This window comes from Salmo salar, chromosome ssa20 (assembly GCF_905237065.1).
Source record: "Salmo salar chromosome ssa20, Ssal_v3.1, whole genome shotgun sequence".
Taxonomy (NCBI): domain Eukaryota; kingdom Metazoa; phylum Chordata; class Actinopteri; order Salmoniformes; family Salmonidae; genus Salmo; species Salmo salar.
This window is the reverse complement of record NC_059461.1, coordinates 68,004,324-68,148,502: the sequence shown is the minus strand read 5'-3', so window position 1 is coordinate 68,148,502 and position 144,179 is coordinate 68,004,324. Positions and strand designations below refer to the sequence as shown.

Here is a 144,179-nt window from a genome sequence, read left to right as displayed (position 1 = left end):
GTAATTATGGACTGTCATTTCTCTTTGCTTATTTGAGCTGTTCTTGCCATAATATGGACTTGGCCTTTTACCAAATAGGGCTATCTTCTGTATACCACCGCTACCTTGTCACAACACACCTGATTGGCTCAAATGCGTTCATTTGTGAAATTTGTTTCCTTCTTAACTTTTAACAAGGCACACATGTTAATTGAAATGCATTCCAGGTGACTACCTCATGAAGCTGGTTGAGAGAATGCCAAGAGTGTACAAAGCGGTCATCAAGGCAAAGGGTGGCAACTTTTAACACTATTTTGGTTACCACATAGAAAATTCAAAAAATAAAGAAAAACCCTAGAATGAGTAAGTGTGTCCAAACTTTTGACTGGTACTGTACATACGTCTCATTAACAGCTGTAAATTCCCAATAAATTACTTGCTGTAATACAATAGAGTACAATTATAAACATGCTTTATGAGCATGAAACATTTTGATTAAGTTAAGAGAACAACAAATGCAATTACTGGAACTTTTTTGTGTCAGAGCCTTGAGCTTAATTTGGAGAATTTTCTGAAATACTATCTTTTTACTGATCGTTTGTTCCCTTCGTTGGCTTTGCCACATGTCTACGCAGGCTGTATTGGAGCCAGAGGGTGTTCCTGACAAACAGAATTTAACTTGCTGAGTGTGGTTTGTGCTCAGATTAAGATACACTAAAATAAATCCATAGATAAAAAGTCACCTATAGTTTTCCAGTGAGAATGATAACAAGTGTGGTGGAATTTCTAAATACTATGAAATTAGGAGTGACAAATTTATCACACAAGTCAGAGCGATACTTAAACAAAATCTTTATTCAAATAACTAATCGACAAGGGAGCTGGTCGCCAAGGTGGATATAGTGAGAACCCACTGAGTGGAGTTAGCTTCTGGGTTATATACTAGCTCAGGATAGGTCAAGATGGGTGCAACCTCAGATGACGTGCAATGGTTCCAAAACACTAACCCCACACATCCTGTGCCAGTCCTTAGGCCCCAAATACAAAGAACTTGTTGTTTTGTTTAGTACTTAGCACATTTGTTGTTACTTAGTTTCCACCTTGAACTAGGGGAGAGAACAATCTCACCCTAAGAGGAGGTGACTGACGCACAGACACTGTGGAGACAAGTGATTGGTTCCCCATTACTCACGCCATCCCTTCACATGGTTTGCAATAGGCAAAGACGCATATTCTCCTCTGCCATATTCCCTTTCTGATATACTGCATAGCAACAGGGACATGTGATAGACAAGCCTGACTTTTCCCCTCTCTGGACCCAAGGTGACTGAGGCCCATATGAGGGAGGAAGTGCAGCTGCCAACACCAGACTCCGAAAGGAGACATTCTAATAACAAGAGTTTCAGCAGTTTAGTCATATAAGCATATTATGCAGATAAGACATCTTAATTATCTATTTTACTTAGCTAATTTTGATTTCAACACCACACAAGCCATGAGCCATCCATTACAAAATGAGGGCACCCTATCTGAGCCCATTTGTTTTGGAAATGTTGAATGAAGGTCGTTTTTCAAACAACAGCATAGGGGCTAAATATGTTTACCTCAAATTGTAAAGGACTGCACTCGCCCCAAAGCATTCATACAAATCAGGAACTGCTGGCTTTTACAATATTATGTGTTTGACATGCAAATACTGTGACCACAAAGAGCATTTCCCTGTGTTCTCGTAGCTCTGATATACAGTTTCTTCCTATTATAATATATTTTAATCACATAATAATTTCAAACCTTGCTTAAATTTATATACGATCACATGAACGAGCTAGGAGTGTAATCAACTGACCATCATATACAAATGCAAGGTTTTAAATTATTATGTTATCATATACAAATTTAAGCAAGGTTTGAAATCATTATGTTTGGGCTTCTTGCGGTCAATTTGCAGTCTACAAATGATTTGTAATTATGTTCCGGCCCCCTGACCATCCACTCAAGAAAAAATTGGCCCGTTGCTGAATCTAGTTGATGATCCCTGTCCTATGGGATAAGAAAGGATCACATAATTCCATCCGGGTTATCAGGAGGGGTCAGCCAATGAATTATGCTCATGAGCAAACATTCTATAACTGCTGGTTGCCCAACCTTGGCTTTATACCTGTTAGAATGACACACTCCAGTTTACAGTATGCACCCTTTCAGTTTGTTTACAAACTCATAGAAGTAGCAGAAGAAGAAAATGTACTCAAAAAAATGGAGATGGCCTCAATGGCACTGCCCGTGCGCTCACAGACGTCATAATGGGACAGATACTAAGAAGAGCCCTCTTTCATTCTCTATGGTCTATGGTCTCAATGTATTTGAATGTATACTGTAGAACATGAGAGATAAATAGAGGGTTTTACCAGAGTCAGCAGAATAACCTTGAAGTGATGAGTGTGTCACAGGGCTCTCTACGACCAATCAAACACTCTAAGACAGCCTATTAACATGAGGTAATGTGGTCATTTATGTCTTCCATTCTGCACAGACCCTACTGCTATAGTACCCCAGGGCTTCACACTCTCCTGTACCATCTCACTATGATTATGACTGGCATGGACATTTTAGAGCTTTATTCTCTTGAGGTGGGGAATGTGGGCTTTGGAATGTGTCCTTGGTAAGTTAAAATCAAGTGAAATGTGCATCACAATTTCTGGGAGGTGTTTAATATCATGTCAGTATGCATAGGGTATACTAGAGGCTGAGTTAGATCCATTATGTATTCAAATGCATAAAACTTAATTTCCCAGCTTCCTGTTAATGCCTGTAAAGTCTCATTCGTTGACACTATTTTCATAATGACTCACACTTATTTCATTATCAGTAATCAAGAAAGGCAATTATTTGTCTCCCAAAAGTACAATGGCATTATTATTAGAGATAATGACTCTTGCCTTTATGGAGGGATTTTTGGTAGTAAATAGTTTAAGACACACAGTGCGATGTAGTGTGGGGTGGGTCAGGAACATCTACTGTTCCTGTTAAGGTGGTCATGGTAAAATCCAGGTATCGCAAGATAATGGGGTTTTAATCATGGAGAGATGGACCTGGAGGCTCCTCTCACTCTGGGAGAGACATGAAATATCCAGCAAGACAGTCTGAGGTGCACTTGAGACAGCACGTTACACAACACTAGGCTTTCCAGAGTAATGTGTGTGCCTGCTCATGTGGAACAGAATACACTACGGTGTACTGGAGGTGATCTTGATATGATGACCTAGCAGGCATCTACTTGTGGGTAACAACATGGGGTTATGTGATTTACCGTAGAGATTGGTTTGTCTGATATACGACCTTGTTACTTTGTTGTTGAGTCCCTTGATGGAAACAATTCCAACAATAATTGGCTAGATTTTCCATGTTGTTGTATATGTACGCAGTTGAACACTTCAGTTGAAGTTGTCCTCTATGGACTTCTTATCAGAATTAACAGCTGCAGAAAAACACATTTACTTCTTCCTATAAAAACTCACTTTGTAGTGTGAATAGAAAAATTAGAATAAAAGACACCAGCACCTGGTTCTTACTGCATGTGTCAAAAGTCATGAAAGTTCTATAGAATCCATGCTTTCAGGGAGCTCAATTAATTTTAATGGGCGGTACTGCTTGTTACACATGACAGTATCCGCTGTGTCTGAATAGATGTAGTTAATGGGCATATTATAACAATGCATTTTGACCTGGCGCATTCTATCACTCTCTCGTTACCGGTAACTACTATCCACCAGCTTTACAGGAAAGGAAACATGCTCATACAGACAATCTGTTCCTTACTGTAAAGTCTCCATAGCAACTCCGCCAGAACTCTAGCATTGTTCTATGTAAAACATCGTCATGAATTTGATAAGACCGGCAATAATGGTGCCTATAGATATCTCTACCCATCTCCAGACAGAAATGGCTTCAACTCCCATAGAATGTATTGCAGGTGGTAAGTGAGGGTACAGTGTATGTAGACATTAAACAGTGTTAGAAAGTCTCAATAGATTGGAGAAGTTTGGTTATCCAGCTAACTTCTGGAAAATGGTCAAATATTTAAAACAAAACTCCACCCCTTTGTTGCCCCAGCAGGTTTTGACAGCCACTGGTCCCATACTAGACAAAATTCACATTTGTGGTGCTTTTAACCTTAGCCATTGTTCTTCAGCTGGTCACCAATTTGAAAGGATATTCTCTGAAAAGTCCTATAATTCTACTAGTGATAGTGCTCTAGTCACCTCAGAACAGATTGTAAAGAATTTTGCACTTACAGAATCATTTCAACCATTTGACAGTGGTGGGAAAAGTATCCAATTGTCATACTTGAGTAAAAGTAAAGATACCTTTTAATAGAAAATTACTCAAGTAAAAGTCAAAGTCACCCAGTAAAATGCTACTTGAGTAAAAGTAAAAGTATTTTGTTTTAAATATACGCAAGTATCAAAAGTAAAAGTATAAATAATTTTAAATTCCTTATTAAGCAAACCAGACTGAACCATTTTTTAGTTTTTTTTAAATTTACAGATAGCCAGGGGCACGCTCCAACACTCAAAGATCATTTAAAAATGAAAAATGTGTTTTTTTTTAATCCGCCAGATCAGAGGCAGTAGAGATGACCAGGCATGTTGTCTTGACAAGTGTGTGAATTGGACAATTTTCCTGTCCTGCTAAGCATTCAAAATGTAACAAGTACTTTTTGGTGTCAGGGAAAATATATGGAGCAAAAAGTACATTATTTTCTTTGGGAATGTAGTGAAGTAAAAGTTGCCAAAAATATAAATAGTAAAGGACAGATACCCCCAAAAAATGACTTAAGTAGTACTTTAAAGTATTTTTACTTAAGTACTTTACACCACTGCCATTTGATGTCTATGATGTACTAAGTGCTTTGCTAAAGATAGATTTTTTTTAAATCGACACAGGCTGATTCACTTAATCCCTTCTTACTGCAGCTCCCTGCACCACCTATTGCAGAACTATTGACCTATATTTTTTACTTGACAATTGTTTCTGGTGTTATCCCTAAGATCTGGAAAGTGGCTACATAAAGGAGGAGATCCTTCAGACTTAGATAACTACTGTCCAATCTCCAAATTATCATGCCTTTCCAAAGTTTTAGAATCCCTGGCCATCTGTCAGCTAAGAACTTCTCACTATATTCTAAATGTGCACCAATCCAGTTTTAGACTTGGACATAGCACCGTTTCACCTTCTATGCTTGTTTTAGAGGGTGTTAAATTGCTAAGATCATAAAAACTAAATTGCCCGCACTACAGACAGCTATAATGGTCTGCTAATACAGGGCTAGTAAAGGCCCAGTGCACTACATTTGTTTATAAATTTTAAAAATCTGATTTTTCAGGGTGTGCTGCAGCACCCTCAGCACCCCTACTCCCCGCGGCTATGTGCAGATGAAACTTTTATGTAGGGCATTCCCCCAACTGTTGACCAGGCTATGTTAGAGCTGCAATATGAGTTTGTTGCCTTACAGAAAGAGCTGGTTGGTTTAAAACTTGTACGTAATGCAGGCAAGACTAAATACTGTATATGTTGTTCTCTAATTCTCTTAAGATGAACTACATATTTATGAATTGGATGTTTCTTCCATCGATCGGTTTCCCGCCTAAAAATATCTGGACATTTTGGATTGACAAAAACGTAATGTTAAACCTCTTAGGGCTAGGGGGCAGTATTTTCACGGCCGGATGAAAAATGCACCCAATTTAAACAGGTTACTACTCTGTCCCAGAAACTAGAATATGCATATTATTAGTAGATTTGGATAGAAAACACTCTGACGTTTCTAAAACTGTTTGAATGGTGTCTGTGTGTATAACAGAACTCATATGGCAGGCAAAAACCTGAGAAAAAGTCGAGCAGGAAGTGGGAAGTCTGGTGCTTGTAGTCCTTTCAAGTGATTGCCTTGACTGTATACAGTGACTTAGGGTTAATTTTGCACTTCCTAAAGCTTCCACTGTCAGCAGTCTTTAGAACGGTGTTTGAAGATTCTATGGTGAATTTGAAGGGAATACCAGCTGTGGTAAACTGGTGTCCCATTATAAGGCATGGGCTCAAGTCACGCGCAAGACTTGGGAGCGAGCTGAATTCATATTCACTCCTAAAAAGAACGGATAGGTCCGGTTGGAATTTTATTCAAGGTATATGATAAAAACAACCTAAAGATTGATTCTATACATCGTTTGACATGTTTCTACAAACTGTAGTATAACTTTTTTTTACTTTTCGTCTGGACTAAGTAAGCACACGCCTAGTGGATTTGGATAGTGAACCTAACGCGCGAACAAAATTGATTATTTGGAAATAAATATGAACTTTATCGAACATTTATTGTGGAGCTGGGATCCCTGGGAGTGCCTTCTGATGAAGATAATCAAAGGTAAGTGAATATTTATAATGTAATTTCTTAGTTTTATTGACTCCAAGATGGCGGGTTTCTGTTTGCTATTTTGTGTCATCTGGGCTGTACTCAGATTATTGCAAATTGTGCTTTCGCCGTGAACCTTTTTTGAAATCTGACAAAGCGATTACATTTAGAAGTGTATCTATAATTCGTTGCATAACACTTCTATATTGATCAATGATTACGATGAGAATCTACGTACTATGTGTGCTCATTGTGTTCATTCACCGGAAGGTTTGGAGGGAAAACATTTCTCAACATTACGTGCCAATGTAAAATGCTGTTTTTGGATATAAATATGAACCTTATCGAGCAAAACATACATGTATTGTGTAACATAATGTCCTAGGAGTGTCATCTGATGAAGATCGTCAAAGGTTAGTGCTTCATTTAGCTGTGTTTTGGGTTTTTGTGATGCATATAGTTGCTTGGAAAATGGCTGTGTGGTGTTTCTTGTGAAGTTTATGTCCTAACATAATCAAATTTATGCTTTCGCTGTAAAGCCTTTTTGAAATTGGACAATGTGGTTAGATTAACGAGAAGTTTATCTTTAAAATGGTGTAAAATAGTTGATTGTTTGAGAAAATTGAATTTTAGCTGTTTTAAATTTGGCGCTCTGATTTTCCACTGGTTGTTGTCAAAATCGATCCTGTTAACAGGATGAGAACGGGAAGGGGTCACCAACAGATTAAAAAAACATGGATGAGCTAGTTAAAAAGCTACATTTAAAGTGGGCTTCTATCTTAGAAATAGATCTTACATCTCCCTAAATAGAAGCAGGCAGATTGTAAACTATGGACTATGGTGACACCATTTACTAGATTCCAGCAGCCACTACTCTTAAACCTTTAGATGCCGTCTACCATAGCAGGGTTTCCCAAACTCGGTCCTGGGGACCGACCTGGGTGCACGTTTAATTTTTTTGTCCTAGCACTACACAGCTGATTCAAATAATCAAAGCTTGGCAATTAGTTGGTTATTTGATTCAGCTGTGTAGTGCTTGGGCTAAAACCAAAATGTGCACCCAGGGGGGGCCCCAGGACCAAGTTTAGGAAACCGTGTGCCATAGCACCCTTTGCTTTACCATAGGTGACAGTGCTAATACTCACCACTGCATCCTGTATCAAAAGGTTGTCTAGTCCTTATTAAAGTCCCGTAGATCACTTCATTATTCCCTTTTTGTTAACAAAGCTCTACTACACAAGCTTCCAACTTACCTAACTTAGTTGCTAATGTATAAAAGAATGAGCTACCAAACCCGCTTGCAGGATTGGTTAGCTTTGAGGTCCCTCTGGTCTTGACCAATTTAGGTAAATCCTCCTTTAGTTTTAGTGCCCCCCATTGTTGGAATAACCTACAAAATTCTTTGCATCTTGATTCCCTGGTGCTGCTAGGGCAGTTTAGGACTCTGGTGTTGAATAAATTAATTGAGGATTGCAGTTGTGTCGATTTGATTGTAGTGCTTTATTTGTCGAAATGGTGGTGTTGAGGTTGTGCCTTGTGGTTATTTTTATTGTTCTTGTACATTTTTCTTCCTGTTTGTGAGAAAATGTTTGTAGTCAGGGCACTGTCGTGTCTCTGAGTGATTAAATTATACGACATGAAATTTTATCAAATCGATTACCTAACGTGTGATTGAATTAAACCATGCAACAATTAACTCATTAATAACCAGGGGCACCACAGAAGTATTCGTTTATATAGAGAGGCTATCTCCCGAATCCACTCTTGAAGATATTTTATATCAATAGCAGTCAATTATTAATCGTCACCTTATTTAGTCTCATCTGAACGTCGTAAAAATCTTCACGAACCCTGGCTAATAAGTTGAATCAGCAATAGAAAAATTGGCTTAATTATTTATTTACTAAATACCTAAATAATCACACAGAATTACATATACACAGGATGGATCATACATCGATTACTAATCATGTCATAAAAGAAAAAGTCCCTAGCGGACGAAACCGATATGACGGCTGGTTACACAAAGAAAGGGAGTTGGGTTTGAATGAAAGAGCGGGAAGACTGAGGGACAAAAGGGTATTCTATCGGACCTTGAGAAGCTATGCTACCGTAAATACAGAATCTTATGCATTCTAATAACCGCCCATTTGGAAAAGGAAATTGCAAAATATTTATTTACACTGAGCTGTGCTTCGATAGATGGGTCGAAGATGGAAGACTGGTTTGCCCAGCAGAGATCGCCCTTGTCCCTTGTAAAATCTGTCTGGTCGTAGTGTCGTAGAGCGGATACGTTGAAGTACCCTGTCGTTCTCAGAAGATTGTCTGTCCTTTCCTAGGCCACGTATGTTTACAGCTGCTGCTGATAACTCGACGTATAGGATGTATCACTTCTTCAGTGAATAAGAGTTCAAAGTTCATACCAAGTTGCCATACTCAGCTCGTGCTGTATTCTGGCTGGTCTAGTCGAAATTCACCATTCCAGCATGGTGATCGTCACCTCCACATTGAAATTCGCCTTTTTAAACGTTAGGACAGCAGTCCTAATATTTATTGAACTAAATGTTAATTTCGTTAGGTTGTAGTTGAAATTAGCCCTTTTAAACGTATGGGCACCAGTCCTCACGTCATCGGGAACTAAAGTTTGACTTCCATTAATGGTCTTTTGTAGTGGGGGAGAGAAGGGCATGTTTCATAGTTCTCAACCAATGTCTGTTCACTGGGCCACTGAGTGAGCATAGTTTATTTTATGAAAACAATTCTCTCATTTAGAAGCTCAAGTTACATTTATTTTTTTCACAAATAGTTTCATATTTAAATTGCACAACAATTCCATGTGAATCTGATAACTATGTGTAGACTTTCCAAGATACAATTTATGTCGTCCAATCATCAGATATAATGTCCCAGACACCAACTGATCTCACATCATATTCTTTAACCTTTCTGGGATATGTGGGGCGTGACTGTCCCACCTGCGGGACACACTATTCAACAGTCCGTGAAATAGCAGGGCGCCAAATTCAAAACAACAAAAATTCTTTAATTCAAATTTCTCAAACATACAACTATAATAGCCCATTTTAAAGATACACTTCTCCTTAATCCAACCACATTGTCCGATTTCAAAAAGGCTTTACGACGAAAGCATAACATTAGATTATGTTAGCACATCACCTTGACAAGAAACACCACACAGCCATTTTCCAAGCAAGGAGAGGCGTCACAAAAACCAGAAATACAGCTAAAATTAAGCACTAACCTTTGATGATCTTCATCAGATGGCACTCATAGGACTTCATGTTACACAATACATGTATGTTTTGCTCGATAAAGTTCATATTTATATCCAAAAACCCCATTTGACATTGGCCGTAATGTTCAGGAATTAATAGAAATACTCATCATAAACGTTGATAAAATATTAAACTGTTATTCAAAGAATTATAGATAAACATCTCCTTAATGCAACCGCTGTGACAGATTTCAAAAAAGCTTCACGGGGAAAGCACACTTTGCAATAATCTGAGTAGAGCGCTCAGAAAACATCAGGCAACACAGATACCCGCCATTTTGGAGTCATCTAAAATCATAAATAGCATTATAAATATTCACTTACCTTTGATGATCTTCATCAGAATGCACTCCCAGGAATCCCAGGTCCACAATAAATGTTGTTTTGTTCGATAAAGTCCATCATTTATGTCCAAATACCTCCTTTTTGTTAGCGCGTTCAGTAAGCTACTCCAAATGTAGGAAGCGCACCGAAAATTTCACGACGAAAAGTCAAAAAAAGTTATATTTACGTTCGTAGAAACATGTCAAACGATGTATAGCATCAATCCTTAGGGCCTTTTTAACATAAATCTTCAATAATATTCCAACTGGATGATTCCAATGTCTTCAAAAATGTAATGGAACACAGCTACCTCTCATGTGAATGCGCGCCACTGAACTCATGTCAGTCTCTCAGTCATCTGACTCCAGGCCCTCTTGTTCGCTCTCTGTTCACTGTAGAAGCCTGAAACAACATTCTAAAGACTGTTGACATCCAGTGGAAGCCTTAGGAAGTGCAAAATGAACCCTAAGTCACTGTATAGGCAATAGGCAATCACTTGAAAAAACTACAACCCTCAGATTTCCCACATCCTGGTTGGATTTTTCTGTTTTTTGCCTGCCATATGAGTTCTGTTATACTCATAGACATCATTCAAACAGTTTTAGAAACTTCAGAGTGTTTTCTATCTAAATCTACTAATAATATGCACATCCTACCTTCTGAGCCTGAGTAGCAGGCAGTTTAATTTGGACACGCCTTTCATCCGGACGTCAAAATACTGCCCCCTACCCTAGAGAAGTTAAGTACCAAAGGACACTTTCAACTGGTTGGATTACAGAAATATTGTTCTTTTCCCCAAACGTTTTATGTTGCCATACTAACAAAGGGCTTTCCAAGAGTCCATTCTGTAGAGTGGAGAGAGTAGGGTTAATGGTATTTATGGGGTGGTCATAAACCTCACCCAACAGGGCAATGTCATGACAGCGCCATTTGGAATGAGACCCTGGTCTCAATTGGGCTTCCCTGAATAAATAAATGTTAATAATAAAAATAATATACATGTAGGCCACTTAGAGCTGTATTTTATTGATATCCCATGCCCATCCTGTGGATTGAAGTATCCTAGTTATCTAGATTGTTATTGGACTCTCTGTTTTGCTTGCTGGCAGCATGATTGATGGTACCTCAAAGATAACATTTGTCTCTGCCTGAGAAAGACCCAACTATGTTTAATCCAAAGATTAGACCTGCAGTAATTAAATTTGAATCACAAAGCATTCTGTGTTTCAGCTTCACTTCCTCCTCTCAGGAATGTTAATCATAGAGAAGTTGACATGTTTAATTCTTGAAACTATGTTGAGGCAGCTATGACATTTAGGAGGTCCAGCTACTTTTCAGTTTTTTTATCTTGTTGTGATCGTCTCTCAGTTGCGGTAATAACACATACTTTGTCTTAGGCCAGATCTAAATAGACTGGTGTGTGTTGTATCTTAGCAAGATTATCTTCAGAGAGCAGAGCGTATTTGTGTGGGGACATTGTGATTCATCCAAGCAATACATGCAGTGTGTACCCCTACCCTAGGGGAGTTCACTGGAAAAGTGTGACAGTGATAGCTACTCTGCTGCCTTCTTAAATAAGCCTTCAATTACATAATGCAAGAGGAACAACAAAGCTATTTAGTTAACTGATTTGTGAAAGATTTGTGATGTGATTTTTTTGTGTGTTTTTCAGTATTACATGAGGTATTGCTCTATGACTGTGTGTATGGTCATCACTGCTATGCACAACATGTTCTAGGTCTCATCCTTATGGCCTGTAATTGGGTTTGGGAATACTGGTAGCTTCATAGATATACACAGTACTTAAGAGGAGAACGTGTGTGAACATTTTTCAAAGAAAGCTGATGCTGTATACTGGCCATTGGGGTGGGGTCCATGCTATCCGGTATCCTTGGGACTTCCGTGAAGTACAAATTTAAAAGGGTTAAGGTAAGGGTTAAAGTTAGGGTTAGGTAAGGGTTAGGAGTTAGGGTTAAGGGTAGGGACGTCCCAAGGCTTCCGGATAGCACTGACCGTTGGGGTGGGCTTGATTTGGGGAGGGTCCGGGGGTGGCTTTTGACCCATTATTTGGATTCCTCAAGTCTTAAACATTGTTAAGAAGAGGTTCGGTCCAAATTCGGATGTTGGGTACTATATTTATTGAATATTATATGAATCCTATCATTTGAAATGGGCAATTTGGGTGCAATCAATGACCTTAATTTCTCAGAGTTCAAATGATCTTTCAACAAAATAATGTTTCAGGAATCCTGATGTTATCTGTTTCCAACTACAGAAACCATTTCAGAACAATCTGAGTGTCGAAATCCTCTTTCTTGTGTTTTTTGAGGTGGAACACTCTGTGTTTAATGGTCTCAGCTGTCAGCAGACCCCTTCCCACCAACCTCTAGACAGCTCAGCTCACCTCCAGAGCTATTTTTAGCTCTTAGCTCTTTCCCTCCCTCTCTCTCCCACTGTTATCCCCTTAAAGAGTGGGGATGTGGTTGGGGGTGAGCTTCCACCAAGACTGATTCTTAAATAACCCCCCCCCCTCTGTTTTCTTCTGTTATGTATTATTGGTCCAGTCTCAAAATATAACATTACTGGAGCATCCCTTCAAAAATACATTACGCACATCATATACATCCACACACATAAACACATACACTACATTACCAAAAGTATGTGGACACCTGCTTGTCGAACATTCATTCCAAAATAATGGAGTTGGTACCTCTTTCCTGCTATAACAGAAGGCTTTCCACTAGATTTTGGAACATTGTTGCGGGGACTTGCTTCCATTTAGCCACGAACATTAGTGTGGTCGTGCACTGATGTTGGGTGATTAGGCCTAGCTTGCAGTCTGCGTTCCAATTCATCCCTAAGGTGTTTGATGGGGTTGAGGTTAGGGCTCTGTACAGGCCAGTTAAGTTCTTCCACACTGATCTCGACAAACAATTTCTGTATTCACCTCGCTTTGTGCGCGGGGGCATTGTCATGCTGAAAGGACCTTCCCCAAACTGTTGCCACAAAGTTGGAAGCACAGAATTGTCTACAATGTCATTGTATGCTGTAGTGTTAAGATTTCCCTTCACTGGAAGTTAGGGGCCTAGCCCGAACCATGAAAAACAGTCCCAGAGCATTATTCCTCCTCCACCAAACTTTACATTTGGCACTATGCATTGGGGCAGATTTTTACATGCTACGCGCTTCAGCACTCGGCAGTCCCGTTCGGGGAACTTTTGTGGACTACTACTTTGCGGCTGAGCCGTTGTTTCTCCTAGCCATTTCCACTTCACAATAACAGCACTTACAGTTGACCGGGGCAGCTCTAGCAAGGCAGAAATTTGACCAACTGACTTGTTGGAAAGTTGGCATCCTATGACGGTGCCACGTTGAAAGTCGCTGAGCTCTTCAGTAAGCCATTCTACTGCCAATGTTTGCATGGCTGTGTGCACAATTTTATACACCTTTCAGCAACGGGTGTGGCTGAAATTGCTGAATCCACTAATTTGAAGGGGTGTCCACATACTTTTGACTCCAATTTACACATGACAATGGAGGGACATGCAAATGTGTCAGTCATGATGACTCATTCTGGGTAGCTGGTTCTTTTTATTTATTACACCTAATAAATACTAAGTCACAGCCTAGGTCTCCCCTATTACTGAGTCCCATACAGTGATACTAATAGCATTGTTACTTAATGGGTTTTGTCCAGATTTTCATATTTTCAGGTGCTAAAACCATCCTCTGGAATAGGTGAGCCATGTAATGATGAAATAGATTTCAGGCATAAAAATGGTGGTTTATTGTTTATTTAGTAGTCTACGTTGTATAAGACCTCCACAGAAGTTCAGAGAGGTGTGTAGAGTGCACTTCTGTCTTTTCTACATATGCTTCACTGTGCACTGACAGGGGCTAAGTTGCACGCAACTGTGTGTGTGTGTGTGTGTGTGTGTGTGTGTGTGTGTGTGTGTGTGTGTGTGTGTGTGTGTGTGTGTGTGTGTGTGTGTGTGTGTGTGTGCTTCTGTAAGAGGGAGTGGAGGAGAAAGAACAGTGAGTGGGGGAGAGGGAGCAGTAGAAAGAACAGAGTAGGGGAGAGAGAGAGAGCAAGAGAGCAAATCTAAAGTAAGAGAGAGAGCTAATCAAATGCAAGAGAGAGAGCGAGAGAGAGAGAGAGAGCAAATCAAAGCAAGAGAGAGAGCGAAGGAAAGAGAAACAAGGGACGTCTTAACACGTTGCCGTGACATGCAGGTGTACGTCACAATTCCCAGGAATGGTTCTCTTGTGTGAATTTAAATGGGCTTCAGACAGAGGATTCCCTTCACTTGGAGTGGAGCTGCTTTCTGTTCTGTAGTGTAGTGTAGTGAAGCGGAGCGGAAAGAACAGGAAGAGAGGAGAGCAGAGGAGTGAATTGGTCCCACTTCCCATGCAGCCCAACTGTTTGACAGATGGCATGATCCTTGGTTCTAACCCAGCTACTGCCCTTTTGTGCTCTGAGGTAATGTATGTTTCCTACCTTGCTTTAGCGAAGCTTATGCCTACAATATACGTACATGTATTGTACATGCTGTACTGTAATGCTTTGAATGTGCTTGTATGAATGGGTGTGAATGGAACTACTGTACTATGTGTTTAAAATGAATGAGCACAAGTTCAGTGTCAGATCACTATGTCATCATACTACAGGCTAGTGGTAGTTTATCATCACTTCATCGATATGTTATCAGTCACCTTTGAGGGATTTTCTGTGGGTTCATTGCACTCTTCAGTTCATTTTCTCATTTGGCAGGAGATGCATTTTTGGTCACTAACCTTCGATTACATAAATTAGGTGATGTAGTGTAATAAATGGAAGTTTAGCTGAAGGGCGGCTGAGGAGAGCACCCTATGGTGAACACTTTCCTCTAGAGTCTGCATCCACCTGCACCTTTTATCAGTCGTCTGTTGTCAAGCAAAATTATGCTGCTGGTTGCCACTGCCTGAATAGGCACACACCTACTGTGGAAAAAGACCTTGTCCCTGCACCTTCCTCGCCTTCTCATTTATATCAGTCCCAGAGCAATAATAGCCAGTGATGTGTAAGAATATAGTATAATGATATCTGCCCCAAGAGAGGAACAAGTCTGATTAAGGTTGTGTACATGGAACATAATGTGCGGTAGGTAGGGGAGAGATGGGGAATGTTAGATGGAGAGATGGGGAATGACCATGTATTGTAGTTGCACATTTTGCACATTCTAGTACTGTTCAAGTCAATGGAAAATACACAACATCACAAATGTAGCTCCAGATTTGTAAAGAGCCTGAGGTTGAATTGTTGAAAAAGTTACATTGAACTACTAAACAATGGTAGCTCTTGAGTGAACAAATTACCCCTTCATTGCATCAAATAGATACTTCTAAGATCAGAGAGCACTCAATGATTCTGTCACATTTTGATAACCATCTTTTCTGGTAGAAATAATGATATGTTATGTTAAACATAGAGATCTCTAATTGAATACTTTACTTGGAACAGTTTACTTTAAAACATTCATCATAACGAGCAGGAATAATCTCATAGATTATTAAACAGAAGTGTGACTGAAGCAAAGGGATTACTTGAAATGAGGCGTAAAGTGGACAAATAACTAAGAGGATAATTACCTCATTTGATTTAGGGCTGGATTCAAACAAAGCTGCCTTGCATGTCTAGACGTACTTTTGTTCTGTTTAGAAGTCTGCTGGAAACATATTGAAATCTGGCGTTGCATTAGAGGAATTTATCTTGCTCTCTCTCTCTCCTCTCTCTGTGTGTTTCAGGACGTCTGAGTTACCAGTTTAGATTTCTTATGTGGTTGCCCTGTGAACAGTCCATAAAATAGAGCCGTTTTTTACTCTCATATCCTCTCTAATAATTCTTCAGATGCAATTGAAGGGTGCAGACAACAGTTGGCTGTATTCATATGTCATATCATTGGCACTGGCTGGGGTCAACAATGGCAAACAGTATGATGGCTTTACATCACTGCTATGCATTAGCACTTAAATCAAGACAAATATGCATTGATACGTCTCATCCAGTTCACATTATTCATTTTGACGTGAGTGCAAAAGCATGGCCACCTCCTTCATGCAGACTTGAGTGCCAGCTGGACGTCATGCATATGGGAAATACACTGAAACATGCAGACAGTGCAGATTCAAGGCATATACATTACAATCTGGAGCTATGTGGAGTTTGGTCTCTTTTTTTCAGTCTTTTTTCTTCTGCATCTGATGGTTGATTATATTTGTTCTATTTTAGGTTTTCATTGAATTCCACTGAATCATGATTGATGGTAAACATCCTGCATTCCTCTGGGTCACTCTCTCCATTCATCTAGACCCTATTGATCCTCTCATTATTAACTGTAGATTTCGTAAAAGACGTGCTGCACAGCACTGCCTTCCCCTGCTAGGTGCCAATTATCCCAGCCAGGGAGACAAAGTATGTGAGTTGGTAATCCACCGGGGGTCTGAGCAGTGGAGGAAAACCTGCTGTGTTCCATGTTTTCACCCATGTCCAGCTTAATGGGCAGATCTGGGATACTGGGCTCTGACTCTTCGTAATGAGTTGTAAAAGCAGACTTTTGCCTTTCGTAGTGGATAGAATATCGGTTATCGTGATTTACGTCCCATTGAAAACCAGGACCTAGGCTGAATCCTCCAGAGAATAGCAAAGTCTATCTTGTTAAATGTCATACATTGTATAATCTGTAGGACCTGTTTTTTGGCTATTTTTAGCCCATTTTTTTTTACCTTTCCTTTATTTTGTATCTTATTTTAAAGATAAACAGACATAAGCAATACAACCATAAAGATCAGCAAGACATGAGTAAGCATCAGTAAAGAGGATCCCTTGTGTCAAATAGGAATAATGCACAAATTCTTGAAGACCCAACCCATGACAATATTCACTGCAACCTTGCTGTCAGTCTGTTAATGAAGTGACAATTCAGTCTCACTGCCAAGTGGAAAATGTCATAGGGCACTAATTTAACCATGGCTCAGATAAACAATTACTGGAATTTCCTAAATATGTTAAATGGTATCATGTACCTCTCAAAGTTCAACAAGGAAAGTAACACCGTCATGTTGAGTCAGAGAACAATACTTCTGAGTTTGATGAGGAGGATTGGATGAAATAATCAATAGATTTGTATTATGTTTTTTGGTAAAACATCTGCCTGTACAGCTCTGTAGTATCTGGGAACAGTGAACATTAGTAAATTGTCTGTGAGGTTTAAACTTTTGATTTAAAATAAAATAAAAAAATAAAAAATTCTGGGCATTCATGTTTAGACCTGATATTGTCATATATAGATATGGGTCTATTTTGTCTGAGGGAGGCTTATTTATACCACACCATCCCATCCCATCCACAGTAGTTTCCTCCATTCATCTGTGTTGGTAATAATCTCATCTGTTTCTTCTCTCTTGCTGTGACCAGCTGCCTCACCAATATCAGAACAATAGTACAATCTTTCTACTTCCCAGGAAAATGCTCTCAGTACAACTGATCAGCTGGCTCATGTTTCTTGCATGAATGCATTCTCAGTTTCCTATTTGATTCAGCCATGCATCCTTCCCATCCAACATTTCCTCATCTCCCACCCCTTCTAATGCGACTAGCCACGATGCTCCTCACTCTTTACCCCCTGCCCCGCTACAACGTTTCTCCTTGCAGGCGATCACTGAGTCAGAGGTGCTAAAGGAGCTCCTTAAACTTGACCACAAAAAAACATCTGGGTCAGATGGTTTAGACCCTTTGTTCTTTAAGGTTGCAAAATATCATCACCCAGCCTATCTCTGACCTTTTGTTACCTCTCTCTCCTCTCTGAGGAGGTTCCCGTTGCTTGGAAGGCAGCCACTGTGCATCCTTTATTTAAAGGGTGAGATCAAGCTGATCCTAACTGTTATAGGCCAATTTCTATTTTGCCCTGTTTATCAAAAGTGTTGGAAAAACTTGTTAATAATCAACTGACTGGCTTGATGTCTATAGTGTACTCTCTGGTATGCAATCTGGTTTCTGCTCAGGTTATGGATGTGTCACTGCAACCTTAAAGGTCCTAAATTATGTCACCATTGCCCTTGATACTAAGCAATGTTCTGCTGCTCTTTTTATTGACTTGGCGAAATCTTTTCATACGGTAGACCATTCCATTCTTGTGGGCCGGCTAAGGAGTATTGGTGTCTCTGAGGGGTCTTTGCCCTGGTTTGCTAACTTCCTGTCTCAAAGAGTGCAGTGTATAAAGTCAGAACAACTGCTCTCTCAGCTAATGCCTGTCACTAAGGGAGTACCCCAAGGCTCGATCCTAGACCCCACACTCTTCTCAATTTACATCGACAACATAGCTCAGGCAGTAGGAAGCTCTCTCATCCATTTATATGCAGATTATACAGTCTTATACTCAGCTGACCCCTCCACGGATTTTGTGTTAAACGTTCTACAACAAAGCTGTCTTTGCCCTTAACCTTGTTCTGAACACCTCCAAAACAAAGGTCATGTGGTTTGGTAAGAACAATTCCCCTCTCTCCACCGGTATGATTACTACCTCTGAGGGTTTAGAGCTTGAGATAGTCACCTCATACAAGTACTTAGGAGTATGGCTAGATCGTACACTGTTCTTCTCTCAGCACATATCAAAGCTGCAGGCTAAGGTTAAATCTAGACTTGGTTTCCTTTATCGTAATCGCTCCTCTTTCACCCCAGCAGCCAAACTAACCCTGATTAAGATGACCATCCTACCCATGCTAGATTACGGAGACGCAATTTATAGATCGGCAGGTAAGGGTGCTCTTGAGTGGCTAGATGTTCTTTACCATTCGGCCATCAGATTTGCCGCCAATGCTCCTTATAGGACACATCACTGCACTCTATACTCCTCTGTAAACTGGTCATCTCTGTATACCCGTCGCAAGACCCACTGGTTGATGCTTATTTATAAAACCCTCTTAGGCCTCACTCCCCCTTATCTCAAATCAAATCAAATTTTATTTGTCACATACACATGGTTAGCAGATGTTAATGCGAGTGTAGCGAAATGCTTGTGCTTCTAGTTCCGACTATGCAGTAATATCTAACAAGTAATCTAACCTAACAATTTCACAACAACTACCTTATACACACAAGTGTAAAGGAATGAATAAGAATATGTACATAAAAATATATGAATGAGTGATGGCCGAATGGCATAGGCAAGATGCAGTAGATGGTATAGAGTACAGTATATACATATGAGCTGAGTAATGTAGGGAATGTAAACATTATATAAAGTGGCATTGTTTGAAGTGGCAAGTAATACATTTATTACATACATTTTTGCATTATTAAAGTGGCTAGAGTTGAGTCAGAGTGTTGGCAGCAGCCACTCAATGTTAGTAATGGCTGTTTAACAGTCTGATGGCCTTGAGATAGAAGCTGTTTTTCAGTCTCTCGGTCCCCGCTTTGATGCACCTGTACTGACCTTCTGGATGATAGCGGGGTGAACAGGCAGTGGCTCGGGTGGTTGTTGCCCTTGATGACCTTTTTGGCCTTCCTGTGACATCGGACGGTGTAGGTGTCCTAGAGGGCAGGCAGTTTGACCCCGGTGATGCGTTGTGCAGACCTAACTACCCTCTGGAGAGCCTTACGGTTATGGGCGGAGCAGTTGCCGTACCAGGCGGTGATACAGCCCGACAGGATGCTCTCGATTGTGCATCTGTAAAGGTTTGTGAGTGTTTTTGGTGACAAGCCAAATTTCTTCAGCCTCCTGAGGTTGAAGAGGCGCTGCTGCGCCTTCTTCACCCCGCTGTCTGTGTGGGTGGACCATTTCAGTTTTTTCCGTGATGTGTACGCCGAGGAACTTAAAACTTTCCACCCTCTCCACTACTGTCCCGTCGATGTGGATAGGGGGCTGCTCCCTCTGCTGTTTCCTGAAGTCCACGATCATCTCCTTTGTTTTGTTGACATTGAGTGTGAGGTTATTTTCCTGACACCCCAACCCGAGGGCCCTCACCTCCTCCCTGTAGGCCGACTCGTCGTTGTTGGATATCAAGCCTACCACTGTAGTGTTGTCTGCCCGTCAGGAAGTCCAGGACCCAGTTGCACAGGGCGGGGTTGAGACCCAGGGTCTCGAGCTTAATGACGAGTTTGGAGGGTACTATGGTGTTAAATGCTGAGCTGTAGTCGATGAACAGCATTCTTACATAGATATTCCTCTTGTCCAGATGGGTTAGGGCAGTGTGAGATACTACTGCAGCCCTCATCCTCCACATACTGTACAACACCGATGCTGCCGGTCACATTCTGTTAAAGGTCCCCAAAGCATACACATCCCTGGGTCGCTCCTCTTTTCAGTTCGCTGCAGCTAGCGACTGGAACGAGCTGCAAAAATCAGTAAAACTGGCCAGTTTTATCTCCATCTCTTCATTCAAAGACTCATTCATGGACACTCTTACTGACAGTTGTGGCAGCTTCGCATGATGTATTGTTGTCTCTACCTTCTTGCCCTTTGTTGTTTGTGCCTAATAATGTTTGTACCATGTTTTGTGCTTCTGCCATGTTGTGTTGCTACCATGCTGTGTTTTCATGTGTTGCTGCCATGCTATGTTGTTGTCTTAGGACTGTCTTTATGTAGTGTTGTGCTGTCTTTCTTGTCGTGATTTGTGTTTTGTGCTATATCTTTTTTTTTTATTCCAACCAAAAGGCCCCCTCAGGAGGCCTTTTGCCGTTTGGTAGGCCGTCATTGGAAAAACGTTTTTTTTTCTCACTGACTCACTGAGTTAAATAAAGGTTAAATAAAATAAATACAATAAAAAATGTTAAATCCAACTGGTAATGAGTAATATTGCAGCACTGAGCCAGTACTAACATCCATAAAGACTACTTACCCATGATAAACATCAGCACAATTTCCATAGCATTACTTTTCTAGCAGTGAATCTAATAAGCTGCAGTCAGTGGTCAGTGACAGCTTGATGTAGGATAATTAATTTTTGTAATTCACCATGTCGGAGAGCATTGTATATTAGTGTTAATTTGTTAATCACATTGTCAGAAATCAAAGGCAGTGGTTTCAGCTCAAGCATAACTGACATGCTTTGCTAGTATTAACATAGGTGTTACAATAATCCAGGTTTGCTGGCGTTGTATTGATGAAAGCATGCTGAGTTTACTTTACTCTGCTCTTTATTAAATGCCATTGCACTCATGTGAAGAGTGGAATATTATTTAGCTTCTTTGAAGTTTTCAGCATTCTTTTTACCATGCGTCTGGTACTTTCTTTGGTATCCTGCCTTCACGACTTTGGCAGTGTCTTGCAATACTGACTGTAACAACAGGGATGACATAAGTCCTTTTCAATAAGAAATTCCATACATTTTCTCACCTCTTTAAATTGTGTATTAGATGTTGGCTTTACAGATCATATCTTGCCTGACCAGCACAATTACTACCATACAGACACAGTGACCTCTCTGTTACAGCTTTGTGTAAATTGTATTGTATTTGATTAGAGGTGGCTGGTTCACTTAGCAGAGGCAGCTACAGTTTTGGATGTAGTGTAGTGAGGATGATATATTTTTCCTATCTGTGTACACTGAGGCTTCCATGTCATCCACATGGGTAATGAGGTGCAGCCCAACCATCTCAGGCATCCTTCTCTGGCAGTGACCGGATGTGTAGTTGATACGTCTGGCTGGATGAATTGAATAGTTAGTGTAATGAGTTTCTGTATCAGGGAGTTCCATCAATGCTTCAGAGAAAAGCCCTGTCTAAACCAGAGCTCTTATTCAATAACATTTTATTTGGTGTTGTGGTCATGATGCTATTGGTGTTTGCCATAGTTTACTTTTTCATCATTATACCCATGCTTAAATCTCCTAAAAGCAGTGCAATAAGAAAACATAAAAAACTCTCCATGATTGTCAGAGCAGGAAAAACTATGCTCTTGCAATCATGTTTCTAGCCATGTCTATAAACCTTGATGTGCTTGTTACTATCATCGTTTTTTTCTCAAGTATATTTGTCATACTGTATGTAATACTGTAAATACATTGGATATCTTACTCCCCAGAGCTCTCACAATAAAAACAGAATATTCCATTCTTGTAGGCACAGAAAACTCTGTCCCTTCCTTCTGTAATTATTTTTAATGACATGTCGCCACACCTGTGCCTCTGCTTGTTAGTGGCAAACTCAGAAGACTTAGATGAGGTGTATCTCTCACACCTAATTGTTCTCAGGCAAGCTGCCTGATCTCACAAGCTTACATGAATGATTGATAGCGCAGTGGTAATCAGTCTGGTAATTATTAGGCAAAAATATTCTGACAATTTCAATGTGTTTTAAGCCCCGGGATAGATGCTGGTTGTTATGGTGACTGACTGGTGGTGGCAACATTGGGTCATGCCGTTTACCTCGATTAACCCTTTTGGCTGCCACACAACTGTCCAAGATTACCCCATCACCCCCACACAGAAATGGAGCACGTCTACAAGTAACCTCTGAAACACACTCTTGGTCATGTATTCATTCCCTTTACAATTTCATGAAGCTTACTGTAAGTTTACGGCAGGTCCTCTCTAAGCTTGTGGCGCAGTTCTTCCACTTTCAGAAATGAAACTCTCCAAATAAGAAATTGAGAGAGTTTGAGTGTTCACTTTGGGAATGGGAAATCTACCTCAGGATTTCCTCTGAAAGTTCAGCGTGGTTAGTGGATCACACAAACTAGCCTCCATTGTCATTTTTTTAATATTCTGTGACGTACATGAGTTCATCTTCAACATTATTATCTTCTGATTGGATGCATCTTTCTAGTTGACATGGAGCTTGCTGTTCCAGTGGTGCTGTACAAAAGTCATGGTTTCATATGTACAATAATTGCTGGGTTGCCAGCTTGCCAACACATCAGACATTCTAATCTCAAAGCCATTAAACAGTGGCCTCTGAAGGTCAGTGCTGTTACTCCTAGCTGTGCCATTTGCCACCTCATCAAATTCAGAACCACTACATTTCGACAAAATCATTCTTCTTGATTTAAATGGTACTTTGACCAACTGAGAGAAATGACGGTACCACAATGACATTAATATGGAATGCTAACTTCTTGAAGTGTCATAAAGGAAGTAGGTGGTAACTAATGCGAATGTCTAGCAACCCACAGGTTGCAAGTTCGAATCTCATCAGGGACAACTTTAGCATTTGAGCTAATTAGGAACTTTTTAGCTACTTACTACTTTTTAACTACTTTGCAACTACTTAGCATGTCCCCCTAACCCTAACCTTACCTCTTTTAGCTAACCATTCCCGTAACCTTATCCCTTTTACCTAACTCCTAAACTTAACCCTAACCTTAACCTCTAACCCTAAGCCCTAGCCTAGTTAATGTTAGCCAGCTAGCTTACATTAGCCACCTAGTCACCTAGCTAGAATTCGTAACACATCATACGTTTTGCTAATTCATAACATATAGTACATTTTGTAAATTCGCAACATATGGTACGTATTGCAAATTCATAACATATAACACAAATTGTAATTCGGAACATACAATACCATGCGAAATGGGTGATGGACATCCGCAATTTAATACATACCAGACGAAACGTAACATATCATACTAAATCGAGTGTCTCGGATTTAAGTACAGAATAATACAAAATGCTCTGAGACAGGTTGAGCTATTAGATACTGTCATCCATAGCTAGCTAGAAGACACTGTCAGCCATAGAGCTAGTTCCAGCTGCTCATTAATACAGCTTCAGGAGAACTGTTTACTGAACCCATTGAACCTGTTTACAGCACAGACTAAAATACACCCCTTAACTGTACCAAGAGTTGAAGTTGTTGTTAACTCTGAATTGTTGTTGAAGACAGTTCTGTAAAAAATCGGAATGAAAAACTGCTGGAGTACCTTTTCTTAACTACTGTACAGTATTGTCTCAGTATGTTTGATGTTTTTCACTCTCATGCCAATACTTCTCTATCATATTCAGGGTCCTATCCTCACTGCTTATGTCTCACAGGATGTTCGTATTTGACTATGTCCTATGTTTGGTACATTTATTTCCTATTTGTCTGGTTAATACAGAATTAACAATAATAGCTAGATCACCCCCGAGTCGTGATCAACCTATGATTTCCCATAGAAAATAATTTTTCTGTATATTAATTATTAATTCAATGGGGAGAGCCTGCAGGATAAAGAATTGACAACAATTATTCATCACCTAGCTCTAAACTCGAAAAGGAGCCACTAAATTACCCCTTGGAGGAATCAATGGGGAAAAGTTATTTTGAATGTCATGCTTTGCTGAAGCACCCCATTTTAAAATGCTGATTGTTCAGACTAATTAATATCATACACGGTTATTAGTCATATTCCTGCTCCATAGCAGGTGAAATCTTTATCTGTGAAAGTGTAGCAAATCACCTAGGCACATCCAAGTAGTCCCACTTGGAAGGTCATTGTAAAGCGAAAGAGATGATTGCTTATTTTGTAATGAACCATGTTGACTATAGTGATAGTCTACTTGACATACTGTAGATTGTTAAACAAAGTATGCCTGAGGTAATGGTGCCAATGGTTCCGGTAGTGATGCAGTCACTTTATATAGTTCAGGCTTTGACATGTGAAATGAACTCCGATGTTAATGGGGCATGACACCTCAATAAACAAATTCATATTGTCCAATGTACCACACACAGACACCTGGGTCTATAGATAGATGGATGTCACTCAAATGTGGGTAAAAATGGAACAGCGAACAGCTTTGATGTCTAGCATCTTATATACAACATAGGCCTCATATGGATTTCTTGTTGTGGGAATGGGTAAAAATGCATTATTTGCTGGGGAATTTATTTAATTTGCCCACTTACAAACCTAAAAACAAATCAAGTGTTACCTAGTATAGCTTACATCGTACAGTAATATATTTGCATATACTGTATTTCTGCTGCAGCTTTCATTTTGTGAAATTAGCCACCAGTTTGTCATCCTCTCCAGCAGCACCATTAAGTGTGTTTACCTCTACCTGGCAGGATGGTGGGTTGGCTGGTGGCCAGTGTCCTCTGTGCCCCAACGCATTCTGGCAGATTTATGAAGGGGGATGGATGGGGACCACACTTGTCCTCCTGGCTCCTAGTCTGAGCTGTTAATGTCTTTGTACTGTCAATTAATTGAGATTCAGAGCATGATGAGGGCACAATGGAGCAGGCTGTCCCCATCTATTCACCTTTTATGGACCATGACAACTCTTCAAGGTGAATGGGAGGTGTTACCTTTAAAGCTTACTGTTGGCTCACCATTGGCATTAACAATGGCTGCTGAAAATATACTGCTGCTGCATTGGCAGTACAATTGTGAATTCAATTTTATATGCTGGTGAGGCATAGTCAAGTAATGGTTTGCCATGTATTGACGGTTTTAAATACCCTATTTAACATAAGAGCAGAAAGTGTTGCACCTTATCACATACATTAGGCTGGCAGTTTCTTATTCATCCATTCTTACACATACTGGTTGAAGGTGAATAGATACAGTAGCTTGCTGACTTCCTCCACCATCCTTCCTGTGATATGATGCAAAGCAATTCATCTCATATTCCTAATTATTGGAAAACTGTACTTTACCTCAGAGATGACCACACTGATAGATGAGTTACACTCCCGTTAGCACTGTAAATGGTTGACTTGTCAATCGAAAAGTTAAACTATTCAAGTTGTGTAAGACCTGTGTAACATTATTCACAACATGGTGGTGGCCCACACAGCGCCTGTAGGACCCTATGATTAGTCTCTCTCTGTCTCTCTGTCTCTCTGTGTGTGTGTGTGTGTGTGTGTGTGTGTGTGTGTGTGTGTGTGTGTGTGTGTGTGTGTGTGTGTGTGTGTGTGTGTGTGTGTGTGTGTGTGTGTGTGTGTGTGTGTGTGTGTGTGTGTGTGTGTGTGTGTGTGTGTGTGTGTGTGTGTGCAGGGATACAAAGGCCTTTTCGGTCAAGTCCATCTAGGTGGTTTGAATGTTGCCTGTTCTGCCAACCAACAGCACACTGCCTGAGTTTCACAGGCAGTGTTCAAATGACAGGTACCACAGGCCTAGTCTCCACACCTTGATGGAAAGGTGGAGGTAGGGATGCTTAACTTAGCTTTTTACACTTTTCTGCAGTAGTGACTCATTTGTGTAATTGGGCTTGTTATGTATTATTTAGAGTGGCTTGGGATCCAGGTTCAATTCAATCTCTTCTCACCTCAGCTCAGCTTCCCCTTCCACTACCATAAAGATGGCAAATGAAAAGTCTAACTATTCTTCAAGGCAGGGTGACTCAGGCAGGGATTATACTGTTCTAATTACAGATCTAGTCGCGCAGTGTTTCCAGTTACAAAAGCTGTCATGCAGTCTGGCAAACCCATCATTAAGTGAATTAAGACAGGCTTCTATTTGAGCCAGGCATCTATTTCCTTAATGTACACAGCTTTTGCTCAATAAAATGTTGAAAAGACCACCACACTGTTTATTGTGACCAGTATGACCTATAAAAACATAATAATAACAAATCCATCACATATCAGACTTGCGAAGACTAGGCTGCCTATCATACACCCCCGATTTTGCGCCTTTGCTCCACAGAGAGCGGTTTAGAACCGCCGATGGCCAGCTATTAAAAGGGGCAGGCGGCTATTTGAGACTAAGCGTTTAATTAAAGTTTTACGGTAGATCAATGGGAGGAGCTAGTGTTTATATTTCACATACAATAACCTCTCAGAAACATTTTATTTTAGATTTAGGGAAGGCAGATTATCAATAATAAGTTATCTAATTATAGTCAAGTCTCCACCTTTCTGAACTGTTATCTAATTACAATCAAGTCTCCACCTTTCTGAACTGTTATCTAATTACAATCAAGCCTCCACCTTTCTGAACTGTTATCTAATTACAGTCAAGTTTCCACCTCTCTAAACAGTTTCAGACTAACCCATTTAGAATCATTTTATAAAACCGGAGATGAAAGCTTCTGAGACAGATACTGGTTTTCAGCCAGTTTCGAATTAATTTAATTTCTTCCGGTGTAATTGTCACAGCTATTTCCATTTGATTTGCTCTGTTATAACAGCTCTTCGTTCCTTTTAATCAAGCTAAAATTAACCAACACCCACTTGCAATAACCCTTAGCCTCTAGGGGATCAGTGTCCCTAAACCGGGACAGTTGTTGCTCAATATGTGATAATGCGACTAGAATGACGTTGTAAAAAACAGCCAACTTTCCGGGACACAGCCATGTCTTATATGGGCAGAAAGCTTAAATTATTGTTAATCTAACTGCAGTGTCCAATTTACAGTAGCTATTACAGCAAAAAATAGCATGCTATTGTTTGAGGATAGTGCACAACAACAAAACACATTTATCACGGCAACTGGTTTGATACATTCACCTATGAAGGTAAATAATGTACCTACATTCAGTAATCTTGCTCTGATATTCTGAGGGTCCCAGAGATAAAATGTAGTGTAGTTGGGTTTGATAAAATCAATTTTTATATTCAAATGTTGGAACTGGGTTCAACAGTTTGACCCCACTGCTGTCTCTGGCTCCACACCCACCCCGCCCTGCCATCAAGATGTGTAAAAGTGTATTTTCTGTAGGGAAGCTAATGATCCATCATGTATGACATGCCTGGGAGTGTGTAAACTTAAATGTTTTATTACCATAGCATGTGTGAATGGTCTCTATAGTTATGTACTTGAAAATGTATAAATTGACCGATTCGGCACATTTGGGCAAACTCCTGGCAGACTTGATACATAATATTGTGTAGTGATGTAATTCTTCTCTGGATCAGTCTGAAACTTTGCACACACACTGCTGCCATCTTGTGGACAACATCTAAATTACACCTAGAATCCAACATCACTGTCTGTCCTTTCTCTTGCATTTCAAAGATGATGCAACAACACCAAAAAATAGAAAACACATTTTTGTTTGTATTAACTTTTACCAGATCTAAAGTGTTATATTCTCCTACATTACATTATTCTCCTACATTTCACATTTCCACACACTTCAAAGTGTTTCCTTTCAAATGATATCAATAGTATGCATGTCCTTGCTTCAGGTCCTAAACTACAGGCAGTTAGATTTGGGTATGTCAGTTTAGGCGGATATTGAAAAAAAGAGTTGAATCCTTGCAGTAGTACAGATCCATCAGTTGACTGGCACAGACAAGCCAGGATATTCTCTGCATAGCTTCCTTCAAATCCATTACCCCTGACCTTTTACGTGTCAGTAAGGTTGTCAGACATGACAGGAAAAGCTGCATCCCCAAAACAAGGAATTGAAGAATGATTCACTCATGCAAGGCCTATGGGATGAAGGTTATGCTTTGGAGATGGGAGAAGATGAGAGATATAGTTATATCAATCAGCCAGTGTTACTTGGACTGAAGGCTCAGAGAGAATCTTGATGACACATCGCATGATGTTAGACATCCTAAGCACTGGGGCGCTGGTATATGACAGGTCATATGTTGCATCCATTGACCCAACCTATGGCAATGATCCGTTCCATGACAAAAACTGTTGCTCACATCCAACACACATCTCTTGCTCTATCAGACTCAAAGTATGAGGAGCCTGTTAGTGGTTCACTAACTTCAGACAAGGAGCTAAAGAGAACACATCTCTTATCTGTCACCACCTAATTGGCTAAGATGCTATTCTGGACCTGGGTCACGTCTCTCCCGCTCAGAAAATGACTGTGGCTCCTGGCTGCTCTCAGATTTAATAGGGAAAACTGATTACAACCATGGGAGAGATGGAAATGCTCCGCCTCTTCAGTAGAAACATTGTTTAGCATAGCTATCGACAGTAGCGGAGTGGCCATTGCCAGATAGAAGGCTTGCATGCGACCTACCACACACAGGTCACATTTAGGAGCTAGCGATCTTGTAAGGAGGAGGTGGTGATACACACATACACGCACACACACACTATCAGACAGACAGAAGTCCACTCTGTTGCCTATGGCCTTTTAACCCTTTGTTCTGGAATAGGCGGAAAGGTCAGGATTAGCATCAGGGTCTATGACATAACTACCCATCATAGAGATTTCACTGTCACTATATGAGCCATGTTCCCCTCTGAACTCAATATCAGTGCAAGACAGATTTAAAATGTAATGTGATGTAAATGAGACAAAAAAACAATAATTTACATCAGTGGTTGTTTGCCAGACACCACTAAAGGTTAGCCCAAACACCATTGAGTGCCAAGACATAAGATTACACTAGTGCCACTTCTTCCTATACGCAGCTACGTGCTGCGCGTTGCACGTAGAGCCCCGTGGCCGCTAGAGGGCGAGAAAATAAAACATTAACTCAGTCGGGGTCTCAACTTACTGTTGAGAGTTAGAAAAGTAGAATTCACAAAGTGCAATTTCGACATTTGGTAGTGCATCAGCAGTTTTCAACTTGTTATGTCACTCAATTAGCCCATGTCAGCTAACATTGCTAGGTAGGTTGTTTAGCCAGCTATCTAAACCTTGTAGTCGGCCTAATCATCACCAAATTACCAACAGGTCAGGGGCCCTGACCTCCAGGGTCCCCATTGATATCATGGCCAAAGTCATGGCAAAATGGGTAAAATTGCAGGAAATTTGCTTTAAAATTGCAACATTTTCTCAGTCCCATAGCAAAATGTGAAGAATTTGCCTTGACCATATCCCGCCCCCAAAAGTCTAGAGGCTGCACTGGATTACACTGCAATTATAAGGATTAGCTCTTACATTGTGCATGTTCATGTAACACTTGTCTCAAAACCCAATTGTTATTGTTCTACTGTTCCATTTGTGCTCATTCTTAGGATTGAAATTGGGCGTTAAGCACGTACAGCATTTCCTTTCAGAGGAAACTAACAATTAATTATGGCCACAAACGTTAGAAATGCCGTATGGACCTGTGTGTTTGAATACAATAAAAAAAGGCATATTTCTGTTTCCTTGTAGAATGTGACCATCTGGCAGCTGTTTCTCTCATGGTGCCAAGTTCCGGGTAGAGAGCTCCGTGTGGATGTCTGCTGGGCTGTGTGCCACAACCAAGAGACAGTCATTGACTCTGGCCCCACTGTGTGGTGGTGGTTTAACTGTTGCTAAAACTGTCTGAGAGAGAGAGGATGCTGTAGTAACATTTTGTGCAACAGTTGGCTAACAATTTGGTGTCATGTATAGCTGTTGGTTTTTATAGGGTGGTTGTGTCACATTCAGTGGCGGATTTAGGTGTAGGCGACATGGGCAGCCACCCAGGGCTGCATCTTTCCGGGGGCGGCACGGGGCACACGCACAAAAAAAAAATGGAATGGTGACATTTGCACAATCGGTTTTCTATCGCTTATTTGCATGTCACGTCAATGATATCATGTCACCGTGTGGGACTGTGGGTCAATTAACCTTGTCGGAGTGGGCACCCTGATTCTAGTTTGTGAGCTAGGCAGGCTACTGCCTGGGAAGGTCTCCCACTCAGAAGTACGAGATGGGAAGGGGGGCGGGGATAGGTTGACCTCAGGTCTCTCCACCGGAAGCCCGAGGTAGGGGGAGCGGGGGAATCTATCAAATAGCGCACCTCTAACTTTGTACAGTACTAATGCAGTTAGTAAAATCAGTCACACAACAAAATGCTACCAAATAAACCACAATTCATTCATAATACTGTGAATATATAGTTTCACAAACATGTTGTTGCTTTTTTTTCTGGTTTGTGCGAAATCGTTAAGAATAATATAAAACCAGTCTGCACACCACCAAGGTTAATTGGTTTAATCTTGACTCTTGGTTAACAGTGTTGGGAGATGGGTAATGTATTGATGCTCAAATGCCAAATCAACACAAATTTGTTTATATTTGTCTTTGTTCTCCCAGGGAGCCATACAAGCTTGAACTGCCACTGGTCACATTGAGGTATCTGCCTGCCTGGACTCATATACCCTTTTGTAAATTAAATGGTGGACATGATGATATTGATAATTTATTGTGGACATAGTTGTCAAAGTTATCAATCTGAATAGCATTAGGAAATTAAATCATGTATAGGCATGTTTAGGAATACCTACCTCACATAGCTTGGATGTTTCTGAGTTTGTGGGAAATGTGTATTTAATCTTGATAACTAAGAGGTTAAAATTAGGGAGGTCAGTTTACTGTTTTGGTCAGCAGCATGTGCTTGCAACTGATAGGTCACTGGGCAGTGGTCTGCTCTCTCTGGCTCTGAGAGGCAGGGAATGATTGCTCGGATCCAGAGTAACGGGACTTGGCTCCGCCTACAAGATGCACTGATAGTTCGTGTGTTCAACGAATCAATCTCCTTGTGCTCGCTGAACTTCTTTGTGCGTATTGAACTACGCGTCAGTTTCACGTTCAATAAATAGCGTACTCAAACTTGCTGATGTAGACGAAAGATTTAAACATTTTGAAGAACATCTGGAAGGTAAAGCATTTTGAAATACAAGTAACGATTTTGGAATAGGCTTTATATAGCCACACAGTCCACTTCAACCAACTGATAGGCTGAATCAATTAAATCGTACCGAGTTTATAAATTCTTAATAGAGTCTTAATGTATTTCTGATATTTAAATACATAATGAAATATAAGGATGGAGGCAATTTAATATTTCATGTTATAATTGAGAAATAAACGCGTCACACTGGCCACTGTTTGTGCTGGACCTCTGCAAAGGTAGGGCATTCTTATTTACCTTTACTTTCCTTGTTCACTTGTTGACATTCATTACAGCCGACGATAATTAGTTAGAGTGAACAGCGATGTGGGTAATAGTTCAGAGAATATCACGAAGCCCATCGACTGTTCCATGTCAAAGATGTTTCACTTAATTGGTGGTTGTGAAGCATCTGCTTCTGCCATGACTTGAGGCGCATAATTTCCTTATAAAATAATCATATTGATTGGGATGCCTGGCAGTGTTCAAACAAAAAGTTATTATCACTGCATTGAAAACGTTTTCAAAGTCCATAACTAAGACTCCATCACAGGATCCTCTTGAACACTTTTTAAATCTCTATAATGTACTTATCAGACTTTCTATTATGGACAGTAATTAATATTGGGAGGCTTGATGAGGGATGGATTACACAGTGATACCCTTTGGTCAGTTGGACATGTTGCTGACATTCTGCACACAGCTCCTCTCTCAATTGGCTTTGTAACATGACCCCCAGCCAGCTGTTATGCAGGGCAGCATGTGTGCAGCACAACAACTGGAGAAATACCAATAGGGGTCCCCAGTCCTACTCTATAGCACCCTTGTGCCTCGATTATGCAAGTTTCTAAACACTCCTTTGTATGCATTTACCCCATAAAACCTTTGTAGCCTAACTAAACCTCCTTAGTACAGTATGATGTAACTGTCTCTTACAAGTGTGTTGTTTTCTCTGTACTCTAGGCTATATCTCTACCTAGAATATGTGCCATCTCCATTTTATTCTGACCGAAACTCTCGGGATGCATGCAGCATGAATATAACCTGCAGTGTCTCTCTTCCTAGACAAATCTGAATAACACCAATTTGAATGATTCTCACAGCCAGCCAGTCTCTCTCCGCCTCAGACAGCTTCTCTTCTTCTGTAGTGTGTGACATGACTTTGTCAGGCCTGGGAAAGTGCTTCTCTGGCTCACAGGAAGCAGCAGTCAGGGCCCTTTCTCTTTCTGTCATATCGAAACTACAATGTTTTCTTCACAGCTTAAATAAATTCACAGACCTTCTCCCTTACTGCAGTGCCAGTTGGCTTGGAGGCAACATTTGTCATTAATTAGAATCTACATAATCCTGTTGCTGCAGGATTATTTTTCGGCTGTAGCAAGCTGGCTCAAATTAAGATCCTACATCTGTACTTGAGAGTTGCAGATACTCTGTTTAAGTGGCTGGTGGTGAAGTAGCGTGGGAACTGTCTGTCCAAGAGACTGTGGTGGCACAAATGGCATCACTTTTATGTAAATGACTGAATCAGACTGGCCTTAAAAGGAATTGTTTGTATGGGATGACATAAGCCAAAATGTAATTTCTCAAGAAGATTCAGTAATTGGTCTGCCTGTTTGTAGCTGGACATCCTGGGTGGTTTTGACAGTATGTTAAGGATGTCTAGAACAGTATTGCCATGTAGGATGATGAGTGCTGTCAACCTGTCTTCTCTACGCACTACAAATTAGCCATATCTAGTTAAACCTCTTTTTTTGTTTACGGCCATGAAAGAAATACCTTCTAGTTATCACAAACACATCACTTAAAGAAGCCTATAAAGAAGATAGAAGGTGGATAATAGAACATATAAAAACCCAAACAGACTGTGTCAAATGCTTCGTTAGAACACATAACATCTATTGAAGCTTAGCTGAAAGTGCTGTCATCTTATTTATTCCTAACAGGCACAATTAGGCTTAATAACACAGACATATCCTTCTGTGATTGTGGTTTAACAAACACTGTCGGTCTGGTGAAAACCTACCTTTCACTGTTTAGAATGAGACTCTGGCTAAGTGTGGTAAAGCTTGTCTGTCTGACTAACTATTTCATACAGTGTTACATGTTCCACACCACACTCTGGGCCCAGGTTGGTTTCCACAATGGAGCAAGGGCTAATTTTAGAACACACCGAATACTGTAAATTAGAGATGAAAACTCTCATTTCCTCCATGGACGTGAACCAAAACATCATTCAGCTGTTTTTAGGATGGAGAGAATCAGAAGAAGGCATAAGTATTCACTGCCAGGCTGATAAGTTGTGATGTACTTCAGGCACCTCATCAACCAGAATGGGCTTTAGAACGCCCCTTTAATGTGTGTAAAGTGAAGCTACAGTCACAGTACAAGGCCCTCAATGCACACAAGTATGCCTTTGGAGAGTGTTGGTATGATAGGAATCCGTGTAGCCATTGATGTAAGATTCATGCAAAAGATAAACGTAGTACAGATCATTTCCAGAGGCATTTAAAATGCTATTTGTGTTTACACCAGATGTTTCGGCATACAGTGCCTTCGGAAAGTATTCAGACCCCTTGACTTTTTACATATTTTGGTAGGTTACGACCATATTCAAAAATTACAAAATTGTTTTTTTCCCCTCATTAATCTACATACAATACCCCATAATGACAAAGCAAAAGCGGCTTTTTAGAAATTGTTGCTAATTTATAAAAAATAAAAACAGATATCAGACCCTTTTCTGATTACATTGTTGAAGCACCTTTGGCAGCACTTACAGCCTTGAGTCTTTTTGGGTATGACACTACAAGCATGGCACACCTGTATTTGGGGAGTTTCTCCCATTCTTCTCTGCAGACCCTCTCAAGCTCTGTCAGGTTGGATGGGGAGCATTGCTGCACAGCTATTTTCAGGTCTCTCCAGAGATGTTCGATCGGGTTCAAGTCCGGGCTCTGGCTGGGCCACTCAAGGACATTCAGAGACTTGTCTCGAAGCCACTCCTGTGTTGTCTTGGCTGTGTGCTTAGGGTTGTTGTCCTGTTGGAAGGTGAACCTTCGCCCAGTCTGAGGTACTGAGCACTCTGGAACAGGTTTTCATCAAGGATCTCTCTGAACTTTTCTCTGTCCATCTTTACCTCGATTCTGACTAATCTCCCAATCCCTGCCACTGAAAAACACCCCCACAGCATGATGCTGCCACCACCATGCTTCACCGTAGGGATGGTGCCAGGTTTTCTCCAGGCGAGACACTTGGCATTCAGGCCAAATAATTGAATCTTGGTTTCATCAGACCAGAGAATCTTGTTTCTTTAGGTGCCTTTTGGAAAACTCCAAGCAGGCTGTCATGTGCCTTTTACTTGAGTGGCTTCCGTCTGGCCACTACCGTAAAGGCCTGATTGGTGGAGTGCTGCAGAGATGGTAGTCCTTTTGGAAGGTTCTCCTATCTCCACAGAGGAGCGCTAGAGCTCTGTCAGAGTGACCTCCCTGACCACGGCCCTTCTCCCCTGATTGCAGAAATGTTTTGGTAGCCTTCCCCAGATCTGTGACTCGACATAATCCTGTGTCGAAGCTCTACGGAAAATTCCTTCAACCTCATGGCTTGGTTTTTGCTCTGACATGCACTGTCAACTGTGGGACCTTATATAGACAGGTCTGTGCCTTTCCAAATCATGTCCAATCAATTAAATTTACCACAGGTGGACTCCAATCAAGTTGTAGAAACATCTCAAGGATGATCAATGGATACAGGATGCACCTAAGTTCAATTTTAATTGTCATTGCAAAGGGTCTGTATAAGGTACTTCTGTTTTTTATTTGTAATACATTTGCAAACATTTAAAAATAATCTGTTTTTGCTTTGTCATTATGGGGTATTGTGTGTAGATTGCTGAGGATTTAAAAAAATGTAATCCATTGAAAAATAAGGCTGTAACGTAACAAAATGTGGAAAAAAGTCAAGGGTCTGAATACTTTTCCCGAAGGCACTGTAACTAATTTCCATCTCCAGCTTCATGTACCATCTGACATTGTTGTCACAGGCACATACAGTATGCAACACAGAAGCAGTTGTATAGCTTCTGTATACAGGATGAATGGTCATGAATGCAGTGGTTTGGTACACAATATGTTCCTTTATTCTCCTCCACTGCAGTGGGTTAATGAGTGATCAGATTCCAGTGACGCCTGTTGCGTATTGTGAGGCCTGTAGCGTACTGTGAGGCCTGGCAAGGTGACTGGGAATATGGTTGAATACAAATAGTGTAGTTATTCCCTCTGTAAGGCAATCAAACAGGCAAAACGTCAGTACAGTATAGTCACAATTCAACGGCTCAGACGCGAGACGCATGTGGCAGGGCCTACAGACAATCACAGATCTGGGGCCATCGTGAGTAAGACATTTTAAGCGTGTTAACCCTCGCAAGGCTGGCGGCCCAGACGGAATCCCTAGACGCATCCTCAGAGCATGCACAGACCAGCTGGCTGGAGTGTTTACGGACATATTCAATCTCTCCCTATCCCAGTCTGCTGTCCCCATTTGCTACAAGATGTCCACCATCGTTCCTTTACCCAAGAAAGCAAAGGTAACTGAACTAAATGAATATCGCCCCATAGCACTCACATGTGACATCAAGATGTGCTTTGAGAGGCTAGTTAAGGATCATATAACCTATACCTTACCTGACACCTAAGACCTACTTCAATTTACATACCGCCCCAATAGATCCACAGACGATGCAATCGCCATCAGACTGCACACTGCCCTATCCCATCTGGACAAAAGGGATACATACCCATGTAAGAAGGTGGTTCATTGAGTATAGCTTAGCCTTTATCACCATAGTACCACCCAAGCTCATCATTAAGCTTGGGGCCCTGGGTCTGAACCCCACCCTGAGAAACTGGGTCCTGGACTTCCTGACGGGCAGCCCCCAGGTGGTGAAGGTAGGAAACAACACCACCACTTCGCTGATCCTCTACACAGGGGCCCCACAAGGGTGAGTGCTTAGCCCCCTCCTGTACTCCCTGTTCACCCATGACTCCATGGCCACGCACGCCTCCAACTCATTCATCAAGTTTGGAGATGACACAACAGTAGTAGGCCTGATTATCAACAATGACGAGACAGCCTACCGGTGAGGAGGTGAGGGCCCTGGCAGAGTGTGCCAGGAAAATAATCTCTCCCTCAACGTCAACAAAACGAGGGAGCTGATCGTGGACTTCAGGAAACAGCAGAGGGAGAAAGTCCCTATCCACATTGACGGGGCCACAATGGAGAAGGTGGAAAGTTTTAAGTTCCTCGGCGTACACATCACTAACAATCTGAAACGGTCCACCCACACAGACAGTGTGGTGAAGAAGGCTTGGCCTAAAACCATCACAAACTTTTACAGATGCACAATTGAGATTATCCTGTCGGGCTGTTTCACCGGCTGGTACGGCAACTGCACCACCCACAACCACAGGACACCCACAGCACTCTATGTCACAGAAAGGCCAAAAGGATATCAATCACCCAAACCACGAACTGTTCACCCCGTTATCATCCAGAAGGCGAGGTCAGTACAGGTACATCAAAGCTGGGACCGAGAGACTGAAAAACAACTTCTATCTCAAGGCCAACAGACTGTTAAATAGCCATCACTAGCCGGCTTCCACCCGATTACTCAACCCTGCACCTTAGTGGCTGCTGCCCTATGTAATCACTGGTCAGCCACAATAACATCTGCTAAATAGGTGTATGTGACCAATAAAATTTGATTTGTGAGGTCTGTAGCATACCGTGAGGCCTGTGGCATACCGTGAGGTCTGTGGTGTACCGTGAGGCCTGTGGCGTACCGTGAGGCCTGTGGCGTACCGTGAGGTCTGTAGTGTACTGTTAGGCTTGTAGCATACAGTGAGACCAGTGAGGTCCTGTAGCGTACAGTGAGGTCTTTAGCGTACAGTGAGGTCTTTAGCGTACAGTGATGTCTTTAGCGTACAGTGAGGTCTTTAGCTTACAGTGAGGTCTTTAGCATACAGTGAGGTCTGTGGCGTACTATGAGGCTTATAGCATACAGTGAGGCCTGTGGCGTACAGTGAGGTCTGTAGCGTACAGTGAGGCCTCCGAGGCCTGTAGCGTACTGTTAGGCCTGTAGCGTACAGTGAGGCCTGTAGCGTACTGTTAGGCCTGTAGCGTACAGTGAGGCCTGTAGCGTACTGTTAGGCCTGTAGCGTACTGTTAGGCCTGTAGCATACAGAGGTCTGTAGCGTACTTTGAGACCTGTGAGGCCTACTGTAGATTTAGTGCAGGAAGGGGAAAGGTAAGATGGGGTAAATGTGGTTACGTGAGCGAGCAGGGTTTATGTTCTTGTCACAGCTTAACATAACTCATGATATTTCTGCATCACATCACTTACCTGTGCCTTCGAGCATAACTCAATGGGTCTGACAATTAACACTTGTCAGTTTTCTGTTCAAACACACTGTTGTTCTACAACCTCGTCTCCACGTCAGTAACATTTCACCCTGATTTAAAGAGAGAATGTAATGTATAAATATTTTGTGTGGCAGTACCTATATCCAAAACTGTTTGGTTGTTTTGTTTGTTGTTCATGTAGCGTACTGTATCTGTCTCCTTTTCACTTTTCACAGCTTTGTTTGATGACTCGAGTCCACTGGCATTCCTTATCAGTAGTTCATCTTGCGGTATTGTCACTGTGGATCACCGTAAGATTCTCCTTGAAGAGGGAGGCCTTGGACATGCAGTAGAAACTAGGGAATAGCCTGAGGGGAAAATATATATTTGACAAAGGTATAAATCACAACAGAGCGCTGGAGCCAGCAGGCAGCTTTATCCTCTGCAGCACCAGCTGTTTCACTCACACACTCTGACTTTCTGCCATGCTGAGTGGAGAGCGGGCTACTCTTATCAGTCAGAGACGCAACCATAGCTCTATTATACTGTAGGCTTATGCTACTACAAAAGATGTCGAAAGATAATTCATGATAGCCCTGTCTGTGATACATAAAGCTAGTACAGTCAAAGTACTTCAAAGTATCTATTTTCTGAGTATTTACCATGCTTTGCACTACAAGAGTTTATTTCATTCTCTGAGAGCAGGCATGACAATGAAATGTTCAGCTATGTAACCTCTTTGATATCTCTCTGAATGACTATGTGACCTCTTTGATAACTCTCTGAATGGTTCTGTGACCCGTGTGAATGTCTCAACTGATTGCAGTACTTAGCGCTGCTGTTCTGTTCTCACCAGAGCCTTACATCACGTGCTTACTTTTGCATGAAAGACTTAATGATCGTTAACATGACTGTAATCTGCACACGCTTTGTTACTTCTTGCTGTTGACATGGCAATGGTCTAACAATAGAATGGGGAAAGGACAGAACAATACTATGAAACGTTTGATGGTGAGAAATGAGGCATGGAAGGAGGCTAGCGGTCATATGGTCATACTGTAGCGCGGAGTGGTCGACCGCAGCGGTCCAAAGTCATGGAAAATAGCCATCTCTGTCTCAGCTGTAACAGCAAAGTGACTCTGTGGTGGGTCCCAATAATGTAAACCAGGCACAATACATGAGGGGGCATTTGAGGTTCCTCCAACTGTGCCTGATGGCCTCGAGTCACCCCACGTTCCTTTCTAGGGGAGGCCAGCGTTGGTCTAAGCCTCGGAGACATTGTGTCCTACTGTACCTCTTTGTTCCTTGCCTTTAGCATCTTTATTCATGAAATCATTTCCATGTGCTCTTTCATATAGAAACCATTTGATCTGTTATATGACATGACTTATGTCATATAACACATCATGATATGTTATATAATATTTCATGGCTGTTACAGTGGAAACCTTATTAATGAAGTGACTGTATAGGGCTGAGATCACTCTTCTCCCCGTCTCCTCATTCTCAGCTCCAACCTCTCATTTAGTGGTGGTGACATCACCTGTCCACCTGAGCATGTCCAGGGCGACCTGAACGCGTGAAGCTGTAAAGAGAATGTATAATGCATGCTGTTATCCTGCTGCCACACTGAGCCTGCCAACAGGTTGGACTGTGGAGAGGGGGGGTGGGGGAGAGGAGCTGGTGGGAACAGCTGTGGCGCACGCTCAGACCGGACTAGATGATAGGTCCAAAGGTGTCCCGCAGTGTCGCCACGAGTCCCCATTTTCCCCTGGTAACTTCATCTGCTGCTCATGAGTCACAGACACAGTCACCTTGGAATCTGACACCTGGAGGAGAGCAAGTTTGTGTGTGCACGTGCATGAGTGTGTGTATATATGTGAATTGCTGCTCTCTATTGCACTACTTTGCGACTTTAAAGGCATTATCGACCTGAAGAGTGATGTTTTACTTTCTCCTGAATTTTCTGTCGATTGTTTCATAGATTGTTAATTATTGTCTGTATTGTTATTTTCTAGCATTAAGACAGCTGGATGCCTATGACCTGGAAGTGAACTGTCTCCACATTGTCATCCTTTAATATGTTATTAGACAGAATAATACATTCTGTAGAGTACAGTAGTGTTGTGTAAAAAAAACAGCTGATGGTAGTACATGGTACAGTATCGTACTGAAGGCAGCTATTGGAAACAAAACACTTTTTGATGTAGTGTCTACTAGTTCATTATTTACTGCCAGTAGTATTTGTATTGATCTCTAGATAGCCCAAGTCCAATATTTGACCACGGCTCACAGGTGAATGTTGTTATCTCTTGAGGGAAAAGGGGCCAGTACTGGCTAGTGACTCTGATAGCTATGATTAAATCTCTAGATTTGTTTACTATGTCTCAAATTCATTTGCAAATGCAACACCTTGGCACATTCATCCATCAACCTTCCCCATTGTTGTATTATTAATACAATTCATCTAATGAAGGCGTTAAGTTCTATACAGGTTACAGACCTCTTAAAGTTTGAGCTTTGAACTTAAGATTTAAAAAATATATATCTTTGGGGAAAAAAAAGTTTGTTTGGAAGTGGAAAACATCCTCTTCCTCTATCGAAGAGCAACTAGATTTACAAGATCAAGATCACAAACACACACAGTGCGAATGACATCTCAAATGTAGTACAAACATTTCATAGAGGTAAAATCCATATACTCCTACACACTCTAATCATGCATGAACCTAGCTTCAAACATCACATAAACACACCCACACCCACAAACATCACATAAACACACCCATGCCATAAACTCCACACAATAAACACATTACCCCACCCCACTCCCAACACAACCCCAACCAACTACCAACCCATACACACACACAAACACACATACATATCAATCAATCAAATGTATTTATAAACCCCTTTTTACATCAGCAGATGTCACAAAGTGCTTATACAGAAATACAGCCTAAACCCCCAAACAGCAAGCAATGCAGATGTAGAAGCACGGTTGCTAGGAAAAACTTAGGAAGAAACCTAGAGAGGAACCAGGTTATGAGGGGTGGGTGGCCAGTCCTCTTCTGGTTGTGCCGGGTGGAGATTATAAGAGTACATGGCCATTAAGGCCAGATTGTTCTTCAAGATGTTCAAACGTTCATAGATTACCAGAAGGATCAAAGAATAATCACAGTGTTTGTAGAGGGAGAAACAGCTCAGCACCTCAGGAGTAAATGTCAGTTGGCTTCTCATAGCCGAGCATTCAGAGATCGAGACAGCAGGTGTGGTAGACAGAGAGGAAGATGGAGAGTCGAAAACAGCAGGTCCAGGACAAGGTAGCACGTCTGGTGAACAGGTCAGGGTTCCATAGCCGCTGGCAGAACAGCTGAAACGAGCAGCAGCACGACCAGGTGGACTGGGGACAGCCAGGAGTCATCAGGCCAGGTAGTCCTGAGGCATGGTCCTAGGGCTCAGGTCCTGAGCGAGAGAGAGGACACCAGATAAGGCAGCAGAATTACACCAGATATAACAGACTGACCCTAGCCCCCCGGTACATAGACTATTGCAGGCTGAGACGGGGGGGGGTCGGGGGACACTGGCCCCGTCCAGCAATACCCCTGGACAGGGCCAACCAGGCAAGATATAACTCCACCCACCTTGCCAAAGCACAGCCCCCACACCACTACAGAAATATCAAAAGACCACCAACTTACTACCCTGAAACAAGGCTGAGCTTACAGCCCATGAAGATCTCTGCCACCGCACAAGCCCGAGGGGGCGCAAGACTGGACAGGAAGATCACGTCAGTGACTCAACCCACTCAAGTCGAGTGTAGCGCAAGAAAGCCTGGCATGACGTGACGCACCCCTCCTAGGGGCAGCATGGAAGAGCCCCAGTAAGCCAGAGCAAGGCAGGCAGAGACCGCAAGAGCGTTTCGTCATTCCAGTGCCTTGCCGTTCACCTTAGCACCCCTGGGCCAGACTACACTCAATCATAGGACCTACTGAAGAGATGACTCTTCAGTAAAGACTTAAAGGTTGAGACCGAGACTACGTCTCTCACGTGGATAGGCAGACCATTCTATACAAATTAAGCTCTATAGGAGAAACCCCTGCATCCAGCTTTTGCTTAGAAATTCTAAGGACAATAAGGTGGCCTGTCTTGTGACTGTAGGGTACAAGTAGGTATGTACGGCAGGACCAAATCGGAGAGATCGGTAGGAGCAAGTCCATGTAATGCCTTGTAGGTTAGCAGTAAAATGTTGAAATCAGCCCTAGCCCTAAACAGGAATTCAGTGTAGAGAGGCTAGCACTGGAGTAATATGATACAAAAATGTGGTTCTAGTGAAGTTGCCATATTTAGCACTAACTGAAATGTATTTAGTGCTTTATTTGGGTAGCCGGAGAGTCTAATCTAGATTAGTAGTCTAATATAGAAGTGACAAAACATGGATTAGCTTTTCTGCATAATTGTTGGACTAAATGTTTCTGATTTTTGCAATGTTACGAAGATGGAATAAAGCTATCCTTGAAATAGTCTTGATATGTTCATCGAAAGAGAAATCAGGGTCCAGAGTAACACTGACGGTACAACCATCAAGATTAATTGTAGCAGATATCTTTGTTTGGTGGGACCTAGAACTAGCATGTCTGTTTTGTCAGAGTTTAAAAGTAAATCATTTGCCGCCATCTACTTCCTTATGTCTAAAATACAGGCTTCCAGGGTTGGCAATTTTGGGACTTCACCATGTTTCATCAAAATGTACAGCTGTGTGTCATCCACATAGCAGTGAAAGTTGACATTGTGTTTCTTCTGAATGACATAACCAAGAGGTAGAATATATAGTGAAAACTATAGTTGTCCTAAAACGGAACCTTGAGGAACAGCGAAACTTACAATTGATTTGTCAGAGGACAAACGATCCACAGAGACGAGCTGATATCTTTCCAACAGAAAAGATCTAAACCAAGAACTTGTCCGTGCAGACCAATCAGGGTATCCAATCTCTTCAAAAGAATGTGGTGATCGATGGTGTCAAAAGCGGCACTAAGGTCAATGAGCACGAGGACAGATGTAGAGCCTTGGTCTGACACCATTAAAAGGTAATTTACAAGTACAGTCTCTGTACTATTATGGAGTCTAAAACCAGACTGAAGCGTTCCGTATACATTATTTGTCTTCAGGAAGGAAGTGGGTTGCTGCGCAACAGCTTTTCTAAAATGTTTGAGAAGAATGGGAGGTCAAAGTTTGTCTTATTCAAGAGAGGCTTTATTACTGCCACTTTACGTGAGTTTGGTACACCGCACGCCCACAAGCGAGCCAGTCAGGTGGAGAATGACGTGTGGAAGAGGGCGTGGAACGAGATGGCAGTAACAATCCAGGCTATTTGCTCTGAGACTGGCATAATAATGTAATGAAACGAGCAGGGAGAAGGGTTCGAACCCTCAGCATTCTAGCCTGAAGTCCAGCACGCTGTTGACTGTGCACAAGTGTATTAATTGGGGTTGGGGCCGATTTGTGGCTAAAAACGCTTTATCAATTGGAATCTTTAACAAGTGGAAAAGGGAAAAAGTATTATTATTTGTTTTTCACAAGCGTAGCAGGCTGTGAATTCTTCTAACAACATATCTAGGATGGGCTATTAGCTGAACAATAGACTATTCAACCTTTACTAAAGAATAGTCTAATAGCTGAGCTAGGTGTGAACCCCCCTCCCCGACCAGTTCATTTTGCTTGTCGGCTTGGCAGAGTTACAGATGAATGTTTTCAGTTGATGCCAAACAAGTTTGATCGGGTTTAAATCAGGAGACCTACATGTAGAGATGAAAAAAATATTTGTAGATATATTGTAGGCCTGCAGTAGGTGTTGTAGGTCTTTTTATTTATTTATTTTGGGTCATTGTCTGCATTTGGAGAAGAATAAAATACATTTAGCCCAACAGCCAACGTTAGGTACAATAATAGAAATATACATGTAAATAGGCCTACAGTGCCTTGCGAAAGTATTCTCCCCCCTTGGCATTTTTTTATATTTTGTTGCCCTACAACCTGGAATTAAAATAGATTTTTGGGGGATTTGTGTCATTTGATTTACACAACATGCCTACCACTTTGAAGATGCAAAATATTTTTGATTGTGAAACAAACAAGAAATAAGACAAAAAAACTGAATTTGAGCGTGCCTAACTGTTCACCCCCCCCCAAAAAAGTCAATACTTTGTAGAGCCACCTTTTGCAGCGATTACAGCTGCAAGTCTCTTGGGGTATGTCTATAAGCTTGGCACATCTAGCCACTGGGATTTTTGCTCATTCTTCAAGGCAAACCTGCTCCAGCTCCTTCAAGTTGGATGGGTTCCGCTGGTGTACAGCAATCTTTAAGTCATACCACAGATTCTCAATTGGATTGAGGTCTGGGCTTTGACTAGGCCATTCCAATACATTTAAATGTTTCCCCTTAAACCACTCGAGGGTTGCTTTAGCAGTATGCTTAGGGTCAATGTCCTGCCTGCTGGAAGGTGAGCCTCCGTCCCAGTCTCAAATCTCTGGAAGGCAAACAGGTTTCCCTCAAGAATTTCCCTGTATTTAGCACCATCATTGCTTCAATTCTGACCAGTTTCCCAGTCCCTGCCGATGAAAAATATTCCCACAGCATGATGCTGCCCCCACCATTCTTCACTGTGGGGATGGCGTTCTCGGTGTGATGAGGTGTTGGGTTTGTACCAGACATGGCGGTTTCCTTGATGGCCAAAAAGCTACATTTTTGTCTCGTCTGACCAGAGTATCTTCTTCCATATGTTTGTGGAGTCTCCCACATGCCTTTTGGCGAACACTAAACGTGTTTGCTCATTTTTTTCTTTAAGCAATGGCTTTTTGCTGGCCACTCTTCTATAAAGCCCAGCTCTTTGGAGTGTACGGCTTAAAGTGGTCCTATGGACAGATACTCCAATCTCCGCTGTGGAGCTTTGCAGCTCCTTTAGGGTTACCTTTGGTCTCTTTGTTGCCTCTGATTAATGCCCTCCACGCCTGGTCCATGAATTTTGGTGGGCGGCCCTCTCTTGGCAGGTTTGTTGTGGTGCCATATTCTTTCCATTTTTTAATAATGGATTTAATGGTGCTCCGTAGGATGTTCAAAGTTTCGGATATTTTTTTTATTACCCACCCTGATCTGAACTTTTTCCCTGACCTGTTTGGAGAGCTCCTTGGCCTTCATGGTGCTGCCTGCTTGGTGGTGCCCCTTGCTTAGTGGTGTTGCAGACTCAAGGGCCTTTCAGAACAGGTGTGTATATATACTGAGATCATGTGACCGATTCATGTGACACTTAGATTGCCCACAGGTGGACATTATTTAACTAATTATGTGATTCTGAAGGTAATTGGTTGCACCAGATCTTATTTAGGAGCTTCATAGCAAAGGGGGTGAATACATATGCACACACCACTTTTCCGTAATTTCTTTAATTTCACTTCACCAATTTGGACTATTTTGTTTATGTCCATTACATGAAATACAAATCCATTTAAATTACAGGTTGTAATGCAACAAAATAGGAAAAATGTGAAGGGGGGTTGAGTACTTTTCCAAGGCACTGTAAACGTAACAAAATATTGCTTCATTCGATGTGGTCCCAGAAACACCTCTCTGACATAAGGTCCAGCATATCCCTTGATGATTTCTTCCTCAAAGAAATCTCGGGCCATGATACCTGAAAAAGGAGGCAAGGGTGAATTATTGTGGAACACCCAATAATCCGTGAGGTGTAGGCCACAATATTTTATGTACCTTTTGCTTTGTAAATAGCCAAACTTAAAATCAAATATGGGCCTGGTCCCTGGCGAGAAATTGCCCCCCACACATGGAGTTTGAGTGGATGTTTGGGACTCGGCTTGCTTGAAATTCTTCCTTTTTTTTCTGTAGCAATTTTGAGCAAATTGCTCAAGGGCCACGATTGATTCATCTGTGTAGATGACGTCAATGAATGTCTCGCCAGCTTTGATCCATGCCTGGGCCTGCAGGACGTGAAGGTCTTTGTTTGTCAGACAAATCATTGGGTCCAAACTATATTTTGGCCTTTCTAAATATTATTTTGGCCTTTATTCAGATTACAATCTCTCACTGTTGTTTTTTTGAAAACCAAATAATCTCCAAAATATCGTTATTTATAGCCTTCCCGCTGTGTATGTCTATTTCAGCACCGTTTCTCGCTGCTTTGAGACAAGCATGGAGAAACTAAAATGTTCAATTATATTCCATGATATTCTTAAGATATATGTGTTGACTGAATATAAGCAAGTGATGTCTGCTAAATAATCACGTTACGTTTCTCCAGAAATAAATAATTCTAAATACTAAACTGGCTTTATTTACAAATTAGTGAGAATGTCTCACCCCATGTTCAATAATTGCCTTTTCCTCTCTCACTCTAGGTTAAATGAAAACTAAATCCCCCAAATATCATTACTTTTGTAACAGAGCGATTTATTATTAATTCATTTTGAATTATATGAAAGCCCCTTAGGATCTGTGAGAATATCTGATAATATCTAACGGAAAGTGCCCCTTCGATATTAATTTTGAATCTTCCAATCCTCTAAATGTAATTATTGGCTGAGAGTCACATCATTGAAAAATATATTTTTAGTTATACTGTAGGACTACCATAGGCAAAATGAGTATCACTAGTGTTGAGTAATGTGCTGTTAAAAGTGGTGTAGGTCTTATTTAAAAATAATATTGAAGTTAGAAGCAATAGGATTTGAAGCAATACAATTTTTGAAGCAATAAGATTTCAGCATCGTTTCGCACTGACCTGAGACAAGCATGGGGACTGGTCTTGATAAATCAGTGAGATTTTTATTTTCACTGAATCTCCGTTTGGGTATTGGTTAGACTAGAATTAGAAAATTAGGGTGCAGAAATCTTATGCTCTGTAACCTTTATTTAACTAGGCAAGTCAGTTAAGAACCAATTCTTATTTACAAGGACAGCCTGCTCCTTCCTCCCCTGTTGGGGAATTCAAATCAAATCAAAATCAAATCAAATTTATTTTTATATAGCCCTTCGTACATCAGCTGATATTCTCAAAGTGCTGTACAGAAACCCAGCCTAAAACCCCAAACAGCAAGCAAAGCATGTGAAAGAAGCACGGTGGCTAGGAAAAACTCCCTAGGAAAAACTCCCTAGAAAGGCCAAAAACCTAGGAAGAAACCTAGAGAGGAACCAGGCTATGAGGGGTGGCCAGTCCTCTTCTGGCTGTGCAGGGTGGATATTATAACAGAACATGGTCAAAATGTTAAAATGTTAAAATGTTCATAAATGACCAGCATGGTCAAATAATAATAATCATAGTAGTTGTCGAGGGTGCAACAAGCACGTCCGGTGAACAGGTCAGGGTTCCATAGCCGCAGGCAGAACAGTTGAAACTGGAGCAGCAGCACGGCCAGGTGGACTGGGGACAGCAAGGAGGAGTCATACCAGGTAGTCCTGAGGCATGGTCCTAGGGCTCAGGTCCTCCGAGAGAAAGACAGAAAGAGAGAAAGAGAGAATTAGAGAGAGCATATTTAAATACACACAGGACACCGGATAAGACAAGAGAAATACTCCAGATGTAACAGACTGACCCTAGCCCCCGACACATAAACTACTGCAGCATAAATACTGGAGGCTGAGACAGGAGGGATCAGAAGACACTGTGGCCCCATCCGATGATACCCCGGACAGGGCCAAACAGGCAGGATATAACCCCACCCACTTTGCCAAAGCACAGCCCCCACACCACTAGAGGGATGTCTCCAACCACCAACTTACCGTCCTAAGACAAGGCCGAGTATAGCCCACAACGATCTCCGCCATGGCACAACCCAAGGGGGGGGCGCCAACCCAGACAGGAAGACCACGTCAGTGACTCAACCCACTCAAGTGACGCACCCCTCCCATGGACGGCATGGAAGAACACCAGTAGGCCAGTGACTCAGCCTCTGTAAAAGGGTTAGAGGCAGAGAATCCCAGTGGAAAGAGGGGAACCGGCAAGGCAGAGACAGCAAGGGCGGTTCGTTGCTCCAGCCTTTCCGTTCACCTTCACACTCCTGGGCCAGACTATACTTAATCATAGGACCTACTGAAGAGATAAGTCTTCAGTAAAGACTTAAAGGTTGAGACTGAGTCTGCGTCTCTCACATTGGTAGGCAGACCATTCCATAAAAATGGAGCTCTATAGGAGAAAGCCCTACCTCCAGCCGTTTGCTTAGAAATTCTAGGGACAATTAGGAGGCCTGCGTCTTGTGACCGTAGCGTACGTGTAGGTATGTACGGCAGGACCAAATCGGAAAGATAGGTAGGAGCAAGCCCATGTAATGCTTTGTAGGTTAGCAGTAAAACCTTGAAATCAGCCCTTGCCTTAACAGGAAGCCAGTGTAGGGAGGCTAACACTGGAGTAATATGATCAAATTTTTTGGTTCTAGTCAGGATTCTAGCAGCCGTATTTAGCACTAACTGAAGTTTATTTAGTGCTTTATCCGGGTAGCCGGAAAGTAGAGCATTGCAGTAGTCCAGCCTAGAAGTAACAAAAGCATGGATTAATTTTTCTGCGTCATTTTTGGACAGAAAATTTCTGATTTTTGCAATGTTACGTAGATGGAAAAAAGCTGTCCTTGAAACAGTCTTGATATGTTCTTCAAAAGAGAGATCAGGGTCCAGAGTAACGCCGAGGTCCTTCACAGTTTTATTTGAGACGACTGTACAACCATCCAGATTAATTGTCAGATTCAACAGAAGATCTCTTTGTTTCTTGGGACCTAGAACAAGCATCTCTGTTTTGTCCGAGTTTAAAAGTAGAAAGTTTGCAGCCATCCACTTCTTTATGTCTGAAACACAGGCTTCTAGCGAGGGCAATTTTGGGGCTTCACCATGTTTCATTGAAATGTACAGCTGTGTGTCGTCTGCATAGCAGTGAAATTTAACATTATGTTTTCGAATGACATCCCCAAGAGGTAAAATATATAGTGAAAACAATAGTGGTCCTAAAACGGAACCTTGAGGAACACCGAAATTTACAATTGATTTGTCAGAGGACAAACCATTCACAGAGACAAACTGATATCTTTCCGACAGATAAGATCTAAACCAGGCCAGAACTTGTCCATGTAGACCAATTTGGGTTTCCAATCTCTCCAAAAGAATGTGGTGATCGATGGTATCAAAAGCGGCACTAAGATCTAGGAGCACGAGGACAGATGCAGAGCCTCGGTCTGACGTCATTAAAAGGTCATTTACCACCTTCACAAGTGCAGTCTCAGTGCTATGATGGGGTCTAAAACCAGACTGAAGCGTTTCGTATACATTGTTTGTCTTCAGGAAGGCAGTCAGTTGCTGTGCAACAGCTTTTTCTAAAATTTTGGAGAGGAATGGAAGATTCGATATAGGCCGATAGTTTTTTATAATTTCTGGATCAAGATTCGGCTTTTTCAAGAGAGGCTTTATTACTGCCACTTTTAGTGAGCTTGGTACACATCCGGTGGATAGAGAGCCGTTTATTATGTTCAACATAGGAGGGCCAAGCACAGGAAGCAGCTCTTTCAGTAGTTTAGTTGGAATAGGGTCCAGTATGCAGCTTGAGGGTTTGGAGGCCATGATTATTTTCATCATTGCGTCAAGAGATATAGTACTAAAACACTTTAGTATCTCCCTTGATCCTAGGTCCTGGCAGAGTTGTGCAGACTCAGGACAATGGAGCTTTGGAGGAATACCCAGATTTAAAGAGGAGTCTGTAATTTGCTTTCTAATGATCATGATCTTTTCCTCAAAGAAGTTCATAAATGTATTACTGCTGAAGTGAAAGCCATCCTCCATTTGCGAAGGCTGCTTTTTAGTTAGCTTTGCGACAGTATCAAAAAGAAATTTCGGATTGTTCTTATTTTCCTCAATTAAGTTGGAAAAATAGGATGATCGAGCAGCAGTAAGGGCTCTTCGATACTGCACGGTACTGTCTTTCCAAGCTAGTCGGAAGACTTCCAGTTTGGTGTGGCGCCATTTCCGTTCCAATTTTCTGGAAGCTTGCTTCAGAGCTCGTGTATTTTCTGTATACCAGGGAGCTAGTTTCTTATGACAGATGTTTTTAGTTTTTAGGGGTGCAACTGCATCTAGGGTATTGCGCAAGGTTAAATTGAGTTCCTCGGTTAGGTGGTTAACTGATTTTTGTCCTCTGACGTCCTTGGGTAGGCAGAGGCAGTCTGGAAGGGCATCAAGGAATCTTTGGGTTGTCTGAGAATTTATAGCACGACTTTTAATGCTCCTTGGTTGGGGTCTGAGCAGATTATTTGTTGCAATTGCAAACGTAATAAAATGGTGGTCCGATAGTCCAGGATTATGAGGAAAAACATTTAGATCCACAACATTTATTCCATGGGACAAAACTAGGTCCAGAGTATGACTGTGGCAGTGAGTAGGTCCAGAGACATGTTGGACAAAACCCACTGAGTCGATGATGGCTCCGAAAGCCTTTTGGAGTGGGTCTGTGGACTTTTCCATGTGAATGTTAAAGTCACCAAAAATTAGAATATTATCTGCTATGACTACAAGATCCGATAGGAATTCAGGGAACTCAGTGAGGAACACTGCATATGGCCCAGGAGGCCTATAAACAGTAGCTATAAAAAGTGAGTGAGTAGGCTGCATAGATTTCATGACTAGAAGCTCAAAAGACGAAAACGTCATTGTTTTTTTTTTGTAAATTGAAATTTGCTATCGTAAATGTTAGCAACACCTCCGCCTTTGCCGGATGCACGGGGGTATGGTCACTAATGTAACCTGGGGGTGAGGCCTCATTTAACACAGTAAATTCATCAGGCTTAAGCCATGTTTCAGTCAGGCCAATCACATCAAGATTATTATCAGTGATTAGTTCATTGACTATAACTGCCTTGGAAGTGAGGGATCTAACATTAAGTAACCCAATTTTGAGATGTGAGGTATCACAATCTCTTTCAATAATGGCAGGAATGGAGGAGGTCTTTATACTAGTGAGATTGCTAAAGCGAACACCGCCATTTTTAATTTTGCCCAACCTAGATCGAGGCACAGACACGGTCTCAATGGGGAAAGCTGAGCTGACTACACTGACTGTGCTAGTGGCAGACTCCACTAAGCTGGCAGGCTGGCTAACAGCCTGCTGCCTGGCCTGCACCCTATTTCATTGTGGAGCTAGAGGAGTTAGAGCCCTGTCTATGTTCGTAGATAAGATGAGAGCACCCCTCCAGCTAGGATGGAGTCCGTCACTCCTCAACAGGCCAGGCTTGGTCCTGTTTGTGGGTGAGTCCCAGAAAGAGGGCCAATTATCTACAAATTCTATCTTTTGGGAGGGGCAGAAAACAGTTTTCAACCAGCGATTGAGTTGTGAGACTCTGCTGTAGAGCTCATCACTCCCCCTAACTGGGAGGGGGCCAGAGACAATTAATCGATGCCGACACATCTTTCTAGCTGATTTACACGCTGAAGCTATGTTGCGCTTGGTGACCTCTGACTGTTTCATCCTAACATCGTTGGTGCCGACGTGGATAACAATATCTCTATACTCTCTACACTCGCCAGTTTTAGCTTTAGCCAGCACCGTCTTTAGATTAGCCTTAACGTCGGTAGCCCTGCCCCCTGGTAAACAGTGTATGATCGCTGGATGATTAGTTTTAAGTCTAATACTGCGGGTAATGGAGTCGCCAATGACTAGGGTTTTCAATTTGTCAGAGCTAATGGTGGGAGCCGTCGGCGTCTCAGACCCCACAACGGGAGGAGTAGAGACCAGAGAAGTCTCGGCCTCCGACTCCGACTCGCTTAATGGGGAGAACCGGTTGAAAGTTTCTGTCGGCTGAATAAGCGACACCGGTTGAGCATTCCTACAGCGTTTCCCTCCAGAAGCCATGAGAAAGATGTCCGGCCGCGGGGACCGTGCGAGGGGGTTTATACTAACGTTACTATCTGTACTTACTGGTGGCACAGACGCTGTTTCATCCTTTCCTACACTGAAATTACCCTTGCCTAACGATCGCGTCTGAAGCTGGGCTTGCAGCACAGCTATCCTTGCCGTAAGGCGATCGTTCTCCTGTATATTATAAGTACAACGACTGCAATTAGAAGGCATCATGTTAATGTTACTTAGCTTCGGCTGTTTGAAGTCCTGACGAACCATGTCCAGATAAAACCTCCGGGGTGAAAAAGTTGAATGAAAAAAGTTGAGTGAGGGAAAAAGTAAAAATATACGGTAATGAAAAAGTAAAAAACCGTCAGGTATCAAAGTAAGATCGGCAACAAAAACGCACAGCAGCGTAAACAAGTCTGCAAGTTGTGACCGGAAACAGGAAACAGTCTGCCAGCACGACACAGGGATTCTTTAGCTAAATAGCCCAGTACTGTACTTCCGACCGTCGCGTTGTACAGCGCCATATTTTCCTAACGGACACCGAGGATTTTTTGTTTTTCTTGGAATAGAAACACCATAATATTAATCAAATGAATTAAGCAAGTACCAGTCAAAAGTTTGGACACACCTACTCATTCCAGGATTTTTCTTTATTTTTACTATTTTCTACATTGTAGAATAATAGTGAAGACATCACAACTATGAAATAACACATACTGTATGGAAACAGTTAAGAACAAATTCTTATTTACAAGAACAACTTACTTCTTTTTCCCCATCGATGAATTGAACCCCAGTCTCCCATGTGCCCACATTCTATAGTACAGACATTTATTTTACTAAGCAAGTCAGTTAAGAACAAATTCTTATTTTCAATGATGGGTTAACTGCCTGTTCATGGGCAGAACGACAGATTTGTACCTTGTCAGCTCGGGGATTTAAACTTGCAACCTTTCGGTTACTAGTCCAACACTAGGCTACGCTGCCGCCCCATGGCCCGCTCTCCCTTATGTAAGGAATTAGGCACTTTCCCATGTTTACTAAAGTATGCATTGTAGGCTATGTTTACTTGTGCGACTGCACAGTAGCCTAATGAACAAATGCAGGTGGCTTATATCTTCAAAATGCTTTAAATGCTTTATTATTGACATGTAAAAGCATATACTGTACTGTATTTCTTCATCAGCATCTTTATGCGTTCTGTCACGACTTCCGCCGAAGTCGGCTCCTCTCCTTGTTCAGGCGGCATTCAGCGATCGACGTCACCGGCTTTCTAGCCATCGCCGCTCCATTTTTCATATATCCATTTGTCTTGTCTTGTTTCCATACACACCTGGTTTTCATTTCCCCAATTAAGCTACTTGTATTTAACCATCTGTTTCCCATCATGTTTTGTGTGTAATTGTTTCATGTTATGTGGTGTTAGTTGACGCGCTTTACTTTTATGTTCTGTTTTTTGAGCGCGTTTGATTAATATAGTGCTCTCGTTTTGGAACTATAAAAGTGCGCCTGTTCATTATACTCTGCTCTCCTGCACCTGACTTCGCCTCCAATACACCTTTTGACACGTTCGTTAATAAAATAATGATAAAAATGCTCTTTCAAAATGCAGATGTTGATTTAGTTATGGATCCATAACGAATTACTATGGGAATAAATCACTGATTTACTTTGTTATTACAAAAAAGGTTTTCAATTCTATTGTAATGCCAATATGGGAGACTATCAACTGCTTCTCAAAGATCCCCTCTGGTGGTCATACTAGCACTAACTTGCATTAACGTAAAAAATGGCTGACAATTAAATAACGTGCCATGGAATGCTGCTGCAGTATGACACAACTTTTGAAGGAGGAACCACTGTAGATCGAGGCACAGACACGGTCTCAATTGGGAAAGGAAAGCTGAGCTGACTACACTGACTGTGCTATTGGCAGACTCCACTAAACTGGGCAGGCTGTCTATCTCATTGTGGTGCCACAGAACTACAAGGCCACCATATCCAAGCTGATCGACCGTCCCAACTCCTCACCAGTCAATCATAGGTAGGGCTGTGGCGGTCATTGTCATGCAAAAGACTCACGGAAATTTACCGTTAATTAACATAAACACGTTTAGCATCTCCAGGCCTCCACACATACAAGCCGCTGATGCTTACCTTTGGAACATATACACCATCACAATAATACATTATTTATTTTATTCAAGTCTAAAGAAACATTATGATATGAATCATTTGTAAGTCACTCTGGATAAGAGCGTCTGCTAAATAACGTAAATGTAAATGTAATAAAAAGTATTTCAGAACAGAATATGAGTTGGCCTACTGTAGGCCTATGTTATCTGGCTATGCTCCATAGCATTGGCTATAGACCTGTTCATTTAGCTGAAAAGATATGCTTATAAGTCCCATGACATTTTACTTTACATGATTTTATAGTAAGAAGATATAATTGAACTTAGCTGAATAAAATGTACGAAGAGAATGCGCATATGAAGTGGCTATGTTGGGGCGTAGAAGTGTTCATTTGAAACAGGTCCTATATTCTAGATTTAGAGTTATTTGGCAACTTTAGTTGTGAATGATACAAACCTTACATTTTCTTAGAAATCAAAACATATATGGGCTGCATGGTAAGACTGTAGGCTATTGATGATTTGAGAAAGTAGAGGGGAAAAAAAGCTTGCGCTCTGATCCTTACCTCAGGCTGCACAACTATTCTTTCATCAAGTGATCATATTTTCACCCATCGGAATATTCTCAATATAATCTTATCTTTACAAATATGTAAAATGAGTTTAGATTTAGAATGGCACAGTATGAAATGGGCAGGAACAGGGGCAGGGGAAAAAAGAGCAAATGGAGGCCGTGCGCTTTCCCACCGGTCCGTTTTGTAGGTTACTTGGGGTTTATAGTGGAGCATGTGCTTATAATGAGCAGCTGAGAAATAAATATAAGAACACTTATTTCACTCCACACATCAACTACTGTTTGAGGAGCATGCTCTCACTGCCCGACAGGTGATATTCCACCCAAACGCTGTATGCCATGTCCTCTCCAACATTGTTCCTGCAGCTACCCAGTGCTTAATTTGGGAAACCAAGTGAAATCTGTTTGGGAACATTGATAGTAACATGTTTTTGCAAAGAAACATACAGTGCCTTCCGAAACTATTCAGAACCCTTGATTTTTTTCCCCCACATTTTGGTAGGTAACAGCCTCATTCTAAAATTGATTAAATTGTTTTTTTTCCAGATCAATCTACACACAATACCCCATAATGACAAAGCAAAAACAGGATTTTTCTAATTTTAGCTAATTTATAAAAAACAATTCAACTGAAATAACACATTTACGTAAGAATTCAGACCCTTTACTCAGTACTTTGTTGAAGCACCTTTTGGCAGCGATTACAGACTCGAGTGTTCTTGGGTATGATTTTACAAGCTTGGCAAACCTGTATTTGGGGAGTTTCTCCCATTCTTCTCTGCAGATCCTCTCAAGCTCTGTCAGGTTGGATGGGAAGAGTTGCTGTACAGCTATTTTCAGGTCTCTCCAGAGATGTTTGATCAGGTTCAAGTCCGGACTCTGGCTGGACCTCAAGGACATTCAGAGACTTGTCTCGAAGCCACTCCTGTGTTATCTTGGCTGTGTGCTTAGGGTCATTGTCATGATGGAACGTGAACCTTCGCCCCAGTTTGAGGTCCTGAGCGGTCTGGAGCAGGTTTTCATCAAGGATCTCTCTGTACTTTTCTCTGTTCATCTTTGCCTCGATCCTGACTAGTCTCCCAGTTCCTGCCGCTGAAAAACATCCCTACAGCATGATGCTACCACCACCATGCTTCACCGCAGTGACAGTGCCAGGTTTCCTCCAGAAATTACACTCGGCATTCGGGTAAAAGAGTTCAATATAGTTTCATCAGACCAAATAATCTTGTTTCTCATGGTCTGAGAGTCCTAAGCGGGCTGTCATGTGACTTTTAATGAGGAGTGGTTTTCGTCTGGCCCCTCTACCATAAAGGCCTGATTGGTGGAGTGCTGCAGAGATGGTTGTCCTCATGGAAGGTTCTCCCATCTCCACAGAGGAACTCTAGAGCTCTGTCAGAGTGCCCTTCTCCCCCGATTGCTCAGTTTAGCCGGGCGGCCAGCTCTAAGAAGAGTCTTAGTGGTTCCAAACTTCTTCCATTTAAGAATGATGGAGGCCACTGTGTTCTTGGGGACCTTCAATGCTGCAGAAATGTTTTGGTACCCTTCACCAGATCTGTAACTCGATACAATCCTGTCTCAGAGCTCTACGGACAATTCCTTCGACCTCATGGCATGGATTTTGCTATGACATGCACTGTCAACTTATATAGACAGGTGTGTGCCTTTCCAAATCATGTCCAATCAATTGAATTTACCACAGTTGACTCCAATCAAGTTGTAGGAACATCTCAAGGATGATCAATGGAAACAGGATGCACCTGAGTTCAATTTCGCGTCTCTAAGCAAAGGGTCTGAATACTTATGTAAATAAGGTATTTCTGTTTTCGCTTTGCCATTATGGGGTATTGTGTTAGATTTTTTTTTTAAAATGTAATCCTCAGCAATTTTAGAATAAGGCTGTAACGTAACAAAATGTGGAAAAAGTCAAGGGGTCTGAATACTTTCCGAAGGCACTGTATTTCACTTAACTGTTGACAGCCCATCTGCGCGCTCAAGAAATTAATAAAGGAGAGCGAGGAAGAGATGGAAGCACATGGTGATGAGATTCTGTATAGCTAAAGTTAATGTCACCCAATGAATTATGAAAACATAAAATACTACCTATTACTGTACTAGGCTATTCAAAATCTTATACAAATTCACTAATTGTAGGCTAACTGTAAGCCGCCCTGCACAATCAATGAACCAACAGCATCGCCTAGGGCTATAAGTTCTCTCCCAGACTCAAGGATAGAAATGTTGGAGTGTAGCATAAGGTAACCAGTCCATTCAGTGTACATGATAATACAGTCCACACTCAAAGGCGATTACTCACATTTGTTTAATACGGGAGTATAGGCTAGACCAATTATGTACCAAAGACTTCTTTAATCAGCACAATCATAATTGGGGGCTTGGGCTTATAAGCCTATGCATATGCATAAGCTCTAATATGCATGTGGGAGTTTTGAATTAATCATCATTAGAAAGCTCTGTCCATTTCGTTGTTAGGCTTTGAAACAACATACACAACAACCATGTTTCACTCTCTTCTATCTTCAAATGTATCATCACAGTGAGGTGAGTTTTAAAAGTAGATTGGCCTACTGTTTTGATGTGTTTCATGTGATATTTTTAAATCATTTGCATTGATGTCAGATTGGTTAGAGACAATAGAGCCCTGAGTACCAGGCCATTAGGATCTAATGGTCATTAGCAAGTTGGGTACTACCAAAGCATGTCCAGAGTGCATAAAAGGCAATTACTATGACTCAACGGTCACATAGAATTTCTGCCGGTGTGCCATTAATACGGTCACTACAATAGCCCCAGGTCTGTACTTTGGTATAGAATAAGCAGAATAAGCTATTTCGGCATAACGTTTACTATACTCTATATTAGTCAACATGTAGAGCATAAGACTTGTGAAACCGGCATTTCAAACCCAGATGGTTACGATTACCATTGACTCCTCTGTGTGTCTGCTGTGCTCCGACCTACAGGCAACTTACAAAATAATGGAAACACTTGAGTGAATGTTGGTGTTTCCTTTATTTTGGCATTTATGTTTTATATCCTCAGTGGGTTGGTTCAACAGCCAGTCTGCTTTAGTGGTTATTTCTACCCACGCTGTCTCTTCACACTGTTCATAAAGAGGTACTGGAGCAGGCTTGTTGACACAAAACTGTTTGTTGACACATACAGCCGTTAGTGTATTGTAGAGGACATGAAACCTGCCTGCTCCGTACACTAACAATGGAAGGCTAGAGCTCCATTGTGCAGTAAAAGGTTTTAAAAAGTTCATCAGAGACCTCTTCAGCCAAGTGTTTTTCTCTTTCATAATAATTGTCTTCAGACCCACATGTTTCAGATATTTGTACGTTCCCCATGCCAATATCACTTACCCATCACACAGTTTAACAAATACATTTAATCTGCTACTTAAATCATGTGATAGTCAATGTGTCTTTGGTTCAATGTATATGTCATGGTGGGTATATCTGAACCTATAGGTCTACAATTACCTCTGTGTTTGTACAGTGAAATGTAGACTTGAGCACATGGTTCACTATTGGTTCAAAACATCTCTTATTGGTTAATGTTCTCTGAGTCAGTAAGGTATATATGGTGGTGGAGTCAGACAGTGGAGACAGAGTATCACTGCCAGCTAACAGCATTAAATGCATTACATGGGCATACCAGTGTAATGACAGGTTAGTGTAAATGAGAAAGTGTGTGTGGGTGTCTACATATTTGTGTGTGTTTTCTGTCTGTGTACATTGTGTTTCCTGGGTGCATGTTTGTGGGTGTGCATGTGTTTGTGTGTGTGTCTCCTTTGCTGTGTCATCGCCCTCAGCCTTGCCTGTACCTAGCACCACTATCACCTCCCTTTAACCTGTAGGAGGTGTCTGTGCGGAGCGAGAGAGAGGACAGCGGGACACCGGTGCTCCAGGCGACGGACTGCAAGAGCCTACCCAACCTACAACACATGCACGGGACAGTAATCAACCACCCAGGAGCATACAGTACAGAGCTCATCTGATCTGTCAACTTCAAGACTGGAGTGTTGCTTGTACTTGGAGACATCCTGTCTAGCATTGGGAGTAGCAGTGGCAGTCAGCCCTAGCAGCAGGCAGTAGGCAGGCAGCGAGCAGAGAGAGAGAGAGCTGTGAATGTGTGTGTGTGTAACTGGGCCTGCCAGTTCCGGGGGAGAGCGGAGGAGTACTGTTACACTCCCTGACAGACCTTATACATGTTTCATCTGCTGCTTGGAGAACAGACACCCCGTTTGTTGTCTAAGTCAGCCCTCTCTCCTGGCCCGAGATGCTGCTGCAAACCGCTAGCCCTGTTGTCGCCTGACGACCAGCAACAGCCACACAACTCCCCAAAGCTGAGGACCAGGCCAGGCCCCGGGTATCTGAAGGACTCACCTCCTCACCTGTCAGGTCATGCACAGGGACATGGAGTAAGTGGTAACTAGTGGTAAGGATCCAGAAGAGTGTATATAAGGCTATATGAGAGATCAGTAAATGAGGACGACCCTGAATTTTTCAGTGTCTCTGTGCTGTTGCAGTATATTGGCACCTGACTCAACAACCAGCTACTGCCTCAGCTTCCGCCAACTACAGCTCCCAGCAAGCCTGCCAACTACTAAAACGACGAGCCAGCCAGCACTTCTCCTCCAATATCCACTGTCCTCGACCATGAACGAGAACTTACGGCCCCCATCACTCCAGGTGAGCGTTCCCCGCGATGCCCCTGCCTACTCGGATGGGGGGAACGGCGGGGTCTCAGATGGTCCTGTGTGGTCAAGCTTGTCCACCCCAACGCTACGACGCAAGCGCTTCAAGATGAGGCGCATGAAGAACGTGCCCAGTGAGAGGGAGAAGGACAGGGGCAGGCTGGTGAATGGGTGGCTAGCTTCCACCCGCTCGCACTCGAGCTCCAAGGAGTACCTGCAGCTGCCATCCATCGAGATCACCCGGTCCAGCGACGAGGATGGGGCCTCCTGGTCCAACTTCTCTACGCCCAGCGCCTCACCCCGACGCAAGCGCTTCCTGCTTCGCAAGTGGCTGAGGGTGAGAGAGAAGAAGGAGCACACCGGCAGCGAGAGCAGGTTGGTATGGGGTATTACCTCCCCCAAAATTTAAACCCAGACCTCTTCTCCTTTCTTCCCTGCTGTCTCCCCCTTAAACCCTTCATGCTGCTTTGAGCCTGCTGTCACTGTCCACTAACGTTTTGGCCAGTACTAACACTAACAGAAAGAACAAGGTCTTTGTCATTTTAGAATGTCTGTTTTTTTTATTGAGCTGTAAGATTGAATAAGATTTAAAGGTTTATGATTGTGAGGCAGCAGCCTGCTGCCCATTGTATTCAACATTATAGCTGAAGGTGAAGCACGTTTTTGAAACACCAAGAGGCAGGAACTAATGCTTTCAGTTATAGCACCTCGATACAGCATTCAACTGCACCAGTACCTAGAGGTGACAAAATCTTTAAGAAAGTCCTTGCGGAATTGCACATAGCCGTATTTAGAGAACATGGAGGCTAAGGGTCAGTGGATTACTGTTTGACAGCAGCCTAATGATTTGGTTACCGTGCATTTCCATGTAAAAAGACCCATGAGCACTAGTTTCAAGTTGTATTGTTACATGCACAGGATACAGCAGATATAAAACATTACAGTGAAATGCTTAACTTCCGAGCTCTTACCTATATTACTACAATATAAGTAGTAATGTATATGTAATGTACATGTAAACAGGGTTAAAAGTGTCTGGTAGCAGGATAAATACTCATAGCAATAGTTATCACAATTAACAATATACTAACATGTGAAGTTCATAGGAGCACATTTGGTGTCAAATGAAAGCTAGTCTATATATTTTTTAATTAAGGCAAATATACATTTTTTTTAACATTTTCCATCCTAAAAATGAAGAATAAGCAATGGCTTTGAATTCTGGTCAAATGAATCTCTTTCCATTTACTGTAGCCCTTTCACTCACTGAACACTGACCGACACCAGACGTTCATGGATGTTGAAAATTCGTCAGTCCAAGTCTGAACCAATCATAGCTGTCTGTTTCACAAGTAGAGTAGGGTATAGGTCAGTAAAATATAGTACATTACTGTATTGTACAGTAGAGTACAGTAAAGTAGAGCAGAGCAGTATAATGTACTGTATTGTACTGTACTGGACTATAGTCTACTTTACTGAATTCTACTGTGCTGTGTTGTGCTGTGCTGTACTGTGATGTCCAAACTTGTGAAACATAAACATCTATGATGGGTACAGATTTGATCACAAGTCATTATGAAGTCAATCATTATTCTAATGAGCTCCGCCCCAAAACTTTATTGACTTTTCTTTGGGGGCGGCACTCATTAGAATAATAACCAGGTTAACTGGACAAATGTATAAAAATGGTATCCACGAGTTTATATGACTCTAGGGAAGTAGATAAAGGGCTGCATTGCCAAAAATCCCAAAGTATTCCTTTAACGTTAACGTCCCAATTTCTTTTAAACGTTTTGACGTTTCAACGTTCACACCCCTACAAAATCAAAAGGCATTAACATAATTTTTGGTACTGTAAAATCTGACTTCTAAGTATTTTTCTGTCTAGGCAGACAGCAATTTCTGACACTCCATTTTATATTCTGATCAACTGGCTTGTTCTTGTGTCAGGAAACTAAATACCACATTAATCAGATAATTTACCTGACCATTACAACAGATCAAAGATTTTTGACCAAATTCGTAGTTACTGCGTTTTGACTTTGCAGGGAAGTGTGTGAACATTTAAATGTTAAAACGTTTAAACAAAATTAGGACTAACGTTAAAGGGATACTTCGGGATTTTGGCAATGAGGCCCTTAATCTGCTGCCCCAGAGTCAGATGAACTTGTGGATCCATTTTTTTTATATCTTTCCAGTAGAGGTCGACCGATTTAATCGGAATGGCCAATTAATTAGGGCCGATTTCAAGTTTTCATAACAAACGGTAATCGGTATTTTTGGCCACCGATTTGCCGAATGTTTTATATAATTTTTTTTTTTTTAAGTATATAAATATATATTTTTAATGATTATTATTATATATATATGTATTTTTATTATTTAAAAAAATATATATTTTTTTATTTTTTTACCTTTATTTAACTAGGCAAGTCAGTTAAGAACACATTCTTATTTTCAATGACGGCCTAGGAACGGTGGGTTAACTGCCTTGTTCAGGGGCAGAACGACAGATTTTTACCTTGTCAGCTTGGGGATGCAACCTTATGGTTAACTAGTCCAATGCGCTAACCACCTGCTTTACGTTGCACTCCACGAGGAGACTGCCTGTTACGCGAATGCAGTAAGAAGCCAAGGTAAGTTGCTAGCTAGCATTAAACTTATCTTATAAAAAACAATCAATCAATCATAATCACTAGTTAACTACACATAGTTGATGATATTACTAGTTTATCTAGCCAGTCCTGCGTTGCATATAATCGATGTGGTGCGCATTCGCGAAAAAGGACTGTCTTTGCTCCGACGTGTACCTAACCATAAACATCAATGCCTTTCTTAAAATCAATACACAAGTATATATTTTTAAACCTGCATATTTAGTTAATATTGCCTGCTAACATTAATTTATTTTAACTAGGGAAAATGTGTCACTTCTCTTGCAAACAGAATGAGGGTATATGCAGCAGTTTGGGCTGCCTGGCTTGTTGCGAACTGTGAAGACTATTTTTTCCTAACAAAGACAGACAACTTGGCCAAACGGGGGATGATTTAACAAAAGCGCATTTGCGAAAAAAAGCACAATCATTGCACGACTGTACCTAACCATAAACATCAATGCCTTTCTTAAAATCAGTACACAGAAGTATATATTTTTAAACCTACAAATTTAGCTAAAAGAAATCCAGGTTAGCAGGCAATATTAACCAGGTGAAATTGTGTCAGTTCTCTTGCGTTCCTTGCACACAGAATCAGGGTATATGCAACAGTTTGGGCCGCCTGGCTCGTTGCGAACTAATTTTCCAGAATTTTACGTAATTATGACATAACATTGGAGGTTGTGCAATGTAACAGGAACATTTAGACTTATGGATGCCACCCATTAGGTAAATTACGGAACGGTTCCGTATTTCACTGAAAGAATAAACGTGATAGTTTCCGGATTCGACCATATTAATGACCTAAGGCTCGTGTTTCTGTGTGTTATTATGTTATAATTAAGTCTATGATTTGATAGAGCAGTCTGACTGAGCGGTGGTAGGCAGCAGCAGGCTCGTAAGCGTTCATTCAAAATAGCACTTTCGTGCGTTTTGCCAGCAGCCCTTCGCAATGCATTGCGTTGTTTATGACTTCAAGCCTATCAACTCCCAAGATTAGGCTGGTGTAACCGATGTGAAATGGCTAGCTAGTTAGCCGGGTGCGCGCTAATAGCGTTTCAAACGTCACTCACTCTGAGACTTGGAGTAGTTGTTTCCCCTTGCTCTGCATGGGTAACGCTGCTTCGAGGGTGGCTGTTGTTGATGTGTTCCTGGTTTGAGCACAGGTAGGAGCGAGGAGAGGGACGGAAGCTATACTGTTACACTGGCAATACTAAAGTGCCTATAAGAACATCCAATATCAAAGGTATATGAAATACAAATCGTATAGAGAGAAATAGTCCTATAATTCCTATAATAACTACAACCTAAAACTTCTTACCTGGGAATATTGAAGACTCATGTTAAAAGGAACCACCAGCTTTCATACAGTATGTTCTCATGTTCTGAGCAAGGAACTTAAACGTTAGCTTTCTTACATGGCACATAATGCACTTTTACTTTCTTCTCAAACACTTTGGTTTTGCATTATTTAAACCAAATTGAACATGTTTCATAATTTATTTGAGGCTAAATTGATTTTATTGATGTATTATATTAAGTTAAAATAAGTGTTCATTCAGTATTGTTGTAATTGTCATTATTACAAATTAAAACATTTTTTTTTTAAATCGGTCGATTAATTGTCAGCGGCCTTTTTTGGGCCCCCAATAATCGGTATCGGCGTTGAAAAATCATAATCGGCCGACCTCTACTTTCCAGTTTGAAGGAATTTAGAGGTAGTTTTTGCAAGATAATGCTAGATTAAAAAAAAAAAGTATTTTATCCATATTTTACCAGGTAAGTTGACTGAGAACACATTCTCATTTACAGCAACGACCTGGGGGTAGACACCATAGACTTCCAGTAATTGCACTAACGCTAGTTAGCAATTGCGTTAGTGCAAGTTAGAAACTTCCTTCAAACTGAACGCAGAGACATAGAAATTTCCACGAGTTCATCTGACTCTGGGGAAGTAGATACAGGGCCTCATTGCCAAAATCCCTAACCATGTTTGTTTTTTTCAAACCACAAATTTAAAATCCCAGTGCAGTTATCACAAAACTACCACTAACAGGTCCCGATCATAAACATCATATATTTTATTTTTTACAAATACCTAACGCAACTATGCTGTAGTGTTAGTTGTAAATATGTGTCTTTCAAATTATTTGCCATGGATATAAAGCGCTCCGCACGTGCACAAGACAGGTCGCGGGAGACAATGCTCGCGAATACATTTAGAATTTTTTTATATTTATACGTTTCAGTTGAGACGTCGAGTGCGCATTGTCTCAATGCTCATTTTGGCCAAAACACTTGCAGACTCAAGTAATCACTACCGAACACAACAACAAGTGTCCACTCGATAAAGGTCTTAGGGGCCAAGTATTCGGTTTGAGATTCAGTCTATAACTGCAGTAGATAGAACGTCATTGCCCTCTAGTGGCCATAATCAATAGGACCACTGTACGCACGCTACAAGCTTGGCACACCTGTATTTGGGGAGTTTCTCCCATTCTTCTCTGCAGATCCTCTCAAGCTCAGTCAGGTTGGATGGGGAGCATCGCTGCACAGCTATTTTCAGGTCTCTCCAGAGATATTCGATTGGGTTCAAGTCCTTGGCTCTGGTTGGGCCACTCAAGGACATTCAGAGACTTGTCCCGAAGCCATTCCTGCATTGTCTTGGCTGTGTGCTTAGGGTTGTTGTCCTGTTGGAAGGTGAACCTTTGCCCCAGGCTGAGGTTTTGAGTACTCTGGAGCAGGTTTTCATCAAGGATCTCTCTGTACTTTGCACCGTTCATCTTTCCCGCGATTCTGACTTGTCTCCCAATCCCTGCCACTGAAAAACATTCCCACAGCATGATGCTACCACCACCATGCTTCACCGTGCCAGGTTTCCTCCAGACGTGACGCTTGACATTCAGGCAAAAGAGTTCAATGTTGGTTTCATCAGACCAGATAGTCTTGTTTCTCATGGTCTGAGAGTCCTTTAGGTGCCTTTTGGCCAAATCCAAGTGGGCTGTCATGTGCCTTTTACTGAGGAGTGGCTTCCATCTGGCCCCTTTACCATAAAGGCCTGATTGGTGGAGAGCTGCAGAGATGGTTGTCCTTCTGGAAGGTTCTCCCATCTCCACAGAGGAACTCTGGAGCTCTGTCAGATTGACAATCGGGTTCGTGGTCACCTCCCTGACCAAGGCCCTTCTCCCCCTATTGCTCAGTTTGGCCGGGCAGCCAGCTCTAGGAAGAGACTTGATGGTTCCAAACTTCTTCCATTTAGAATGATGGAGGCCACTGTGATCTTGGGGACATTTAATGCTGCAAAAATGTTTTGCTACCCTTCACCAGATCTGTGCCTCAACACAATCCTGTCTCGGAGCTCTACGGACAATCTCTTCGACCTCATGGCTTGGTTTTTGCGCTGACATGCACTGTCAACTGTGACCTTATATAGACAGGTGTGTGCCTTTCCAAATCATGTTCAATAAATTTAATTTACCACAGGGGGACTCTAATCAAGTTGTAGCAACATCTCAAGGTTATGTAAATAAGGTATTTCTGTTTTTTGATCTAAAAACCTGTTTTTGCTTTGTCATAATGGTGTATTGTGTACAGATTGATGGTGTATTGTGTACAGAGTAAAATTATTTTAATCGATTTTAGAATAAGGATGTAATGTAACAACATTTGGAAAAAGGGAAGGGGTCTGAATACTTTCCGAATGCACTGTAGTACAGATCAGGGACCTATAATGTCATTATTTTACCATCATCCTGCTAAGGGCCCTGCGACTAAACACCTTCCTCTGCAACTGGATCCTGGACTTCCTGATGGGCCGTCTCCAGATGGTAAGGGTAGGTAACAACACATCTGCCACGCTGATCCTCAACACGGGGGCCCCTCAGGGGTGCGTGCTCAGTCCCCTCCTGTACTCCCTGTTCACCCATGTCTGCATGGCCAAGCACGACTCATAATTAAGTGTGCCGACGACACAACAGTGGTAGGCCTGATCACCAACAACGATGAGACAGCCTATAGGGAGGAGGTCAGAGACCTGGCAGTGTGGTGCCAGGACATCAACCTCTCCCTCAACGTGATCAAGACAAAGGAGATGATGGTGTACTACAGGAAAAGGAGGGCCGAGCACACCCCCATTCTCATCAACAGGTCTGTCGTGGAGCAGGTTGAGAACTTCAAATTCCTTGGTGTCCACATCACCAATGAACTGTCATGGTCCAAATACACCAAAACAGTCGTGAAGAGGAAACGACAACGACAAAGCCCCTTAGGAGACTGAAAAGATTTGGCATGCGTCCTCAGATCCTCAAAAAGTTCTGCAGCTGCACCATCGAGAGCATCCTGACTGGTTGCCATCACCGCCTTTTATGGCAACTGCTCGGCCTCCGACCACAAGGCACTACAGAGTGTAGTGCGTACGGCCCAGTACATCACTGGGGCGAAGCTTCCAGTCATCCAGGACCTCTATACCAGGTGGGATCAGAGGAAGGCCCTAAAATGATTGAAGCCACCCAAGTCATAGACTGTTCTCTCTGCTACCGAACGGCAAGCGGTACCGGAGCGCATGCTGTGCGGTTAACAGTTAAAGTTTTCAATGTTTAGGTTAAAGTATAGGCCCGGTAGAGTTGCATCCTTAGATTACAAAGATCAGACAGCCCACTTGGCACAAACGTTAATTCAACGTCTATTCCACATTTGTTCTATGTAATTTCATTGAAATTACATGGAAACAGCATTGATTCAACCATTGTGTGCCCAGTGGGAGGTTTACACTGGAGTAACACACACGCACACTAACGTCAAGCATTTATTTCACTGTTTGTCTACGAACCATGTGATTCATAAAATTGGATTTGCCAGCAAATTACACAATTAGATGAGAACCTGCAGTGGAGACTGTGTTCTTGTCATGTTCATGGGAATGGAGGAGCTTCTAGTTCTGCTGGGATTTGTGTTCTCCCTCTCCCCCAGCAGGGAGCAGAGATGGTAGCAGCAGATGGTAGACATACAGAGGGTGATTATGCCATGTCCACGCCATTTGACTGAAAACATATATTTTACCTAGAGGCATGTGTGCATAACCCTGTCAGCTCTCAAGATAAAATAACTGGACCATTACCATTTCAGACTAATCACATCTATATCCCCCTCTAGGGATGCAAAACCAGTTTGTTCACACTGTATTATCAGTCAGTGGTTCACATACACATACAGTATTAATTTCTGCTGCTGAATAGTCCTGTCTTGGTCTGTTTTGCTGTGAGAGAACTGATGGATGAAGACTGAAAAGACTAACAGTGGGCGTATGTGTTACATAATCCACCACAACTCAATATTAATAATCCCATCATCAATTATTTATTTGGCAGTATTGAAGACCCAAGCTATTTTCATCTTGTTGGGTAGCGGCGACACAGCTAGCGAACATAACGAGATATTGACATTTTTCTCCATCTACACTCTTGTAGCCTTAAGGGAACCACTGCTTCTGACTGCCTCTGCAGCACACAGCTATGAATTAAGCATTCATAAAAGAAGCTGTGACAAATGACAGCACACTTATTTCAGGGCTATGCCGTTGATCCAGACTCAACCCACATTTGATGCCTGTTTGTCATATGCTGCACTGGCTCCAGCGTTCTCCCATTCTTTATATTGCTATGATTTACAATGTAGTGCAATGGGGGCTGTCACTGCCAGCAGGGCGTGTAAGTGCATGGTCAGAGCAGCCTTGATGGGAACAAGGCACTGCTTCTTGCCCAGGTGATGTAGTGTAGTGAGGGAAGGTGGAGGATGGTCTGCTGGAAGCTCTACGTCCACTGGCTGGCTTTCCGTTACAATACGATGGCCATGTTAGAGATTATATGTGCAGCCCCTCGCAGTCGCAACACCACAATACATTTACTTCATGCATTATTCACTCCCACTGTATATCCCTGAAAATGGATGATCTGTCATTCTAGCCTTTGCACACCAATAAAGTACAGGTTCCAGGTTTCCTTGTTTGTAGTGAGGTTCTGTCTGTAGCAAGCCTCAGGTGAAGCCATTGTAGTCACATCTGGTTCAAGGCCATTTTCATTATACTTGAAAGCAATGCAATAAGCATTCCTTGTGTTGTAATTGTCCATCACCACAAAATATCAAATGAAATTGTATTTGTCACATGTGCCGAATACAACAGGTGTAGTAGACCTTACCGTGAAATGCTTACTTACAAGCCCCTAACCAACAATTCAGTTCAATAAATAAAGTTATGAAAATATTTACTAAATAAACAAAAGTACAAAAAAATAATTACATTTGAAAATTACATGGCAATATGCAGGGGGTACCAGTATCGAGTCAATGTGTGGGGGTACAGATTAGTTGAGGTAATTTGTAAAGGAGTCAATGTAAATAGTCTGGGTGGCCATTTGATTAATTGTTCAGCAGTTTTATGGCTATGGGGTAGAAGCTGTTAAGGAGCCTTTTGGTCCTAGATTTGGCGCTCCGGTTCCGCTTGCCTTGCGGTAACAGAGAAAACAGTCTATGACTTGAATGACTAGAGCCTTCCTTTCACACCGCCTAGTATATCGGTCCTGGATGTCAGGAAGCTTGGCCCCAGTGGTGTACTGGGCCATACGCACTACCCTCTGTAGCGCCTTGCGGTCAGATGCCAAGCAGTTGCCATACCAGGCGGTGATGCAACCGGTCAGGAGGCTCTCGATGGTGCAGCTGTAGAACTTTTTGAGGATCTGGGTACCCATGACAAATCTTTTCAGTCTGCTGAGTGGGAAATGGTGTTGCCGTGCCTTCTTCACAACTGTCTTGGTGTGTTTGGACCATGATAGTTCGTTGGTGATGTGGACACCAAGGAACTTGAAACTCCCGATCCGCTCCACTTCAGCCCCGTCGATGTTAATGGGGGCCTGTTCGGCCCGCCTTTTCCTATAGTCCACGATCAGCTCCTTTGTATTGCTCACATTAAGGGAGAGGTTGTTGTCCTGGCACCACACTGCCAGGTCTCTGACCTCCTCCCAATAGGCTGTCTCATCGTTGTCGGTGATCAGGCCTACCACTGTTGTGTCGTTGGCAAACTTAATGATGGTGTTGGAGTCGTGCTTGGCCACACAGTTGTGGGTGAACAGGGAGTACAGGACGGGATTAAACACGCACCCCTGAGGGGCCCCAGTGTTGAGGATCAGCATGGCAGATGTGTTGTTGCCTACCCTTACCACCTTGGGGCGGCCCGTCAGGAAGTCCAGGATCCAGTTGCAGAGGGAGGTGTTTAGTCCCAGGGTCCTTAGCTTAGTGATGAGCTTTGTGGGCACTATGGTGTTGAACGCTGAGCTGTAGTCATTGAACAGCATTCTCACATATGTGTTCCTTTTGTCCAGGTGGGAAAGGGCAGTGTGGAGTGCGATTGAGATTGTCATCTGTGGATCTGTTGGGGTGGTATGCGAATTGGAGTTGGTCTAGAGTTTCCGGCATTATTGTGCTAATGTGAGCGATGACCAGCCTTTCAAAGCACTTCAGGGCTACCGACGTGAGTGCTACGGGGTGGTAATCATTTAGGCAGGTTACCTTTGCTTTCTTGGGCACAGGGACTATGGTGGTCTGTTTTAAACATGTAGGTATTACAGACTCGGTCAGGGAGAGGTTGAAAATGTCATTGAAGACATTTTCCCTGCCACATCCGACGAGCGTCAGAGCCGGTGTAGTAGGATTCAATCTTAGTCCTGTATTGACACTTTGCCTGTTTGATGGTTTGTCTGAGGGAATAGCGGGATTTCTTATAAGCGTCCGGATTAGTGTGCCACTCCTTGAAAGCGGCAGCTCTAACCTTTAACGTCAACTAATTAATTTTGTACATCGCGCTGGTCCGTACAATTGACCTTATTTTAGCGCCCAAAAAATCGTAATACTTCCACATCAACTGTAATATCAATACCATTGTTAAGCACAATTTCTCCCCTTTCCAACAAATTCAATGACGAGACCCTCATGATGCCCATCTCTGCATGATTTAAGAAGGCAATGAGCTCCATTAGGGTCTTTTAAAAAAATGGTGGATGGGGAAGCGAAACCTATTGCGTGATAGTGATAAGGAGTTTTTAAGGCGGTGCTAAGGTGATCTTCAGAAGTAAACAGCGGCTTTTGAGAGTCACCATAGCTTGCAGTGATGACGCAAAAAATGACTAGGTATCCCCCCTTACCTTGTCCCTGTCCCTTTCTTGTTTTTAAACAGTGAGAGAAGTGCTACATCTGGTGGAGAGAGGCTGTAAAACAGAATTAGTTGCTTAATGCGTGCTGTACTTTACGAGATGACACGTCACGATGTAACGTACAGCGTCGGAGGGGTACGTTTTTTTTTTACTTTTCTCCAGTACTATAGAGCCATTCCCATGTCAATCAACGCTTGAATAGAAACGTAGTTCACACCCCAGATTTTGATGTCAACACAGTCGCTACAGTCCCATTAGTTTTCTTTGCAGCCTCATTTGAATGTCGCTGTTGCGCACATTTGTACGGAATGGGGTTAGCGTACGTTAGCTCTTTAACCTGTTGGGGCTAGGGGGCAGTATTGAGAAATTTTGAAAAAAATATGTGCCCATTTTTAACTGCCTCCTACACCAACTCAGAAGCTAGGATATGCATATTATTAACACATTCGGATAGAAAACACTCTGAATTTTCTAAAACAGTTTGAATGGTGTCTGTAAGTATAACAAAACTCATATTGCAGGCAAAAACCTGTGAAAAATAGATAAAAAAAAATGTGAATTTTGTGACTGTACTATTTAGTGTCATTGTTTTATAGATACCATAGTGAGAAAGGATTCATTTCGCAACTCCTACGGCTTCCACTAGATGTCAACGATCTTTATAAAGTTGTTTGAAGCGTCTATGATAAACAGAGAGCAAATTAGAATGCAGGGAAGTTGACATGCCGTCACTTCATTTTTTTGCGCCTGCACATAAATCTGAGAAGAGTGAGTTTGTCATAATTGTTTATCTAGACATAGGATAGGTTGTGTGAAAATATTACTGATGTTTACTGATGTTTCACGTTAAAAATGGACCAAAAGATTAATGCTAAACAACGTTTGACATGTTTGAACGAACGTAAATAGATTATTTACTAGGTTTTTTTTAGCTTTTCGGCGTGATTTTACACCCCCCCCCACCGCGTTTTGTGGGAGCATACTGAACGCTAACTACTTGGTGTTATTTGGACATAAATTATGAACTATGTCAAAAGAAACCACATTTGTTCTGGACCTGGGATTCCTGGCAGTGCCTTCTGATGGAGATAATCAAAGGTAAGGGGATATTTACAATGTTATTATCGATATTAGATGATGCTAACTGTATAGCATAGCCTATTGTTCTTAGCATAGCACCCCGTTTATTGCAAAATGTGATTTCCCAGTAAAGTTATTTTGAGATCTGGCCATTCGGTAGCAATTACGAGATGATAATATATTATTCTTTGAATGACAATATTATAATTTACCAATGTTTTCGAATAGTAATTTTGTTATGTTCACCGGAAGCATTTCAGAGAAGAAAAAATCTGAATTTTACGCTACTGTAAAATGCTGTTTTTGGATATAAATATGAACTTGATGGAACAAAAAATGCATGTATTGTATAACATAATGTCCTAGGAGTGTCATCTGATGGAGATTGTCAAAGGTTGGTGCATAATTTTAGCTGGTTTCTGCTTTTGGTGACGCCTGACCTTGAATTGAAACTGGATGTTTGTACTTTTGTGGCTATGTACTGTCCTAACATAATCTAACTTTATGCTTTTGCCGTAAAGCCTCTTTGAAAATCGAACAATGTGGTTAGATTAAGGAGATGTTTATCTTTTAAATTGTGTAAAATAGTTGATTGTTTGAGAAATTGAAATTATTAGATTTTTGATGTTTTGAATTTCCAGCCTTGTTAGCAATCCCGTCTCGGGGTTCATTGCTAACCTGTAGCCCCAAGGCAAAGCCCTTAAATTGTATTGTATGCACTGAACTCAATCATTTCAACATTGCGAAAAGTAAATCTGTTACAGAGGAAGTATTGTTTTATTGTTACATTCTTACTCAAGGGTTATTGTGTGTATAAAAATGTGACTATGATCTGTCTGTTTCACAAGGTAAATATTGTAACCTAAGGAATGTATGACTCTAGATTCTACGACTACATTTACATTTTAGTCATTTAGCAGACGCTCTTATCCAGAGCGACTTACAGTAGTGAATGCATACATTTCATTTCATGCATTTTTTTTTGTACTGGCCACCCGTGGGAATCGAACCCACAACCCTGGCGTTGCACAGGGAAGGCTACAGGTAACTACAGCTTTATTCCAAGCTCAAGTGCATTTAGTCGGTTAATGTATAAACATGGTACGACGGCATTAATAGTTAAACTGGCTTGTGTGACTTCTGGACCCCTCTGGACATTCTAAGCACATTTTAGCTGGACTTCACAGAGAACACCCATCAAACATGCTGTGAGTACAGTACTCTAATTTCTGATAATGCTATAGGCTGTACCAAGGGTGAATACTTGGCCATTGTTTAGGCCCTATTCCTTAGGAGTTGGCTGAATTTCTGTACCACAATCCAAGACAATACACTACTTACTATGTGTGCTTTGTCTTACTCAAAACAGTGTTTCTAATCATTCCCGAAAACATGTTTGATAGGGTCTGAAGTTGTCTTAGATGTACTGTTGTCTGTCTAGAGTTTCAACTGTTTCAATGGCAAATATATTCCAGTTTGTATGAAAATCCCAGTGTGGATTGTATATAATTATTTCATGCAGCAGTAAGATTGAATGTGAGACAGTCAGACATGGTATGCCACTTTTTAATCAGAGACTTATGTTATGAAAAAGACTTTTAGCCTTGAAGCAGATTTAGGTCAGATATTTCCAATCTCTGACACAAGGGACGACTCTGTTAGGAGAATATATTGGAGTTGGGTCTTCTTTAAGTGTCTTACCAGATATCAAAACTGATCCAGATATCAAAACTGATCCAGATATCAAAACTGATCCAGATATAAAAAATGTATGTATGACATCCAATAAAGATTTGTTACAGTTTTAGATAAGTCATCTAGTTATACATCAAACGTACCCATTGGTTAGTGTGAGTAACCTACTGTAGTTACAATGGAACTTGTTGTGACAGTTTAACAAGTCATGGTTAGTGTTCAATCTGCATAATGCAATACAGCGATGTGAAGTTTATATTATGGTGTATATTTGGTGTAAATGTGGGTCTTACCATCTCCTCTCAGAGCCTGTAATAACTCCAGTCTGGTCTCTGTTTCCCACTTCAAGGGGGGGGGGCAGTATTTCAGTATAGTGTGTGTGGGGTGTCTGGAAGTGTGTGAGTATAGTGTGTGTGTTTGTGGGGGTCTGTGGTAGTCGCTTCAGCCCCTGTGGAGTCTCTGTTATGAGTAGATAAGACCTGGACTATTTTAGGGAAACAACAGTATCTTTCACCAGGTTTGAGTGTCTCTGTCTGGCCTGTGGATTTGAATATTTCAGAGACAAAACCTTTCGACAAGATACTGGAGATAAAAGATAGCAGTTAACAAGACTTGGAAAGTGTTGCTAATGCAATAGAAGAGATTAGAAATGCCTCCCAAATGCATTTTTAGAAAGGTTATTTCTGATATGGTTTATTGAATAGATTCCCAGGAGCAGATTATTATTTTCCTTTAGTGTACAGGTTTTTCTCAGCTTTAAACTAAGGAATGTGGTGAATGACAAATGTTAACCCTGCTCACGTTTTTTTGTAAGTGGCTATTTCTTGCGAATCAACCACTGTTGATACTTATACAGATAACATAATATATGGTTGTCTTATAGTCTATTAAAGTCATCAATTTTGTTTGGATTGTCTCTCAGAAACCCATCCTGAAAAGCAATTGCTTTGGAATGAATTCAAAGCCCAAAGAGAACCCCATTACCACTACTCTGGCTGCCTCTTAAGTCTGTAATGCCAGTGCTCTCAAAATTCACAGTGTTTTGTTACATCTCCTACAGTAGCTATCATGTTCAAAGCACATAGTGAATCAATTGTGTATGAGTTATTAATGATTTAGTGAGGCCTCATGCCACCTCCAACTTTCATTGCTTGTGTTCTGAAAGAGGCATGCACAACTGTGCAGCATATACACCCCATACACTTGCATAAAGTCTAACCAACACACACATGCACACAAACTCAGAGCAGTGAGTTTACTAAAAACCTACACCTGATTTCTTGTAGAGCAGGTGCAATCCAGGCATTGCTGAACATTTCACTTGGGTATATATCTCCCTCCAACCCTCAAAACAACCTTGATAACTACCTGGAAAACTTAGGCAGAACTTCAAACCTCTGGAGTCATGGACACAACTACCATTTCACAAGGTCTCCAAACACGTAATGATTGACTGTTCTTCACTGAAGCATTATTTAGCCTAGTCTGCAGTTTTAAACTGGTTCCTCAGAGGCAACATGATGAACAAAAAATATTTCAACAGTGACTATACTTTTTAATACCATGAATAAGACTGAAGGAAACATAGCTCTCAGCTTCTTTTTGGATAATTCTGAACATCTGTCTTATGCAAATGTATTATGTTGTAAAACTTCCCTTTATGATCATGTTAAAGGCAATGTCACAGAGTTCTTTGAAAGTGATCATCCTCAGATGTCTGACCATTTCTCCATGTCAGCTACCTACAGGTAACTGCCAAAATAAAGGAAACACTTGAGTAAATGAAGGATACAAAGTATATTGAAAGCAGGTGCTTCCACACAGGTGTGGTTCCTGAGTTAATTAATCAATTAACATCCCATCATGCTTAGAGCCATGTGTAATAATGCCCAGTTGCCAATTATTTTTGCTACCATGACTAGAAGAAGAGACCTCAGTGACTTTAAAAGAGGGGTCTCAAAAGAGCACAGGAAGTTTAAAGTGTGTGTGTGTTCAATTGAACACTTATGGTAGATTCTGGAGTGGTGCCTGAGATAGCGTTTTCCATCACCATCAACAAAACACCAAATGATGGAGTTTTTAGTGGAAGAATGGTGTCCCATCCCTCCGATAGCGTTCCAGACATTTGTAGAATCTATGACAAGGTGCATTGAAGCTGTTCTGGCAGCTTGTAATGGCCAATACCCTATTAAGACAATTTATGTTGGTGTTTCCTTTATTTTGGCAGTTACCTGTATGTCTTCAAAGTTTCTGGATGCACTTAATATACCTCCAACTGGGAATCAAATCAGTACTTCACACAGAGATCGAATGGGATTAATGGGTAGCCAAGCAGCACAGCAGGACTGATGGGATTCTCTTAAGTGCCACAGTATAGTTGAACATCTCTACCACAGAAACTTTATCTCTGTATGACTCATGATCAGTGTTTGTGTGTGTCTTGTAGGGCCATCTAGTGGTTATAACTAAGAAGTGTATATATACTGTGGTATTACACGTACTGAAGTTCGCATTCTCAGGACACAGAATCGCCGTTGCAGTGAAATTCTCTATGAATGCACCTGAAGGAGTGGGTAGGGCAACATCGTATGTTTTGACTGGATTTATTGTGTGAGTATTTGTGTGTGACTGACATGTGTTCCTCTCTGTTGTGTTCTGTCACCCAGCAGCCAGCAGAGCAGCCAGCAGAGTAGCCATGACGATGACTCCACTCGCTTCCTGACTCCCTTCAACCTAGAGGAGAGGTAAATTCAAGAATATTCTGAATTTACTTGTATGTGTATTCTATGTGTTTTGTATTCTACGTTTTGTATGTATGCAAAAGTATTGAATCGTTTGTCTGGTTTGATGAAAGGGGAGAGCGCTGACGGTATGAATCAGGATGCTCAGGAAATGACTGTATTCACCGTCTGCTCCTTAAACTGCTGCTTTTTCACCACTAGATGGCAGTTGGTCCTCAGCACTGCGAGGCACTGCTGCATCTGGATTGGAACACCCATTATTGACCATTTAGATGCGTTTTCCATGTTGTTGGTAATGAGTGCAATGAACATGTTCTTCTTTGGGGCATGTCAGTCTTCAGTTTAGTCATTTGTAATCCTTTCAATTTGTGATATAAGGTAAGGATTCAAGGCACTTGATGTTATCTTCACTGAGTGACCTGTGGTAATTAAGCATGCTAAATTTACTAGCAGTTGTAATTCACATGTTAGTCGCAGTGCTTCAAATGTGAGTGAGAACATACTTTTCCTTAATGTGGGAACCTACCTCCTCTCCCTCTCTTGGGCTGTGTGTGAGTGGGTGGATGGCTGCAGCTCCATCTTTATATTACCTCTGTCAGCGGTGGGGATATACAGCAGCGTTCTCAGGGACCACAAATGTCAGGCATGGGAAGTAAATCAGACAGAGAGCAGAGCGTGGTGCCTGCCTGCCTGCCTGCCTGCCTGCCTGCCTGCCTGCCTGCCTGCCTGCTGGCCTGGCGAGAGAGAGGATCATACCTCAGCTATGAGATACCACATCAGGAGGAACTCAATGGCCTGTAGCTCATTCTGGAGAGAGGAAGGGCTGTTTGAAGCTTCCAAAGGCACCTGTCATATCTGCCTCTTTCCAATGCTGTGTCTTTGTAATGAAAATGGATTCGTCATACTGTGGTTTAGTGGTGAAAGAAAAAGATTAGACATTCAAACAAATCGCAGCCAAATTGACTGTGAGGAAGCTTAAAGCAGTGATAATGGCTTTGAGTAAAATGAAATAGAGTAGTAACCATTATTGAAAAGTCAGCAGCCTGAGCTGGTGCTGTTGGAATACCCCCTTTATATCTCTCTCTTTATTTCTCTCTCTCTTCTATAGTATCTACAGTAGACCACAACATTCTACTCTCCCTTTCCTATCTCTCTCTCACTCTCTCACTCTCTCCTGCTCCCCTCTCCTCTCCGTACTGCTCTTTTTCTCTACAGTTTTTCCCGCGCTATTTCTCTGTGTACTGCTCCGAATAGGAACCTTACGTTTGACCTTATGGGATTTGTCCTGCATGCTACTCTTTTCTCTCTGCTTGTAATAACTGGCTACTGCTGCTGGGGGTTAAACGGTCTGTACCCAGCTTTAGAGGGCATGGAATGTCATGTCTCCTCTGCAGGTATATTTAATGTCTGCTCTGGATGTTCTCGATGGCTATCTGCAGCAGTATGTTTGGTCACAGTGCAGCTACAGCATGGCACAGGCTAGCTGGCTTACCGGTAGGCTAGCTGGGATGCCGGTGGCAGTGTGTGGATGTTCTGGTGTCATAGGAGCAGGCTAGGTTATTAGCATTAGTATTCATTGCACGAGCTTAAGCGGTTTTGCCTCAACAAGTGGATTTTGTGGTTTGTTGTCTTTGCTTACAAGCTTACAAGATTACCCAGGATGACCTCCTCTTCTCTCATTGTTTTGGTGCCTGTTGTAGAATGCTGTGATTGGACAATAACTGTTGATTATGCAATTTTTCTCAGGATAATTTTGAGGCTTTGGTCACAGCCCGACCCCACTGTTAGATAACAAGATGAGAGACAATGACTTGTCAAGCTATTCACCTGTATGAGTGAAGTATATGAGGATGCCCCTGTGTGTGACATCTGCTGTCTCTATTCTCTGCCTTCCAGGTCTGACAGTGCAGCGGACAAGATCAGGTAAGCCTGCACTCTAACTTATACGTCCTATTCTCAGCTGGGTGGTGGATCCTGTGCTGTGGGTTTATGGTGTTGTGTATAGGTTGTGGGGTTACGGTGTGGTGTATAGGATGTGGGGTTACGGTGTGGTGTATAGGTTGTGGGGTTACGGTGTGGCGTATAGGATGTGGGGTTATGGTGTGGCGTATAGGATGTGGGGTTATGGTGTGGCGTATAGGATGTGGGGTTATGGTGTGGTGTATAGGATGTGGGGTTATGGTGTGGCGTATAGGATGTGGGGTTACGGTGTGGTGTATAGGTTGTGGGGTTATGGTGTGGTGTATAGGATGTGGGGTTATGGTGTGGGGTTATGGTGTGGTGTTTAGGATGTGGGGTTATGGTGTGGTGTATAGGATGTGGGGTTATGGTGTGGGGTTATGGTGTGGTGTATAGGATGTGGGGTTATGGTGTGGTGTATAGGTTGTGGGGTTACGGTGTGGTGTATAGATGTGGGGTTATGGTGTGGTGTATAGATGTGGGGTTATGGTGTGGTGTATAGATGTGGGGTTACGGTGTGGTGTATAGGATGTGGGGTTACGGTGTGGTGTATAGGATGTGGGGTTACGGTGTGGCGTATAGGTTGTGTGGTTATGGTGTGGTGTATAGGTTGTGGGGTTATGGTGTGGTGTATAGGATGTGGGGTTACGGTGTGGTGTATAGATTGTGGGGCTAGATCAAACAAATGTATTTAAAAGCCCTATTTACATCAGCTGATGTCACAAAGTGCTGTACAGAAACCCAGCCTAAAACCCCAAACAGCAAGCAATGCAGGTGTAGAAGCACTGGGTTAGATGGTGTGGTGTATAGGAACCTGCTGTCCTGTCACCCCATGGACCCCAGCCCGCCCACCCTGCATGTGACAGATGGCTTTGTCCCTGCTGACTGAGGTGTCTGAATACACTTTACATTTGGAAAGGCGAGTCGTGAATACAGTTGCAAGCCATGGAATGTCATTGTTTGCTTTTACTGGACAAACAACATCAGTCACAATGTGGGACACAAACAGGGCTTTGTTAGTGGACAGCAGGTTGCTGTGATTCGTCTGTTAGCTACTCTGTTTGGTCGGGTTTGAAGGTCTGTGTGCAGTCACTTCATTCTGAAGGGTTTTTAGACAGTTACACCTGTGGAGACACTTGCCAGGTCTGGGTAACACTGTTTTTATGACACAAGCCCAAAAGGTGAGTGATAGTATTGTAATGGGGAGGTATGAGAAATGCATGACGGTTTTGATTTGTATGTGCAATATGGTAGTTGTCTTTGTTCATCTGTCATTACTCATTGTGTATGTGTGTAGGAGGGGAACCTGCTATCCACACACAGTTCACAGTTTGGTAGGTCTGTCAGCAGTGTGTTGTTTTAGTATGGATTTGTGTGTATGTGGGATGACTGGTTGTTGCTGTGTTAAGGTTGGGATTGCTGATTTAAGTGATATTGTTTTTTAGGTAGAAAGAGGGTTGTAAGGACAATGTTGATGTGTTTGCAGTTGAAGCTGCTAAAAACACAGGGAGCTGATCCTCAGTCCCTCATCATTCTTAGGCACGTTTGAGGTACTTTGTCTGGGGTTACCATGGTTACTTACTTTATTGAGGTGACACAGATATACACTACCGGTCAAAAGATTTAGAACACCTACTCATTCAAGTTTTTCTTTATTTTTACTATTTTCTACATTATAGAATAATAGTGAAGACCTCAAAACTATGAAATAACACATATGAAATCATGTAGTAACCAAAAAAGTGTTAAACAAATCTGAATATATTTTATATAGCCACCCTTTGCCTTGATGACAGCTTTGCAAACTCTAAGCATTCTTTCAACCAGCTTCACCTGGAATACTTTTCCAACAGTCTTGAAGGAGTTCCCCACATATGCTGAGCACTTGTTGGCTGCTTTTCCTTCGCTCTGCGGTCCGACTAATCCCAAACGATCTCAATTTCGTTGAGGTCGGGGGATTGTGGAAGACAGGTCATCTGATGCAGCACTCCATCACTCTCCTTCTTGGTAAAATAGCCCTTACACAGCCTGGAGGTGTGTTGGGTCATTGTCCTGTTGAAAAACAAATGATAGTCCCGCTAAGCCCATACCAGATGGGATGGCGTATCGCTGTAGAATGCTGTGGTAGCCATGCTGGTTTAGTGTGCCTTGAATTATAAATAAATCAGACAGTGTCACCAGCAAAGCACCCCCACACCATAACACCACCTCCTACATGCTTTATGGTGGAAAATACACATGCGGAGATCATCCATTCACCCACTCCACGTCTCACAAAGACACGGCGGTTGGAACCAAAAATCTAGATTTGGACCAAAGTACAAATTCCCACCGGTCTAATGTCCATTGCTCATGTTGCTTGGCCCAAGCAAGTCTCTTCTTCTTATTGGTGTCCTTTAGTAGTGGATTCTTTGCAGCAATTTGACCATGAAGGCCTGATTCATGCAGTCTCCTCTGAACAGTTGATGTTGAGATGTGTCTGTTATTTGAACTCTGTGAAGTGTAGTATCTGTGATCTACATCTGTTTCTATTAGTTACTATGCTGTTACTAAGCAGTAATGTATTATGGCAGTGTTATGTTACTACACCTAATAGTAAATGCACATGCGCGCTATTGGGCCGGGGGCTGTTGAGCACGAGAGGTTTTGACTAAACGAAACTAACTGTACTCCCGTCTCCTGCCTGGTCATTTCTCCACAACACAAATATTACATGAAGCATTTATTTTGGCTGCAATTTCTGAGGCTGGTAACTCTAATGAACTTATCCTCTGCAGCAGGGCCAAGGTGTTCACTCTGGACACATGGAAAAAAGAAGCAGCATACATTTCTGAACTCTTAACCAATGGGCCTTTACATCCGTGAATCTGTATCAATAATTGTCACTATTTCTGAGGCTATATGATGTATTGGTCAGTAGATTTACTATGTAATATTAATGAATTGGTTTTTATCTCATGATTTATTTTACATGCTATCAGATTGCCGGTGAGGGGGGGGATCTTTAAAAATCTATCTGTAAATGTATTGTATAAATCCTACAAATTGAAATAATAAAAAGTTTATGTAAATATATATATTCACATTTACTTTTTTCATCTCTTGTTGTGTTACAAAGTGGGATTCAAATGGATTTAATTGTTGACAAAAAATGACAATCTACACAAAATACACTACTGTTAAACCTCTTACATCTAGACGTTCCACTAGCGGAACACCGCTCCAATATCCAATGATAGGGCGTGGCGGAAATACAAACTCCTCGAAAATCCGAAAACTTCAATTTTTCAAACATTGACTATTTTACACCATTTTAAAGACAAGACTCTCCTTTATCTAACCACACTGTCCGATTTCAAAAATGCTTTACAACGAAAGCAAAACATTAGATTATGTCAGGAGAGTACCCAGCCAGAAATAATCAGACACCCATTTTTCAAGCTAGCATATAATGTCACAAAAACCAAAATCACAGCTAAATGCAGCACTAACCTTTGATGATCTTCATCAGATGACACTCCTAGGACATTATGTTATACAATACATGCATGTTTTGTTCAATCAAGTTCATATTTATATCAAAAACCAGCTTTTTACATTAGCATGTGACGTTCAGAACTAGTATTCTCACCGAACACTTCCGGTGAATTTACTAAATTACTCACGATTAACGTTCACAAAAAACATAACAAATATTTTAAGAATTATAGATACAGAACTCCTTTATGCAATCGTGGTGTCCGATTTTAAAATAGCTTTTCGGTGAAAGCACATTTTGCAATATTCTGAGTAGATAGCCCGGCCATCACAGGCTAGCTATTTTGACACCCACCAAGTTTGGTACGCACCAAACTCAGATTTACTATAAGAAAAATTGGATTACCTTTGCTGTTCTTCGTCAGAATGCACTCCCAGGACTTCTACTTCAACAACAAATGTTGGTTTGGTTCCAAATAATCAAAGTTATATCCAAATGGCGGCGTTTTGTTCGTGCGTTCAAGACACTATCCGAAGGGAAACGAAGGGTGACGCGCCGGCGCGTTTCGTGACAAAAAAAATTCTAAATATTCCATTACCGTACTTCGAAGCATGTCAAACGCTGTTTAAAATCAATTTTTATGCGATTTTTTTTTTGTAAAATAGCGATAATATTCCGACCGGGAGTCGTTGTTTTCATTCAAAGACTGAAAATGTAAAATGGACTCTTCACGTGCACGCGCGCGCCCGTCTCATTGTTCTCAGATCGACCACTATCCAAATGCACTACTGTTTTTCAGCCAGAGACTGCAGTCATCATTCAACATTCTGGCGCCTTCTGTGAGCCTATGGGAGCCTTAGAAAGTGTCACGTTACAGCAGAGATCCTCTGTTTTGGATAGAGATGACAAAGAAGGCCAAGAAATGGTCAGACAGGGTACTTCCTGTACAGAATCTTCTCAGGTTTTGGCCTGCCATTTGAGTTCTGTTATACTCACAGACACCATTCAAACCGTTTTAGAAACTTTGGAGTGTTTTCTATCCAAAGCTACTAATTATATGCATATTCTAGTTTCTGGGCAGGAGTAATAACCAGATTAAATCAGGTACGTTTTTTATCCGGCCGTGAAAACACTGCCCCCTATCCATAACAAGTTAAAGTGGAATAAAAATTCCAACATTTTGCAAAAAAATGTATGTAAAACAAAACACCTTTGGCAGCTGTGAGTCTTTCTTGGTAAGTCTCTAAGAGCTTTGCACACCTGTATAGTACAATCTTTTTTGGCATATATATATATATATATATATATATATATATATATATATATATATATATATATATATATATATATTTATTATTATTATTATATTTTTTTTTAATTCTTCAAGCTCTGCCAAGTTGATTGTTGATCATCACTAGACAGACATTTTCAAATCTTGCCATAGATTTTAAAACCGATTTTTAAGTCAAATCTGTAACTATGCCACTTATTCTATGTTGTCTTGGTAAGCACCTCCAATCTCCCAAGCTGGCATGGAATACCCATACTAACATACTGTATACTACATATTTAATGAGTATATACTACATACTGTAAGCGAACAGTATAATTTCAGTTGAGCGTACTAGCGCTTCACCTGTCTAACGGAAGTTGATGCCGTTGCTATGCAACCTCTTGCTAGCTTGTTAGCATAACAAATGACTAGCAAGATATTTTACGATTTCAGGTGTGTATATAATTTCAATCTGGAGTGCCAAAGTGCACTCCGAGTGTGCTCTGGGCATTAGTAAATCCAGAGGGTTGTCAGATTGTCCGTAAATTCATAGAGTTTTGCTCTCTGAGTGTTCAGAGCGCATACTGGATGCTCTGGGGTGCGGTTGTAAATTTCAGAGCACTCTTGTCAGAGTGTGCCAGACAACAGATTAACTGATGAATCTACGAACGCTCAACAACACCCGTTGGGCTCCCGAGTGGCGCAGCAGTCTAAGGCACTGCATCTCAGTGCAAGAGGCGTCACTACAGACCCTGGTTTGATCCCGGGCTGTATCACAACCGGCTGGGAGTCCCATAGGGCAGCACACAATTGGCCCAGCATCTTCCGGGTTAGGGGAGGGTTTTGCCGGGATAGGCCATCATTGTAAAATAGGAATTTGTTCTTAACTGACTAGCCTACATAAATAAAAGTTAAATAATAAATAAATATGGCCTGTGTCAGTAAACTTTGGCAAAAAAAGTGTAATTAAATTGTTGCCAGCAGCACAGTTACAGTCACCAACGCTCTGGATGACACGAAAACAGCCTAACCACCTCTGTAAGGGCGAGTAAAATGGTCAGAGTGAGGTGTTCTATCATTTGTATCTGGAAGTAGCTAGCAAGCTAGCCAACATTAGCCAGTTGGCTTGGGTGCTTGACTGCCGTTGTAAGGTCAGAATGCACGGCAGTCAAGCATTTTTGAATGAGCTACTCATTCAAAATCATGTTAAACACTATTATTGCACACAGAATGAGTCCATGCAACTTATGTGACTTGTTAAGCACATTTTTACTCCTGAACTTATTTAGGCGTGCCATATCAAAGGGCTTGAATACTTATGACTCAAGACATTTCAGATTTTCATTTTAATTCATTTGTTAAAATTTATTTTAAACATAATTCCACTTTGGCATGAGGTATTGTGCGTTTTGTGTGCTTTTCTATAGCCGATTTAGGTGTACCTTCATGTCAAATATGGCAACTCAAAATATTGAAACTTTGTTTTGGCATATCTCATGCTATTATACAACACAGGATGGAAACCATGTGTTTGAACATTTCAACCTTACCTCAAAGTGGTGCAGAAGATTGCACTATTCAGATGTAAAACCCCAAATATTGCTATGCCATGTAAAGTATATTTTACACCACTCAGTGCCTGTCCTCAGTGTCTCACCCAGCTCATAAGCATCCAGCTGTAATGACAGACAGTCATGGTTAAGGCAGATAATTGAGAGCATCTTCATGCGTTATTGAGAAGGGTAGTTTCAGAACCACAGGAAGTGCCTTTTGTCTTCCTATGCTGTGCAATAGGGCTCTCAGTTCTGTGGTTATTTACCCTGCACTGAGACCAGAAGACTGGAGCACTAATGCCTTGGTGGTCATGATTCACACAACAATGTCTAGCGATCAATATTTCATTGGTTGTATTGGCCATTTAGTTGGCCAAAGTGTGGCGAGGTCAGTACAGGTGCATCAAAGCTGTGACCGAGAGACAGAAGTTATTTTTCAATCTCAAGGTCATCAGACTGTTAAACAGCCATCACTAACACAGAGAGGCTAACACAGACAGACTTGAAATCATTGTCCACTTTAATAAATTGATCACTAGTCACTTTAATAATGACATTATAATGTTTACATATCTTGCGTTACTCATCTCATATGTATATACTGTATTTTATACCATCTATTGCATCTTGCCTATGCCGCTCTGTCATTGCCAATCAGATTCCTCCCTGATGGTATTCCCATGATGGATCTGCCTGTACTTCTCAGCATTGAGAAGACCATTGATTCTAACCAAATACACAACTCCATTTGCAGAAATGCAGCCCCAAACTTGCAAGGAACCTCCACGATGCTTCACTGTTGCCTGCAGACATGTGCTGCTGTCCAGCCCTTCGGCGAACAAACTGCCTTCTGCTACAGCCAAATAGTCCATCAGTCCAGAGCACCTGCTGCCATTTTTCTGCACCCCAGTTCCTCTGTTTTTGTGCATAGTTGAGTCACTTGGCCTTGTTTCCACGTCGGAGGTATGGCTTTTTGACCGCAAGTCTTCCATGGAGGCCACTTCTGACCAGACTTCTCCGGACAGTAGATGGGTGTACCAGGGTCCCACTGTTTTCTGCCAATTCTGAGCTGATGGCACTGCTGGACATCTTCTGATTGTGAAGGGAAGTGTCTTTCATCTGCTGCAGTAAGTTTCCTTGGCCGACCACTGCGTCTACGGTCCTCAACGTTGCCCGTTTCTTTGTGCTTCAAAAGAGCTTGGACATCTGGAAACCCCTGTCTGCAGGGGCGGAAATCCCGGGGGGACGGGGGGGACACGACCCCCCCATCCTGGGAAAAATATGATTTGTCCCCCCCAATATATCACTGAAACATAACTATGTAATTTAAATAATATTAATAATACGCAATGAAAGCAATTGTGCTGATTATAGACACTTAATAGCGCGTTTTTAAGTTTCAAAAGATTGCGACCCCCCCCCCCCCAGCCCTTTGCCTCACAATGGTTTGATCCACTGCCAGTTCCTTAGCTTGCTACGTAACTGCCGTGAGGTTCATCCAGTCAATCGCGCACACACACACTAGCTGTATATGCAGAGCTAGCGTGCAAATATTAACTATTAAGCTAGCTTGTACCTATTCCATTTATGTGGCGTCGTCAAAGATGGAATCAGCATGCAGATAATGTAAGTTAGTGCTTCAAAGTCCCTGTGATAAGGTTAGCGATAAACTGAAGTCCAAACTGAACAGAACTACACTCTCTTCTACCATTGTCTTAAATATATTTAATGGTCTCGTTGCAAAAGCTAAATTGTCGCAAGGGAACTTTTATTTATTTATTTATTTTATTTCACCTTTATTTAACCCGGGTAGCAAAGATTATAGCAAACACCACTGAAACTGAATTGGTGCTCGCTAGCTTTGCAAATTCAGCTATTGTTGGAAGCCAGCCAATATGAAACAAACTATTAAAATTACAAAAGGTTGCAGCATATGTTGTGTAAATGGTGAACTCATACAGCTGTCAACTCTTGTCATTTTAATCCGTTTCACATTTGCTAGCTACCTTTTAGATCGAAGCCCATATAGAATGATTGAAGATGATAGAAGCCCATCTCCTACTGTAAATAACCTACACACTGTGTGTGTAGCCAGCCAGGTAGAAAAATAAAAGACGGACATCGGAGTATTTTTCAATACACCAAAACGCATAGTAAGAACCCTAGTAGCCTAATATCTCAAAGACTAGTTGATAAAATGTTCATAAGAAAGAAATGAAATTCTAATGGAAATGTTTCACAATGATGTCATTAGGCAGAGCAGGCAACAGATGGCACACAGACAGCAGAGTTGGGGACAGATATGCAGGGACAGACTGGCAGAGACAGGGAGTCTCAGGTAAGTTTGTTGAGTCTTTGTTTGGCAACATTATGAAAGGTTCTCAATTTTTTGGACTTGTAAAATAGGAACATAATTGGAAAATGCCATGGATACCCCCACTCTCAACTTAAACTGGTGACTGAACTAAGATTTGTTAAAGGCAATGGTATTGCTGTTGTGTAGTTTTGGGTACCGGTAGTTAGGAGTATGGCAAACACCTTATTTCTTTGGTTCCTTTACCATATTACAATGTAGGCTATGTGTTACAGCACTACTTTTGGTGTCCCCCTCAGGAATTGCTCTTGAGAAAATGTAATGTAATTGTCCCCTCCAAAGTGGATATCAGATTTTCGCCCCTGCCTGTCTGCCTTGAAGTTTCTGCCTGCGAGAGATCTTGCTGATGCAGTATAACTACTTTGTGTCTTGTTGCTGTGCTCAGTCTTGGCATGGTGTATGACTTTTGACATTAAACTGTCTTCAGCAACCTCACCTAGTTATCTGAGTTTTGTTGTTCCTCACCCAGTGTTATTCCTCCTACACAGCTGTTTCTGTTTCAGTTAATGATTGTGTTTCAAACTACATATTGAATTGATGATCATTAGCACCTGTTTGGTATAATTGTTTAATCATACAGCTGACTATATGCCTACAAAATCCCTGACTTTGTGCAAGTGTACCTTGAAGAATTGATGCTGTTTTGAATGCGAAGGGTGGTCACAGCAAATATGGATTTGATTTAGATTTTTCTTCTGTTCACTCACTTTGCATTTAGTTAATTGATAAATATAATCTATTAACATGTCTATTTTTGAAAGCATTCTTACTTTACAGCATTTTTTCACACCTGCCAAAAACTTTTGCACAGTTCTGTATGTCTGTAGGAGATACTGTGAGGTCATGACGCAGCTGCACTTCTCCTCCCCATTCCCTCTCTCCCCTCTCTCTCTCTCCGTGCAGTGGAGATAAGTGCTGATGTGCCTATTCACAGAGACGCCGCAAGGCTCCAGTCTAGAGCAGCTTATGCTGCTAATGCATGCCTTGCAGCTCCTACAGCACTGAGAGAGAGAAAGGAGGGGAGAAAGAGAAAGAAAGGAGAGGGAGAAGGAGAAAGATTGATAGAGGAGAGTAGAAGGAAGACCACCCTCATCAGGCAACCACATCTCTGTGAGCCTACCAAGAACCGTCCCACACACACACCATGGCAAGCCAACCAATCAGAGCGTTCGCATCCTTGATCTATCCTCCTTCGTACAACTGCTCATCCACACACAGTTGAGAGCAGCAGCAGCAGCAGCATCCGTGGAGGAGAGGTACTGTAGGAATGTAACGTTACCCATAGAGCACCTGACCTGAGCAGGAAACAACCTCTTTACTGGAGAGTTGTACAGGAAATACAAAGGAAATACTTTAACATTTTTAACAACCATATGGAATTCACTGCAGAAGATGAGAGTCGGATGTTGTGTTTTCAATTTTTACATTGATGGTTATAATGGAAGCAATCAAGTCACTCAACCTTAATTCTTTGGACTTAATTCTTTGGGATGTGGGTTTTAATGTTTCTCAGAAGACCAATCTACTGAGATGTTTCCTGTCTACGTTTAGACATCACTTTTTATGCTGGCATGAGACTTGAGCTGTTTTTTTTTTAGAGCTTGGGTGTGTTGTGTGAGAGGGGACGTGGTGATTGTACGTGTGAAGGCCGGGAGGATGACATAGCAGGCCAGTAGTGTTGTAACAGACTGAGGCTGAGAGAGGGACACAGTGGGACAGAGAGCAGAGCGGGCGAGGCCATGAGAGCCAGGAGAAGGGACAGGATGGTGTCTGTCTGTTCACCATGCACAAAAACAAGGTCAGGTTCTTTGTCTCAATTCTTATCAGGTTTTTACCTATAGTTTATTAAGTCTTGTAAAATTAGTCTATTCTGCTTTTGCTTCTACAGTATTTCCTCTATTAATAGAATGTGGTCTCTTCATATGAGGTTGACATTAGTAAGAACTGTCATCTTATGTGTATAAAAGTGCAGTACACTTTTCTACTTTCCTTTTTCTAAGTGAGTAGTGTGTAAAACTGCTGTGTTAAAGGTCCAACGCAGCCGTTTTTATCTCAATATCAAATCATTTCTGGGTAACAACTTTTCTATTTTTTTTCTGCCTTACTGTGATTATTTTCAATTAAAATGGTCAAAAATAAACAAAAATTGCTTCTTAGCAAAGAGCAATTTCTCAATCAAGAATTTAGCTAGGACTGTTTGGTGGTCTGAGTGGGGAGGGGAAAACTGAAAACTAACTGTTATTGGCGGTTTGGAACTGTCTTTCTTAGTGGTGTATTAAAGAATGTACCGCCTGGTGATGTCATCAGGTAGGCCAAAATTCCATCCCATCAAAACGGGCTAAAATTTCAGGCGGTCTTTTTAAACAGTTCTTATACTTAAAGGGCATTATCATCATGTTCACAATATATAAAACACAGGAAAATCACCTTTTTGACTGCACTGGGCCTTTAAGATGTTTTTTTTCTGCTGATGATGACATTGACTTCTCTAATCTTTTTGTTAAATGCATTTTGTTTCAATATCCAATTAACCTCCTGCAACTGTTTCAACAGCCCCAGTTTCCTTCCCTAAGCACTTCATAACAAACATAATACAGTATGTGGAATTTGATCGATCGTTACAACACTTATCTATGTAACATAATCAGATCAACACTCCTGTTAGCAGACAGTAGCATAAATCACTACAGAACATTAGACAATTATAGATGTTTATAATTGTTTAAGACCTCCAGTGGCGTATAGGGATTTTCCAGGCGGCTTGATGGCCTTCCAAATCTGTACTGGGATCTGTGCTCCCCAGTCGGCTCCATTAGGGGTAATTTGGCTAGATTTATGTTCCCTGTAAAGCTGAGAACCCAGTGCGGCCTGCAGGCACTCCCTGTAACCCCACAGTGATGAATTTTCTACTATCCTTAGGTAACTCTGTCTCTTTTTAATTACGGTGAATGATTGTCACTAATGAGCACATAGAGGGCTATTAGGAGAAGCCCACGTCAGTCTGCCATTACTGCAATGTAATGAGAGGATGAAAGGATTGACCATTTACTGTGAGAGAGGTAGAAGAGTGATTGCCATCTAAATGCTCTATATCAAACACTTCACATTAAAATGGGTCACTTGCTTTAGTTTTCACCTCTTGTAGAATTGATGGAATATGATATGATAATTCTAGAGGTAATGGATTGGTCCAAGTTAACCAGTTTACCAAGAGGTGTTTCTCTGACACCCATAATAATATATGTGTCTTGGTTCTTAGCTAGATTTTTTTTGTTGATTTACCATCACCAACGGTAACAGTTTGATGTCCCCACATCAAGGCCTATTTATTATACACACGAACACACCCAGTCAGACAGTCTATCAGTCACAGTCTCACATGGTTTAAACAGCTCCTGCTACATGCTGGGTGGGCATCTGTCTCACCTGAGATCTCCCTACACAGGTGAGGCTAGTTACCCAGCTAGTCATTCAGTGGTCCCAACTGGTGTATTAATGATATATATGGCTGGTTCTCCATGTCTCTCAGCTCTGTCACCAATAGGGTACTGTACATTTTTTACTAAGGTTTTCCCCTCACTGATCCATCCTTACACATCCATTAGACCATGTGTCTGCAGGCAGGCAGATAGAACTGAGCCTGAGCTGCTGTGATGTGCTGACTAATCATCAGACCTCTGGTGACTGGCTGTAATTCTGTTAAGATCATTAGTGAATCTATCCTGCTGCTTAGGCACTGTAAAACCATATATCTCACCACATCAGAAGCCAAGCTACTGAATGCTAATTGTATTACTTACCGGCACTCATGTACCGGTACATATCCACAGGGTGTACACACAATATGTCATTATGGGCAGAGCCCATCTGTCCAATAGCCAGTTAGGTAATTAAGTTAGATCCCTAATTGTGGAGTAGCAGTGGGCTGGTGATGAAAACACTGCAGGCCCACATGGGTAACTTACCAGGGATACGACAAAACTACAGAGAACTGTCGACTGGCAGATGTGTTCAAAGAGGACATGCCTAAATTAAGTTTCTAAATATCCCTCCACTTTTCATCCCATCACTCTTTTTTTGGGAGGTCCCTCCCAGACTTCATAAATCAAGAGGTGTAATCTGTATCCTATCTGTCCAGACGTGATTGATTTTCCCAAGCTGGCCTAAAGGTTCCATGTATTATTAATTCTGGGGCGGTCCACCTCTAGTCCAGGGGTGGGGAGATATGAAGCACCCAACATCACCCCTCTGAGCCCCTAATTACCCCAGAGGGGCCAGCTCTCTGTGGACGTGGGTCTCTCTCACTCTGCGTACTCGTGGGATGAAAGCCCTGGAGGTCTGGCACTTATCAAAGGATGATCAGAGGGAGCTGTGAGGGTATGGAGGGACAGATCAACCAAAGCAGAGGGTAGAATGTGTCGTCTGTATTGAAGCCACCAATTTAACAATATCTCTCAGGAAAATTGAGCCAAATTATGATTTTTGTCAACAACAAAAAATCTGCTGAATGAATTCACCTCCAAATAACTAGGGGGTTTGATGGAAAATCATCAGCCAGCCAAGCTCAGGGAACCACTTTAATGGGTGCCGGGAAGCCCACTTTCACACATAAGTGAGACAGTGGGAAGTTATGAGTCTGCCTAGTGAGTGGAATCCAGTAATGTAAGGCTCTTATCCTCTGAGGATATGAATTGATAGAACGAACTAAAGGCCACCGAACAAAGTGATTAATGGGAGATGTGGGCGCAGCGCCTCATGTTGAGTCACTGGTGATAGCGATGAATTGGAAGAGAGAGAGAGAGAAAGGCCTGGATGGATGAGCTACCGGCCTCCCACACACATCACTCCATGGCCTTGGGTGATTGTTTTGTCTGTGTTCCCTGTAGTCAGTGGGCACTAGAGAGAGGCAGGGCTTTCCACCATATGGGTCTTAATTTTTCACACATCCCTTGGTAACCCAGTAGCCCTAAATGAGTTAGGTTAGGATAACTCTATTATTTTGATATAAGTAGATATCACAGAGTTGGCTCTATTATTATAATCTGAATGAAGCCTGTCTGTGTCTCTTATGCCATTATCCACACACACTCTTTATAATAATATAGCAGGAACAGAGCACACATCATCCTCAGCCGTTAAAGATCATGCCGCTCCTTTATCATGTTGAGCAAAGCCAGACAGGGACAATGTTCATATCCTCAGGCGTCTGCTAGCTTGGGCCTAAATAATGGGGGATCTGCTGCATTCTATTCCACAGAGGACCAGGTATACAGATACTGACTCACCGCCAGTGGGCTGTAGTGAACTGACAGAAATCTCATTGTGCTCCCACCCCCGCCCAGCGGCATACTGGGAGTTAGGTATCATGGTTATTGGCCTGTGTGCCTCCCCATGTCCCGTTTCCTCAGCCATATTAAAGTCTCACACCTTCTTCTCTACCGATAGGCCAAGCAGAGGAAGTGGAAGAATCTGATATGGAGAACGCAAAGGTAGGATATACTGTATTCACTAAACAGACACAGGTACTGTAGTTTGTTTAAAAACACTCAAATCAAAGCCTTCAATATTGCACCATTCATACTGTACTGCTTATAATGTATATCCTACCCAGATGAAACACTTCACTCAGCTGTAACCATATTCAGGAATACCACAAGAGGGGGCACTCTCCATAGGGTGTGAATGCCCTAACAGCCCCTGGCACTGTGTAGACCCAATGGCTCCAGTCAGTCTTCACATATCACAGTCTCATTAAATACTGTACTAGAGTTGCTGCCACTTGTCCTTATCTGCAAGCCCATGCTCAGTCAGGTCTCTGTCAGCATTGCATTGTACAGGGACAGGCACCGTGGCTTTTGTGTGCTCTCTCCAGCACTGTACTGCCTGCAGTCAACATGGTTAGCTGATCCAGAGGTGGTCCACCACTGTACTGTATTATATGTCCCTAAGGAACAGGACAGCTGTATCCTAAAAATAGATCTAGGCTAGATGTATTTTAACAGATCCAGGCTAGATGTATTTTAACAGAATGCTTTACCAGAGTTACCTTGGTGCATTCGCCCCACTCCAATTGTCCTGGTGGATTTGTCAAATAAGGAAGCACAACTAAATATGTCAAACCATTGGGGTAATAGATCACCTCTGATATTACGCAAGCAGAGCTATGTAATACGTCTTGTTTGTGTCAGTTTTTGATTTCCATCAGAGTACACTGTAACCACCCTCTTGGGGGTACATGACCTGATAATGATGTAATCACAGCTTTCCATCAATTATTTTCATCCTCTGAGGTGGGATTGTAGAAGGATGTTTTCTATCTCTTTGTAGGTTTTTGGAATGGGATGTTTGGGGCTGCAAGGCTGTTTTGTGGAAGGTTTGTTAAATGATGCTGCTTTTTCACAGTGAGTGGCGTGGATCATCTGCTCAGCTCAAAATAACTCAAGTTCCGTCCTTGAATGTCTTTTGGGGTTTTGTGGCATGACAAACAACAGTAAAATGATGAAAATGCCTTTGTGTGTATGTGTGTTTGAATGAAAACAGCAGGCAAGGTCCACATATGGCCTCAAACAGCAGGCAAATTACACCTGACTTTGATAGTGATGCGTCCCATTCATCTCTATTGCAACGGAGTATTCTTTCTGGGGTCTGGAAAAATACCAAATAAACAGTTGAAGTCAGAAGTTTACATACACCTTAGCCAAATAAATTTAAACAAAGTTTTTCACAATTTGTCATTTAATCCTCGTAAAAAATCCCTCTCTTAGGTCAGTTAGGATCACCACTTTATTTTAAGAATGTGAAATGTCAGAATAATAGTAGAGAGAATGATTTATTTCAGCTTTTATTTCTTTCATCACATTCCCAGTGCGTCAGAAGTTTACATACGCTCAATTAGTATTTGGTAGTATTGCCTTTAAATTGTTTAACTTGGGTCAAACCTTTCGGGTTGCCTTGCACCAGCTTCCCACAATAAGATGGGTGAATTTTGGCCCATTCCTCCTGACAGAGCTGGTGTAACTGAGTCAGGTTTGTAGGCCTCCTTGCTCACACACGCTTTTTCAGTTCTGCCCACAAATGTTCTATGGGATTGAGGTCAGGGCTTTGTGATGGCCACTCCAATACCTTGACTTTGTTGTCCTTAAGCCATTTTGCCACAACTTTGGAAGAATGCTTGAGGTCATTGTCCATTTGGAAGACCCATTTGCGACCAAGCTTTAACTTCCTGACTGATGTCTTGAGATGTTGCTTCAATATATCGACATAATTTTCCTACCTCATGATGCCATCTATTTTGTGAAGTGCACCAGTCCCTCCTGCAGCAAAGCACCCCCACAACATGATGCTGCCACCCCCGTGCTTCACGGTTGGGATGGTGTTCTTCGGCTTGCAAGCGTCCCCCTTTTTCCTCCAATCATAACGATGGTCATTATGGCCAAACAGTTATATTTTTGTTTCATCAGACCAGAGAACATTTCTCCAAAAAGTACGATCTTTGTCCCCATGTGCAGTTGCAAACCATAGTCTGGCTTTTTTATGGCGGTTTTGGAGTAGTGACTTCTGCCTTGCTGAGCGGCCTTTCAGATTATGTTGATATAGGACTCGTTTTACTGTGGAAATAGAAGCTTCTGTACCTGTTTCCTCCAGCATCTTCACAAGGTCCTTTGCTGTTGTTCTGGGATTGATTTGCACTTTTCGTACCAAAGTACGTTCATCTCTAGGAGACAGAACGCATCTCCTTCCTGAGTGGTATGACGGCTGCGTGGTCCCATGGTGTTTATACTTGCATACTATTGTTTGTACAGATGAACGTGGTACCTTCAGGCGTTTGGAAATTGCTCCCAAGGATAAACCAGACTTGTCTACAATTTTTTTTCTGAGGTCTTGGCTGATTTCTATTGATTTTCCCATGATGTCAAGCAAAGAGGCACTGAGTTTGAAGGTAGGCCTTGAAATACATCCACAGGTACACCTCCAATTGACTCAAATGATGTCAATTAGCCTATCAGAAGCTTCTAAAGCCATGACATCCTTTTCTGGAATTTTCCAAGCTGTTTAAAGGCACAGTCAACTTAGTGTATGTAAACTTCTGACCCACTGGAATTGTGATACAGTGAATTATAAGTGAAATAATCTGTGTGTAAACAATTGTTGGAAAAATTACTTGTGTCATGCACAAAGTAGATGTCCTCACCGACTTGCCAAAACTATAGTTTGTTAACAAGAAATTTGTGGAGTGGTTGAAAAAACAGTTTTAATGACTCCAACATAAGTGTATGTAAACCTCCAACTTCAACTGTATATATGCACTACCGTTCAAAAGTTTTGGGTCACTTAGAAATGTCCTTGCGTTTGAAAGAAAAGCAAAATTTTTCTCCATTAAAATATCATCAAATTGATCAGAAATACAGTGTAGACATTGTTAATGTTGTAAATGACTATGACTAATGATTTTTAATGGAATATCTACATAGGCGTACAGAGGCCCATTATCAGCAACCATCACTCCTGTGTTCCAATGGCACGTTGTGTTAGCTAATCCAAGTTTATCATTTTAAAAGGCTAATTGATCATTAGAAAACCCTTTTGCAATTAAGTTAGCACAGCTGAAAACTGTTGTTTTGATTAAAGAAGCAATAAAACTGGCTTTCTTTAGACTAGTTGAGTATCTGTAGCATCAGCATTTGTGGGTTCGATTCCAGGCACAAAATGGCCAGAAACAAAGAAATTTCTTCTGAAACTCGTCAGTCTATTCTTGTTCTGAGAAATGAAGGCTATTCCATGCGAGAAATTGCCAAGAAACTGAAGATATCATACAACACTGTGTACTACTCCCTTCACAGAACAGTGCAAACTGGCTCTAACTAGAATAGAAAGAGGAGTGGGAGGCCCCAGTGCACAACTGAGCAAGAGGACAAGTACATTAGAGTGTCTTGTTTGAGAAATAGACGCCTCACAAATGCTCAACTGGCAGCTTCATTAAATAGTGCCCGCAAAACACCCGTCTCAACGTCAACAGTGAAGTGGCGACTCAGGGATGCTGGCCTTCTAGGCAGAGTTCCTCTGTCCAGTGTCTGTGTTATTTTGCCCATCTTAATCTTTTCTTTTTATTGGCCAGTCTGAGATATGGCTTTTTCTTTGCAACTCTGCCTGGAAGGCCAGCATCCCGAAGTCGCCTCTTCACTGTTGACGCGGGAACTATTTAATGAAGCTGCCAGTTGAGGACTTGTAAGGCGTCTGTTTCTCAAACTATGCAAATAACTTTATAAGGTTGTTTAGCTATGGGGAAGAGGTGTCCTGGGGGGGCAGCCTCGACCTTAATAATACCATCCTCCACCAGGAAATTCAGAGCGTGGTTTGTAAGGACAAAGGTTTGTAAGGACACAGATGGGGTTGCTCGCCTCCAGTGGTTTGCATCTGAACACAGAGCTATAAACAGATAAGAGGCCTGAAGCTGAAGTTGATCTCATCATGCATGCACATGGGCATTCAGTTGTTATGAGAATAGAGGGTGACGGTTACATCATAATGCTGTGACTACACTCAGCAGGCATCTCTGTTGTGTACAGTTTTATCCATTTGGAAAGGACCTAATACACCAATGTGCAATTGACTGTTTAACTTTGTATTAAAGAGTAGGGGGGTGTATTAATAATGTGAGTCTGGTGCTTGTTGTCTTGACCATATTATGAGTTTATGAAATTATGAGTTTTCCAGCTTTATTAGAGGAAAGGCACAATCAAATCAAATAAAATTGTTGGTCACATGCTTCGTAAACAACATGTGTAGACTAACAGTGAAACGCTTATTTACAGGCCCCTCCCAACAATGCAGAGAGAAAAATAGAAAAATATTAACAGGAATAAATACACAATGAGTAACAATAACTTGGTTCATATGTACAGGTAACTTCCAAAATAAAGGAAACACCAACATAATGTGTCTTAAATAGGGCGTTGGCCCAGCTCTCCGCCAGATCCACCAGAACAGCTTCAATGCTCCTTGGCATAGGTTCTACAAGTGTCTGGAACTCTATTGGAGGGATGCAACACCATTCTTCCACAATAAATTCCATCATTTGGTGTTTTGTTGATGGTGGTGGAAAATACTGTCTCAGGCGCTCCTGAATCTCCTATAAGTGTTTGATTGGGTTGAGATCTGGTGACTGAGACACACAGACCCTTTAAACCTCTTATGCTCCTTTGAGACCCCTCTTTCAAAGTCACTTCGTAGCCAAAATAATGGGCAACTGGTTATTTTTCTACATGACCCTAAGCATGATGGGATGTATTAATTGCTTAATTAACTCAAGAACCACACCTGTGTGGAAGGAACTGCTTTCAATATACTTTGTATCCCTCATTTAGTACTTTGTTTTTGCAGTTACGTGCATGTCCACTGCAATGATGAATAAGTATTGAAGGAGGAAGTCAGGGACAAGTAGTGGGTACAGTACTGTAAATACAATGCTGTATTTACAGACAGGCCTATGAGCATCACCAATGAGGTCACAGCCAAACAAAATCCATACAGAATGTAATAAAATGCTGACTAAACCTGATGAGAGCAGTACACAATCCCCTAGTCCTCAGCACACCATATGACATCACTTCCTGGAACAAGCACAGCTGACACTATTTTTAGCATTCAGGGCCGCACTTGGGTTGAGTCATTGATATACTGCAATGGTACGGGAGCACAGCTCTCACGGGAAAAGTCTAAACAGTATGCTTCAATTGCTAACAAGCGTCGGTCAATACTGAAGCCACTTTTTCAAAACTCTTCACACAGTCTGCATTACCAACATGCATCTTGTCCAAACAGTTAATCTCACCTCCAAAACACACTCAAACCAACAAAACACTTCATACATGTCTCAAAATAATCTCATTCGACTATAACACTGGAAACAATTCTCACTCAGAAAGCATACATTGTCACTCATAACAAACTGATCTAAAAAACACTAACAAGGAGCATTACATAAATTATGAACTTTTCTCTTTGAAGTTTGAATGATTTTTCACATTAATCAGTATTTCATTATAGAATAAGAATAACACCTTTTCACTTTATTGACTGTACTGAAGTATATGTATCAAGAATGAATCAGAAATGCAGCAATTTGCTTCAAACTAAATCATCCCGAAGCCATCCTCTTTTGTCTGTTTGGTAACGAGGATAAAAACAGGACACTTGGGTAGGCTTTCAGCTGAAATTGCAATCAGCTGGGTTTGGAATGATTAAATATTCTGCTGAGATTTTCTATATGTTTCAATCTGGTTACTGCAGAAATGCACAACATTAGCCATCACTCAGTTTTGAATGTGTTTTTAACAGTTTTGGAAACAGTGTGTTAGCATTTGAAAACGTGCTGCAAATATATAGTTTTGCAGGTGGTGGAGTATGAATGAGAAAAGAGTTAATGGATTTCGGAGAATGTGGTTGGTCCACATACACTTCTGTTTCGCTGACTGTGTGAAGAGTTTTGACAATGTGACTTTAGTTTTGACCAATGCATGTTGGTAAGGGTTATGGTTATGGTTAGGGTAGGGGTTAGGGTTTAGGGTAGGGATGTCCCGAGAATCCCAGATAGCACTAACCCATCTCTTACTGTGGCAGAACGCTGCTGCTGTTCACTGCAACCTAAAACTTGTTTGTCACATCACTTGCTACCACCTCCATTTGACCCCACCATGCACAAGGAGAGAAGAAAAACAGGTGTTCTGTTGTGAAGTCTGTTGTGATCTGTTGTCTCTTTCTCTGTCCGTCGTCACAGCCAATAGACAACAAGTGTCTCTTGTTCAGTCAAGGAGACTGAAAATTGTTTGTATTTATGTTGATACGGTTCTAAATTCCTGTGATAGAGCTGATGATAACTGACACAAACCGTTAATAGTCAGTGTTGCTGCTAGTGTAATGCAGTCAGCAGTGGGTGTTGATGAGAGGGACACAGGGTCAGATCTAGGCTGCCTGACAGGGAAAAGGCTATACAGACACTCCTGACCTGCAAACCGATATTTTATAGGGTCAGGTTAGTGATTTTGCAGGTCAGTGGTCTCCTTATAGTCTCTCCCACCTGACAGGCTTCCTCTCCTGCAGGGAGCTGTCCATTCAGCAGCACTCTGCTACTGCACTGGAGCCTCAGCCTCACAGAGAAACCTCCACAGAATTCTCCTGTTGCATTCTGTACAGTGCAGAAGAACAGCAAGAGCTGAAATCATCTCAACATCAAAATATCACTGGATAAAACTATCTAGTCAAAATAAATTAAAAAGTAAGTAGTGACTTTGCCACAACAACGTGCAGAAAACCAGACATAACAGCCCTAAAAACATCACAGACCGTAAAATGGCCACCTGAGCTTCCTCCTCCATGCATGCCCATAGATGGCCAATGCCATTGATTACATTCATTACTCTGATTACATTGTTAGAGCCACAAGAGGTTTTGCGTCATAATCGGTTCACGAAAGCTGTCTTCACACACAGTCATGGAAACAATAACCACTCATGTCAATTTGTATCCAAAGACACTGAGCAAGAGAAAATGTGTTGTGTCATTGCTGAAAATTATGCTGGTTTCCAGGAAACATCATGTGGAGTGGAAGACGTGGTAATTTGTGTCACTCTGTTACTGTGTAGCCCAGTGGCTCTCTGGGTATTGTTTTTCTGGGACCTGAAGTATTCCTCTCTTTGGTAGTGGTTAATCTTTCTCTTTGGTTGTCCATAAAGGAGCTGGGCATGAGTAAAGTATTATCCTGCTGGGTGAGTTAATCTGAGTCGATGACCACCTCACTGTTCTATTGTTCTGAATCAGTTATAGCACACAAGGGTCAGAACGGGCACTAAAGCTATAAACAATGTCTTCTGTCCTCGCTTTGTCAAATCAAATCAAATGTTATTGATCAAAAGCAGATGTTCTCGCGGGTGTAGCGAAATGCTTGTGTTCCTAGCTCCAACAGTGCAGTAATACCTAACAATACACAACAATCCCCAAAATAAAAAGAAAGGAATTAAGAAATATAGAAATATTAGAACGAGCAGTGTCAGAGTCCGAAATATAAATTAATAAAGTAAGTATATATATATGATGGTGTCTATAGACAGTATGTTTATAGAAAAGGTGTGTACAGCAGTAGTTATATAGGATGAACCATGACTAGAATACAGTATATACATATGAAGTGGGTAAAAAAGTATGTAACCATTATTAAAGTGACCAGTGTTCAATGACTATGTATACTGAACAAAAATATCAACGCAACATGCAACAATTTCAAAGATTTTACTGAGTTACAGTTCATATAAAGAAATCAGTCGATATATTAATGAATTAGGCCCTAATCTATGGATTTCACATGACTGGGAATACATGTATGCATCTGTTGGTCACAAATCCCTTAAAAAAAGGTAGAGGGGCGTGGATCGAAAAACCAGTCAGTATCTGGTGTGACCACCATTTGCCTCTTGCAGTACGACACATCTCCTTCGCATAGAGTTGATCAGGCTGTTGATTGTGGCCTGTGGAATGTTGCCCCACTCCTCTTCAATGGCTGTGTGAAGTTTCTGGATATTGGTGGGAACTGGAACACGCTGCTCAATGGGTGACATGTCTGGTGAGTATGCAGGCCATGGTAGAACTGGGACATTTTCAGCTTCCAGGAATTGTGTACAAATCCTTGTGACATGAAGTGGTGCATTATCATGCTGAAACATGAGGTGATGGCAGCGGATGAATGGCCTCAAGATCTTGTCACGGTATCGCTGTGCATTCAAGTTGCAATTGATAAAATGCAATTGTGTTCGTTGTCCGTAGCTTATGCCTGCCTATACCATAACCCCACCGCCACCATGGGGCACTCAGTTTGCAACGTTCACATCAGCAAACCGCTTGCCCACACGACACCATACACGGGGTCGGCGGTTGTGAGGCCGGTTGGACGTACTGCCAAATTCTCTAAAACAATGTTGGCTTATGGTAGAGAAATGAACATAACATTTCCTGGCAACAGCTCTAGTGGACATTCCTGCAGTCAGCATGTCAATTGCATGCTCCCTCAAACTTTTTTGACATCTTTGGCATTGTGTTGTGTGACACAACTGCACAATTTAGAGTGGCCTTTTATTGTCCCCAGCACAAGGTGCACCTGTGTAATGATCATGCTGTTTAATCAGCTTATTGATATGCCACACCTGTCAGGTGGATGGATTATCTTGGCAAAGGAGAACTGCTCACTAACAGGATTGAAACAAATTTGTGCACAGAATTTGAGAGAAATAAGGTTTTTGTGCATATGGAATAATTCTGGGATCTTTTATTTCAGCTCATTAAACATGGGACCAACATTTTATATGTTGTGTTTATGTATGGGAACATATCTTGTGAGAGTGTTGACATGTTTTGCCATGGGTCGTGTTGGCAATATCTGGATGTTCTTTTCACAACACATTGAGACATTAACAGTATTATAGATAGGGATGAGAGGAAGCTACAGTACCTTGCAAAAGTATTCATCCCTCTTGGCGTTTTTCCTATATTGTTGCAATACAACCTGTCATTTAAATGGATTTATATTTGGATTTCATGTGATGGACATACACAAAATAGTCCAAATTGGTGAAGTAAAAATTTATTTTTTTTAAATGAAAAGTGACTCGTGTATATGTATGCTATGAAGCAAAGGTACAAAGTTGTGGAGAAGTACAGATCAGGGTTGGGTTATAAAAAAATATCAGAAACTTTGAACATCCCACGGAGCACCATTAAATTCGTTATTAAAAAATGGAAAGAATATGGCAACACAACAAACCTGCCAAGAGAGGGCAGCCGACCAAAACTAACAGACAAGGCAAGGAGGGCAGTAATCAGAGAGGCAACAAAGAGACCAAACATAACCTTGAAGGAGCTGCAAAGCTCCACAGCAAAGATTGGAGTATCTGTCCATAGGATCACTTTAAGCCGTACACTCCACAGAGCAGGGCTTTACGGAAGAGTGGCCAGAAAAAAAGCCATTGCTTAAAGAAAAAAATAAGCAAACATGTTTGGTGTTCGCCAAAAGGCATGTGGGAGACTCCACAAACATATGGAAGAAGGTACTCTGGTCAGATGAGACTAAAATGTAGCTTTTTGGCCATCAAGGAAAACGCTATGTCTGGCACAACCCCAACACCTCTCATCACCCCGAGAACACCATCCCCAGTGAAGCATGGTGGTGGCAGCATCATGCTGTGGGGATGATTTTCATCGGTAGGTACTGGAAAACTGGTCAGAATTGAAGGAATGATTGATGGCGCTAAATACAGGGAAATTCTTGAAGGAAACCTGTTTCAGTCTTCCAGAGATTTGAGACTGGGACGGAGGTTCACCTTCCAGCAGGACAATGACCCTAAGCATACTGCTAAAGTAACACTCGAGCGGTTTAAGGGGAAACATTTAAATGTCTTGGAATGGCCTAGTCAAAGCCCAGACCTCAATCCAATTGAGAATCTGTGGTATGACTTAAATATTGCTGTACACCAGCGGAACCCATCCAACTTGAAGCAGCTGGAGCAGTTTTGCCTTGAAGAATGGGCAAAAATCCCAGTGCCTAGATGTGCCAAGCTTATAGAGACATACCCCAAGAGACTTGCAGCTGTAATTGCTGCAAAAGTTGTCTGTACTAAGTATTGACTTTGGGGGGTTGAATAGTTATGCACGATCAAGTTTTCAGTTTTTTGGTCTTATTTCTTGTTTATTTCACAATAAAAAATATTTTGTATCTTCAAAGTGGTAGGCATGTTGTGTAAATCAAATGATACAAACCTCCCAAAAATATATTTTAATTCCAGGTTTTAAGGCAACATAACAGGAAAAATGCCAAGGGGGTGAATACTTTTGCAAGCCACTGTATATCACTTCCCGAAGCTACAGGGCACACAGTGTACAGTGTACATAGGTCTCTAAGGTGCAGGGTTGAGTATTGGGTGGTAGCCGGTTAGTAACAGTGACTAAAGTAATGTCTGTGATAGTGTGACTGGGTCTGCCAGGGTTTGTTCTGGTCACCAGAGCGTTAACATGATCTCACCCTCCTTTCACACCCTGTCTCACCCCCTCCCTCCTTTCTTCCTTTCTCAAAACCCTTGCTTGCATCTTAAACTCGCTCTTTCTCACAAGGGAGGTGCATCAGAGACGTTAAAATGAAACAACGTCATTTAGCTGGCAATCTAAGTAGGCCTAATCTTAAGTGTTGACAACTGTTTTGTTACAACCCATAATTTCCTAATGAATCCCACTAACATATTAGTATAATGAATAAACATGATTGAATTTGTGTCATATGTATTCTGCTGTAATTCTGCCTGTCTAGTGTAATAAACTAGAAAGTCAGTAAAGGTCTGGGTTGTGGCTGGTAACAGACATGGAGAGTGGTTACCATTAGTGATAGCTGCATTAGCTGTCTTAATGAGGTGTAATGCATGCCCTCTTTAAGGCGATTACAGTGGGGAATGTGATGCACTCTGACCCAGTGCCTGTGGTTTAGTTGCCTATTGTGTTTGGAGAGTGTTATTGTCATTAAGGGGGCATGGAGAATGGCCTTTGTGACACTAATGCCCTGTAGCTTCAGGAAGTGATATTGCTTCCTCTCCTCCCTGTCTATAATACTGTTAATGTCTCAATGTGTTGTGAAAAGAACATCCAGATATTGCAAACACGACCCATGGCAAAACATGACAACACTCTCACAAAATATGTTCCCACACATACACACACACACACACACATACACACACACACACACACACACACACACACACACACACACACACACACACACACACACACACACACACACACACACACACACACACACAAACACAAACAGACTGAATACCCCAGTGCACAATACAGTATGTGCCCTGTATTAACAGATTAAGCGGTCTAGCTGCTGACACTGATTACCTCTGGGTCTGACAAGATGAAGCGTGAAACAACTGCAATAGGTCCCCCTAATACCCTTCTCATGCACATCCAGCATGGCCCTGGGGGGTAAACACTTCAACGACCCCACTGAGAGGTCACTTTCCTGCGGCACATGACCCCCAGCAATTCCCTCTACCCCTCTAAAGCTCCAGGACCATGCAGCCTGGTTCATGCAGGAGAGCGACTGAGTGGGCCATCTAGGGAAGAGGTGGGAGGACGGAAGAGGGCGGGAGGGAGGTAGCAGAGCGGAGCATGCTCAGTAGGGACCCGGCAAGTTCAGCTGTCATCTGCAGTGGGGTCTGAGAGAAAGAGAATGAGAGGCAGAAAGAGAGAGAGAGTGCACTTCCTAACGTCCTGCCAAATGTATGGCCATATTAGAGACACATATTTATTTTCCCTTTTGTACTTTAACTATTTGCATATCATTACAACACTGTATATAGACATAATATGACATTTGAAATGTCTTTATTCATTTGGAACTTTTGTGAGTGTAATGTTTACTGTTCATTTCTTATTGTTTATTTCGCTTTTCTTTATTATCAATTTCACTTGCTTTGGCAATGTAAACATATGTTTCCCATGCCAATAAAACCCCTTATATTTTCTCCAAGTTGCCTGTTGTCATCTCCGTTCTTTATAAGCTTCCCTACGGCGCTGTCTGAGCTTCACAGCGATATTTCTGACATTGAAATCCTTGGGCGGGCCGACTAAGCGTTTTTTCAGGTCGCCTAAGTCCAAACAATGTAAAAAATGATATATGTACAGTACCAGTCAAAAGTTTGGACACACCTACTCATTCAAGGGTTTTTCTTTATTCATACTATTTTCTACATTGTAGAATAATTGTGAAGACATCAAAACTATAAAATAACACATATTGAATCATGTAGTAACCAAAAAAGTGTTAAACAAATCAAAATATATTTTTGATTTTAGATTCTTCAAAGTAGCTAATCTTTGCCTTGATGACCGCTTTGCATTCTCTCAACCAGCTTCATGAGGTAGTCATCTGAAATGCTTTTCCAACAGTCTTGAAGGAGTTCCCACATATGCTGAGCACTTGTTGGCTGCTTTTCCTTCACTCTGCGGTCAAACTCATTCCAAATAATTTCAATTGGGTTGAAGTTGGGTGATTGTGGAGTCCAGGTCATTTGATTCAGTACTCCATCACTCTCCTTCTTGGTCAAATAGCCATTACACTGCCTGGATGTGTGTTTTGGGTCATTTTCCTGTTTGAAAAACAAATTATAGTCTCACTAAGCGCAAACCAGATGGTATGGTGTATCGCTGCAGAATGCTGTGATAGCCATGCTGGTTAAGTGCCTTGAATTCTAAATAAATCACAGACAGTGTCACCAGCAAAGCACAATCACACCTCCTTCTCCATGCTTTACAGTGGGAACCACACATGCAGAGATCATCCGTTCACCTACTCTGCGTCTCACAAAGACATGGCGGTTGGAACCAAAAATCTCAGATTTGGACTCATCAGACCAAAGGACAGATTTCCACTGGTCTAATGACCATTACTTATGTTTCTTGGTCCAAGTAAGTCTCTTATTATTATTGGTGTCCTTTACTACTGGTTTCTTTGTACCAATTCGACCAAGAAGGCCTGAGTCACGCAGTCTCCTCTGAACAGTTGATGTTGAGATGTGTCTGTCACTTGAAATCTGTGCAATCTGAAGTCAAGTGCAGTTAATTGACAATTTCTGAGGCTGGTAACTCTGGATCTTCCTTTCCTGTGGCTGTCCTCATGAGAGCCAGTTTCATCATAGCACTTGATGGTTTTTGCGACTGCACTTGAAGAAACTTTCAAAGTTCTTGAAATGTTCCACATTGACTGACCTTCATGTCTTAAAGTAATGATGGACTGTCATTTCTCTTTGCTTATTTGAGCTGTTCTTGCCATAATAGGGACTTGGTCTTTTACCAAATAGGGCTATCTTCTGTATACCACCTCTACCTTGTCACAACACAACTGATTGGCACATTACGAAGGAAAGAAATTCCACAAATTCACTTTTAACAAGGCATACCTATTAATTGAAATGCATTCCAGATGACTACCTCATGAAGCTGGTTGAGAGAATGCCAAGAGTGTACAAAGCTGTCATCAAGGCAAAGGGTGGCTACTTTGAGGAATCTCAAATATAAAATATATTTTGATTTATTTAACACTTTTTTGGTTGCTACATGATTCCATATGTGTTATTTCATTGTGTTGATGTCTTCAACACCATAAAAAAAATAATTTAAAACTTGAATGAGTAGGTGTGTCCAAACCTTTGACTGGTACTGTATATATATATTTTTTATTATTATTAATTTTCGCGATGGAATAACATTTTCAGTGTACATTTAAATGACTAAAACCAGATACAAAGTATGTAGAAAAGATACCAAAATAAAAGCTCCACAGTCAGGGAGAATTGAACATTCCAAAAAAAAATGAATTTAGCAGTATTGATTTTGTTGTTTGGTTTGAGCAAAATGACACAGCATGAGCCATGGCTCAATGCATAGAATATGTAGGAAGTTAGCTCTCAGATCCTTGACGAAATGTGTTAAATTTGCAGAAAATTTGCTCTAAAACTGCAAAAATGTCTTTATGCTCCATGGAGAAATGTGTATAATTGCAGGAAATCGGCAAAAATTACCTTACATTTCTCAACACCACTAAGATGGGGGCCTCTAAAATGTTCTCTAAAAGTCAGCCGCTCCCATTGCAACATCCCCTGCCACGCCCACCATCTAAGCCCCTTTTAGATCCAGAAACCTGCTTTCCCAGTATATCCAGCACCCTGATGTAATACTTAGTAATCGTATTTCAGTATTTATTTTAGTGGATTATTTGATCCTTTTTTTATGGGACATGACTGATGTAATACATAACATAACAAGGATAATGTAATAACATGATGCTGTTAATTTATGTGACATAGACAAGCACCATAGACTAGGAACATAATGCAATATAATCTGACACAGGTTGATATGTTTTAGTTTCTTAGCTTCTTTTGATCCAATTATGGTCAAATGAAACAAGTTCGTAAGTGCTCAGAGATGCACCTACTGTATCATGCTATCATGATCAATACAAACCTGCAAAACAACAATCAAATCAAATGTATTTATATAGCCCTTCTTACATCAGCTGATATCTCAAAGTGCTGTACAGAAACCCAGCCTAAAACCCCAAACAGCAAGCAATGCAGGTGTTGAAGCACGGTGGCTAGGAAAAACTCTCTAGAAAGGCCAAAACCTAGGAAGAAACCTAGAGAGGAACCAGGCTATGAGGGGTGGCCAGTCCTCTTCTGGCTGTGCCGGGTGGAGATTATAACAGCACATGGCCAAGATGTTCAAATGTTCATAAATGACCAGCATGGTCAAATAATAATAATCATAGTAGTTGTCGAGGGTGCAACAAGTCAGTAACACAAGAGTAAGTGTCAGTTGGCTTTTTCATAGCCGATCTTTGAGAGTATCTCTACCGCTCCTGCTGTCTCTAGAGAGTTGAAAACAGCAGGTCTGGGACAGGTAGCACGTCCGGTGAACAGGTCAGGGTTCCAGCAGGTCTGGGACAGCAGGTCTGGGACAGGTAGCACGTCCGGTGAACAGGTCAGGGTTCCATAGCTGAAGGCAGAACAGTTGGAACTGGAGCAGCAGCACGGCCAGGTGAACTGGGGACAGCAAGGAGTCATCAAGCCAGGTAGTCCTGAGGCATGGTCCTATCATATCATAACTATCTGGCCATATTTTGCTTCAACATAGTATAAGTACTTTGTGTGTTTGATTGCTGGCATTGGCAATGGGATAGTACAGCCCTTATCTGTTGATTTATGTCTAAGAAGGGATGGTGATGACTGTATCTCAGCTTTGGGTTTTTTATCGGATCGACTGTCATTCAAGAGGAGGTGGATTCTGGCTAAGACACATCCTGTGAAAACTATGTGCCATCTCTGCATGGTTTGACAACCATTTTCTGCATCATATTCTCACACCTTTGTATCCAAGCTTTCCAATATTCCTGTGGGAGGAAAACAGATATATCAGAAAGCAGGGGACACTGTGCTAAAGGCTGTGGCTCTTCTTTATATAGGCTGAATGGTTATTGAACAAGCCTGTTGTAATGATGTATGGAGTGAGGCCGGGGCAGTTGAGTGCAAACAGAAGCTGAGAGCATTTAGTCTACAGTGTTAACACTCCTCCTGTATTCACACAGGACCTTGCACCTCGTCATTAACGTACCGTGAGCCGTGTTATTTAGGAACAGCCAGGCATACACAGTGCACATCGTCTGTCCGTTTTCCATTAAGCTTTTTACATTTTACATTTACATTTTAGTCATTTAGCAGACGCTCTTATCCAGAGCGACTTACAGTAGTGAATGCATACATTTTTTTTTTTCCGAACTGGTCCCCCCCCAAAAGCATAGTAAAAAAAACACTTTCTAATATCACCATACGTGATCACAGCTGCCTATCTGCCTTTTACAAGACAGAGAGAGAGTGAGAGTTTTTTTGAGTGCCTGGTGATTATGAAGCAGTTTTGAATATAACCATTCTCTCTCCAGATAAAAGGCATATGTCAGGTTTTGATTTGTCATAGGTCAGCTGATAAAGGCAGAATGTACATTTCGCCGTTTCCAACCCCACTCTGCATGTTTTTGGAAAGCACGAAATGTGAATTGAATTACCCTTATATTTTTATTTATTTTTTATTTTTATTTTTTATTTCACCTTTATTTAAACAGGTAGGCAAGTTGAGAACAAGTTCTCATTTACAACTGCGACCTGGCCAAGATAAAGCAAAGCAGTTCGACAACATTAAAAACACAGAGTTACACATGGAGTAAAACAACATACAATCAATGATACAGTAGAAAGAAATAAGACTATATACAATGTGAGCAAATGATGTGAGATAAGGGAGGTAAAGGCAAAAAAGGCCATGGTGGCAGAGTAAATAAAGTATAGCAAGTAAAACACTGGAATGGTAGATTTGTTATTTGAAGAAAGTTCAAAGTTAAAATATAAATAATATGGTGCAAAGGAGCAAAATAAATAAATAAAGTAGGGGAAGAGGTAGTAGTTAAGGGCTAAATTATAGATGGGCTATGTACAGGTGCAGTGATCTGGGAGCTGCTCTGATAGCTGGTGCTTAAAGCTAGTGAGGAAGATAAGTGTTTCCAGTTTCAGAGATTTTTGTAGTTCGTTCCAGTCATTGGCAGCAGAGAACTGGAAGGAGAGACGACCAAAGGAGGAGTTGGCTTTAGGGGTGAGCAGAGAGATATACCTGCTGGAGTGCGTGCTACAGGTGGGTGCTGCTATGGTGACCAGTGAGCGGAGACAAGGGGGGACTTTACCTAGCAGAGACTTGTAGATGACCTGGAGCCAATGTATTTGGCGACAATTATGAAGCGAAGGCCAGCCAACGAGAGCGTACAGGTCACAGTGGTGGGTAGTATATGGGGCTTTGGTGACAAAACGGATGGCACTGTGATAGACTGCATCCAGCTTGTTGAGTAGGGTATTGGAGGCTATTTTGTAAATGACATCGCCGAAGTCGAGGATTGGTAGGATGGTCAGTTTTACGAGGGTTAGTTTGGCAGCATGAGTGAAGGATGCTTTGTTGCGAAATAGGAAGCCAATTCTAGATTTAATTTTGGATTGGAGATGATTGATGTGAGTCTGGAAGGAGAGTTTACAGTCTAACCAGACACCTAGGTATTTGTAGTTGTCCACAAATTCTAAGTCAGAACCGTCCAGAGAAGTGATGCTGGACAGGCGGGCAGGTGCAGGCAGCGATCGGTTGAAAAGCTTACATTTAGTTTTACTTGTATTTAGGAGCAGTTGAAGACCACGGAAGGAGAGTTGTATGGCATTGAAGCTCTCTATTGAGGCATTGTGTTTCTCTTTTCAATGTTTTTATTATAATTTTCAAAGATTTACAGCATCATTTCAAATAGTTAATTGTGTTTTTTCCATATCAGGTTATTTCGATGTATTAGTATGATTCCTTCTAGATAAAATCACTCACCTCAGACTAGTCATACTGTAATACAGTAGCTGGGTGTACAGGTACATGAAGTATTGACTTGATCACAGTGGCTCCCTATAGTGGTCAGACTTCTACGGGTACATCAGTAAATTGGGGCCCAAATAAAGAAATAACCCCCTCCCCCAGTCAGTCAGTCATGCCTGTCACAATCAACCCTCCTCACCACTCCCATGCCCAGAGACCTGCTTCTGCCACGTCCTCGCCAGATGGCACTGTCCCTGTCCCGTCGGCCGTTGGTGCCATGCCGTGTGTCCCGTGGAGGGCTTTGTCCTGTTGGCAGCCTGTTTCCTCTCCCTCTTGTCACCGCTCAGTGACCCTGGCCCCCACAGCCCCAAGCACGCTGTCTGTCTGTCCCCAAGTGGCTCTCAAAGCAGGGCAGCAGGGACGGATGTACAGTGGTAGTTTCACTGTATACAGTGGTAGTTTCACAGTTCTAACCCCAGAGGAAAGCACATCGATCCATGCTCAGAGGATGCTGCTGTCACTTTGGAGCCTGTGCAACACGGCTTGCAGTCCCCCAGCAAAGTGCACTTTAAAACATCATGCCAGTAGATAACCCAGTGTGTGAGTGCTATCCTAATGTGTCCCAACACCCATTGACAGGCTAAATATCTGATTGTGAGGCGGTCCATCCCCCCCACCCCCTTCTCTCTCTCACACTGTCTTTCTCTGGTGTCCCACTTCAAGAATGGCGGCAACACACACAAATGGCTTGTCGCCCTGGAAACCGCATGGCCAAACACAGCTATGCAATGCTGCATCGGGGTTGCCATGGCAATGGTGTAAACAGCCCTTTGGCCCAGAAAGTCGGAACAGAACAGAGACTTTCAACATTGGGCGGTTGTTGGCACAGGGTCTTAAAAGAACGCAATACTAACCCGTGTGGGACTAGTAGTAAACCAGGCCTGGGGCAGAACAGGCCATTTAGCCATCTAGCTACTCCTATGGACCCCATACACTACCCACGTCTTAGTGTTTCTCTCAACGTTGGTCAGTTGTGCCATCTGGGTCTCCCCTGGGTGCACAACAATGAGAGCAAAAAAAAGCAGGGAGAGACTGGGCCGTGGGCAGGGTACGAGCCTGGGCCCTTGTCCCACAGCACTAGCCAGAGCACCCACAGAGTCAGTTCTTTCCAGCACCAGACCTCAGGTTTTCTTTACATGAAACTGAATCTAAATCAGAAGTGTGACATGTATAAATATGGGGCGTATCATTGTAGTATGTCTGATGCTGTACTATGTTAGTACAAAGTTGACAAAGGGGTCTTTTTGATATCTTCAAGAGATTCTTGTGTATGCAGCTTTCAAATTTAGTAGCATGAGAAGTTTAGGTGTTTAATCCACTTCACATCAGCATTTAGGCTATGTGAGTGACCCAACTTTGGACATAGAGTTTCCACCACCTTGGATAAGTTATTTTTGGGTGAACCCGTGGGGGAAGTTTTCTGCTCGACCTGATGGACTTAGTGGGATGTTGTATCCAGGCAGCATACACCTCCTTAATAGGCTTTGGAGAAAAAAAGCATAAATCACAACTTCGCCTGTGGTATTTTTACATGCTCTCTATCTTGAGGAACCACTCAAGTTCATTATGGCCATGTTTACACAGGCACCTCAATTCTGATCTTTTTTTCACTAATCAAATCACCTCTGAAAAAGATCTGCTGTGAAAAGATCTGATGTGATTGGTCAAAATACCAATTAGTGGAAAAATTGGGCTGCCTTTGTAAATGCAGCCTATGTGAAGCTAGGTAGGCCTATGTAGTCTACTGAAGTTTTGACAACTTAAAACAACATTTTCTTAGCGAGTCATGAGGATGACAGTATTTAAAGAGGTAACTTCAAATGCAAAGGCCAGTGAAAATAACTATAGCAAGCATTTGTTTCACTGCAACAGAATGACTAACGACAAAGTGTAAATGGAACCGTCTTTGAAGTGCAGTTTGACATATGGCTTCAGGTCTGTAGGCGGCATTAGACCATTAGATTTATGGTCCATACGCCAGCATAATATCTCAAGTATTCAATTGTTTCCTCTTTTTATTACACCAGCTATTGGTGGTGATGGAGGCAACTATGGCAACTGAAATATTGAGTCCACTGTATGTTGTGAGATTAAAGTGTTAACCTGAAAATTACTAAACACCTTGTAAATAGATGCTTACGAGAATTGAATGAGAAGCTTGTATTGTCTATTGAGGTAAACACATTTCACAATTAGAAATGGCCTAGTTCTTACTTTTCTTACACCTTGGTTTGTAGGTGGGTGTGGGTGTATGGACTGTATCGTATGTTTGTTGTAAATGTTATATCAGTGTTCTCTGGGGTGTAATGGGCCTTCTGGGGATTGGTTGTATAATTCAGGAGAGGCCAGTGATGTCAGCCCCTCCCTTCATGAACAGCATGAATAATTGAGTGGCCAGCAGGCTCAGAGCACCAAGCAGTGGCAGAATGCAAAGCCTTTCCCTCCCTCAGACTCGCTCTCCCTCTCTCCCTCGGACTCTCTGTCCCTCTGTCCCTCTCCCTCCCTCAGACTCTCTGTCCCTCTCTCCCTCTCCCTTCCTCAGACTCTCTGTCCCTCTCTCCCTCTCCCTCCTTCAGACTCTCTGTCCCTCTCTCCCTCTCCCTCCCTCAGACCCTCTCTGCCACCGTTTCTCCCTCAGACTTTTACTTTGTGTGTGCCTGTGAATATTGGATCAAACTAGTGATTGTGAGAATTCGAGAACACCCTTGCTTGGATACAGACATAGCGGACGCACCAGTCAGGTGAACGGAAGAGCTGAAAAACGCAAGGGGAACAGGAGAGAGGGGAGTCTGGGAGGGAGGCAGGGAGGGAGGGAGCAGACTCAGATAGGTAGAAACAGAGAGATAGAAATAGGCTGTGCACTAGCCTCAGTACACTCTCCAAAGGGATCGCTCTGCGCTCTCTCTTGTCTCTGCTTCCTCTCATCCTCCTGGCATGCTCTGGAACCCATCCTCTCCCCTTCCCCTCATCCTCCTGTCCCTCCTCTTTTCCCCCGTCTGCGGCTCCCGCTGGTTGGATGAAGCCTTGGCTTGAAAAGGGGCTGATTGCATCGGAGCTGGGTCTACATGGCTACCAGGTTAGTGGGGAGGGAGAGAGCAGTCTGCCTGTCTGCATGCAGAAAGACAGACACACTTCTGCTGCATTCCAGTGCTGAAGATGCAGATGGGGGTGGGGGTGAAAGGGGAGTGTCAGTCAACAGCCCAGCGATCCTCTTGTCCCGTTTGGCAAGTGTTGTCACGGGGACGTAATTTAGCTCGTTATTAAGAGATCACGCTGGCTGGAGGAGATCAGAGCCCTAAGCCTGCTAAAGGAAATCTCCCAGGGCTCTCTCTCTCTCTTCTCTTCTCTCTATTCTTTTTCTGTTCTCTCCCGGGAGAGAGGAGGAGAAGGAGAGCTCAGATGAGCCGCTGGATGAACAGCTCCTTGCTGCTCCTTTCTCTATATGAGGATATGGAGGTTTTTGAGTGCGTCACAGCAACCAACGGCGGCTGGATGTTTGTGAACAATGTAAAGGATGCTGTTGTGCCTATGATTGACTGGTGAGGAGTTGGAACAGTCAATCGGCTTTGATATGGTGGCCTTGTAGTTCTGTGGCCCCAGGGGATTTAACATGTGTGTGTGTGCGTGTGCGTGCGTGCGTGCGTGTATGGGTTGGTAGGTAGGTAGGTAGGTAGGCAGTTGGGGATGTGTTGGGAGTAGGGTAATGTGTTTATTGTGGGGCTGTGCTTATGTGATGTTTGTGGGTGTGTTTATGGGATGTTTGTGGGTGTGTTTATGTGATGTTTGAAGCTAGGTTCATGCATGATTTGAGTGTGTAGGAGTATATGGATTTTACCTCTGAATTGTTTGTATGACATTTGAGAGGCCATTTGCACTTTGTGTGTGTGTGTGTGTGTGTGTGTGTGTGTGTGTGTGTGTGTGTGTGTGTGTGTGTGTGTGTGTGTGTGTGTGTGTGTGTGTGTGTGTGTGTGTGTGTGTGTGTGTGTGTGTGTGTGTGTGTGTGTTGCCGTTGAGCTCGGTCCTCCCCTGCCCTTTGGAGCACAGTGAAGCACAAGGTCCATTGCCAGATGGGTATTTTCCAGGGTCAGCAAAAGCGGCAGTGAGAACAAGGCCCCTCGGAACAGCCCGGAACTCTGGGCATTGTGAAGCGAAGCGTTGCCCTCCCCGTTTGGATAGCCTGAGCCCAGAGATTTAGAGCACATTGCAAAAAGACAGCAACAAAGTGTCGCCAGCAGACTGATTAGCTTTTCTCACTGGGCATGTGTAGATTACCAACTCACTATAATGCTTTTCAACCTGCATCTTATTGCTCAGTGTTCTTTCTTTGACCATCATTTGCTTGTGTGGTCCATATTTGGTCTATTTGTGTTCCATGTGCCGTCCAAGTGCATTGTTTTGTCGTTCTGCTGCAGTATGTTCAGTCCATGTTCTTATCAACCTTATCTTACATACAATACAATTAGGACTGTGATTGGTTCTGGTGCTGTAATGCAGATGAGCCCAGCTGCTTTCCTGCCTTAAGGACCTACTGTATCTCCACACACAATCTAGTCTCAGGGCAATTTGTAGGATTTTGTACATAAATCTGTTCCCTGTATTTAGTATGATGTATTACTTTACATTAGGTTACATTATGAATGGAATAGCGGTTGTACAATACCTTAGGAATGAGAGTAAGAATGCTATCATATGTCTTACCCGTTTGTACAATAGCATGCGAGTTGCTTGAATGAACTTATCATACATTGCGGAGAACGCATAGTATTATATGTCTTTCTCTGAGACCAGGTTAGTTGTTGCGTCATAACAACAGAGGAGAATTATGGTGAGAATTTATTTTGGTGTCAAGGAGAACTAATGACAAAAGTTAGAAGAATTTATGTAGCAGGTTAGGTGAATTGGGTTAAGGTTAGAATTAGGGTTACTGGAAGGGTTAGTTAAAACTTTACAATTGTCACTGACGCGACTTGAACCTTTGGATTGCTAGACGGTTGCAGTATACGCTCATCCATTCTCCCCGACCAACCTCCCTAGTTTTGCTTCAGTCTAAAGTAACTAGAACATTAGTACATATTATACTTTTTGGAGGTGTTCAGAAATAAGGTGTTGTATGTTTTGTATGGTTCTGAGGCCAGGCTTCAAAACAGTATGCAAACGATGTCATTAGATGGCACTTTTAGTATTATACTAATGTAGCAGGGGAAAAGGTGCAGGTTACCCAGTTCTACCCAGTCCTCAATTAAAGTCAGCCATGATAGCGGTGTTTCTCCCTCCCTCTCCAAATCCCTTATTTCCAGTTAAAAGGCCAAGCTCAACAGAAGGCCTGTCTCTTCCCAGTAGATTATATATAGAAGCATATTATGAATATTTAAAGACATTCTCTCTAGTCCCTGTTGCTATAGCAATATTCATATAGGTGCTTTGTTGTGCTTCATTGTGTGAGCGAGGAGCCATATAGGCTTTTTAGCGGTGCATTGTCTCTCACTAGTCATAAGAACCACATCTTTTTCTCTTACGAGTCATTATAACCACATCCACCACAAGTCGACACAAGGCATTTCATGGAGTGGAGGGTGTGGTGTTTGGAGCAAAGGGTTCCCATGGTAATAAAGGGCTTCTATGCTCATTCATTTCAACCCATTACCCTCCTTCACACAGTATGTAGTGTTGTTGTATTGGAAAGTGTGTCATAAATGTTTGGCATTGTATACAAATGGTGCAGCTACTTTAATGTTTTGTGTTATTGTTCTGGGTCAGCTTCAGGTATAGGCCAACATCCAGAAACAGCTGTCTCTATTGTTCTGCAGTAGGATGCCATTCTTACCGCCCATGCAACTGTCCTCTCCTCTCGTGCTGAACAAACGAGAGACAATTAACTTGACAGTAATGTGTAATGGCCTGTCACACATGTTACGTTTGGTTCACAAAGTAACCTATTGTAGTATATTGTAGTATGTGTTTTCTACTTTCTGCATCGTTGGGAAGGGCTCGTAATTAAACGTTTCACTGTTAGTCTACACCTGTTGTTTACAAAGCATGTGACAGATAACATTTGATTTGGCTAAGGCTATGACTCTCTTGTCTGTCCGTACATGTTAGCAGCATGTGTACCTGGTCTTGTCTAATGAGCAAAGACACACACTACTGGGAATGAGCTGATCAAACCTCCATTTATATGCTGAGGATTTATGGGTTTATGGGCTGCCTTTATCAAGTTGATTGACGTGTGATCCAACTCTGAATGCTCATGATAACTGGCTGCACTGTTCTAAAACAAAATCAGAAACACCTTCAATGCGTTTAGGCTCTCTAGGAGTGCAATATTAGTCAGCTTAGGTTCAAAATGAATATTTTCAAAGACGGGTACATAGGTTTCTATCCAATCAGATGACAGATAACAGAGCTGACAGCAGGTGTCAGGGCCTGTGATCATTATGACCCTGTGGTCAGTCAGAGCCATTACACTTATGGAGTGGACTGGCCATAATGGGGTTATAAACCCATAGGCAAAGGTGATGAGGATGACTGGCAGATATCTGACTGGGTAGTTCTAGTACGGTGTGTCCTGTGTGCTCAGCTCACATCTTAACTCTGTCTGGTTCTGTGGATCTGATGAAAGCCAAGTGAGTGAGACCATTAGTAACTGACCCAGGATGTGACATGAAAGATGATGCAGCTCACACAGCCCACTGGCATAAGAGAACTGTACTGTGTGTGCTTGTGTGCATGTGTGTCAGTGTCCGTCAATGTCAATGTCCGTCCAGGTACATCTGCGTCCTGTGGGTGCGTACGTGCACACTTGTGTGTGTGTCTGTGTGTGTGTGTGTGTGTGTGTGTGTGTGTGTGTGTGTGTGTGTGTGTGTGTGTGTGTGTGTGTGTGTGTGTGTGTGTGTGTGTGTGTGTGTGTGTGTGTGTGTGTGTGTGTGTGTGTGGTGTGTGTGCCTGCATAATGTGTGTGTATCTCAGACAGACTCTGGGTTCAGACACTGATTAACATGCAGGAGAAATAGCAGTGTCCTCTGCTTTGTACCAGCTCACTGCATTATTCACTGATACCACAACACTACATATTATGAGGGCAGCTTGTGAGACATTTCATATACACTCATATACATCCTGTGCAGATTTATATGCATACATTGACATATACCAGTACATACACATTGTATACAGGTACATAGGCCTGTACTCACAAATGCTCAAACATATGCTGAATCATCATTGTCTATGCTTGTATGTTGAAGTATTATGCAGTAGGTACGTCTACACAAACACACTTTTGCTTATCACATAACACCACATAATTTGTTTGTAACCAAAATGTACTCTATCAGAGCTGATGATCCATCCATCCCATTAGTTAGATGAGAGATCAGCTCTGGGTACTGCAGAGCACAGTGCACCTGGTATGTATCCATGTAGACAGTGGCCACCAGTACTATTCACTATGATTTAGTCTAAGCTGCATGCAGGGCGTCTTTGAAACAGTAGAATGGTACAATTGCTTCACTTCTTTTCTTTGAGGTACATACACCATTGGCTGGCCATGACTTAATGGGCTTGCATAACGCCACGTCAAGTAACCGGGGCTGTCCGGCGCCCAGCCACACAGATCATTGACAGCTAGGCCTTTTGATACCTCCGCCTTCATTGTGAGTAGTGCCCATCCTGGCTGCAGTCAGAGCCTCCCTGGGATTCTGTGGGTGCATCCGGAATGGCACCCAGTTCCTTATATAGTGCACTACCGTTGACCAAAATCAGTGCATTATCAAGGGAATAGGGTGCCATTTGGGACATTGCCTGTGCAGGCTGGTCTCAGAGACGGAACATAATAAACAGGTTAACCTGTGGTTCAGGAAGGGAAGCATCCCTCGCTCCACTCCTCTAATCCTCCTTTCCTCCTCTCCTCTCCTCCAGTCCTCTCCTCCTCTTCTATTAGTGCTGCATGTTTCGCTACCTCTATCCGTTCATCTATAACGTAGGCAGGTGAGTTTGACTGAGTCAGAAGCAGAGGCCATTGGGTAGGCTGGAGATGGCAGAAGATGGAATAGATAGAGAAAGATTGATGGAGGGAGCGCAAAATGAAAGAGAGAGAGAGAGCGAGAGAGAGAGAGAGAGAGACTGGCACTGTAGTCCTTGCTACAGTGTTCTCTGGTAATCTTTTCAGCTTGTGTTCAAATTGACTATTGCACCATAACTCAACTGAATATCAACATTATAATAACCATGATGCTTAACTGTCCCTGTTACTCTTAGGCTCTGCTCATGGACTTGTTCTCATCTGTCCAGATTAGTTAGAAAAGCATGAAAATGGGATTGCAGAAAAGCTATCCGATAAAGGTTTAAATGTCAATGTCAGGAGGATTAAGTATAATTATATATTTCCGCAGGATCCTTTTTCAGTGTGTATTTCCACGTACACCCCGGGGGAAGGTTTCTCCTGGCTCTTTAAATATGCAGTTTGTTGTTCATACATCTCAATAAGCAGCAGTAGGATATGATATCCATTATCTGACGCATGGTTTTCACTCATTTTCATGACTGACGTAGAGTATGTGATCTGTTTTTGACCATGCTATTTTCTCTGGTGCTAGCTGCTGCTGCTGTTGTTATTGGTCTCTGGGTTATGTGGGCTAGCTGCTGCTGCTGTTGTTATTGGTCTCTGGGTTATGTGGGCTAGCTGCTGCTGCTGTTGTTATTGGTCTCTGGGTTATGTGGGCTAGCTGCTGCTGCTGTTGTTATTGGTCTCTGGGTTATGTGGGCTAGCTGCTGCTGCTGTTGTTATTGGTCTCTGGGTTATGTGGGCTAGCTGCTGCTGTTGTTACTAACTGTGTTAGTGGGTGGCTTTCAAGACTATTTGCCGTGATGTAACGTGATTACTCACTCTGGGGATGAATGGAAGCATGGGCCTCAGTCTTTGCATGTTACTCTAGTAGGCCTAGCATTGCCTGTGTGACGGGAACACATTCGCATAATTTGCATGGCTTACATTTAAATAAGGTATTTAAATGAACAGAAGAGTTCTACAATTAGTTCCTCAATGTTATTAATGTAATGTCTGTTATTTTTTTTGTCATGGGTTTTGCTCCAGCCCTACATTCACAAACAGTGCAGAATATGTAGTTTCATGATCAATCAATTAATCAAATGTATTTATAAAGCCCTTTTTACATCAGCAGATGTCACAAAGTGCTATACAGAAACCCAGCCTAAAACCCCAAACAGCAAGCAATGCAGATGTAGAAGCACAGTGGCTAGCAAAAACTCCCTAGAAAGGCAGGAACCTAGGAAGTAACCTAGAGAGGAACCAGGTTCTGAGAGGTGGCCAGTCCTCTCTTGGCTGTGGCGGGTGGAGATTATAAGAGTACATGGCCATTTAAGGGCAGATTGTTCTTCAAGATGTTCAAACGTTCATAGCTGACCAGCAGGGTGAAATAATAATCACAGTGGTTGTAGAGAGAGCAACAGGTCAGTACCTCAGGAGTAAATGTCAGTTGGCTTTTCATAGCTGAGCATTCAGAGGTTGAGACAGCAGGTGCGGTAGAGAGAGAGAGAGTCGAAAACAGCTGATCCAGGACAAGATAGCACGACCGGTGAACAGGTCAGGGTTCCCTAGCCGCAGGCAGAACAGTTGAATCTGGAGAAGCAGCACAACTAGCATACTTAAATTCACACAGGACACCAGATAAGACAGGAGAATTACACCAGATATAACAGACTGCCCCTAGCCCCCCGGCACATAGACTATTACAGCATAGATACTGGAGACTGAGACAGGGGGGGTCTGTGGCCCCGTCCGACGATACCCCCAGACAGGGCCAACCAGGCAGGATATAACCCCACCCACTTTGCCAAAGCACAGCTGTAATTAAGAAGTAAAATTAATTATCTCTCTCCCTCTCTCTGTCTCTTTCTCACCCCCAGCACTGCCAGTAACTCCAACAGGAGCACGCCCGCTTGCTCGCCCGTCTTGCGTCCTAAACGCTCACCCACGCCCCAGAGCCTGGAGCCTGGTGAGAACATGGTGGAGAAGGGCCACTCTGACCACTCCTCTGACAAGTCCCCCTCCACCCCCGAGCAAGTGGTACAGCGAACCTACTCTCTGCAGTCCGCCCGGAGCGGAGGCAAGAACTCCAAGGTGAGCCTCATTGCGCAGGTGGACCATCTCTGTCTCAGGGCTCTCCTCTTTCCACCAATCACAGTACAGCACAGTACATGATCATTGTCCTCCTCCACCAATCACATTACAGTACAGTACAGGATCATAGTCCACCTCCACCAATCACAGTACAGTACAGTACAGGATCATACTCCTCTTTCCACCAATCACACTACAGCACAGTACAGGATCATAATCCTATTCCACCAATGACACAACAGTACAGTACATGATCATTGTCCTCCTCCACCAATCACACTACAGCACAATACAGGATCATAGTTCTCCTCCAACAATCGCACTACAGTACAGGTCAGGATCATAGTCTCAAATAGTACCTCCAACAGTGTAGTTTTCAAAATGACTTGATCAACACACAGTGCATTCATAACTCACAAATAAATCATGGCAGCCTGGCCTATCACTTCAGTTCAGCAAGATATTTGTATCATCCCTGAACACCTCTTCCAGTACAATCTGAAATCAACATTTATCTGGTGAGGTGATACAGGGGGATTCATTTTTACCCGTGACATAATGTCTTGATAACCTCCAAATGTTGCCAGTAAAGTCTTATTGTCTTCTTGTATTCCATAAAACATGTTCTATAAGAAATAGTCAACAAGAAGGAGTGAGATATAGTCATATCTTGTGAAATGACATGGTTTTATCAGCTTTTATTTGCCATTTCAAATTGATTTTACCCCACATACCTCAGCATCGGCACACCATACTAAATCAAACATGCCATCCTCATGTAGCTCCAATTTACAGATGTACAATGTACTCCTGATACACCGTGCTGTCTCTGATAAGGTAATGTCCAACTCCCATCATCAAACTATAGGTCAGATCCAACTGTCACTCTGGTACAAATGGCCAATCATAGACTGAGTAACGAGACCCTCAGCACATCAATTGTAGATAAGGACCCATTATCATCAGCAAAGACGCTTATACCACACATTCACCCTATTCTTCCCCTATCACCTCCCTCCCTCACTCCCTTTTTCCCTCTATCCCTCTCCCTCCCTCCCTCCCTCCCTCCTCCCTCCCTCCCTCCCTCCCTCCCTCCATCCCTCTTTCCCTCCCTCTCCCTCCCTCCCTCCCTCCATCCCTCTCTCCCTCCCTCTCCCTCCCTCCCTCCCTCCCTCCCTCCCTCCCTCCCTCCCTCCCTCCCTCCCTCCCTCCCTCCCTCCATCCCTCTCTCCCTCCCTCCCTCCCTCTATCCCTCTTTCCCTCCCTCCATCCCTCTCTCCCTCCCTCCCTCTATCCCTCTTTCCCTCCCTCCATCCCTCTTTCCCTCCCTCGATCCCCTGGTCCTGTCAGAGCGGCATTGTAATAATCACAGGCAGGGTGCTCAGTCAGCCCTCTCCATCGCAGCACTCAGTCATTAACTGTAGCTAACTGTAGCTATCTCAACTCTGCAAGGCTTGTTCTGACACAGGGTAGTAGGCAGGTGAAGAGGCTGCAGTCTCGCTTCTCGTTCATCAGCGTCTGAACTGAAGAGTAAGGTAGCAGAGGGAAGGACAGGAGCTTTGACTGTGGGTAACTAGGCTTACATCTCAAGCAAGACATGAACATGATAATATTGGGTGATATATTTAGTAATTTCCTCCTCTGAATATCTTGTTGTTGTGAAGTGATAAGGAGCGTGGTAGTTGGTGGTCACGGCTCTCTCACCTCTCATCCGTTTCCCCTTCACTCACTGCTCACAGTGCTCCCCAGTCCTTGTGGTGTCAGACGCCTGTTGCTTTTGTTGTCATTGTGTTCTCCTCTTCTCTCATCCTTTTTTCTTCTTGACAAAGAGCGCTTGCTTTCTCTTACTTTCACTGCCGCCATATGAAATGTCTGTGATCTGAAACTGACTGTTTTCAACTCTTTTTGGTTCTTTCAGCTGTGGTGTCTTGCAGTTTTTTGGTTTCTGATTTCTTTGTTCTTCTCCTGATGCATGCTAGTCTCACAAGCGACTTTCCAAAGTAAGCATTACTCTTTTCTGTTCTTTACACCCCCACCCCCACCTCACCTCCGTGTCTTGTGAGCTGTCGTGTGCCCCCCCCAACCACATCTTCCATCTGAACACACTCCAGATGGCATCCATGTTGCTATGACCTTTTCCTCTACCCCCCTCTGCCACCCTTCCTCTCGTCTTCCTCCCTGCCGGACTGCTGGCTTTCAGACACGTTTCGGGGCACTGTAAAATTCCTTCTGCATCCCTTTCTACCACTCGTGTGTGACATTAATTTCTGATAAATCCTGAGACTAGAGCTTTCTACATCAGAAGCTCCTTTTCTCTTCCTCGCACCACAAGCCCAGAATACACCGCTCCTCTCCTCAGACAAGACAGCAGCAGAGTCCGTGTGTCATGGGTTAGTTAGAGCATTTTCATGTAAGGACCCCTTGATGCACGTCAGTACATTCTCTGCAATCGGCAGCATTCAGCTTTGTCACGGACTATGAGACAGGCAGACAGGATGATGTTAATGGGAGCCAAGTGACATTCAGTCAGTTGAGTTGGTGTTCAGGCGGTGTCCGGCCCGTTTCACAGCACACCCAGTCGATGACATCACCCCTCAGGCCCGTGGTGTGGCCGAGTGCCAGCCCTCTCTGGCCCCACATGAGCCCCTGGCCCGTGGTCAGCAGGAGTCACATGACCCTGGCACTTTGTGCAGTCGCCCAGGCAACGTGAGCTCTGTCACCCTAGTCTAATGCAATCCAGATAACACACAGGCAGGTGGAGAGAGAGGGGCTCCTCTCTGTAGAGGACCTGGGCCGGCGGTCCCACACTAATTAACTGACTGGCCACTCACGACTTTGCTCAGTCTCCCACTGTCACCAATCAATGAGGCTGTTTATGGAACCGTAAACAGTGAGTAGCACTAAAGCGAGGGTACATAGAGACTCAGCATGAAGACCCATCCATCTCAGACCAAAACACTGAGACATGGACACATCATGAAAGTAGAGTTAGATAGTACAATAGTGTGTCTTGGATCGTTTAGTGTGGTGGCCTAGTACTGTTAGTCCACTTGCAAATAAAAACCAAAGCCTTTTCCCCTTTCTTGTTGTTCAGCTCTTTCCTTCATGTTGGTTAACTCTTCATCTTCTCTTTAATTTCCTTTCAGTATGACAGACTAAACCTGATTAAAGTAAGCATTTCCTTTTGCTTTCATTTGCCCTTTAACCCCCTAGTCCGATTTGACCTGTGACCTCCTCTTCCCCTCCTCTGTAAATGTGTGATGTCAGTCATCGCCCCTAGCTGTCTCTACCTCCTCTCTCAGACCGGAACTTCTTCCTCTCCTCTCTCTCCTCCCTCCTTAAAGTGTTCTCTCTGTTGAAGACCTGTCAGTTGGACCACCATTACAAACACTGCTGTGCTCTGGCCTTGCCAAGAGTCTCACCAGTAAGACGTACTGAAGTAAAGTCATGATTGTTTCTGAGGAAATAGAAGTCACTCCTTTTGTACAATGTTATATATCAAAATGTTGATAAAACATCTCAGTTGGTAGAGCATGGTTGGTTGTGGGTTTAGTAGTTGTGGGATTGTGGAATTTAGCAGTTGGTTGTGGGTTTGATTCCCACGGGGGACAGGTACAAAAAACTATGAAAATGTATGCACTCACTACTGTAAATCTCTCTGGATAAGAGCGTCTGCTAAATGACTCAAACGTAAACATTTCAAATAATATCTAATATTGTTGTTGCTTAAAGCACTTTGAGATTGCAATGAAAAGCGCTCTAAAAGTTTAACAAATAATAATAATGAATAAATAATAATAATAACCATGGTTCATCACCTGAGGACATTCATCTTTTTAAATCTGAATAACTGGGTCAGTTCTGTGGGGGTCTTCTTGGCCACAGGAATGTTGAGTTCAGGTTTTTCTTTAGGCCTGTTGTACTGGGTGGATCAGGCCTGCTCAGTTCTGTTCCTCAGAACTAGATTGTTGTTCTAGTGTTGTTTGAAGATATGGGGGTTATACCTGATAGGTTTGTCTGGGTTACAGCTAGCGCTGGTCAGTTCTGGTTTGGTCCGGTTGGTTGGGATGTGTAAAGTAGTTAGTCGTTCCAGGCCTTTCTGATCCTCAGGGGAATCCAGGCCAAGACACTACTACCGTACAGAAGCTCTCTCTGTTACGCGGTCCACTTAATCAGTGGGTGTTAACCTGCTTCTTAGTGCTGCTGACACACTTCCCCAGACACAAATGTGCTTCGTGGGGGAGGCAAACATTTGATTTAGACACTCATGCAAATTACACACGTGTAGGCTATAAAGATGCACTTACAAACATGCAATTACACAAACTCCAAAACACTTGCACAATGGCATGCACACACACTCACTCACACACTTTGCGGACACCTTAAAGCTTAAATCTTCTCTCTCACGCCTCTGTCACCTTCAGAGGAGATTATCCCTGTCCACGTCAGAGCCCAGAGTCCAGGGACATGACTGGGGCCTCACAACTCTCAGACAGGAAACACTACACGCTTATCTGATAGCTGAAATATTTGAACATTATCTACATTCACATCTCCGAAGGATTGATTTACAATAGTAGTCTCGCACCAGTATGCCTCTTGTATGTTTTCACTGAAATTACAAACCACATTTTTTGTTATTGCCTGGTTAAGTTTATTATTATTTATGTTTTAATGGCATCAAGAGGAAGCGGTGACATATTTTGTAACCACTAAAATCATGGTTGATTATCCTGCCCTTTCTCCACCCACTGGATGGTCCCTAGCATGCATCCCTCTCTGATCACAATTCTGAGACATATTACACTCTCTTTATAGCCCCATAAAATAGAAGCAGGTGAGTTATGGTGCTTTCAATAACAGTGTGTATACTGCCCTCTGCTGTTAGAAAATATACAACACACAGCAGTACACAATTCACCTCCATACACAAGCATTTAGAAGCAACTCTAAATCATTAATAAATAAACACCTAGAAACAAAGATGGACATATTGTACCACACACAACCCCAATCCACCATCTGCTTAGCAAATAGCCATGTAAATTAACATTTGTGAAGCCCAGAAATCAATGAAAAGGCCAGCTAAAATATGTGACAAGCTCAAAGGGATATAACTGTTGGATATCAGCGGAGGCCTGAGTTTATGGTAGGAGGTGCCCACCCAGAGGTTGACATTCACACCTTCTATAAATACCCACTGTCTGTTTTTATCATCCCCTGGCCTCTATGTGTTTATGATATTGAGCCCTGTGGCCAAGTGTTGTTGTGTTCTTGTCTCATTGACTTACAATTGTCTTTGTTCTCTCCACTCTGCATCGCTCCTCACTGTCTACAGAAGAGCCAGAGCTGGTACAACGTAAGTTTCATCCTCTTCTTACTCTTTTTGTTACAGTTTTTTACAATCGCTAGGACCGAGTTCTCAATACTTAGGTCACTTTTTCAAAACTCTTCACACGGTTCTCCTAACCAACTTTCAGCTTGGCACAGCAGTTACTTTCACATCCAAAACTACCAAAACACTTCATACATGTCTCAAATCAACAAATTATTCCATAACACTAGCAAAGTTTGTCACCCAACAAGCACACTTTGTCACTCATAAAACAACGACCTAAACAACACTAACAACAGGTAGCACTACACAATGTTTTCTTTTGTCAAATGTCTTTACAAAACAAGAATGACACCTCTCTACTGGTTAGAATTCACTGCAGTATATGTTACAGGAATGAATCAGACATGATGTAATATGCTTCAATATGTTTTATGTCATTTTTTGGCATTGAGAGATTCCAAAATACAAGAATTTGTATATACACCATCTACCCATACAGATACAGTAGCAATGCTAGTCAACCCTGTCGTCTGCATTTGGTCACAGGTTCTCATCCACATCACATCTTATGTCATCTTGGGCAATACACCTAGGAAATAATATTTTGGCATGCCTGGTCCATCCCTGGAAATCTTCTGCAGATATGTCCAGGCATCCAGCATTCATTGCATCCAAAAGGGACATTTGATCATGTGGATGGTGGTCATAAACCTTCCACCTCCATGATTAAAATAATTCCTTTTTGGGGTTGAGGAATGTTGGGAGGAAAAGTTGGGAGGAAAAGTGACACCATCCTGCGATGGGCTGCAAACCACTCTGTGACTGCACGGGAGTGATGAAATTCCACATTGTCCCATACAATTGCAAACGTTGGTTGATTTCGACTCACTGCAACCCTTTCCTCACCTGGCACAACCCTTCCATAGAGGTCATCCAGGAATGAAATGAGACGCTCGGTGTTGTGTGGCCCAATTAGCGGTTTGTGTAACAGCAATCCATCAGAGGATATTGCTGCACACATTGTGATGTTGGCACCCCTCTGGCCCGGGACATCCACTGTGGCTCTTTTCCCAATCACATTCCTTCCTCACCACCGTGTTCTGGCCAGGATGAAACCAGCCTCATCCACAAAGATGAATATGTGGGGTTTGCCTGGCTTCAATCTCCATGACTCTCTCAAATAAATCCACAAGGCAACATAAGAGTTAGGCTATTACGGTAGTTTACATTACACCTAAAAACATGTCATTGTGTGCCCTGCCCTGTTTGGTTTGGTTCAAAACCAGTTCTGTATTTTATAGTCATCTTACCTGGACATATTGGTTCCTGAGTTGCTTGACTCGTCCAGAGTTCCTCTTAAAGGGGACAACTGCTTCATCCTGACTTGATGTTGTTTCAGGACTCTAGAAATATTTGTTATGCTTACATTGTGAATATTTCCAAATGTAATGTTGTCTGCCAACAATCTCTGTGAGTTTTATGCCATTGTTTCTGATGACCATATCAACGATTGCAGTTTCCTGCACAGCAGTGAAAATCTACCTCTCCTGCCTGTGGTAGGTAACCGTTGGGTCCTACGCAGAAATACAAAAACAATTACACACAAGTGGGTTTGGAGGCTTTGCTCAATTTACTTCTGTAATGTGCAGTTCAGTCAGATGCCCTTACAGAATGCACATTTGCACATTTGCCAGAAATTTCTCACAATAGATTCCACTGTTGAGCGTTGCAGATTTGGCTGCACTCTCAGACCAGCCTCTCTCATTGATAGACTATGATTTATTACATGATCAATTATAGTAGCCCTAATCTCATCTGAGACTACAGCTCTTGATCTTCCTCTCAGTCTTCTTCCACCACCCATATGTACTCCTCTCCCTCTCCCAGCCACGCTTCTTCCTCGGTCAGCCACTTCTCTATCTCTGGCTGGGTCCATGTTTACATTACAGTACAGCATTATTCCTAAGATGTACCCTTTTGTATAGATGGTAATGAAATTGAAAGACTAACACCTGGGTAGGTGTTCAGCTACAATGGGAATCAGCTGTGGTTGGTCTAATTGTTTTGATAGTATTTCATTTTTTAGATTTGGAATATATTTCAATACGGTATTACTGTAGAAATGTAGTAAATTGCTGTCTTATTCAATTTTGTGTTATGTTTGGTTTTGAACTTAAGTTTAACAGTTTTGAAAAGAGTATGTGAACATGTGCAAATTGGCTTGAAGGTACATAGAGTTTTGGTGGTGGTTGTGTCTGAGTGAGAGTTCATGACATTTGAAAGATGTAGTCATTGAATGCATTTTGTGCCAAAGCAATGAAAAATGATCCACAGTTTAGCCCACATAGACTGCTGTTGTCCTCACTGTGAAGAGTTTTAAAAAAGTGATCTTAGTATTGAGAAATGGGTTCTAGCAATTGTAAAAAAAATTAAAAAAAAAAGTAAGGTGTGTGTGTGTGTGTGTGTGTGTGTGTGTGTGTGTGTGTGTGTGTGTGTGTGTGTGTGTGTGTGTGTGTGTGTGTGTGTGTGTGTGTGTGTGTGTGTGTGTGTGTGTGTGTGTGTGTGTTGTGGGTGTGTTGTGGGTGTGGGTGTTGTGGGTGTGTGTGTGCATGCGTGCTTTCGAATGTGTGCGTGTGTGTGTGAGGTTACGAGGTTAAGGGTTCTAGACCCTGATTAGAATCACACAAGGGTATATTCCTAAGGTCACGTTCATATGGAGCTCAGGCTTACCCAGGAAGCTAACCAGTGGGATTTACATTACAGTTCTAGGAGTCTAGGGTTACAGTGTGATGGCATGCTGAATTAATAAGACAAATTACTGAGGATTAATAAAAATGTAATGTTTTGCACCATTTTGTTGCAACTCCCATACCTTACTACAGATGTGATTCATAGATGAATGTTGACAGACAGAAGCATCTTGTAGCGAAAGTATGGTGACAACCTGAACCAGTGATCTCAGACCAACACCAAGACCATTACACCAAGAGGTCCTGACTTAACACAAGGTTTCCAGACAGTGTACTAAGAGACAAGGTTGCTACATTTTAATGGGGCTGTAATTAATTCCTTTCGTTATAATTCTTCTTAAACAGCCAAGTAAATCTACTTGATGGCTCAGTTGGCCATCTGTGAGAAGTGTTTTGATACCCTGATATGGTGTTATTATAAAGCCATTGTTTCTCCTATGGTGTCTCTGTGGGACTCCATTTTCTTTTCCCTTGTTCTGTTGTTTTATTCCTTTCTTTTCTTGTTATTTGTGTCTATATATTCCCCTTCTCTCCCCAGCATGAAAGACAACACATCCTGAGAGTAAGCATGACTTGTACTCTTGTGCAATTTTTCAAATATCTTTCTGCTTATTCCTTCTTCTTGGATCGCTTGACTGGTCTCTCTTTCCACTAGTCTGCTCCTCATCCCTCATTCATCAGTACGTTGTTTCCACCTGAGAGCGAAGCCACAATATGCAGCACTTTGGGGTTAGATGACCCAATGCCATGGCCACATTGTGGTTGTGTTTTGAAAAATAACGTTGTCAAAATGGCTGCTGTGTAAAGAGGGACTATAGGCTACTCAGAGCTGTGATGGTGGTGACGCAATGGGTGTATTCATTAGTCGGAGGCCGTTGCAAAATGTTTGGTCTGCTGCGAAAATTTCAGCAACGGAAACTGTTTACTCCAAATGGGGGGAAAAAAATGTTTTGCCACGAAAACGAGAGTTTCTATTGGACAAATTCAGGTATATCCCTCCCTGTTTCACTCCCTCCCTGGTTCCTAGAGTAAACGGTAAACCATTTCCATTTTTGCAACAGGCCATACTTTTTGCAATGGTCTGCGACTAATGAATACACCCCAGGTTGTAACAAGTCTGCTCAGTGTATCATACTAAACCCACAAACCATGTGGTCAGTGTCTGGAGCAGCCCTGAATGCCTTGAATGACAGGAGAATGGAGCATGGGACTGGTTAGCATGTTCCAGTCCTCCCAAGTCTTCAAATGTGCTCGTTTTGTCATTATGGCCACATTGGGTATAGTTGGGCATTGTTGCTTAGTGAAACTTGAAATGGAGATTCTCCAGAATGTTTAGAAGAATTATGGTCCACATCTAATGCTTTCTGATACTCTCCTCTAGCTACTTAACTTAATTTCTCTCCTGTTCTACCATTACTAAACGAATGCATCATAATACCAATCTGCTCCCAGAAACATTAACTAACACTAACTATGTAATTATGCCTAATCTCTGTTCTGGACCATTGCAACGTGTATTGGTATGTGTCTGATGTAGTGCTTTACCTGAGGGTATGGTAGGCTATGTGGTTGGCCATGTCACAGTCACTGTGTTTCTCTACATGGCAATGATGTTCTCCCATGGCACTGAACCTACTGTGATTACATCACAACCGTCCTGATATGAGGTCTGAGCCCAGTAGAGACACACAACAGGCCCCACCCTGCCATATCAACCTTCCTAATGACTCTGTTGCAATGCTTTCATGGCAACTGTACAGGACCTACGCAGGCAGTTGAGGTATTAACAAGGAAATCAATGTCTGCCAGACGCCAAGTATAGTGGCTCATAGTATCGACAGTTAAGTGGCAGGTTTAAGAGACTGCTTTTCTCCAAGAGTTTTGTGAGGTGAAATATCTGCCTCCTCATACTCTCAGGTCTATAATGAAAACATTCTAGAGTTCATCCCCCTGCATGAGAGAGAAAGAGAGAGTGAGGAGAGAGAGGAGAGAGCAGGAGAAGGTGAGCAAGAGACTCAGAGGGAGGCTGCCATGTTTACTCTGAGGTAGATTCTCACACAAAGGATACCACTGTAGAGCCTATCTCCTAACCCATGAAAGGCTCACCGCTCTTCATAAAACTTTACATGAAACCACACTGGTTATTTTTACAATGTAGGGAGCTGGGGTGCTTGTTTGAAATGTCAAGAAAAACAAGCAGTGTGTATGATGCAGGACAGGGTGAATCGTCAGAGATCATGGCTTGGCTGTGTTTCTAAACCAGACAGCCCCTCTCTGCTGAGCTGTTCCCACATCTGGTTCCTCCCCCTCCCACCATCAACACGCCGTTGGCAGGGAAAGTGTCAAGGAATAGTGTGTTTCAGATAGAGACGGATGTCTTCACACATATACAAACACACATTCATGCACACTCCCTTGACAGTGGCACTTAGTTTGTTTCCAATGAAGATGGAAGTCCTCACACACATGCAATCAAATATACATACGCATACACCTTCCTGGCCACTCCTCTCCAGAGTGGTTTGTAGCAACCTACTGTCAGTGGGGTGAGAGACTGGCCTCATTGTTTATGGGAATGGATATTTAACCGCCCCCTTAAAAGAATGGGGCCCCACCCTGGTTGACTGTACCTGTCTCCGACATCTCTCACTGTTTACCCAGCAGGTTAATGGTTAACCGCCACCTCAGGGACTGTCTATATCCCCGTCATCACCTGGCAGCTACACTGTCTTAGGACTTGTCACATTGTCACCTGGAGAAGAACGGAGATAGTCGAATCAATAGCTTCTGCATTTGCATTAGTCTTCATTTTCATTTTTGGGAAAAGCTCTTGGAAAAACGTTGAATTCAGATACTACTCGGTTATCTGACATCTTGAATGCAGTTTTGGAAGACAGTGGGCCCAGGTCGCAAACGTCTGAAGAAACGTTATTCACGGGCTGAGGAGGCATTTTCAACAGGGTGAAGGCTGTTCACGTCTGAGAGGGATCTGTGAATGATCTGAATGGTTTTCAACAGCTTGTTTCTTCTCACTGATTTGGCTAGATGTTGATGTTGAGTGGGCTTGTGGAAATTGCGTAAGCAGGAAAGGTGTGGAATTTGTTTCTGAATTCCGGGGCACAGATGTTACCAATCACAAGTGAGCCTAATGGAGTTCCAATTGAAGCCACAGTGTTTGTTTTGTTGCTGATGTATTATATCATTGTGTCAACCTCTCACCACTGTGCTGATAGGTTGATTTGCCAAGCTCATAGTCAGATGAGAACCAATCTCTGTGCCTGTCTGTCTAGTCTGGTCGTAGTCACTGACAGGGATCTGGTTTCAGGAGTGCATTACTGACCTTAAGGGGGAGTTGTGGGGGATAGAGAGTAGGGAAGTAGGACACAGGGTTCCAGGGGGGTTTAGTGATAGTAACACCTCTAAATGTGTTAACCCTCCTATGCTATTGCTCTCTAATACCTGAATGGTCAAGGACAACGACAGGGGACATACTCCCAGAACTACACTGCTCCAACTGCATTAGACTGAGCCGCAAGTCTTGGCACGCGACTCCATGCCGCACCACTCAAGATTAATGGACTTGTTTTTCCTCACGGAGTGTGGAGGTAACTGAAGGTTGTGTGCACATCTGTCCTCTGTAACTCAATCACCTTGTCAGCCAGCGAGACGGGACTGCACCACTTTCCAGTTAGGAAACTATCTCTCTTTCTTTCTCTTTCGCTCTGTTTTTCTCTTTACCAAGGATATTTCTTTGCTTTCGCTGCTGGTGTGTCTGAGCTGCGCTCACCAAGGCGCTCTGAGGCGTCTGGATCTGGACAGCGTTACACCCCCTGACCGCACACGCCTACCTGCCAGAGCTGCTATTATAATAAAAGACTTGTGGCCAGGGTTACTAGAGTGCCAACAGCTGAAGGAGAAACGACTGGATTCATGTGGCAGCAGTCAGCCGGGTCCAGCTTTCACACTGAAAGGGAGTAGCACCCATACCAGGTTCAATCACAGCAGTCTCCAAGCCACAGCCACTGGACACACAACAGCTCTGTCTGTTTGTCTGCAGCAGACCTGGACCACTGGATCACCAGCATTGAAATCCACCGTTCTGAGCACCCCACGGGGGCACCACGGGTTTAGGTGTCGGAGGGTAGTCTATGGAGTATGGAGGCTCACATGGGACTGCCGTCGGACTGGGAGGCAGTACTGGAGCTGGATGAAGCCCTGGCTGGGTGGCTCCCACAGGATCCGGCACAGGAAGAGTTTGGGTGGGAGTGGGGCTGGGCCACCTCGGACCCCCCAGACCAGAACTTGGAGTCAGAGGAGGTCCCTGCAGTAAGTTACTGACCCCCCCCCCAGAGAGCTGATGCCAGGAGGGGGAGCGGCGGGGAGGGAAGAGGGGGGAGAAGGTTTGGATGGGCGGTTTTTGTACTGTACCTGTGCCAAGAGCATAACTCTGTGGCTCCCTGACCCAATTATATTTTGGCAGGCAAATTAAATGAAGTCAGTAGCTATTTGCATTCCCATAGTATGCATTGACCCTTTCCCTGGACAAAGTAAGAAGGCTGCAATTTAAGGGGCATAGACAGGCATTTGTTATGAAAGGGAGGCTCTAATACTCTTGATATTTTAGGCAGTTATAGAGAGTACTTTCTGTGAACATTTCTAGACAGTAAAAATGTCTGGCGCGTAATTCATAATTCCAGTCTTCAAAGTTCTCGAATTGATCAAGTTTTCTTGACAGGCACCACTGGTTTTCATTCATAGTTTAACAGAAACAGATTATTTCTATCCATTCTGGGCTGTTGTTGTTATATGAGTATTGAACATATAGCTAGATGATGTTAATGTGAACAGTCTGTTGTGTTCCTTCAGATTGAAGTAGTGAGAGGTTTTTCCCCTGAAGGGATGTCTTTGGTTACTGTATTCGCAGGCATTGTTTCCTGAAGCTGTTCCTACTCAAAGACAGCATCTGACTTAGATACATAGAGCACTCACCCCTGCACTCACACTCAGAAGGCGTCTGGCTGTGGGTCACAGCAATACTTCCCTCTTTAAACAAGCCTGCCCTCTGAATCCAGGCCCAAGATAAGATTTACCCAAATGTCTGAGAATGTAACAAGAGAGAATGAATTCCTTTGTGTGAGAATTGAACATTTCTTCTCATGACCTAAACCAACAACCAACCAGACTAGGTTTTATAAGATAAACTATGGCTATAAGGGTTTGCTAATGTAGCAGGTTTGATGTGTGTCTTTGTCTCCCTCTGTCCTACATATAAACTGTTGCTGCACAAAGCACCATTGTGTGTGTTCATACAGTACATTGATGTTACCATATATTGTTGTCTTGGGAATGTGACTCACATTAGGAATGCTCATGTTAATCAAAAGCATGCTTATTGGATGTCCTGAAGTGGCAAAATGTCAAGAGGGGATCGTGCTTGGTATCAAGTCTGGTTTAAAATGCACTTGTGAAAATGGATGTAGTCCAGTGTGTGTGTATGTGAGCGAGAGAGTGTGTGTTCAGGAATATATGTGTGAGTCGTCCCTCTCTAATAGGTTACAATTGTTGCTCTCTGTCTCTCCAGGTGTTGAGCCCCACATACAAACAGCGTAATGAGGACTTCAGGAAGCTCTTCAAGCAGCTACCGGACACAGAGCGACTTATCGTGGGTGAGTTACTAACACAAAGTGCTAGGCCACTAAGGCCAGTTAGGTCATCAATATGGTGGATATAGGACATCAGCTTGGTTTTGGTCAAGTTAGCGTTGGCTGGTTGGAGTCAATTCCATTTAAACTATCAATTCAGGTAATTCATCTTCTGAATTGACTATATTGAAATAGAATTAACCCTGACCTTGATGGGTAGATTATGTATTCTTCCTGGGCTCTGATCTTTGACCTCTGCTGGCAGATTACTCCTGCGCCCTGCAACGAGACATCCTCCTGCAGGGCCGACTCTACCTCTCAGAAAACTGGATCTGTTTTTATAGCAACATCTTCCGCTGGGAAACGCTGGTACGCACTGGGCCTCTACGTGGGGCTTTCTGTTCTTTTAACCTTATCTATATGTCTCTGGTGTTGGTTAGTTTGCGGTATTGAAATGTAATTGACTGTATTTCTATGGTTTGCAGCACAGTAGATTTTTCAGTATTGTTCAACAGATATATTTATTTGCATGTGTGTGCAGCTGACGGTGAGGCTGAAGGACGTCTGCACCATGACAAAGGAGAAGACAGCCCGCCTCATCCCCAACGCCATCCAGGTGTCCACAGACGGTGAGAAGGTAAGACAGGACAGGGACTGGATCTTTGGCAGTCACTGACTGAAAGGAGGCTCAAACTTTCTCCTCAGCCTCATTTCAAAGCATATTTTTTGACCTGATACAAACTCATTATTTTAATTCTCTCCCCACAGCACTTTCTCACCTCATTTGGAGCACGGGACAGGACCTACATGATGATGTTCAGGTTATGGCAGAATGCACTGCTGGACAAAGTAAGCCAGCAACCTCAATTAACCTCATCACAAATAGATCTACATGTTCACTATATTGATACTTTTCTTTTCCACTGAATCCAAGTCTCTGCCCTTCTGAGTGCCGTTTCTAACCCTGTGCTCTAGCCCCTGTGCCCCAAAGAGCTATGGCACTTTGTCCATCAGTGTTATGGCAACGAGCTTGGCCTGACCAGTGACGACGAGGACTATGTTCACCCTGACGACGACTTCAACACCATGGGGTGGGTGTGGTTTCCATGGCTACAGATATAAACACTGCCTCATCAATTACCATGGTTGATAAAGACGCCCTTGTTCTGCTGCGGGTTGTTATGAGAGGCTGGCCTCATTACTGAAGTACAGTTGAAGTCAGAAGTTTACATACACTTAGGTTGGGGTCATTAAAACTTGTTTTTCAACAACTCCACAAATTTCTTGTGAACAGACTATAGTTTTGGCAAGTCGTTTAGGACATCTACTTTGTGCATGACACAAGTAATTTTTCCAACAATTGTTTATAGACAGATTATTTCACTTATAATTCACTGTATCACAATTCCAGTGGGTCAGAAGTTTACATACACTAAGTTGACTGTGCTTTTAAACAGCTTGGAAAATTCCAGAAAATGATGTCATGGCTTTAGAAGCTTCTGATAGGCTAATTGACATCATTTGAGTCAATTGGAGGTGTACCTGTGGATGTATTTCAAGGCCTACCTTCAAACTCAGTGCCTCTTTGCTTGACATCATGGGAAAATCTATAGAAGTCAGCCAAGACCTCAGAAAAGCAATTGTAGACCTCCACAAGTCTGGTTCATCCTTGGGAGCAATTTCCAAATGCTTGAATGTACCAAGTTCATCTGTACAAACAATAGTACGCAAGTATAAACACCATGGGACCACGCAGCCGTCATACCGCTCAGGAAGGAGACGTGTTCTGTCTCCTAGAGATGAACATACTTTGGTGCGAAAAGTGCAAATCAATCCCAGAACAACAGCAAAGGACCTTGTGAAGATGCTGGAGGAAGCAGGTACAAAATTATCTATATCCACAGTAAAACGAGTCCTATATCGACATAACCTGAAAGGCCGCTCAGCAAGGCAGAAGCCACTGCTCCAAAACCGCCATAAAAAAGCCAGACTACGGTTTGCAACTGCACATGGGGAGAAAGATCGTATTTTTTGGAAAAATGTCCTCTGGTCTGATGAAACAAAAATAGAACTGTTTGGCCATAGTGACCATTGTTATGTTTGGAGGAAAAAGGGGGACGCTTGCAAGCCGAAGAACACCATCCCAACCGTGAAGCACAGGGATGGCAACATCATGTTGTGGGGGTGCTTTGCTGCAGTAGGGACTGGTGCACTTCACAAAATAGATGGCATCATGAGGTAGGAAAATTATGTGGATATATTGAAGCAACATCTCAAGACATCAGTCAGGAAGTTAAAGCTTGGTTGCAAACGGCTCTTCCAAATGGACAATGACCCTGAGCATACTTCCAAAGTTGTGGCAAAATGGCTTAAGGACAACAAAGTCAAGGTATTGGAGTGGCCATCACAAAGCCCTGACCTCAAGCCTATAGAAAATTTGTGGGCAGAACTGAAAAAGCAGGTGTGAGCAAGGAGGCCTACAAACCTGACTCAGTGACACCAGCTCTGTCAGGAGGAATGGGCCAAAATCCACCCAACTTATTCTGGGAAGCTTGTGGAAGGCTACCCGAAATGTTTGACCCAAGTTAAATAATATAAAGGCAATGCTACCAAATACTAATTGAGTGTATGTAAACTTCTGACCCACTGGAAATGTGATGAAAGAAACAAAAGCTGAAATAAATCATTCTCTCTACTATTATTCTGACATTTCACATTCTTAAAATATAATGGTGATCCTAACTGACCTAAGACAGGGAATTCTTACTAGGATTAAATGTCAGGAATTGTGAAAAACTGAGTTTAAATGTATTTGGCTAAGGTGTATGTAAACTTCCGACTTCAACTGTACACACTCACACACAAACACACATACAGACTCAAACACTAACACACAAACACACACACACATACCCCTCTCAGCCCTGCTTCACATCCCTCTCAGCCCTCTGTCCATTATCATGTAAAAGCAATACTCCAGAACTCATAACCCTAACCTCCAGCTGGTCTCTGTTCCCCTACGATGGTGGTGTAGGTTCTGTGAGGAGATCCCTAACGAGGAGAATGAGATCAGTAATGACAACTTGTCTAAGAGCAGTGCCGAGGCCAAGCACGAGGGCAGCCCACCATCCATACACAAGAAATGCATCATCAGCTCAACCATCAGCAGCGAGCCCCTCTCTGTGAGTCTCAGCGACATAATAGAGGTCAGAGGTTAAATCAATTACTGTTTTGTGATTTGTTTTGATGGAGGGGAAATGCATTTGTTATTCTGCCTATAGCCTGCATATGGGGAATACAGTTAACGCAACCGAATGTTTTTTGTAATTTGATCACCAGAACTGAATTAACATAAAAAAATGAACACAGACCATCCTACTCATAACTATGTACTGTAGTATCCTACAGTGTTTTTCTAGTGACTGACCCCCTCCTCCTCTGTGTCCTAGTTTGACCTCCCTCCAGACGAATACATCGACTGCCTCCCTGACGGGGAGCTGCTGGCCTTGCCCCTGGTGCTGGAGCAGAGGCTAGCGGAGGCCAGCGGCCTGGTGCCCTCAACCTCCCTAGACTTCAACGACAATGAAGACATCCCCACCGAACTCAGCGACTCCTCAGAGACCCACGACGAGGGTACGGTTTCAATCTTCCGTCCATTAACAGATTTGCTGCATATATACTGTATATTGCTTGAAACAGGCTCTTCTGTGATGCCGCTAAGTTTTGGTAATACTGTCACCATATGATATTATGTCCCCTATAGGGCACTTAAATCTAAAGTGTGTTTCCCTTTATGGCTCTCCAGCAGGGGAAGTGCAGGCATTCCACGATGACCTTAAAGGGAGACAGTACATCGATGAGGTTTACAAGTTCAGTGTGGACAAGATGTACGACATCCTCTTCACAGAATCACAGTTTATGACCGACTTCATGGAGCAGCGCAGGTTCTCTGGTTAGTCAGACATTCTGTTTGTTGGCGTTAGTGTCAGCATCACATTATTGGCTCTTCCATTGGTGTTGTCCTGTGACAATGTAGTGATAGAATGTGTATACATATAACGCCACACAGATATAGTGTTTCATTCCTGGAAGAAGGACGATGCAGCGGGGAACCAGACGAGAGAGATCATGTACACCATCTCCCTGTCCAACCCGCTGGCCCCCAAGACAGCCACTGTCACAGAGACCCAGACACTGTACAAGGCCAGCCATGAGAGTGAGTGCTACATCATCGATGCTGAGGTCATCACACACGATGTGCCCTACCACGACTACTTCTACACGCTCAACCGTTACATGCTGACACGGGTGGCCAAGAACAAGTGCCGGTTAAGGTGAGGAGGGCCTTATCATAGCAGCTGTTGGAATAACATGTGGCTCTTGAAACTATTAGAAGTTAATTTAGAAACACTGCCTGTCTTGTCACTAGGGTGTCCACTGAGCTACGTTACAGAAAACAGCCATGGGGATTAGTGAAGGGCTTCATCGAGAAGAACTTCTGGAGCGGGCTGGACGAGAACTTCCGCCATCTTGGTAAGTTCCTCTACCAGCTGTTAAGTCTGTCACACCAAATGTTCAGCAACATTTAATCTGATGACCGTAAACCATCCTAATGTATGAAAGTAGAAACTGCTTCTGTGTGCCCTGTCAGAGTTGGAGCTGTCGAAGGTGGAGGATGTGGTGTTGGAGTCGGCCCGGCCCTCTCCCAAGGTCAAGGTGGTGAAGACGTCTGTGAGGCGGAGGAAAAGACCACTGGTCCAATTACGGAGCCAGCACCTGGACGATGCCCTCCTCAGCCCTGTCACCACGCCAACCGACGACGAGGTCATCCACCGCATCAAACATGTGGGCGTGACAGGTCAGATGGCAGGGGGACACTTTTAATACTCTTAGACACTTTTCATTCTTATACACTTTCATAAGGTACTGTGGCGTACAGCAGGTCAGCCACCAGGGGGAGACTCGTCGAGGCCTGGTAACAGATGGAGTATACATCACGAGGTGATGGCTCCATCTGCTGGACGTGCCAGGTCTCGACGGGCTCTCCAGCCAGGACTAATTAGGGGGGATTGCTCACCAGCTGTGCAAGGCCATAAAGCTGCCAGAAAGGCAGCACACAGGGAGAGTGGGGGGAAGAAAGGACTCCCGTGTTATTGTTGACAATTGCAGAGGTAAGAAGAGGGAGTTTTGTGCCCGACAGGATACAGCCAGACCCGGAAGACGGTGTCCCGGAGAGGGTCCCATGGAGGAGACCTGTTATTTTCTATTTGGTCTATTATTTAAATAAACACCCTTGAAACTGAGCTAATCCTTCTCTGTCCGTGTCTGATATGGGTAAACATCTTGACCAAACCCCCTGGTCTGCCACAGTACATACATTACATACACTCTTATATATTTCCACAAATGTATATTGTGTTAAATATATCAAGTTGACCCTGTCTGTGTTTGGTCTGCCCCCCTCAGGTTCCACTCAGACCAGGCACATGCCTGAGCACCTCCCTGGAGGCTTTGCCCTCTACAGTGTCTCCAAACTGCTGCTCATCATCAGCTTTGTGTGAGTACACTCTATCTCACACACACTCCTACACACACACACACACACACACACACACACACACACACACACACACACACACACACACACACACACACACACACACACACACACACACACACACACACATACAGCATACACACTCACTTTCAGATCCACCTTCATAATTTGTGTTTCATTTGTAGTTGTCTCAGTTCAACTCTTTTAAATCTTTAGTAGTTAGCAAAAATCTGATTCTGGTTTAAAAAAAAAAAAATTATGTTCTGAATTTGATTCCTCTCTCCTCTCCTTTCATTGCTTGCCATAGGATCTGTCTAAGGTACATCTGTCTAATGATAAACCACTTAGCCCTGACTAGAAAACATACTCCTCCCTCATTGTAACTGGTTCATTAACCTTTTACTGTAATGGGCTAAATCAGGGTGTTTCTTGGTAGTCTTAAACAAATGTACTTTGAAATAAAAGTATACACCTCAAACACATGGTTATGGGCTTAAAACAATAAGACACCTGTACCATGTCAGATATAGAGTTGAAGTGTCTTCAATTCTGAGTTTGCATCCCAATATTACACTTCAATACCAAAAGTATGTGGAAACCTGCTCGTCGAACATCTCATTCCAAAATCATAGGCATTACTATGGATTTGGTCCCCCCTTTGCTGCCAAAACAGCTTCCACTCTTCTGGGAAGTCTTTCCACTAGATGTTGGAAAATTGCTGCGGGGACTTGCTTCTATTCAACCACAAGAGCATTGGTGAGGTCGGGCACTGATGTTGGGCGATTAGGCCCGAATTCGGCATTCTAATTCATCCCAAAGGTGTTCGTGGGGTTAAGGTCAGGGCTCTGTACAGGCCAGTCAAGTTCTTCCACACAGATCTCAACAAACCATTTCTGTATGGACCTCACTTTGTGCAGGGGCATGTCATGCTGAAACAGGAAAAAACTGTTGCCACAAAGTTAGAAACACAGAATGGTGTCACGTCCTGGCCAGTATAAGGGTTAATTGTCATTTAATTTGGTCAGGACGTGGCAGAGGGTATTTGTATTATGTGGTTCAGGGTGGTGTGTTAGTTAGGAGGGCGTTTGATTTATTATTTCCGGGTTTTGAGTTATGGTCTATGTTGATGTATTTCTATGTGTAGTCTGGTTGATCTGTTTCTATGTTGAGTTAATTGGGGTGGACTTCCAATTGAAGGCAGCTGTGTGGTGTTGCCTTTGATTGGAAGTCCTATATTAGTTGGGTGTGTTTGTCTGTGTATTTGTGGGAGATTGTTTCGTGTTTAGCGTGTGTAAGCCTAACAGGACTCTCTGTAAATCGTGAGTTCGTTTTGTTATTTTGTATGTTCGTTTTTGAGTTTATTAAATGTTCAAAAATGAACTATCACAACCCTGCTGCATTTTGGTCATCTTTTTCCGACGATGATTTCGCTATATCGTCCTCCGACGAAGAAATCCCTGACAATGGTCTAGGTCATTGTATGCTGTAGCGTTAAGATTACCCTTCAATGGAACTAAGGGGCCTAGCCTGAACCATGATAAACAGCCCTAGACCATTATGCCTCCTCCTCCAAACTTTAGAGCTGGTAGTATGCATTGGAGCAGGTAGCATTCTCCTGGCATCCGCCATACCCAGAATTGTCTGTCAGACTGCCAGATGATGAAGTGTGATTCATCACTCCAGAGAAAGCGTTTCCACTGCTCTAGCATCCAATGGCGGAAAGATCCAGCTTGGCATTGCGCATGGTGATCTTAGGCTTGTGTGCGGCTGCTCGGCCATGGAAACCCATTTCATGAAGCTCCCAACGACCAGTTATTTCGCTGACGTTGCTTCCAGAGACAGTTTGGAACTCGGTAGTGAGTGTTGCAACCGAACACAGATGATTTTTACATGCTACTCGCTTCAGCACTCGGCAGTGTCGTTCTGTGAGCTTGGTGGCCTACCACTTTGCCTCTGAGCCGTTGTTGCTCCTAGACATGTCCACCTTACAATAGCAGCACTTACTGTTGACCGGGGCAACTTTAGCAGGGCAGATATTTGACCAACTGACTTGTTGGAAAGGTGGCATCCTATGACAGTGCCACGTTGAAAGTCACTGATCTCTTAAGTAAGGCCATTCTACAGCCAATGTTTGCATGGCTTTGTGCTCGATTTTATACACCTGTCAGCACCTGGTGTGGCTGAAATAGCCGAATCCTCTCATTTGAAAGGGTGTCCACATACTTTTGCATATATAGTGTACGTCACAGAAGACTGAAATAACAAAACCGCTTGACATAGAAAGACCGTATTTTTGGCGTATTTAAAAAAAAAAATGTTTCTTAATTATGAAATTATTACAAATATTAATAACATTCCACCCATGAAGCCACTAAGTCACTTGACTGCAGAAAATGGATGCTGAATATACAGGCTAAGGCACCTCTGTATCTTTCATTACTCATCTTCTTTCCTTTGTCCCTTACATTCTTCTGTTTTCCTCTCCTCCCTCAGCCTGGTTTTGCTGGTTTTGCTCAACATGATGCTGTTCTATAAGCTGTGGATGCTGGAGTATTCTGCACAGCCTCTTACCACCTGGCAAGGGCTGCGAATACATGAGAAGTACGCTAACCATCTATAGGTTTTTAGCGTTATGCCTATTGCCTACATAATACTGGAATGTATATGACCGTGTACTTAGTCAAACCCAAACTGCATATGTCTGTTTAGTTTTACTTGACAACCACATGGGCTTTAGCCTGTTTTCCCAATCACAAAACACTTATGCTGCAGAATTGCCCCTGAACAATGCTTAGCTTGGAGTTGCTCTTGGCCGTGGCATCTGGGTGTGTTTGACAGTATGTGTGTGTTTCTGTCTAGTAAACTGCCCCAGACGCAGATGGAGTGGGCCCAGCTCCTGAAGTCCCAACAGCGTTACCATGATGCTGAGCTGCAGAAGTGGAGAGAGATCATCAAATCCTCAGTGGTACTATTAGACCAGGTAGGGAACAGTGCTACTAGTAGGGAACAGTGCTACTAGTAGGGAACAGTGGTACTAGTAGGGAACAGTGGTACTAGTAGGGAACAGTGGTACTAGTAGGAAACAGTGGCACTAGTAGGAAACAGTGGCACTAGTAGGAAACAGTGGCACTAGTAGGAAACAGTGGCACTAGTAGGAAACAGTGGCACTAGTAGGGAACAGTGGCACTAGGAGGGAACAGTGGCACTAGGAGGGAACAGTGGCACTAGGAGGGAACAGTGGCACTAGGAGGGAACAGTGGCACTAGGAGGGAACAGTGGCACTAGGAGGGAACAGTGGCACTAGGAGGGAACAGTGGCACTAGGAGGGAACAGTGGCACTATTAGACCAGGTAGGGAACACAGAAGACAGATACAGTAACAGGCATTAACACAAGGCCAAGTGTGAAATTCTTTAGGTTTTTGTGCAGGGTCTCAAAGTGTGAAATATATTTTTCATAAGAAACTATGATTATAGTTCTTTGGGGTGTTTTAATTTGTTCTGTTTTCCTCTACAGATGAAAGACTCTCTATCGAACCTTCAAAGGGGCATTGACTTAAGGGACTACAGCTCAGAAGCTGAGGAGAAAAGAAGCCGTTACCACTGACATACGACCTTAGGCCATGAGGGCATGGTGTGCAATATAGGAGCTGTTTGTGTGTAAGTATGCAAACGAACAAAGAGAGACAAGAGATCGACCGACCGCGAGGCGAGCTGGCCCCAGTGTGACAGGGATGGCCTGCCGGCTGACCCCCCCCCCCCCCCCTCCCAGCTCACAGAGGTCATGACCGCGCAAGTCAGACTATGGACAGGAAGTGCCCCATATCACAGAAAGGAAATTAACAGTGGTGTTCCCACAGCACTGAAGCATTGTGGGAAGGTGACAGCCCAGCTTACCTTGACCCCACATCTGTCTTATTTTTTTTGTCTTTTAATGTTGGAAGGACATCGTCCTATCAGCCGTTGCCATGTGGGGAATAGAGGACAACAAAAGCTCAGCGTGTGATTTTACTCCTCAACCTAACTCCTCTCGATGAGCGTCTGTCTGTAGTTCCATTCCTGCTCTGTGAGTGTCTAAAGAGGAACAAAAGGGGTCCTACAGTCTCTAGGCTTTCTACACTCCCTTGACTGTTCCAAACCGACCATCTCCTCAAGGTCCACGCTGCAGTGTCCCTTTTATTAAACCCTCTGATCTTGGCCACAGACCATGCTCTAGAGTAGTAGGATCACCAGCAAAGATATTATAGTGTATATATACAGTGAGGGAAAAAAGTATTTGATCCCCTGCTGATTTTGTATGTTTGCCCACTGACAAAGAAATGATCAGTCTATAATTTTAATGGTAGGTTTATTTGAACAGTGAGAGACAGAATAACAACAAAGAAATCCAGAAAAACAAATGTCAAAAATGTTATAAAATGATTTGCATTTTAATGAGGGAAATAAGTATTTGACCCCTCTGCAAAACATGACTTAGTACTTGGTGGCAAAACCCTCAGAGGTCAGACATTTCTTGTGGTTGGCCACCAGGTTTGCACACATCTCAGAAGGGATTTTGTCCCACTCCTCTTTGCAGATCTTCTCCAAGTCATTAAGGTTTCGAGGCTGACGTTTGGCAACTCGAACCTTCAGCTCCCTCCACAGATTTTCTATGGGATTAAGGTCTGGAGACTGGCTAGGCCACTCCAGGACCTTAATGTGCTTCTTCTTGAGCCACTCCTTTGTTGCCTTGGCCGTGTGTTTTGGGTCATTGTCATGCTGGAATACCCATCCACGACCCATTTTCAATGCCCTGGCTGAGGGAAGGAGGTTCTCACCCAAGATTTGATGGTACATGGCCCCGTCCATTGTCCCTTTGATGCGGTGAAGTTGTCATGTACCCTTAGCAGAAAAACACCCCCAAAGCATAATGTTTCCACCTCCATGTTTGACGGAGGAGATGGTGTTCTTGGGGTCATGGGCAGCATTCCTCCTCCTCCAAACACGGAGAGTTGAGTTGATGCCAAAGAGCTCTATTTTGGTCTCATCTGACCACAACTCTTTCACCCAGATGTCCTCTGAATCATTCAGATGTTCATTGGCAAACTTCAGACGGGCATGTAATATGTGCTTTCTTGAGCAGGGGGACCTTGCGGGTGCTGCAGGATTTCAGTCCTTCACGGCGTAGTGTGTTACCAATTGTTTTCTTGGTGACTATGGTCCCAGCTGCCTTGAGATCATTGACAAGATCCTCCCGTGTAGTTCTGGGCTGATTCCTCACCGTTCTCATGATCATTGCAACTCCACGAGGTGAGATCTTGCATGGAGCCCCAGGCCGAGGGAGATTGACAGTTCTTTTGTGTTTCTTCCATTTGCGAATAATCGCACCAACTGTTGTCACCTTCTCACCAAGCTGCTTGGCGATGGTCTTGTAGCCCATTCCAGCCTTGTGTAGGTCTACAATCTTGTCCCTGACATCCTTGGAGAGCTTGTTGGTCTTGGCCATGGTGAAGAGTTTGGAATCTGA

General features: G+C 42.5%; 2 protein-coding genes across 9 annotated transcripts; both read left to right on the top strand.

Annotated features, from left to right (window-relative positions):
- The first annotated feature begins 58,358 nt into the window (after window positions 1–58,358).
- Window positions 58,359–59,599, top strand: LOC123729185 (uncharacterized). Its single transcript, XM_045703398.1, has one exon. It carries the CDS (start codon window positions 58,979–58,981, stop codon window positions 59,597–59,599), a length of 621 nt encoding a protein of 206 aa, XP_045559354.1. The 5' UTR covers window positions 58,359–58,978.
- Window positions 59,600–72,304: 12,705 nt separating this feature from the next.
- On the top strand, window positions 72,305–143,050 carry LOC106581103 (protein Aster-B). Of its 8 annotated transcripts, none has more exons than XM_045703851.1 (22): window positions 72,305–72,333; window positions 75,487–75,564; window positions 77,458–77,484; window positions 119,172–119,385; window positions 124,727–124,747; window positions 128,015–128,038; window positions 133,058–133,142; window positions 133,384–133,487; window positions 133,660–133,755; window positions 133,887–133,967; window positions 134,094–134,209; window positions 136,153–136,300; window positions 136,568–136,751; window positions 136,924–137,070; window positions 137,188–137,452; window positions 137,548–137,651; window positions 137,770–137,976; window positions 138,585–138,675; window positions 138,983–138,994; window positions 141,169–141,276; window positions 141,535–141,655; window positions 142,191–143,050. In XM_045703851.1, the coding sequence occupies exons 1-22, from the start codon at window positions 72,329–72,331 to the stop codon at window positions 142,278–142,280; spliced, it is 2,328 nt and encodes a 775-aa protein (XP_045559807.1). In that variant the 5' UTR covers window positions 72,305–72,328; the 3' UTR covers window positions 142,281–143,050. The 8 variants fall into 8 exon arrangements, with proteins under 8 accessions (XP_045559807.1, XP_045559805.1, XP_045559809.1 ...); XM_045703849.1 differs by having other exon boundaries at window positions 136,153–136,324; window positions 142,191–143,047; XM_045703853.1 differs by lacking the exon at window positions 128,015–128,038 and having other exon boundaries at window positions 142,191–143,049.
- Window positions 143,051–144,179: the final 1,129 nt, after the last annotated feature.

Coding starts and splice junctions, on each gene's coding strand:
- LOC123729185 (XM_045703398.1), top strand. CDS start 58,979: ATGAGGACGACCCTGAATTTTTCAGTGTCTCTGTGCTGTTGCAGTATA.
- LOC106581103 (XM_045703849.1), top strand. Junction 75,565..77,457: donor CCCTTCAACCTAGAGGAGAG/GTAAATTCAAGA, acceptor TCTGCCTTCCAG/GTCTGACAGTGCAGCGGACA. Junction 137,977..138,584: donor CAAACATGTGGGCGTGACAG/GTCAGATGGCAG, acceptor TGCCCCCCTCAG/GTTCCACTCAGACCAGGCAC.